Below are 144,179 nucleotides of genomic sequence, written 5' to 3'. Positions count from 1 at the left end.
AGAAGAGACGATCAAATCAAATCCCGATCATGTTATTGGCTAACTTTTGTAACCTTGGTTACATGAATATTCTCATTGATAAGCTGGCCAATAAATATATGCATGATGTACATGTACCTGAACAGCCCGGAGCACTAAAAGATGATAAACGATTGTCAACAACAACAACAACAAGTTTGGCACAAAGCGTTAGCAGGAGACGAATCTAAGCACTGAATCTAAAAATTCTTATAGGCACATCTTACATTTTTATATATATACATTTATTACCATAGAAGGCAGACAACGCCATTGGTCATATAATGCGAAAAAGCGATATAATATTTATCATGTACTGTACCATGTAACTTTATTAAGTCCTCTGAAGTCGAAACAGCCAAATTGGAAAGAATGTTAAACATCATACCTTGTACACCAAAATGAAAACTACGGATCAACGGCCCAGGAAGATCGAAACGTTACACCGACCTTATCACCAAGACGTCGCATATAGGCCGCCTTAGTACTTACGACCACAGACACTTTACAATAGCTTTGAGAAACATCTCCTCTTGGTTGGTATGGATGACTACATGAATGACTGGGGTCATCATTTGGGCTATATCGTGTATACACTGTTTGAGTGAGGCAGCAATATGCAAATAGCGGTTAGGCAATGAACACGAAGATATGCCTTTCCATGGGAATGGGACCGTGCTTCATCAGAGAGATAGACCTTCCATCGTAATGTGGCGAAAATGGGGCCATCCTTCAACAGGGAGATATGTCTTCAATCGTAATATGACGGAAAAGGAACCATGCTTCAACAGAGATATAGGCCTTCCATCGTAATGTAGCGGTAATGGGGCCATCCTTCAACAGGGAGATATGTCTTCAATCGTAATATGACGGAAAAGGGACCATGCTTCAACAGAGAGATAGACCTTCCATCGTAATACAACGGCAATTGGCCGTCCTTCAACAGGAAGGTAGGCGTTCTGCAGTAATGACAGCAATGAGACTGCCCTTCAATATAGAAAAATAGACCTTCCATCGTAATACGACGGTAACTGGTGGCCCTTCAACAGGAAACTAAGCTTTTCGCCTTAATATGAGGGTAACTGACCGTCTTTCAACGCTACAGACATAGGCCTTCTCCCGTAATGGGGCTACCTTTCAACGTTATAGACATAGCTAGCCTTCTGTCGCAATAGCGGTCATGAGAGGGTCCTCCCATACAGACAAATAGGCCTTCCATCATAATACGACGGCAACTGGTCGTCCTTTAACAGGAATATAGCGCTTCCATCGTAATACAACTGTAACTGGCCATTCTTCAACGCTAAATAGGCTATCTGCCACAATGCTGCCAATGGGGCTGTCATTCGATATAGACAAATAGGCCTTAATTTTGTAGTAATATGCCGACAGTATTTATGCCTTCGCAAAATACGGTTTCTTTAGTTTTTTCATTGTTCTCTGACAAACTCAAAATAATAAACTCGGCAGATGTACACAAACAAGTGCGCATTTTATCTTAATGAGTTAATGCCCTATACATGTAGGTATGTGATCAAGGCGATCAATGAACATATATATATGTAGGATATCAATATATTCAGATTGGTGTACAATAGCAACAATTACTGACTGCAGGAAACATTGATGTCGTCTTACACAAATACAAATGGATGATGATGATGTTATAACGTCCTACACAAGGATAATTCAGGTGTAATGTATTAATCCATCTGGGAAAATTGACGGTCTTATTCACAACTAAACGCCCAGCGCATAACAGCACATGTATGCACACGGCAAGATACATGCTATAGTTTTACCCTTATCGGGAAGATTTTCCAGCTGCCTATTGGAAATGAGTCTCACATCCCATGTGAGTATGCCGTATGCCAAACTAGAGGTATGGCTTCTGCAGTTCTTTTCCAAGGTGTCACGATGATCCCATTTCCGTGTCATGTCCCATTGATAACAGGAACAGTTGCAGATCCACAAATATTCAACTGGTATGTAGAATAACTTCGCTCTAAGCATCCAGGGGACAAAATTGTCGACATCATCCCGTATAGAGTTTACATATGATCCTTACTGACGCAGAATTAGGCATAACTGGACGCGGGGGGTGCCCTCCTCTGCAAACATAAAACGATAAGGTCGTGGATATTTTTAGGGTGGTATATTTGTTTAATTGCATTTTGTTTAACGTCATACCCTAGACTTTATAACTGACCACTGTTATATGCACGACGGCGGTCAGTTTTCATGGGTGGAGGACAACAAAGTGCCTGGAGTAAACCATCGACCTTCGGCAAGTTACTGACGAACTTCCCACATGTGACGTATGGATGTATATGCACACCGCACTGGTGAGCGACAAATGCATGCATGGTGTTCAGCAAACACTGGACGGCGCACACGGTCACACGAGTATCATCGACCGGTTAGACTCAACATGAGCTGGGGAATAAAAAAAAAATTCCCTGTCCAGGACTGGGTTTGAACCCGTACATTGTGTGTCCTAGCGATTAAAATACAAGCGCCTTTAGGGATGGTTTACTTATTTCACTGTTCTGTAACGTCACACTGAAGAATTGTTCACTGTTAGGATGGCCTCCGTTACCACTGTTCGTGACGACTTTTAGACAACAATCGATCAGCCATTCTTGTGTGGCCGTTTGCGCAGTCTACAGTGTAGCATTCGTTGAAAACCACCTGTCTATCAATAATATGGCGTACATAGCCAAGTCACACATGGGAAAGTGTGGTAGAAGTGTGGATACTGGTAGAAGATAAATGGTCTTTAGTGCACATCTGACTGCGCGAACGGTCACAAAAGTGTCGTCGAACACTTATTGTCATTAAGGTTAAGGTTAAGGCTTCGTCATCCGGGGCCAGGTGTCATATATACGACTAAAAGAAAAGCACCTCAATACTCGGCCCCTGCCCGATATATTTATCAATTTTTTACCATCGGCATTAAATAATTGGTCAAATACGTTTTAATTCATTTGTATAACAAATATTCCTAGTACATTAACCCGTAGGCTAGGTTGAGTCGTACATATATGCCGTACACAAATATTTCTACACCTACAGGTCAATGTGCTCGGACTATGAGTAGCCCTAGACTGGACGAAAGTCTGTTGCCTGAGTGATGCTAGAATGTATTCTTCTATTATAACATAATACTGAGCCTTATTCAACATAGTATCTTATTAGTCTAATAGAATCTTTATGTTGAATTAATAGAATATATGTGTTATATTTAAAAGAATAATCTGCTGCAAAAGTCTGTTGCAACACCAATAGATTCTGTTAAATTTAACAGATTAATTTTATGACTGTAGGTAGTTGTGAAAAAAAGGATACAAATATCGAGTTACGTGTACATGCAGTTCATGATCATGTTGGTGCCACGCATGACTTACCAGGAGAAACTGTCTGTGAGCCTTATGCTTCGCGTGTATTTCCCGTCGTTTTCTACCAGGCTGAAAAACGGGATAAATTTAAGCGATGTAAAATCTTAACTCGCATTTGTTTTTTCAAGTTTAGCAGGTAATTTTAGAGTCATCCTCAACATCACTGGAATCTATTTGTAAACAAAATCAGAGACAGAAGCTACTCTGGGATTTCGGTATTTATTCTTTAATTACACATATATAGACAAGTGATATAGAATTCTATACATGTCCAACTCTTATTACATATGTGTCCACTTACGATGAAATAGACGACAGCGATGAAAACGACCTGGAAGACGACGTAGAAGACGCTCACGATGATAACCATGATCTGTTCGGTCAACTCTGAGGTGGACAGGTGAGAGACAGTTGCATGCCATCCACACACGAAAGCCATCAGGACCAGCTGGATGAGCAGGTACGAGTCCTGGAGAGGAAACACGTGGTCGTATGTCATACATAGTATCATGATCTATTAATCTTATACCATCTTTGCTCATGCTGGCTTCCTACCCAGTCGTACGTGGGAAGGTCTCTCAGCAACCTGCGGGCGATCGTGGGTTTCCCAGTCCGTTTCCTTCCATCATAACGCTGGCTGCGTGAAATATTCTTGAGTACGACGTAAAACGCTAATGGAACAAAATAAATATATACCGGTATTTCATATCTGAATGTCGTCTTTCACTCGTGAACTCACTGTTCAATGAGTACGGTAGCCAACTGGGTGGTTACATATGGCATAAGTTGATTGTTGTAAAGGAAAGCGAACACACGATGAAACCGTTAAAACACGCCTTTACATCAAATTTATAAATATCAAAACTACTTAAATAAAATTTTATAAAGTTTGTGCATTCAAATTTTTGTATTCCATGCAAGATTGAACTTCTTCAGGGATTGGCTTCTCACAATATTAAATTATATGGTTCCAATATAGACCTGTAGCAATATCACAGTAACTAAATTTAATAAAGATTCACTTCAGATGTGTAAATGGGATAGCCAGGTTACTCGTAAGGGGATAAATTTTATCGTCATGAATATGTACGTAGGCTATCAAAATATCTCCTAAGTCACCTCAAGAGAAATAGGAATGTAATTATGTACCGGGTAATGCTTGTGGGTTCACGCACTGATTGAGGTACCTGATATTATAATTACAGTCAACTGAGATTAGGGTATTTATGTCATTATGACTTCACGCATTACTTAACATAACTGATGGTATACAACGTATGCCGGTGAGATAGGATATTCTTGATAAGTGTATTGTCTGAAAAATTATCTTAGACAACTAACTCTGCATATACACCATTTCGATGCTGGAGGATATCTTAGGCATTTGTAAAATGCCCGAGGTACTGTCTGAGACAATCGGCGGTACTTAACATATGAGTGAAATATAATATCCTCCCTACATAAAATGGCGTATTATCTGAGATAACCTGCAGTACATATACCACACGCGTGAGATAAGATATTCTCAGTACGTGAAATGATTAAGTGTTATCTGACATAACTGATGGTACACACCACACACGTGAGATCGGGTATCCCCAATACGTGACATGATGGACCATTATCTGATAAAGTATTATATGACATAACTAATGGTACACACCACACATGTGAGATCGGGTATCCCCAATACGTGACATGATGGACCATTATCTGATGAAGTATTATCTGACATAACTAATGGTACACACCACACATGTGAGATCGGGTATCCCCAATACGTGACATGATGGACCATTATCTGATAAAGTATTATCTGACATAACTGATGGTACACACCACACATGTGAGATCGGGTATCCCCAATACGTGACATGATGGACCATTATCTGATGAAGTATTATCTGACATAACTAATGGTACAGACCACACATGTGAGATCGGGTATCCCCAATACGTGACATGATGGACCATTATCTGATGATGTATTATCTGACATAACTGATGGTGCACACCACACATGTGAGATCGGGTATCCCCAATACGTGACATGATGGACCATTATGTGATGAAGTATTATCTGACATAACTAATGGTACACACCACACATGTGAGATCGGGTATCCCCAATACGTGACATGATGGACCATTATGTGATGAAGTATTATCGGACATAACTAATGGTACAGACCACACACATGAGATCGGCCATCCCCAATACGTGACCTGATGGACCATTATCTGATGAAGTATTATCTGACATAACTAATGGTACATACCTCACATGTGAGATCGGGTATCCCCAATACGTGACATGATGGACCATTATCTGATGAAGTATTATCTGACATAACTGATGGTACACACCACACATGTGAGATCGGGTATCCCCAATACGTGACCTGATGGACCATTATGTGATGAAGTATTATCTGACATAACTGATGGTACACACCACACATGTGAGATCGGGTATCCCCAATACGTGATCTGATGGACCATTATCTGATGAAGTATTATCGGACATAACTAATGGTACACACCACACATGTGAGATCGGGTATCCCCAATACGTGACCTGATGGACCATTATCTGATGAAGTATTATCTGACATAACTGATGGTACACACCACACATGTGAGATCGGGTATCCCCAATACGTGACATGATGGACTATTATGTGATGAAGTATTATCTGCCATAACTAATGGTACACACCACACATGTGAGATCGGGTATCCCCAATACGTGACATGATGGACCATTATGTGATGAAGTATTATCTGCCATAACTAATGGTACACACCACACATGTGAGATCGGGTATCCCCAATACGTGACATGATGGACTATTATGTGATGAAGTATTATCTGACATAACTAATGGTACACACCACACACATGAGATCGGCCATCCCCAATACGTGACCTGATGGACCATTATCTGATGAAGTATTATCTGACATAACTAATGGTACACACCACACATGTGAGATCGGGTATCCCCAATACGTGACATGATGGACCATTATCTGATGAAGTATTATCTGACATAATTAATGGTACACACCACACATGTGAGATCGGATATCCCCAATACGTGACATGATGGACCATTATGTGATGAAGTATTATCTGACATAACTGATGCTACACACCACACATGTGAGATCGGATATCCCCAATACGTGACCTGATGGACCATTATGTGATGAAGTATTATCTGACATAACTAATGGTACACACCACACATGTGAGATCAGATATCCCCAATACGTGACATGTTGGACCATTATCTGATGAAGTATTATCTGACATAACTGATGCTACACACCTCACATGTGAGATCGGGTATCCCCAATACGTGACATGATGGACCATTATCTGATGAAGTATTATCACCTATACATCATACAGGTGAGATAAGGTATCTTCATTAGGTATAATGTTCGAAGTACTTCTGAGATAACTCATGTACATACTATAATTGTGAAATAGAATGTCCACAGCATGTTCAATGATGAAGTATTTTTCTCTGAAAATAACTGATGGTACATACCATGTAAGCGAGATAGGACATCCTCATTTAAGTACAATGTATGAAATTTTATCGGAGATAACTGATGGTACATACCATATAAGTGAGATAGGATATCCTCGGTAGGTATTGGTTCAGTGCCACTTTGAAGGCAATGGCTGTTAGGAACATGGTGAAGGAGGAGCTCAGCCTGGCGTTATAGGCTGTCTTCGCCACCGAGAAGGAACACATGTGCATAAGGAATATTATCGCCTGAAAGATACAATACCAAAAAAGTCGTCTGTATGAAACTGGAAACAAAACTTCTGTAACAAACAATGAAACAAACTCGTCTGGGAAGAGTCATATGCAAACTTGTCTACATGTATGCATGAAAAGGACAGAATTTTCAAAAAGCTTACATAAATTTTTAGTTCTCAGTGTGGCTACCCAACATCTCTAATCCTTTTTTTTTCTTTCACTTCCTCGACGGGATGTCATTTGCATTAATAACTTTTTTCAAAGCCATTACCAAAAATACATCGGTGTTCTTGACATAATACATGAATCGGTAAAGTCTGTGTTTAGGATATCAGAGAGGAAAGACAAAGGCCATTTTTTTCTTATGGTACCGAAAACTCCATCATTCTTGGCCTGTTATCCCAAAGCACAAAAATCATATTCTGGATTTCATATTGGAAAGAGAAAGTCTAAATTCTGTGCATGATATTGGAAAAACAATGTCTGAAACGAAATCTAATCAGTCATTTTCTAAGTGTTCATTCGTAAAATTAGCAACACGTGAACCCTTGGATTCCAAGCCGTGGATTTCAAGCACTCCATTTATATTGCTGGGTGCCCTCGACTTTCTACCTTTGCATTTGTGTGCTAATACGAGCTAAAAGGGGTCATCACCATAAATACGTGGTTATGCACGTATTATGCAAAAAAAAAAAAAAGAAGCTTCTGACGTCATCAGCGCCTTACACTATCAGTATGATCGATCTTATAGAATCAAATCTTTGATCTAATATGATGATTAGTCCACTTTATGAGGGGTTTTTTTCATTTAAAAATACTTAAATCAATACTAATACTTAAATCAATACTAAATATTGATTAAAAATACTAAATCAATAGTTTGACCCTGCCAGTTTGGCCTATTATTTGCTCCAGTCTGGATCATCACTGGATCTTTCTTATCACCCTCTAACTGGATCACAAAAACTGTTTACATTTACCAAGAGAAGGAACACGTTCCATGTGAAGTAGCCGAGCTTACGGGCCGCCTGACAAGTGAAGGAGAGGGCGGGTCTACGAGTCAAGGTGGTGACAATGTCAGACTCGTACCCTTCCGGCTCGTGAGTGTCCACGTGTTCGAAGAGGTGCCACTCCTGGCAACAAAAAGGCAAGGCCGATATAAAACAGGATCTAAGTTACTGTATTTCAGCTTAATTTTGGTAAAAATTCGTTTTCAAAAGAACATAAAGACCTTAAATAATACTTTTATGAATAATATGTTTTTCTGACATGAAATTAATAAAACTTGAAAAAAAAACTCTAGTGGCTCTGTAATATGAATGGATCAGTCAGTATCAAGCAAAATGTCTCTAGAAAAATGATAAGGTTTAGGTGAAATATAGTAATTGGAAAAGAAAGGCTTTCAGTTGATTAGATGACGTAGAAATGGATAGACAGATTTAATTATTTAGAGATTCATCAAATGTCTAAATATTGGTGAAAAAACTTTTTCGTGAATTTGTGTTTTTTGCATCAGAAGAAATCTACCGATACGGGCCAACACATAACTATGTTACCACTAAAACGTATGAAAAACATAATCATCGTGGTTGCTAATACAGCGCGTAAACCTGTTCTCTAAATCCACAACCAGTAAACATACTGGACAATGTGCCAGTCAGAAATTCAAATGGCAAATCCGTCACCAAGAAGCGTAATCTATAAACACTAATTTATATTTACCATGCATCCAAATAAAAACTAATTGGCTAATCTGTTTTGGGGAGAATCTTGTGATAACGGAAAGCAGCGCAGAGATATTCGTTATCAAAATCCACCACCTGGAAACTCATTTGAAAAATCCATTTTATGAAATCCAAACAAGTGATTCCAGAAACATTCTGCAAGAACAAGGCTTGAAAACCTATCTGGAACTTTCAACATAAACCCATTTCGGCACGGTCAAGATCCGGAAACCCACGTGGCTCTTCAAATATGATGAACCCAATTTGGCAAAGTCAGCTTCCAGAAACCCACGTGTCATTTCAGTCATATAACGATTCTTATTCGGCATTTCCATCCCTTCTGGATCGTCCAATTGACCATCCACACTGGATCGCCCAACTGACCATCCACACTGGATCACCCAACTGACCATCCATGCTAGATCGCCCAACTGACCATCCATGCTGGATCGCCCAATTGACCATCCACACTGGATCGCCCAACTGACCATCCACGCTGGATCACCCAACTGACCATCCATGCTGGATCGCCCAATTGACCATCCATGCTGGATCGCCCAACTGACCATCCATGCTGGATCGCCCAATTGACCATCCACACTAGATCGCCCAAATGACCATCCACGCTGGGTCACCCAATTGCCCACCCACACTGGATCGCCCAATTGACCATCCACGCTGGATCGCCCAGTTGACCACCCACACTGGATCATCCAATTGACCATCCACACTGGATCGCTCAACTGACAATCCGCACTGGATCGCCCAACTAACCATCCATGCTGGATCGCCCAATTGACCCCCGTACGGGATCGCCCAATTGACCATCCACGCTAAATCAACCAACTGACCATCCATGCTTGATCACCCAATTGACCATCCATGCTGGATCGCCCAAATGACCATCCAACCTGGATCGCCCAAATGACCATCCACGCTGGATCGCCCAATTGACCATCCACGCTGGATCGCCCAATTGACCACCCACGCTGGATCACCCAGTTGACCATCCACGCTGGGTCGCCCAATTGGCCACCCACACTGGATCGCCCAGTTGACCACCCACACTGGATCGGCCAATTGACCATTCACGCTGGATCGCCCAACTGTCAACCAGGCTGGATCATCCAATTGACCATCCACTCTGGGTCGCTCAACTGTCAATCCGCACTGGATCGCCCAACTAACCATCCATGCTGGATCGCCCAATTGACCATCCACACTAAATCACACAAATGACCTATATAAATAGATTGACACAAACATTGCTTTCTAAATAATTATTTCATCGATCCGAAAAAGAAATCCCTGAGTCTATCTCACAATGATTTTTTTACTCCAAAATCCCAATATACAAAACGTTACATAAGAATTATTAAAGGAACTTTAATATGACACTGACACATGGGTGAGAATAATAGAAAAATAGTTGAAGCTCGAATTAGAAATGGCTGCAGACCTGTTTATCGACGAAATTTCCCTGGTGGAGATAACTGGGATCCAGAGGGTCAGGTGACAGAGTTATCTCCTCTGACGACCGCTCGGACGCCACTGTCACCGTCAAGTTCTGTGAAATGAGGGAATAATATTTATTTATTTGTTTGGTTAGTGTTTTACATCGTATATATGGTGAGAGGACAGAGCCTGGGGGAAATCCGCGACCATCCTCAGGTCGCTGGTTGACTTTCCCTCGTGTGGTCGGTGAGGAAGACAACTTGGACTTGAACTCACAGCGACCGCCTTTGGTGAAGACCCCTGGGTCATCATAATTCCGCCGCGCTGGCGCGCTATATATAACCACCTCGGCCACGGAGGCCACGGGATAATTTGAAATGTGGAAATCGTATGTGGAAGTGGAATTCGGACAACATAGCGGTTTCGTGTGCCAATGATTCCTCTGGGTCATGTTCTGAAACAACAGCTGATATTTAAACAATACAACAAACCAGTACTACGGCTTGAAATCCTCACCTGGCAGTCGAAGGGGAAATAGTCCAGCTCCATGGTTTCTGTGAATGTCCCCCTGGCCGTTAGCCTTTCGATGACGTAATCCTCCCCAGTGGTCGGGCTGGTCCATAGCTCCCTTCCCTGTACTTTCGTAATATTACTGTCCGTGTTTTCTATGTACAACATTGGACTCCATTCCACCCTCATCGTTCCCAAAGACTGTTGAAGAGGACATGTTTAGATTACTTTTCTGTGTCAGCGAGGGACCGCTTGGGTGGCCTAACGGTTAGAGCTTCCGCCTCCAAGTCGGGAGACCCGGGATCAAACTCATGTCGGGTCATCTCAAAGACTTTTTAAATGGTACTTGTTGGTCTCAGTATAATGAAACTGGCTGTTTTGTGTCTTCGGCATGTTACTTCAGTGGTGATGCACATTGGCGGCATGTTACGTACGACGTTAAACCCCAAGCTTACACACATTCTGGCAGATACAGCCCCCAACATATAAGCAGGCGGATTTATTGCAGACCGTCTTAGGCCTAATAACTGAGAATATTCCGTTTTGTCTCAGAACTTACTCTGGTCTACGGTGTATATTAAAATGGAGTTGTATGGCACAAATAACGACAAAGACGTTGTTGGTGGGAATCTCCAAGCTTTTGGAAAAATTCTTATTCCACCTCCAGAGCAAATGATAAGAAACGCAAGTCTGCCAGATTGTGAGCTACTGGAAAGATCTGCTCTATATGACAAAACTTTTTGAAATGTATGAATACTTCGTCTACCTCGATCTACCTCGTCAACCTTTGATATCAACTTTCCTTTAAATAAATTTGGACACTCTTGACGGTTTTAACTTTTTGAAGCACATACATTATTGGCCATATATAAAGAAAAACGTTCTCAATATTTCAAGACTCTACTTAAACCTCTTGCAAATATTATACGGAACAGGGCTAACGAGTTCTTCTAGATTGTTCTATGTAAAAATCAACTTCTAACGTCATGAAGCTCTTCAAAATTGGCTTGCCTAGTTCCAACTATACATACGTCCGTTTTGGTGTCGAACAACCTATCGTCGTTCAGCCACCGTGCCTGAATAATGACGTCAGCATTGAAGGTTTCCGAGACGGTGTCCACCTGACCCACTTTACGGAAAGTCATCCGTAAGAACACCTTCGTGTGAACCTATTAACGGAAACGGAAAAGTAGGTCAAGAAGGGGAGAGTACCGTGCTTATACTATACATTACAACCATGCAGTCTGTTTAACCCAAGATAAAAGGACGAATGATTCTGAACGATTTTTTTCTGATGGGTTTGATATAGTGTTCGCATAGTTTTTCGTTGTCATGGATACAGAAACTGACTAAACATGTTCACTGTAGTCGATCGTCGGATCATAAAAAGCTGATAGTTCACCTGGGGATTCCACACTTCTTGTACTCTGGCTCTCAATATAGTGCGATTGTTACAAGCATGAGCACCATGACCTGTAGGCCTACATATGTGAATGGATGATTTTTGTTTCATAGTTTTATTAGAAATATCCATCTGGTTATTATATCAATTATATTATTATTATTATTATTATTATTATTATTATTATTATTATTATTATAATATAGAAATAACTTAACAAAGGCTGTGCTGATTGTTCAAAGAATAAAAAAAAGCGTAGCAATGCACTGAGTGGGATTTCGCTGTAACAGTGAGTATGGCAGCAGGTTTGGATGGCGGGGTGGGGAATGTGGGTAGATGTGGCGATAGCAGTTGGGGAAGAGTGGTGAAGTGCAGGATGGGGCGGGGGGTGGTGGGGGGAGGGTACAGAAAGCCAGGTGAGCAATTAACTAGATTACATGTATATACTTATCCAAGGCACGATAAAAATAATGTAAAAACAGATGTATATCTTCATCGTGAGAACATCACATACGCCCTAGAGGAAAGCTCGGGACGTGCCCGAGAATTGTGGGTTATATGACGATTTCCAGACATATAGAAAGACGATAACAACAAGGGGTGGCATTCAAAAGATAGCAGAAAGTGTCTTGCCTCTTTTTCAAACGCCGTTTCAGGCCGCTTTGCATATAAAACTGAGATGCATATGTGGTACTCGCTAAAGAAATGGGAAAGAGTCCCAAGCATTATGAAGTGGATAAAGAGCACGGTGTGGGACGGGATTCTTTAAAACAACGCTTAGAGTAGCACCTTGACTGGTTATGTTGGCGTTACATAATTTCATAGCCAAACAGCGCAAACGTAATCAATACTTACAGTTTTCCCACCCTAGGATGGAACGAAACAATACAGAAACGTGCTTATACTTCGTTCAGAAAAAGTGTACTGTCACCACAAGTAAATAATATTCATGCCATGTTATGCAATACATAAAGAACAATGACAATAACCCATGCAATCTTGTAACGACATGCAATGAAGTGGTAATGAAATTCAGTGCTGTAGGCCTGTAGCTTTCTAAACACAAGGAATGGCAACAAGCTATACATACGCCGGACACAATACTGTGGTGTTTACACATCCGTAACGAATGGCCTAGCCAAATCTGACGTACAAAAATATATTTTACTAGCTATGTACACTATCTGAATAGAAAACAATGTCACAGTAGTCGGTTAGTGTTGTTATGTATACGAGTGACCGGCCTAAGTATAATACGCCATTGTCGTTGTAAATATGAGATCATGTTGGTGCGTGCATTTCAGGACAGCAATACCGAAATACATTAAAACGGGTATATAATGAACGGCTTCAGACTTATGTCATTCGAGACTCATTAAAACTAATACCTTAGGCTGTGAGTCGAAATGGAACGCCAGTTCAAATTAAACCTCCAGAGCATCGCATTATACCCGATTCACTCACATCGGTTTAGCCCAGTGCAATGCAGACATTGTGTTGAAAGAACACCATATGAAATGTTACGTGATAACTATATAATTAAATAATGATTACTATATATCACGGGGTTTTTACCGTAATTTACATTATCGTATCGTTTGAATGTGCTGCATGTATGCATGTGTCGAATTCCTAGCTCTAAATCTACACTGCAAAAACAAATGTTTATCATTTAATCATATCTCTGCAAGATATTATAAACGTGCTTAACAAATTAATGCCTTTCAGTAAATATCGGACTCGTGTCTTTACTATTTAGAACGTTAAAATCATTCCAAAGTTTCAAAAAGCTGTGATTTGATCGGTTTTATACATTTTAAGAAATTCATGAACTATTTTGAACGGTAACTATAACTGATGCTTACTTTTAACATGTTAAAGGTGTGTTTATTTTTCAGATACATACGTATGTTTCATAAATATATTGATTTATTTTATAAATACCCATATTTATAGTATAAATGCAATAATTTATGTAGTAAATTGAATGGGTTCATCGCTTAAATGGAGTGATTTAAAGTTTTCAATGGATATGATTAACATTATAAAGCAGTCTTATTATCAGTTGCTGTATAAACATATTTAAGTATTAAACGTTACAATTAAACATTATGCGCATTAATTATCTGTTGGAAAGAGATGTTTAAATGTTAAACATTTGTTTTTTCAGTGTAGGATCTGCATAATGGCGATATCCGCGGTTGCAATTATCCGCGTTCGGATTTTATCTGTATGTATATTAATGACTGTCTACGCAATTTAGATATTTCCTATATCCCAAATTTCTCCATGAACTGCATCGGCATGTTTGGATGAGCTGACCCAAGAATCTGAGTTTCCTGCTGAACTATAATAAAATTCATCTCAGATAACTGAGTCAAATAACCAGATCAAGTGAGTCATCGAAGACTTCACAAATGGCGGACATTTTCTTCGAAAAACTCCCGTTGGTCACCAAACGAATGAAATGTGCGTTTTATGACAGCCGATGTGGTCACAAAACTCTGAGCTAAATTAGCTACATATATACTGGAAAAGTTAATCCAACACTTTTGATGGTTTTCCTTTTACATGTCCATTTTGTGCGAGTATTTTTTTCATATTGCATTCCTCTTGCAAAAGACCTTATTTATTTATTTATTTATTAATTATCCTATAATAATTTTATTACGGTTATTATTATTATCCTTGTTATTGTGTTGTTATTATGTTGTTGTTGCTTAACGCCAATTTTTGTCACATACGATGGATGTCTGTTTTATGTGCGGTGGAGATAGAGATCGGAGTACCTATATAGTTCACCTCAAAGTAAACTAACAACCATAAGTAAGATATTCTGGCGACCTTCCCACTTGTGACAATATTAGTGAAAAGCGCGTGGTCTCCACCAAATGTCCCTAATACAATAGAAGTAATATCCATTTTAGATTTTTTCCAGTTAAAAGGTGTCAGGTTACTGCATGCAGGATTTCAAAAATTTTACCGGAAGCACCTAGTCTAAAATCGTGGAAATCCTTATCCGGGACTTTATGGGGAGGTAGCATCAATTACAGATGTGGTACTAGAATATGGAATATTGGTAAAAGGTCAATATTATTTGCGTAAATTCAGAATGTTGTCTAATAAAAACAAGCAATGTTGTAAATGACATGTATGTATGAACGAAACCCCACGAGTCTTATCAATTATTCATGCATGCAAAACAAGTCGACATAAGGCTGTCGATAATTCAGCGTCAGAAATTAAGGCCTCATAAAAGGCAAAGGTAAACTGGAAGCTTTTCATGAGTTTTATTGCTCCCAGACTCCATTTAAACTGATACAAAAGGTTAATTAAAGGGTAGATCAATAACCGATCAATCAGGTCTGTTCTGAATCCCAGTTACGTAAACCTTAGAAAAAGTAAACTGGAACCGTTGACGAGTGTGTCAGCACATTAACTCTGCTCCGGTATCGACCTCTAATGACGCCGCTCAGTGTAGGCGGATATTTGGCTATATTCCCAGACTTGGGTGCGGTTAGTCAATGTATGGGTTTTGATTCATTATTTTATTTTATTTTATTGCCGTCTAAAGATCATTTCACTTAAAGTGATCTATATGATAGGAGGAAACTACCCGAGGGAAACATACGACCATCGGCATATTGCCGGAAGACATTCCCACGTACGGTGAGAGAGAAAGCCAGCATGAGCTGGACTTGAACTCACAGCTGGGCTCCACAGCCCTTGTGCTTTGCTAGAATGCTGATCACTAGGCCTATATGTGGTTTGATCTTATGAGTAAATTATTTCATCTCTGTACGAAAACGCATAGATGATTTATGTTTGAATGCAAAGAATGAATTGACTCGCATTTGAATTAATGAGTTCACGTTTGTCTAAATGAATAAATGACGTGAATAAACAAATACAAGAACATGTGAATAAATCTTAACTGAATAAATACAACCATACTATTATCGTTGTAATTTGAGGATGTAAAAGAAATCATAGAGGCTTGGTGAATCACCCCTCCCGCCCTCGCCCAAGTCTATGTGGTGTATTAACCAGTCAAGTGTTACCTTTCCTTGCTTCCACGGCGCAATGGTGGTTGACGGAAACACTTCCGGGGTCGTGTGACTGACCCCACTACGAGAATAGACCCCATTGACAACTGCAGGCCGTACACTCTTTGGATCCACCGTGGGGCTTTCGTTGACTCTCCCTGGCATAGGGGCCAAGTTATGGTGACCATGCCTTATCCAGAAGAGAGATGTGTTAAAGGGACCGGGATATGGCCCCGGTTCCTCCACGGGTTCCAATTTTCCGCACCATGGTTCTGTTAAGGATCCACTCATACCTAGGGATTCGTTCAGCTTATCCGTACTGGGTTCCGGGGCTAACTTTATCTTCTTTTTCCGACGTGTAAGCGGCTTAACTTCGGTGGTCTCCCCTTCTTTCTCCGAGTGGTGTGTTGGAGAGTCTTTTTCGTCCATAACACCGCTGTCCGGAGATTCCTCGTGTGCTTGCATATTGTTTTTATTTTCAAAACGTACTTTGCTGAAGCCGTCAGATTATAGAAAGGGGTAGGGATTCAATGCCAGATGGCAGAATCAAAAATGACCTCTTCAACTGTGTTGCGTAATTCCCTCCATGAACTGTAAAAACGTGAACATTTTCACACCTATGTCCCCTTCACGTCAATGAGCCAGGCTGAAACCACCAAATATGTAATTCAATATTATGTACGAATGAACTGTTTCCTGTGGTAACGAAGTAAGCATTAGTAAAGGCACACCAACTGAGTTAACTCCCATCGATGAGACAACACATTCTAAAATCTTCTGCAATATTGTTCTCAAATTATCGAATTTGGTTGTACTTGATTGCTCCACGCTCAAGTTCATCTGTCGCAGGAAGTTCGCCGTAACACTATCTCTGTAACAGCATGCATGTAACAATAAAACCGTAAAGGTTCAACAGTGTGGCCTAAACGACAAATTAGTAAAAATAATGAGGCAGAAACAACAGAGTTGTAACAATGTTGCAGAAACAACAAAGCTGTAATGATATGGCAGTTACAATAAAGCTTTAAATGTATCACGTTTTTAAACTGTTTTTTTTATTTAAGTATTTTATACTATCAACTTATAGAGACAGGTACAAAGCTAAGCATTGACGAAAGACATTGGTTATGGCTTCCAAAACATACATAATTATTCCTTCCAATTTATTTATATTTTTATTTGATTGTTTTTTTTTGTTTTTTTTTGCGCCGTTCTCAAGAATATTTCACTCATGCGACGGCGGCCAGAATTATGGTGGGAGGAAACAGGGCAGAGCTCGCGTGAACCGCTCGATCGTCCATTTTAAGTTACCGATTTACAATGACCTATACTGTATCTGTGTTTTTTGGCCGAAAATGCGGTAAGTGCTTCTGGAGTTTTTCACGAGAAATCATTTATGTTTTCATTCTAAAATCAAATCAATGATTAAATCTTTGTGGAGTCAGTCGCCTTAACGGTAGAACCATATATATATATATATATATATATATATATATATATATATATATATATATATATATATATATATATATATATATATATATATATATATATATATCGTATCAGTCCAACAATTCTTGACAACATAAAAGTACTTGAAAATTCCTACCAGGAAAAATGTATGGAAAAAATTCCATCAAGTGAATTGCTTAATTATTACGAGTAACGCAGGCTTATGGTGTTTTCTCGTCCTATATCAAAATTTAATCAATTTTGTTCAAGTAGAAGTCGACATGAATATACATGTACTAAAAAGACATCCTGAAAAGCTTCGGTACTGACTCGTAATTTGTGTTGTCTTTAATTATTCATTTTATACACTTTGCTTCCCTTGGTAACTTGTACATTTTGTCATCAGGAATTCACTGGACCAAGATACTCGATAGCTGGAAGTTAAAATTATGGATTCGACCGCGGCTTTAAGTCAGCAGATTTGTAATGTACCGAATTATGGGCGGTCCCTTTCACAAGGTTCCACCTGGTTTCCTCGATCTACAAAACTGACCCTGATGAAATATTCTTGACTAAATTTATTTATTTATTTATTTATTTGACTGGTAACTACTGGTAACTACTGGTAACTACGCCGTGCTCCAGAATATTTCAACTTTCTTCACTATAATAAACGATGAAGTAAACAAGCTAATTATTTCCGGTGCCATTAAAGGGATATACATTATGAAACCAGTAAAAAGGACAAAATCGGACCAAATGTCTGTAGAAATCTTTGGTCCAGCATTTTTATTTTATACAATCTTTCGTTCTTTAATTAATGCCTTGATTTTAATAATCCAACAGGAGGTTTCCATGAACGACTGACGCATTTGCCTATAAAGGTTTTCAGATCAATTCGCCTACAAACTGTACAGACACTACAAACAGTTTTGTATGTATAAATACAGGTACATATCATTGCGACTGGAATCGTAATTTCATATTTCTTTTTCTATAACTTGCCGCATATAACATTTTCATATTTCATGACAAGTGCTTTTTCAAATAATTCAAATTAAAACATATTTATTAATCGGTTAATCTTGACTGGTAACACGAATATATCTTCTCATTTTCACACCCTCCTTAGCAATTAAGTCAGCTTACCTGTGAGATAGAAGTCATTAATCTTCACCAGTCCATGCAAGGGTAGTTATGGACTCATCCCTTAAGGTGTGTCACTCAGGTGTGCCAGAGACACGGGGTCTTAGCGACTGTCCGACGGATTGCCGTATTTATCTCACCGGTAATAGACCGGTAGGTCTACATCTCCTATACGTATATCACTTTAACAGCGGAACGTCTTCGCGGTCAAACATGCCCGTGGAATTTTTGCCCCCGTTAAGCCCTTAGCAACACGACAGCGTGCAAATATATCTATATAGACGCGTACCGAGCGATTCTAATGCATGCATACAAGCCGAGCGGCCGAACTGTCATATCAGGTTGTATTATGCGCTCGCTATGACAACGACCTCACCCTACAGCCGCGTAAAAAAATAGAGAGACAAGTAAAATCAATGTCCTCGAGTGCCATTTGCATTACACAGGGGATCTTCTTTATGGACAAGATACACGACAAGGAGGGTCACTCAAGGACAAGACAGGTGGTAAATCGACCATTTATATATCACCAAAACAAAACAGCATCGGGTTTACATCTAAATGGAACGTTTTAGTTGACATCAAGACCAAAAGCGACTCCAAGAGCCACCGAGATCAAAAGCGACTCATCTCATTTCTTTGATTGGCTGTATAGGTGTTCAGAGAAAATGCATGTCTATCAATAAAATCGTGATGCTTGCCAAAGTGGACTACTCAGGCGGTGTATATTACATGACAGACGCCTTCTACAAGACATTCTGACGACGTTCGGAACATCCGTCTTTATTTATTTACAGCTTATTTATTTATTCATCTATTCGATTGCTGTTTTCATATGATGTCTTACACAAGAATTTTCATTTACCCGATGTCGATGAAATTTTCATGGGGATAAAATCTGTTCTGGACGTAAATCACAGCCACTGGCTTCATTTACCTGTAAAAACCACCTGATCAAAAATGCGACACCTGGATTCGAGCGCGACTTGATTGTTGCAATGCCCCAATCGCACCTTTCTAGAAACAGTCTACAGCACAATAAGACCAAAATATATAGTGAATAAAGCATTAGAAGAAACAATCAAGAGAACGAGAGACATTATGGAATCGAATAATTAAATAAATGATTTGAGTGCCAGACTGGAGCATCGAATTAGTGCAATCCACTACACCGGATGTTACGTCATGCCCGACTATTTTGTAAGACATAACAAAAAAGTAGTGAAAATGTGATATGCTAATATCTGATACAGAAAATATATTGAGAAACCTTAATTGCCGCCTGAAGTAATTCTGATCAAAGTTGTGCAGTCTATTGCTTAATCGTGTCCTTGCAATGACGTTGGTAAATTCATATAACGCGATACCCATTCAGTGCAAGGGAAGAATGGTCAAGTCATCCTGGATCCGCGAGTGGCAGTTGCGAGGGAAAAGATACCCCAGCACTTCACCAAGAAGTAAATCTAATATACTCCTATACACCACTAACAGGAAATAATTTTGAATCCATTAAATCTATATATAAACCATTATATCAACTGACCAATCAGAAACCCATATAATGGCAGCATACATGGTATATGCAGCGTTAAAGTCCTTCCATTCTGGAAATGGATAGAAGCTGTGTTAATTGCATCCATCATGAGAGAGTACGTTGTATTTGTTTTTATTTCCTATAGAGACTGACGGATACATAAGCACTACCGTGGGTATATATGAAGATTTTTACAAATAAATTGCGTAACTGACATCTGTTTCTTTCTTTCCTCGACCTTGGAAAGATAACTTTCGTCAATCTCTGGTCTCCATTTAGTCTCTCTGAAATTTGGCTTCCTTTTTAGACTTTTTTCAACCGAGTTATTAATGAATAATACTCATTTACTGTGTCACACAACATTTCTTTCTGAAAATAGTTCGTTTCCACTCCCAGTCGAGGGATATGTCCATATAGTTCTGTGTGTATGCATTTTGAATGCTTATACGTTTATCAGTCTTGGTGGACATTTAATTTAAGGAACACATGTGACATCTCTCATCACAATGATCCGAAAAAACTACCACAGAATCCAATTATATTTCAGATGCATTTTACTGGGCTGAAAAAAATACTATGAAAAAAAATTCGATCTATTTTGAATTCGTGGACAGTGTTTAATTTTTTTATCTGATACAAGGATTTGTTCTAGTGCCTGTAAATAGACGGATTTAACAAACACAGACCTCTGCGATTAACTCGACCTGAACTTGACATCGTCGGAAAGAAAACATGTGCTAGTAGGTGCACTTTGTTTTTACTGAGCAAGTTCGAGTTTCATTCGCGCACGCGAGCTGTAACGTTGGTCAAGGGCTTAAATTACATCCTGCATGGAGAACACATTCAACGTTACTGGACCCTGTCCAGGAATAGCGATGCCATTGTGCGTTTATGTCTCCGTATATCGTATACACCGTAATTAGTCTCGTACATAAAAAAAGAAAAAAGAACATACTATCAAAAATACCAAACACATTGATATCTAATGACCATATCTAACTTGCTTGAGCTTATAATATACATGCAGCCGCTATTAAATGTTTAGGTATTGTCCCGGTGCGTCGTGTCTGTATTCCATTGAGGAATCAAGCCATCCGTTGACCTAGTAGACTGAATGTGTGTTTATACTTTCTATAGAAATCTCCCGAGGACAGATCGGTTTTGTATAGTGGTCGGAATTAGGTCGATCGAACATATAACGGTCGTCCGAATAGGCTTTATTGTCAACACTTTCACGTATGTAAGTGCTAAACGGTGTGTATGTGTCGGATTACGTTGACCAGGACAACCTTTCTGGTGTTTATAAAGCTGTATATATCATTATTACGAGCTATGCAGCTGATATAAGGGAATAAAAAGGCAGTAAAGAATTAAGTAAATCTTTCAGCGTCGAATTGGTGACTCGTTATATACTGGTGTCTATATACTGAAAGCAAACACACGTGCTAACGCAAGAATACTCTACAGATTTTGTTCATAAAAAGTATTATTCCCGAACCTAAAAAAACAAATAAACAAACAAGCATTCTGGAGGTACTGCGAAAAAATACATGTCCCGTAACTGTTTGAGCCATTATATCAAAGTCGACACAGAACAAACAAGGTCACGCTTTTGGTGAAAATAGACAATATGCAACATTCGAACCAGGCCAAGAATAACGAAGCGCTTTTGATAAAAAAAAAACAGTCTGAAAAATGGACAGTGTCAAAATAGTACAAGAATGACAATGCTTTTCTTGAAGATAGGACAAGACAATCCTTAACTCAGACGTGACCAGTAACTTTTCACGTTGTAGCTATGCAACAAGTTTCAATTCATCATGATGAAACGTTTTGAAAAAATAAAACATTCCGGACAAAGCTCAAAAGCTGGACAAAACCGGTCATATTCTTATTGTCGAAAATGTATTAGTAAAAACACTGGTAAACTTGGTAAAACAAAGTTGAAAGAAACCCACCTCCAGATAAGACGGAAACCCCTTTCTCACTTGATTTATTTGATTGGTGTTTTACGCCGTACTCAAGAATCTTTCTCAGCTGAAACAAGTATTGGGAAATATTTCTGTGCAATATGTTTTTGCAGATCGAACTCGGTGAGACAAAGCACCAAATAATAGGATTGTAATCTACAAAATCGATTTTTTTTTTACAAAGTACTTGTGGAAGAGTTTAACATAAGCGCCCCTCTAGCCCCAAAGCATACATACCCTGCGCCACGGCATATCTTCGATAAAACTCACCAAAAAGATCACCAAATGTTTCCCAAGGAAATTTGTATTGTGCTTCCCCGTTAATAAAGATTTGCCACAAAAAATACTGGATACCCGATATGCTCAAAACACCACAAAGGGTGAGATTTATAGCTCAATCCAGAAAATGCTCAATGAAGCTCCTATAGGTGTCCAGGTTGTTAAGAATAGCTCTCTTCAGGAAGCTAAACCAGTTTGGAAAGATACTGCCCATGGAGTTGTCGGGAAAAACGCGGTGCATATACTATGTGGATACTAAACGATTCATAGACACACCCGAAGAAGTAGATTTGAAAGGCGCAGTGCAGTATGAACAGATATGCATCCACATGGGAGTTCTCTACTCTTTACATTGTAATCCCTCATCAAAACTTAAATGTCCGGCTCCTTAGTGAGCTGATTTAGTGCTTCAAAAGACAGGCCCTCGTGTCATAAATGTCAGAGCATGTCACCAGACATTCTGTTTAGTTCGAAACCCTATTCATTTTCCCATTATGATGTCAGAACTAGAATTTATGATAAATAAAATCTACGTGAAATTTGACAGCGCGATATATCAACACCACACTATATTCCAATGCCTGGGTACTTACCGCGCTCCCCTATTAGCTTTCACATAGGAATACGACTGTAAGCAGAAGGTGTTGAAACTCACTTCATAAATACAATAGACTACAGCATGGAGAATAAAAGTAGTTCAGCGACGTATCCGGTGAAATACGGCCTATTGTCAAGTTACCTCAGCTAGGGTTTCATTCTAACTGCTCATGTTACAAAAAAAAAAAACAAAAAAAAACAAAACAAAAAAAACTAGTGTTTTTAATTGTAATTAATCTGACTACTCATGTTACAACAAAAACTAGTGATTGTAATTGTAATTAATCTGACTACTCATGTTACAACAAAAACTAGTGATTTTAATTGTAATCGTAATTAATCTGACGTCACTGGTCTGGAATTACTCAAAATCCTGTGTTGTCATCAGCGTTGTGTTGATATACCGGTACCTGAAAACAGTCACAGGGACAAAGCCTCAGGAGCTCTTACAGTCCACCATTCCTAGTCTATGCAGGAACCCTAGTCTGCGAAGGAATCCTAGGCTAGGCAGGAATCCTAGTCTGCGCAGGAACCCTAGTCTAGGCAGGAATCCTAGGCTAGGCAGGAATCCTAGTCTGCGCAGGAATCCTAGGCTAGGCAGGAATCCTAGTCTGCGCAGGAACCCTAGTCTAGGCAGGAACCTTAGTCTAGGCAGGAACCCTAGTCTAGACAGGAACCCTAGTCTAGGCAGGAATCAAAGTCTAGTCAGGAACCCTAGTCTAGACAGGAACCCTAGTCTAGGCAGGAATCAAAGTCTAGGCAGGAACTCTAGTCTATGCAGGAACCCTAGTCTAGGCAGGAATGCAATACAAGAGACAGCTCCACATGCAAAGCAGGCTAAAACTAATGCTGGGACGACAGTGGCTCAATTTTTTGAAATTCGGCATCTTGTCAATTTACCCCAGTTAGATTTTATTCCAACTGTTTGTGTAAATGCTTAAAACCTACTTGTACATATAAATGTTACTTGAAGGATGATTATTAGACGTACATCTTCAAATATAATTAAGGGCGTAAAACACCAATCAAAACAATAAATAAAAAAATCAAATGTTATTTTGATATATTTGATAGCTGCCATCTGTAATTAAATGTTATTTTAACGGGAGCTGTTACATCTGCCAATGTTATTTGGATCTGCTTTTGAATAAGAGCAATTCCCAATATTTTGTGGGTGACACAAAGATGATATCTATATCTAGTGGAATTGTCCAGTCACTAAATGAACAATGTATTCGTAAGAGAGCCTTTGACTGAATCGCCCGTCTGGGTTTGGGCTCTTAACTATTGAAGAATGTTTGACCTACCGTGTTGCCTCCCCTTAACCAAGTAGTGAGGGGGCGCGCCGGTGATCACATCCGGAAACCTGTCAACTGTTGGGTTCTCGAATCGTTGACTTGATTGCTCAAAGTTAAACATTCTCCAAATTCTACAATGACAGGCGTCAGGTGAAACATCTAAAAATGGATTTGAAGAAAAAGCTCATATCTTTCATCAGTCGGCAGGTAAGTCAGCTTGTGGTAAATAGGAAAATGAACTCGTTGATACAACAACAACGCCCATGTCCACATTGCATGTCAACCGTATGTGACAGGAGCTGATCGCTGACTTTGCAAAGGACCGTCTTTGTGGATTCCAAAGGATTACAAGATAGCAACAATTTTTTTCTAAAAAGCCAAGATGTTTTAAGCCAAAATCCTACTTTGTCAACCATCATGCCGCCCAGCCCTGTCCATCTAGATAGGCCTGAGATTTTGCTGACAGCCGCGACAAATTTTGCCAATTGCAGGTTTTTAAATGGAGTGCACGTTGGTTTGGGCCCATCCATGAGCGAGCAACGTTTTACCAAACCTAACTTAAGAGCAATCTCGGGCTATGCTACTCAACCTTTAGTCAGAAATCCCCCCATTTGCTGTTGAGGTTAAGATCAGATGGTATGCGAATAAGCACTCCATTTACACAAGTTTGTCAAATCCACGTTGTAACATTTCTTATCGCCACACACAATTTTGTAATTGTAATCTACTAAAGTATGCAGCATCACTTGGGCGCTTGCCTTTGGGCTCAGCAGACCCATTTCCAGCTCATTTGGGCATGTTGTCTTGCTCCGCAGTTTGTTTACTTTTCCAAAGGGTGACTGTAGACTCATGTATTGATGAAAGGAAAATGATCTGCGAAGAACTACATACTCGTAATACTCCCAAAACCTAGTGATCCATGCTGAGAGTCTTCTTTTGTTTAAATACCTGTTGGCTTTGTTTTTTTTGTTTTTTTTTTTGCTATCCAGGACTCAGCCAAGTCTCCTGTTGATGATGATGTGAGCAGCCTCCAACTGTCAGCTGATCCAGCTCTGACCAAGTTCAAGGTGGGTAAAATGCACGCTGACAGGTCTTATGGGTCATGATTTAACACTAGTTCTGTCTCATCATCATACACATGTGAATACTCCTTTGGTTGTTTTGTAGAAGGTTTTTTTTTTTTTGTGTCTTTGGAATTGTGGATAATTAATGTAAAATAAACTGCTACTGTAGTACTTACTGATTATCACGTCTGCATCAAACTGAAATTGAGAAGAAAAAGAAAGGAAAAGGTGATTTGCATTATTCATTATCCCTTGGCCAGTGAAAGTTCAGCTGTGGATTTTGTTGAGATCTCTGAGGTGCATGTACCTGGCAAGGTGTGATAGTTTCCTTGCTCTCTCCATTTATAGTAAGTTATGTACCTGTCTTAAATGTACATTTGTGTGAATTAACAATCTCAAATATGGTGCAAATCCCTCAAAAATTTTGTCATACTGTCCACTCGAAAAAATAAATTTCTGATTGGTAAGCCCTCTGTGGATACAATCAATGCACAGTGAGGAAGCTTTCCAATCTAAGGTTATTCGGACCCTAGCTGTGTTGGCTGTTGTTCATTCCTGCTATTTAGCTCACCTGTATGAAGCACAAATGTACAAGCATAGCTTATAAATGTCATACCCTGAGCGTCGGCACCAAATTCACGATTTCACTTTTTTATGAATTAAACTGAAGTGTCTCATACAGGCGAGCTTTCTGGTGGCCTTGCTACCAATTTTAAGTTACAACGATGATTTACGGGCAAACCTGTAACCTAATACTTAGGAGAACAGAGAAGATAGGATGATATACTACTGGAAAAATGTAAGCTTAAGCACCAAAAATAATGTTATATGATGTTTAATTCTTCATTTTTTTGTAACAAAATTTTTAATTCATGTATTAAATGTACATTAAAAATATGCTCGCAAGAACTGCATATATTAGAGGTACATGTAGGAGGTCTCAAAGGTCATTGGAGGTCACAGGAGATCAACAGAGGCAAAACATAGGCATTTGTACTCAATTAACACCTGACTGAAGTAGCTATCAGGCCATCTTTAAAAAAATCTTGTTACATGCAACCAGGTGTTATTTTTTTTTTTTCATAGGGTCATAATTTTTTGGGTTTTCTGGCTATTGAAAAACATGGGGATTTTAAAGAAATTAACAATGTGAGAAAATATGCAAAAGAAAAAAAAGCTGTCAAATTTCAAATATAAAGTTCAAAACTAGGGCCCTTTATTTTTTAGGGTGGGTCAAGTTAAGCCCAGCAGACATATTTTTAAAGATGGCATCAAGTACAATAGACAAATAGTGGACATAACAAGACTACATCTGATCCTCAAGGGGATAAATCAGATTCATATATTCTGGTTCTCTTTCTGGTAAATGCTCTCTGAGGACTCCTTCTTCGTCATATGACTGAAAAATCGTTAAGTATGACATTAAGCCCCAATCACTCACTCACTCACTCATTCACTCTTTCTGGTAAAAAGTTATGTTGGAAGGAGTGTTTCACAGTTGTTTGTGCCTGTTTTGTGTAGGAACATATCAACGAGTACCCGAATGACCCACAGGCAGATAGAGAGGTCATTGAGAGTATCGAGACTGTGTACTACAATGACGAGACGTTTGACGCCAGCGAGTATGAGCTCAACAAACTGCCAGAGACACTGGAGATGGTGGAAATTAACAAAGATCGAGAGAGATTACGACGACAACATCAAGCGGTGAGTCAGCATTGTTCCAGTTTTGTTTCTTAACTTGTTTTTGTTTTATTTGTTCTTGGAAAATTATGTTATTTTGCGACCTTTTTTTTCAATTAATTACCTGTGAAATGTACTTGTATATTTTAGGCTGCATAATTTCCTGATGTGTATTAATGTTTTAAAATTTGCTTATTTGATTCGTGCTTAATATCATGCTCAAGAAATTTCCACTTACATTCCAGAGCACACACATTTCTGGCGAAAATTGCTAGTATGCTACATGGGTACATAGTTTGTACAAACCGTTATCACAAAGATATATATTAAGTTTCTTGGGCAATTCAAAGGCCATGTAGTACAATTTAGTGCAAAAAAAACAAAATGTTTGGTCATTTGAGTACAAATTCCTGGCACCCCATTCGACACTACCTGCCCCGATAGCGCAGTTGGTAGAGCGTGCGCTTTGGGAGGTGTTAGATCCAGGGTCAATCCTGGGTTGGGTCACGCCTAAAACCTTAAAAAGAGGAAGTTGTAACTTTCTAGCTTGGTATTCAGCATGAAGGAGATAGTGCAACGACTATTTGACCTGTATCAATATATTGGCTCGGGTGGGGCGGTTACTTGCCTTTGGTAAGTTGCCTCAGTGAAGCAGCACTTGATGAAAGAGCGATGGAAATCCGTCCTGCAACAAGGAGGCACATTACATAGACTCTAATGACTCCTGCGTCGTCATATGACTGAAAACCTGTTAAGTTTAACCCCAAGCACTCACTCACTCACTCACCATTTGACACTACTATGACTTCACAAAACTCCAGTTGACATCTACTGCTCAGAAGACCACGTCATTTGTGAATGAGCTTTAGGATTATTTGAAGATCTGAGAAAATTCATGCATGGTATATGAATTAACACATGTTGTGCTGGACAGGGTACCTTTCTTCTTCCATTCATCAATAGAACAGTCTTACCTTTTAAATGATAGCGGTCAGCTTTATGAGTGGAGAAACTGGACTACCCGGAGCAAATGTAAATTTTGATATAGAAATAGCTGTGTTGTATTACATGACATATGATACATGAAGCTGTATTGTATGAATAAATTCATACTAATTTACTGTTCCTGAACACTCTTTATCCAGGTCTCTAAAAAGGTGTCAGAGTTAGTGCTACAGAACCATCCTGCCTATAACACAGAGCTTCAGAGGGTGATGGAGTTACAAAAGGCTCTACAAAGTGCCAGTGTCATTTGTGCTAACGGGCGCAGGTAAGACGTGAAGGGGTGTGGGGGACAAAGAGGAATGTGGGACAGTGTCTTCTGTTAGACATGGTGTCTCAGAAGTTGCATATTTTAGACAGGAGATTTTTGTAACTTCTCCTCTCCGTCCATATGTTGCAGATATGAGGTTTGTTTTTGTGTAATTTAAATGTGTATTCCACTCATAGTTACAAACAGAGTGATAAAACTGACGGGTGTTGCAGTAAACAGTTTTAACACCTGCACACTAGCTTTGTTTTGCAGCTATGTTTTAGCTGTTACTGTAATATAAAGCCAGGTTTCGTGAAACGTCTCAGGTTTTTTTTACTGAAGCAAATTTGTTTTGCTGAAACATAATAGTATTCTTTGGTAGTGTTTGACTTTTTTGGAGAAACAGACCAAGGGAGACTTGGACAAAAAATACCAACATGGACTTCAGCAATTTGCTGAACTCAGGAAGTTTCGTGAAAACGGTTCCTGGCGTTAGTATCTGTGATATTATCCTTGTTTGCAGACATTTAGACAGGGCTAAGACCGGTTTTACCACAGCCAGTTTGGGATTGTTGGCTAACTACAGAAAAAGGCAGCAACTACAAGGTCTACTCAAGTCCCTCAGGACCATCAAAACACTGGTAAATAGTGCACAGTGCTTGTAATTGTTGTTATGTACTATTCTGGAAGGCACTGTGAGATTTTCGTGAAATATGTAGAAATATTGTTAAAAATTTATTAGTGTTAAAAATTTTGTGGACAAAATGTAATTCCTCAGTTGCTTTCATCCGACCAATAACCAGGTCTTCGTTGATTTCATCCAACCAATAACTGGCCTTCATTGGTTTCATCCAACCAATTATCTGGCCTTCGTAGATTTCATCCAGCCACAGGGCCTAATCCAGCCCTTCTCAGCGTCAGATTAGTGGACGCTGCCGTTCCCTCAAAGTGCCCTTTGCGTCAAAAAAAACAAGAAACAGCCCGAATTCATTATAAGCGAATATAATTTCTGTGTGGCCTTCGTTGGTTTTCTCCAGCCATAAACCTGGCCTTCTTTGGTTACATCTAGCCAATAACCTGGCCTGCATTGGTTTCATTCAGCCATCAGTCTGGCCTTTGCTGTTTTTCTCCAGCAATTAACCTGACCTTCGTTGTTTTTCTCCAGCCATTTACCTGGCTTCGTTGGTTTCATCCATGCAGTAACACGGGCCTTCATTAGTTTTCTCTAGCCATTAACGTGGCCTTCCCTGGTTTCATTCTGGTGATAACCTGGCCATTGTTGGTTTTCTCCAACCATTGACCTGGCTTTGTTGGTTTCATCCAGCCATTAACTCGGGCCTTCGTTAGTTTTCTCTAACCATTAACATGGCCTTTGTTGATTTCATTCAGCTGATAACCTGGCCTTCGTTGGTTTTTTCCAGCCATTTACCTGGCCTTCATTTGTTTCATTCAGCCATTCTCCTGGTCTTTGTTCATTTCATCCAGCAATTAACGTGGTTGGTTTCATTCAGCCATTAACCTGGTTGGTTTCATTCAGCCATTAACCTGGTGTTTGTTGTTTTTCTTCAGGAATTAACCTGGCCTTTGTTGTTTTTCTCCAACCATTAACCTGGTCTTCCTTGATTTCATCAAGCTCGTAACCTGGTTTTGTTGGTTTTATCCAGCCACTAACCTGGCTTTCATTGGCTTGGTTCAGTTTTAACTTGGCCTTCATTAGTTTTCTCCAGCCATTTACCTGACCTTTGTTGCTTTTGTTCAGCCATAAACCAGGCTGCTTTGGTTTTTCCAGCCATTTACCCGGCCTTTGTTAGATTCATCCAACCAATAACCTGGCTTTCATTTGTTTCATTCAGCCTTCTACCTGGCCTCCATTTGTTTCATTCAGCTTTTAACCTGGGTTCCTTGGTTTTCTCCAGCCATTAACCTGGTCTTCTTTGGATTCACCCAGCCAAGAACCATGCCTTCATTGGTTTCATTCAGCCATTAATCTGGCTTGCGTTGGTCTTCTCCATCCATTGACCTGGCTTTGTTGGTTTCATCCAGCCATTAACTCGGGCCTTCGTTAGTTTTCTCTTGCCATTAATGTGGTCTTCGCTGATTTCATGCATCTGATGACCTGGTATTTGTTGGTTTTGTTCAGCCATTAACTTGGCCTTCGTTGGTTTCTGCCAACCAATACTTTGGCCTTCATTGATTTCATCCTGCCAATAAACTGGCCTTCATTGATTTCATCTAGCCATTGACCTGACCTTCGTTGCTTTCATCCAGATAGCAGCCTGACCTTCGGTGGTTTCATCCAGTTATTAACCTGACTTTGTTGGTTTCGTTCACCCATTACCCTGGCCTTCGTTTTTTTCATTCAGCTGTTAACCTTGTCTTCGTTGGTTTCATCCAACCAATAACCTGGCCTTTGTTGATTTCAACCAGCCAATAACCTGGCCTTTGTTGCTTTCATCCAACCAGTAATCTCGCCGCATTGGTTTCATTCAGCCATTGACCTGGCCTTTGTTGATTTCATCCAGCCATAAACCTGGCTTTGTTGATTTCATCCAGCCATAAACCTGGCTTTGTTGGTTTCATCCAGTTGTTAACCTGGCTTTTGTTGGTTTCTACAGCCATTAACCTGGCCTGCTTTGGTTTCATTAAGCCAATAACCTGACCTTCATTGGTTTCATTCAGCTTTTAACCTGGCCTTTGTTGGTTTTCTCCAGCCATACACCTGGCCTTCTTTGGTTTCAGCCGATCAAAACACTGGCCTTCATTGGCTTCATTCAGCCATTAACTTGGCCTTTGTTGGTTTTCTCCAGCCTTTCACTTTACCTTATATGCTTTTCTCCAGCCATTAATCTGATCGGCTGTGGTTTTCTCCAGCCATTATTCTGACCTTTATTGTATATTACCTAAAGGTAATGTTCACTGGGGCCAGTTTGCTCCTTACATCCTAGCAGTGAATTGTAGTGTATTATCTGTATAAAGTTAACATGTGCATGTGTACCTTGAGATTTTCAATAGCATTCATTTTGTTTTATTTTCAGCAAAGCACAGAAATTAGGCTACGGGAGATGTTAGAGGTATGTTGGAAATAAGTACACTGTAAAGAAGGGAGGAATGAACTTTTGTACCTACCTGTATGTCAGAGGTTTTTACCTATCTGGTGCATGCACCCCTAAACCTGACAGCCAGTTTAAGCATAAAGAATTTTTGATTACAATGTTGCCAACACAAATCAAATAGGTTAGTTTTAAAATAGTTCTTTTGGTATAATCTGTAGTGATACAGCCTTGATGGCCATTTATTTATTTATGAACTTTATTTATTTCTGTATGTGATTGGTGCTTTACGCCGTACTCAAGAATATTTCACTTATACAACGGCGGACTACATTGTGGTGGGAAGAAACTGAGCAGAGGCCGGGGAAAACCCACGACTAGCTGCAGATTGCTTACAGGCCTTCCCATGTGCGTCCGGAGAGGAAGCCAGCATGAGCAGGACTTATAGTGACTGCTTTGTTGAGAGGCTCCTGGGTCATTACGCTGCGCTAGCACGCTAACCAACTGAGCCAAAGAGACCCTAAAAAGAAAAAATAAGCTTGAACAAGGTTTCAGTCAAATTTGTGCACTTGTTTTGCTTTTGCAAAAGATATCAGCCTCTTCATGAACTGTTGCAACATAAACCGCTATTTGAATGTATAGTGAGTTTACTTTGTTAACCTATTGTAACATACCAAATGTAGTATCTTGGAATACCATGGTTGCTTCTGAATCTGTTCCATCAGGAGGAAGATTATGCTGGGGCCATTCAGTTATGCCTGGAGTGTCAGAAAGCAGCCAGCACATTCCGTCACTTTAAATGTATCAGGTAAGACATGCAATCTTTCAAATTTTCTCTCATATTAAAGGACAAGAATTCTTATTTTATATCGTGTTAGTATAAAGCACCTGTTTGTTGAATATTAAAAGCCCTTAACCAGTGAGGTGTGTGTTTAAATCCAACTCACGCTGCCTTGGCTTTCTCAACAGTAGAAGGGGAATGCATATATGTATGATTTGTTTATTTATTTGATCGGTGTTTTAGGCTGCACTCAAAAATATTTCACTTATACGATGGTGGCCAGCATTATGGTGGGAGGAAACCGGGCAGAGCCCGGCGGAAACCCACAACCATTTGCAGGTTGCTGGCAGACCTTCCTACTTGCAGCCAGAGTGGAAGCCAGCATGACATATATGTATTTGAAAAGTTGCTATGAAAAAGATCAGGCACTGTAAAAGTACTGCTTTTCACCAAAATTTTTTGCCTGTAAATAAGCACTTTCTGGAGCAAGCCGAGGCTTTAAATAACACTTTTGATGCCAACCTTAAATTTTTTGCAGGTAAGAAATAATAAAAACTCCTAAGTGGCCCTATATTGTGGGTGTGCCAAGATTGTGGGTGTGGCGATCATAGTCAAGCGACTTGTGTCACTTGACAAAAATCCTGTTAAACAAAGTGAAGTATAGTAACTTCAGTTCAGACATCTCTACAAAGATAAGATTTAAGCTCATTTACAATCTCATATTACATGCTCATGTACATGTAACCTAAAATGTTTGTAATCTGCCCAGATGGCTCAGTTCGTAGAGCATCTGCTTCGAGGTCGGGTCGCACCGAAGACCTTAAATGAGGAACTTATAGCTTCCTTACCTGGCGTTCAACATGAAGGGGATAGTGCAACAACTGGTTGACCCGTATCAGTATAATGTCTCGGGCGGGGCGGCTTACTTGCCTTCAGTCATTTGTCTCAGTGAAGCAGCACTAGATAGAAGAGCAGTGGAAATCCGTCCTGCAACAAGGAGGCACATTACACATACAGTAAATGACCAAAAGTTTTGCCCTCTGACTGATAAAGTGTATCCCAGGATTGATTGCGTTGGTTGTGGTTATTACTTACTGCAGGAGACCATCAGGGATGACCAGGGGATTATACTGACAGTCCAGGAATTTTAACAAACAAGCTCACACTTCACTGAGCAGTTAGTCTATGATCCTACCACCAACAGTTCATGGTTTCCTCAGTTTTAATCATAATACTTTTAGTACATGCACTTTGCAACAGGTTGATTGTTTAATTATCATTATTTCGTGATAAATTGGAATTTGGGAAAAAAAACTCTGTGGAGATTAGGGGTGACTACCCAGTACCTTTGCGCGTGTGGGGAGTGTCATGTCAAAGATCCGTTCTTAAACTAGACAGCTGTCCGCATAAAAAGCTGTAGCAGAATTTGGCACACCGTGAATCCATTCTTGCAAACTAGGCCTAGCAGCAGACGAGATGAAGATGTTAATTTGCGATAAAAGTGACGCCTACGGCGTGCATGTGCACTGCTGCAGGTTAACAGTTCTTGTTCAATCTGGAGTAATTTTGAAAGACTGTCAACTTATGTCACATTATGGTGTGTGTTGTTATCCAGCTTTTTCCACATTATGACGTCTGTTAATCAGCTTTTTCCACATTATGACGTCTGTTGTTATCCAGCTTTTTCCACATTATGATGTCTGTTGTTATCCAGCTTTTTCCACATTATGACGTCTTTTTGTTATCCAACTTTTCCCACATTATGACGTCTTTTTGTTATCCAGGTTTTTCCACATTATGATGTGTATCATCCAGCTTTTTCCACATTATGACCTCTGTCAGTCAGCTTTTTCCATGTTATGACCTCTGTTGTTATCCAGCTTTTTTCACATTATGATGTCTGTTGTCAGTCAGCTTTTTCCACATTATGACTTCTGTTGTCATCCAGCTTTTTCTACGTTATGACCTCTGTTGTCATCCAGCTTTTCCACATTATGACCTCTGTTGTCATCCAGCTTTTTCCACATTATGACCTCTGTTGTCAGTCAGCTTTTTCCACATTATGATGTCTGTTGTCAGTCAGCTTTTTCCAGCTTATGACCTCTGTTGTCATCCAGCTTTTTCCACATTATGACCTCTGTTGTCAGTCAGCTTTTTCCACATTATGATGTCTGTTGTCAGTCAGCTTTTTCCAGCTTATGACCTCTGTTGTCATCCAGCTTTTTCCACATTATGACCCCTGCTGTCGTCCAGTATTATGATGTCTGTTGTCAGTCAGCCTTTTCCACATTATGACCTCTGTTGTCATCCAGCCTTTTTTCACATTATGACCTCTATTGTCAGTCAGCTTTGCCCACGTAATGACCTCTGTTGTCAGTCAGCTTTGCCCACTTTATGACCTCTGTTCTAGGTGAGATCAAAGCACATTATGACCGGTCGGTTCTTTTATATGACTTTTTCTTTTCAGTGAGCTCAATGCTAAGCTGCAGGACACCCTGGAGATGATAGAGGAGCAGTTGGATGTGGCCTTATCACGGACCTGTACAAACTTTGACCACGTGCATTACAGCAAAGTGCAAACAGCATACAGGATGCTGGGAAAAACACAGGTGGGTCCCTACAGTATCAATGTCCACTTTTATTTATTTAAATTATTCACATACAGGGTCTTTAGTATCCAATTACATAGATGGTAATATACAGATGGTAGATGGTACATGAAACAGTGACTTTATAAATGGTACTTGCTTGGAAACAAGACTGGTTGGCCTGGTGTCAGATTAAGGTGACTGGGTGGGGTGTCATGTCTGGTGTCTTCAACATGATATTACAGTGGCGGCAGCACTTTGGCAGCATGGATTCGCTCTGCCACAAGAAGACACAGTTTATGCACAAACACCCAATAACTTCTCATCATGTGGGCCTCAAATGAAAAGTTGTTAAAGGATTAGTGTCCAGATTTAGCTAGTGGCCTGTTGAAACAATATATTACGGGAAGGGCTTCTGAAAAACATAATAATGACTTTACATCTACCAAAACAATAGACTTACTGCCCTATAATGTAGCTGACCTGCTGGCTGCCTGGTACTGCTGAGCCTAAATTACCTGAGAATTCCTATCAAAACGGTGTTATTTTTGACATGTATTTGAACCACACAAAAGAAAATATACTGCTGTATCAATTTGAAACCATATTGGACGATGTTGAAGTTCTGATTTATGACACTGACTTTAAAAGAGGGAGTTGTGACTTCCCCGCTTGGCGTTCAGCATGAAGGGGACAGTGCAATGACTGGTTGACCCGTATCAGTATAATGGCTCAGGTTGGGGCGGCTTACTTGCCTTCGGTAAGTCGTCTCAGTGAAGCACCACTAGATAAAAGAGCAGTGGAAATCCGTCCTGGAGCAAGGAGGCACATTACATAAATAAAAAAGGATTCCTTTGTGGTCATATGACTGAAAAATTGTTGAGCATGACGTTAAACCCCAAGCACTCACTCACTCACTCACTCGAAATAGCCTATGGCCATATAGTCATGTACGATAAAAATGTGGATGTCAGTCTAAGTGTACAGAGATTTGCAAATCTATTAGTTCATTTAAGCTTGAGGTTTTAGTCGACTGCGACCCCCATAGTAGCCAAATCCTTCAACTTCAGCTAGCTGTATTCGTCTCTTAACTTTCAGATGAAAAATGAAGAGAACAGATACAGTACAAAATGCTCCCGTCTTGTTCTGTAAATCCAAGTCTTCCTGAGAGTCAAATTGTCTGACAACTTCAAAAGAATAACTCCAGGGGTCTTCCACGAACTGTTTTTATAACCGTATGCTGAGCAGCAAACCATTTTGGAAGAAATTTGATATGCTTGTTTTGACTCTTGTAGCTTTTTTTAACACTGAACTAAATAATGAAGCTCTGACAGCTGATAAAGGTCGGACTTGTGTGGCGTAATTCTGTGGAGACTGCCGAGTGTTGGCGGAAAAAACGAAAAAAACACACTTCATTATGTAGTGATTTTAAGTGTACTCCGATTAATGTACACTTTTTAAATATTTTTTAAACTCAGTTTAACAATATATACACGGGAAGCTAATTATGAGTAAATGATAAATCTGGATGCTAAACCTCAAACCACGTAAAACCTTTAGTATACATACACACATACATGCAACAAGTTAAATTCAACAGTGTGAAAGGTACAAAACATAACCTTACTCACTATATGCACACAATAAAATTTTTGAAATGAAATAGGGTAAAACAAATCAAGTAACCTTAAAATTAGCTAAAACATATTGCCTGAAAGTTCTATCATAACTAAGGTGCACTTTTGTCTTATTATGATTCATGCTAGAGAAATGTTTTTAGGTGTGTTGAAAGGTCGGATTATATTCTACTGAGAGAAGTTTCAGTTTCAAAATGAATATTTTATTTGCCTCTAAAAATGCACTTTATTGTATGTATATCTGTATGTCACATTTGTCAGCGCCAAATGTCATTGGTTTTACCCAATTTAATAAGTGAAAATTCTTGAGTATGACGTTAAACAACAAATAAAAAATTAAATTATGAATTTTTGTGTCAGAATAATAACACAGTTTGAATTAAACATCTGTAGCTGCGGCGTGCTTGTTTTTTTCGTTGCCAGACTGCCATGGACCAGCTGCACATGCATTATGCCAGCGCTATCCACAACACTGCGTTCACCATCGTCCTGGGCTATGTAGAGTTGTGCGCTGGCCACATGCAAGCCAACTTCCAGAAGAGACAGTATCCAGACTTGTGCAAGGTGAGATAACTGGGACTTGACATCTCATTTTGGGGCAGGGGGGCAGGGGGCAGGAGACAGATCATGGCAGCGTGGTTAAGATGGGTGTTTCCCGAACACTCTGACACAGAAGATGTGGGTTTAATCCCAGCTTTAGAAAAAGAATCCAAGTCTTCGCTCTTCTGTGAGGCTTGTTGTCAGTCGAAATCAACAGAACTTCAGTTCAGGTGGTCATACACGAAGTTTAGTGGAATCCGCTAGCCTTCCACCAGTATGGCATGCCTGTTGATATCACTCTGCTGCTGAAAGTCTTTGCGTTTGTCATTCAATAACTTGCCCAATTCTAAAGTTTTACGCCCAGCTCTGAAGTTTTACTCCACCCTTTCTAATTAACTTTTAACTCACTTACAAATAAGGTTATATCTGTTTTATTTGTTTTTATTTCTTTATTACTGGGGAGCCAACCAAGAACCCCCCCCCCCCCCCAAAAATATGGAATAAAAATAAAACTGAAAATTCAGGTTTTTATTTTGTCCGATCTAGATGTTTTAAAGATTTCCCTGCTGTTCAAGGCCCTCCGATCGTGTATGATATGGCTTTGAGAGAAAAAATTGATGGAGTATTCCCAGTTTTCCACAAAGTAGATGATTTTCATGTTTTATTTTTAGTTTTATGCTCCTCCCCAACATGGAAAAAATTAAGTTAGTCAATGAATTAGTTAACTAGTTAGTTAATTAGTTAGTCAAGAGTTTTTTTAAGTTATTCAGTGAGGGTCTGGGAATTCCTGTGGGAATTGTATAAATATGTAAATTAATGGACATTAATAGTTACATGTATTCTGTCTTTTTTTTATTTAGTTTATCACAGGTGAAGTGTTCATTCCTTGCTTGATCGGGTTGTGCAAAGCATTATGGGAAGTGATGAAGAGCTATCACATGACCATAGAGTGGCATGAAGGGCTGCTCAGCGAGGCAGGTAAGTAAACAACCGCAAAATGGTTAGATAAAGATTCACAGGTAGATTTATTCCTTTCTCTACTCCTGAAACCTGTTTTGAAGTCAAAAACTTTATTGAGAAATCTTATTTACAAAAAGAAGATATTTGAAGCTAGATGCTTAAAATTGACTGAAATTGTGCCATTACATCACAAAATTTTATCGATGTGAGGCACATAGTTAAGTGTTCAATTTGGATTACACTTCTAGGCAAAAGCCTAATAGCAAGAAAACCATACATGGGAAGGTCTACCAGCAATCTGCGGATCATCATGAATTTCCCCAGGACTCTGCCCAGTTTCCTCCCACCATAATGCTGGCGTCCATCGTATGGCGTTAAATAAATAAATAAATAAATAAATAAAAGCAAGAAAAAGGCCAACTACTGGCCTTGAAAAGTTCTTGAATTTCTTACAAATCTTCAAGAACATTTCTTGAAGAGCCCTTCAATTTTACGATTTACTTTCAGAGACGTTGGGCAGTAATGTTGAAGCGACATTTAACCGTCATTACATCAAGCAGAAGCTTGAGCATGGGTTAGGCCGAATCTGGCAAGATGTCCAGCAGAAAGTCAAGACCTACATCCTGGCCACTGACCTCTCCAGCTTCAAGTTTGACGAGTTTATTCAGGTGTTAGATCTCGTCAACAGGTAAACAAATTTAAGCGGATTTATTTGTCTTGGTCCTTATTTTGCGTTGAGAACATCCTGCATTGAATGTGCTGCTAATGTCAAAGCACAAGGTCTTACATTTGCCATCAGTATTGTTTTTTGGCTCCTTACCAAATTTTGCTTAGAGTATAGTTGTAGTCCTGTACCTTTTGTCCATCCTTCTGGGAAAAATCATTAATGCACTGATTGTTTGTTTTTTTTTTAAATTATTCAATTTGGTGAACCAGTTTGTCTCCACTTGACATTGAAGCTTATTGATAACAAACATTGACAATATTTCACTCACCTTTTATTCACTTTCTGATCATAATTCATGTTTGCTTGGCTAATATTATATCTCCAAAACTTCTCTAAATGTTCAATGAAGCTTTGCTGGCAAAAAACATTGACAAAATTAGGTTTTGGCCCACACAACTGACCTGTGTACTTTCTCAAGGCAAGAATTCGTTTTGGGATCATCTCTAAAACTGCCCAGCCAGCCTGAGTTAGCTTTCATCTGATTGGTGGTGAACTGTGTTATTTTGTACTGTCACTTGTGATTGGTGCTAGGTTACCAAGGTAACAAGCCTCTTTTTCAACTTTTTCTCTGATTAATGCTGACCTGTACTTGTTTTGACCAGGTTGATTCTGATTGGTGAGGAATTTTGCGGGAGTAAATCTGAAGGCCTACAGGACTCACTGAAGCGACAGAGCCTGAATTATTTCCGTAATTACCACCGGGCGAGGATGGAGGAGCTGAGGATGTTCCTGGAGAATGAAGGCTGGGAGATTTGCCCAGTCAAATCCAACTTCACTATACTACAACTTCTTGTGAGTATCTCCTGCAGTAGCCTTCACCTATAAGGTCAAGAGTTCAAATACAGCGATTTTTACCTTTTTTAACACAAGGAAAAACTTGAACACCGCATTTGACATAAATACCATTATAAGTTGATAGTGCCATTGTTAAAATAAATGTACAAATAACTTCGAAAACAAAAGAGAATTTTTTGTTACAAATATATGTATTCCATTATGTAGAATTGAGGTGGAGGTTGAGTATAGGCCTTCTCCTTGTTTGGAGAAGGCCTCTATTCTGTCAAGAGTCAGGTTATTCTCGAGACTTTGAAATTGGCTATTTTAGTACTTCCTTGGCATGGTGCTGAGGATTAAGAGACACCCAAAGTACTGGTTTGCCTTGTGTTAGCACACAATGATCAGTGTTGTTTGATCAGTGTGGTTTGATCAGTGTATTTCTAGCCTGAGAAAAGGTTTCTGACACTAACTTAAGACACAAAACTTGTCTAGGGGAATTCCTCTTTTTTTTTTCTTTTCTTTTTACACGAAACTGTTTTATGAAAAATATCCTTTGTAGTCTTATTTCTTTGGCTGATATTTTTCACCATCAAGAATATTTCACTTATACCACGGCAGCCAGTATAATAGTATGTGGAAACCGACCAGCGCACTGTGAAACCTATGACCCTCCGCAGGTTTGCTAGCAGATCTTCCCACATACGGCCGTAGCTTTATATAAGTGGCAAAAGTCACAGAATTATTTAAATTATTAAGTGTTAAAGGTAGTTTCCTCGTTGCACATTTTCGCTTGTGTTTTCTTAGGAATTCCGTTTTATGAGGAATTGGTCTGATCCCTCCAAACCCTCTACTGTCAACGGTCTCGGGGCTAGCACGCCATCCAAGTCCTCAAACACAATGGCTACAACGACGACCGTGACAGTACCTGATAGCGCCATGTCCATGCCTACGTCCACGTCCAAACCTGAAAACGGCTACTTCCAAAAATTCAAAGGTGACGGGAATCCTTTTGATATCCAAAAAGATGAGGAAGAGCATGAGGACGTCTTGGCTACCAATGGGGTAAGAATGCGTACTGTATTTGCCCTAATTAGTGCATTTTAGGGCCAAATGAAGGTTGTAAAATATATCTTTTGTTGCTCAGAACTTTTCAATAGAATATTATTTGTTAATACATGCTTACTCAGTCATATGTGATGTCATTAACCGTCTTGTTGGGCTGGGTGTTGGCCTGTCAAAGACGCATAAGTTCAGCGCAGAAGACTGATGTACAGGCAAATTGCTTCAGCATCGTGGTCCGTGTTTCACATGCAAACAAGAGGAGATATCCTAGTCATCAGACACACATGGCGTCAGCTGCAGGATACAAGATTATACATGTCCGCCTCATGCAGACACACATGACATCAGCTGCGGAATACAAGATTCCACTCATGCCCCTCATGCAGACATACATGACACCAGCTGCAGGATACAAGATTGTACACGTCCCCGTCATGCAGACACACAACATCAACTGCAGGATACAAGATTATACGCATGCCCCTCATGCAGACATACATGACATCAGCTGCAGGATACAGGATTATACGCAACTCCCTCATGCAGACACACATGACATCACCTGCAGGATACAAGATTATATGCATGCCCCTCATACAGACATACATGACATCAGCTGCAGGACACAAGATTATACGCATCCCCCTCATGCAGACATACATGACATCAGCTGCAGGATACAGGATTATACGCAACTCCCTCATGCGGACACACATGACATCACCTGCAGGATACAAGATTATATGCATCCCCCTCGCGCAGACACACATGACATCAGCTGCAGGACACAAGATTATACGCATCCCCTCATGCAGACACACATGACATCACCTGCAGGATACAAGATTATATGTGTCCCCCTCGTGCAGACACACATGACATCAGCTGCAGGACACAAGATTATACGTATCCCCCTCATGCAGACATACATGACATCAGCTGCAGGATACAAGATTATACGCATCCCCCTAATGCGGAAACACATGACATCAGCTACAGGATACAATATTATACTCATCCCACTCATGCAGACATACATGACATCAGCTGCAGGATACAAGATTATGCGCATCCCCCTCATGACAGCTTTGAATGGAACACACAAGCATTTTGTCTGAATCAGAATAACATTTTTTACCTCGCAAGCAAAACACGTTACACCTTTCTAAGATCTATAGAACTCTCAGACTTCCTGACAGTTCTGTAATGAAATAATGACAGATATATTTGAACATGATAGGATATTGTATTATTGTAATACAGTTTTTGTGTTTTAATTAAAGGGATAGAGAATTGACACTGACAGGCTGACTGTAATGATAGCGTTTCCTGGGTTAAATCTTGCAGCCTTGAATAAATCTATCATAGCTAAAATATAGCCTAGACGAGCCATAGCCCAGACTTGCCAATCTCTCACACCAGCCAATCAGAATCAATTCTGTATCCCTTTAACTTCAAAGTTGTCGTTTCCTTTTGTTCTACGTAGGATAATTTCATTCTCTTGTTGAAAGCCACAGCTGTTTCCAGGTGTAACGTTGTCTTGCCTCTGGCCTGTTTAACAGATGGATGATTCTGGTTTTGGGTACAAAGACGACAGCGATTCAGATTCTGACGTTCCCGATGAACTCAAGCAGGAATTTATTGATGAACTGGCAGGGGAGACCACTCCTGCTAAAAGGTTAGTATAAAACAAGTCAGCTAATGACGTTTCAGCAAAACTGAACTCAAAAGATAGTAACCTGTGGCAAAAGATTTTACAAAACTGGGGGCTCTGTGGATGTTTTTGGTTTTTTCTAAAACCTTCTGCAGAAAAAAATCAAAAGTGGACTATGGAGATGCCTCCTGGAAAATGACTTTTTTGAAGAGATCAAGTTGTTCTAACTAGATACCAGGGCTCACATTAGAAAGCCTATCTTTTAGGACCCGTGAAAATTTGGCAGGCCAGTTACAGTTTAACCTGGGAGCTGATAGTGGTTACAGGCTCTGGGACACAGAGACCAGGGAGACCCCTGCTCGTGGGGCCTTTATGACAATATATGGTTGGCGATGCGCATGTGTTCTGTTTGAGCAGTCTAACGTTGGTTGAAGACCACTGATATGATGTTTATATCTGTTATCACTTGTTGGAAATTGGGGGTTGTTTTTTTTTTTTTTTTTTACATGTAAATTATTTTAAAATGTATATTATCATTTTTTAATATAAAAACTATATTGTTTCATGGTTCTAATATGCGTTTTCCTTGATGTGGCCGAAGTAAATTGCTGATGTGATGTTTAGCCATAATCATTCATTCATACCATAAATATTTTAAATAATGGTCAAAATCTCATAGGGACTTACCCTATGCATAATGCTTAATTACAAGTTACAATATGCCTACAGCAAACAGACGTTTTAACATCTGTTGCACTTCTCATCCCAGGAGCCTGAAGAAGTTATCAAGAAGTCGAAGCAATTTCCGGCCTGCCCCAATCATAACCAACACAACCCTGAATGTAGTACGAGTGTTTGGTAAGGAATCATTTGTATGCTGCTGTTATTTACTATAACACCGGCCTGCTCTGTAAAAATAGTATACGGGATTCTCACTTGATCAGTCATCCAATCAGCGTTGGACCGAGGGACTGTTTTAATCCAGTTTTTTTTCGTCAGTTTTGAAATAATAAAATTTGATATAAAATTTTGAAATTGATATAATTTGATAAAAAATATGATGTATAAATAAATCTGATAGGCAGTTTTGATGGTGTTTGCATTTTTGTTATTATACATTTTGATATGAGAGTATAAGCAAACTCGTATCTTACCTGGTGACTTTGTTTGATGTCTATTAATGGAAAGTCTGGTGTCATTCTGTCTCCCAGGTAAATACATGCAGATGATGACCTACCTGAAGCCAATTGCCTTTGATGTTATCTTGTGTATGTCCCAGCTGTTTGACTACTATCTCTACACAGTGAGTATTCTGTCAGTTTGCCTTGTCCTCTAGACAGTGAGTATTCTGTCATTTTGCCTTGTCCTCTACACAGTGAGTATTCTGTCAGTTTGCCTTGTCCTCTACACAGTGAGTATTCTGTCAGTTTGCCTTGTCCTCTACACCATGAGTATTCTGTCAGTTTGCCTTGTCCTCTACACAGTGAGTATTCTGTCAGTTTGCCTTGTCCTCTACACAGTGAGTATTCTGTCAGTTTGCCTTGTCCTCTACACTGTGAGTATTCTGTCAGTTTGCCTTTCCTCTAGACAGTGAGTATTCTGTCATTTTGCCTTGTCCTCTACACACTGAGTATTCTGTCAGTTTGCCTTGTCCTCTACACCGTGAGTATTCTGTCAGTTTGCCTTGTCCTCTACACAGTGAGTATTCTGTCAGTTTGCCTTGTCCTCTACACAGTGAGTATTCTGTCAGTTTGCCTTGTCCTCTACACTGTGAGTATTCTGTCAGTTTGCCTTGTCCTATACACCGTGAGTATTCTGTCATTTTGCCTTGTCCTCTACACTGTGAGTATTCTGTCAGTTTGCCTTGTCCTCTACACCGTGAGTATTCTGTCAGTTTGCCTTGTCCTCTACACTGTGAGTATTCTGTCAGTTTGCCTTGTCCTCTACACAGTGAGTATTCTGTCAGTTTGCCTTGTCCTCTACACCGTGAGTATTCTGTCAGTTTGCCTTGTCCTCTACACCATGAGTATTCTGTCAGTTTGCCTTGTCCTCTACACAGTGAGTATTCTGTCAGTTTGCCTTGTCCTCTACACAGTGAGTATTCTGTCAGTTTGCCTTGTCCTCTACACTGTGAGTATTCTGTCAGTTTGCCTTTCCCTCTAGACAGTGAGTATTCTGTCATTTTGCCTTGTCCTCTACACACTGAGTATTCTGTCAGTTTGCGTTGTCCTCTACACAGTGAGTATTCTGTCAGTTTGCCTTGTCCTATACACAGTGAGTATTCTGTCAGTTTGCCTTGTCCTCTACACAGTGAGTATTCTGTCAGTTTGCCTTGTCCTCTACACTGTGAGTATTCTGTCAGTTTGCCTTGTCCTCTACACCGTGAGTATTCTGTCATTTTGCCTTGTCCTCTACACTGTGAGTATTCTGTCAGTTTGCCTTGTCCTCTACACCGTGAGTATTCTGTCAGTTTGCCTTGTCCTCTACACTGTGAGTATTCTGTCAGTTTGCCTTGTCCTCTACACCGCGAGTATTCTGTCATTTTGCCTTGTCCTCTACACAGTGAGTATTCTGTCATTTTACCTTGTCCTCTACACCGTGAGTATTCTGTCAGTTTGCCTTGTCCTCTACACAGTGAGTATTCTGTCAGTTTGCCTTGTCCTTTACACAGTGAGTATTCTGTCAGTTTGCCTTGTCCTCTACACCGTGAGTATTCTGTCAGTTTGCCTTGTCCTCTACACTGTGAGTATTCTGTCAGTTTGCCTTGTCCTCTACACTGTGAGTATTCTGTCATTTTGCCTTGTCCTCTACACACTGAGCATTCTGTCATTTTACCTTGTCCTCTACACTGTGAGTATTCTGTCAGTTTGCCTTGTCCTCTACACAGTGAGTATGCTGTCAGTTTGCCTTGTCCTCTACACAGTGAGTATTCTGTCATTTTGCCTTGTCCTCTACACTGTGAGTATTCTGTCAGTTTGCCTTGTCCTCTACACCGTGAGTATTCTGTCAGTTTGCCTTGTCCTCTACACAGTGAGTATTCTGTCAGTTTGCCTTGTCCTCTACACTGTGAGTATTCTGTCAGTTTGCCTTGTCCTCTACACAGTGAGTATTCTGTCAGTTTGCCTTGTCCTCTACACCGTGAGTATACTGTCAGTTTGCCTTGTCCTCTACACAGTGAGTATTCTGTCAGTTTGCCTTGTCCTATACACCGTGAGTATTCTGTCAGTTTGCCTTGTCCTCTACACAGTGAGTATTCTGTCAGTTTGCCTTGTCCTCTACACCATGAGTATTCTGTCAGTTTGCCTTGTCCTCTACACAGTGAGTATTCTGTCAGTTTGCCTTGTCCTCTACACAGTGAGTATTCTGTCAGTTTGCCTTGTCCTCTACACCATGAGTATACTGTCAGTTTGCCTTGTCCTCTACACAGTGAGTATTCTGTCAGTTTGCCTTGTCCTATACACCGTGAGTATTCTGTCAGTTTGCCTTGTCCTATACACAGTGAGTATTCTGTCAGTTTGCCTTGTCCTCTACACCGTGAGTATTCTGTCATTTTGCCTTGTCCTCTACACTGTGAGTATTCTGTCAGTTTGCCTTGTCCTCTACACCGTGAGTATTCTGTCAGTTTGCCTTGTCCTCTACACTGTGAGTATTCTGTCAGTTTGCCTTGTCCTCTACACCGTGAGTATTCTGTCATTTTGCCTTGTCCTCTACACAGTGAGTATTCTGTCATTTTACCTTGTCCTCTACACCGTGAGTATTCTGTCAGTTTGCCTTGTCCTCTACACAGTGAGTATTCTGTCAGTTTGCCTTGTCCTTTACACAGTGAGTATTCTGTCAGTTTGCCTTGTCCTCTACACCGTGAGTATTCTGTCAGTTTGCCTTGTCCTCTACACTGTGAGTATTCTGTCAGTTTGCCTTGTCCTCTACACTGTGAGTATTCTGTCATTTTGCCTTGTCCTCTACACACTGAGTATTCTGTCATTTTACCTTGTCCTCTACACTGTGAGTATTCTGTCAGTTTGCCTTGTCCTCTACACAGTGAGTATTCTGTCAGTTTGCCTTGTCCTCTACACAGTGAGTATTCTGTCATTTTGCCTTGTCCTCTACACTGTGAGTATTCTGTCAGTTTGCCTTGTCCTCTACACCGTGAGTATTCTGTCAGTTTGCCTTGTCCTCTACACAGTGAGTATTCTGTCAGTTTGCCTTGTCCTCTACACAGTGAGTATTCTGTCAGTTTGCCTTGTCCTCTACACAGTGAGTATTCTGTCAGTTTGCCTTGTCCTCTACACCGTGAGTATACTGTCAGTTTGCCTTGTCCTCTACACAGTGAGTATTCTGTCAGTTTGCCTTGTCCTCTACACCGTGAGTATACTGTCAGTTTGCCTTGTCCTCTACACAGTGAGTATTCTGTCAGTTTGCCTTGTCCTCTACACCGTGAGTATACTGTCAGTTTGCCTTGTCCTCTACACAGTGAGTATTCTGTCAGTTTGCCTTGTCCTATACACCGTGAGTATTCTGTCAGTTTGCCTTGTCCTCTACACAGTGAGTATTCTGTCAGTTTGCCTTGTCCTCTACACTGTCAGTATTCTGTCAGTTTGCCTTGTCCTCTACACAGTGAGTATTCTGTCAGGTTGCCTTGTCCTCTACACAGTGAGTATTCTGTCAGTTTGCCTTGTCCTCTACACCATGAGTATACTGTCAGTTTGCCTTGTCCTCTACACAGTGAGTATTCTGTCAGTTTGCCTTGTCCTATACACCGTGAGTATTCTGTCAGTTTGCCTTGTCCTCTACACAGTGAGTATTCTGTCAGTTTGCCTTGTCCTCTACACTGTGAGTATTCTGTCAGTTTGCCTTGTCCTCTACACAGTGAGTATTCTGTCAGTTTGCCTTGTCCTCTTCACAGTGAGTATTCTGTCAGTTTGCCTTGTCCTATGCACTGTGAGTATTCTGCCAGTTTGCCTTGTCCTCTACACCGTGAGTATTCTGTCATTTTGCCTTGTCCTCTACACTGTGGGTATTCTGTCAGTTTACCTTGTCCTCTACACTGTGAGTATTCTGTCAGTTTGCCTTGTCGTGTGTGTATTGAAGGTAATTAGAACCAGGTGTCAGTGTCATAAAGCGCAGGTAGCATAATGTGTACGAAACTTTCATGGTGACCAGATAGCTAGGTATTATGTTATACCATGGTACTTATGTATCACATTAAACACTTACCAGATAAATAATAAATTTCAGTAACATTTTCCTCACTTTCCTGATCAGATCTGACACAAAACTCACATCATATTAGGGATCCTTCATGGCCTATGGGGTTAGCATGCCAGTGCAGCGCGTTGACCCAGGAATCTCCAATGCGATCACCGTGAGCGGAAGTCCATGTCCTCTCTGGCTGTACGTGGCAAGGTCTGCCAGCAACCTGCTGATGATCGTGGGTTTCCCCAGGGCTCAGCCCACTTTTCCCCCCACCATAATTCTGGCCGCCATTGTATAAGTGAAATATTCTTCAGTATGGCCTAAAACACAAATCAAATAAATAAATCATTAAACACTTATGAAATAAATAATAAAATGAAAAAGTGATCAGATCTGACACAAAACTTAATTTATTGTAAACAAATAATCAGCATTAATATTGTAGCAATAGTCTGTACAGACTTACATGTGTGAGATGCCAGCTTCTCACACAGAGAGATTACTTCTGATGACACATGAGTGTTATTTTTTTATTTTCAGGTTTACACATACTTTGGTACAGATTTGGTGAGTAGATGTTTGCAGTGTTACCTTATTTGAAGTTGTTTTGCTGCGGAGATAATTCTGTTTATTCATTCAAGACACACACATACAAATTTTGTTAACTGGTTCAGCAACAGCTTTTAATGAATTGGTTTCTCATGTGTCTGACTTAAGGGGATGCTTCAGGCTCTGTAGATTTAAAGCACCAATCAGTGTTAAAGCGCCAATCAAATAAATGTTCGATTTTGATGATTTGTTTTTATTGCTGTTGAAGGCAAGCCTTAGCCAATGGGTTAAAGGATGAGACGGCACCTGGCTAATATATATTTCATTGGAAAGCAGGATTTTGCAGTTTTCCAAAAAAGTATCATACTTTATCATTATTTTTACCAAATAACATGTAGAACAAAATGACAATACTGCACAAATGGCTGGTGCGACTTGGTGCAGACATCTTGAGAATTTTATCCAATCAAAATGTTGCTATCAGATTGCACAGCCTAAGCTTTGACGTAGCCTTTACCCATTCATTCCATGAGGTGACATGATAACACAGAACTGCTGCATAAGACATCATTTTGAGATCGTTTACTATGATTTAGTTACGTACTGCCGAGGAGCCATTTCACAGGTCCTTGTAGAACAGGTCTGTAACATTTATGGACCACCACAGACTTGAAATTAGCTGATGTACAAGCCATGTAATATTCAATGACGGTATCACAAATTATGTCTGACAGCAGCATACCATCTCTGCCCAAACCGCGTTCATCTCCTAAGTAGACCTTAGCCGCACTTAGACGCACTGTTCAAATTATAAAGATAGCTTTTTGTTGTTCATTTTACTGTTTAGTCAGCACTTTCTAAATAACAAATATCAGAGTCGGTGAAAAATCCATTAGGGATGCCAAAGGTTGATGGGAATGAGAGGCTGGCATCTCACTGGACAATGCTTATGACATCGTTTGTTATCTTGGTTTTTTTTTAAGTTATGACAATTAAAGAATTTTAATTTTGCTCCTTTATCTTTCTTGCATACGAGGGATTATTTTTGGTTTTCTTTTATAAAATACGATAAACTTATTAAAACACCGTGTTCAAGCCGAGGTACTCTGTCTGATGTCTGCGATAACTATGTCAGAACTGGTTTCATCTTAGAAACCATCACCACAAAGCTGAAGCATAAAATTCAATTGACAGTGGGATGCCTAGATCAGGACTCAGTGGTGCTTAGATGTATTTCCATCTGTTTCAGAATTGAGCAGGAATCTAGTTTTTACAATAGTCCTGTTGTAATTTTGTAAATTATAGTTAATAAGGGTCAAATCACCAGCACAACCCCTACAGAGGCTATCACCTGAACCACGAATACTCTGGCAGTGCGTTCGCAGGCTACTTATGCTGTAAATGACAAAGCAGCTTACTGTATCAACGTTTCAAGCAGTGGAAGAAATATCCTTCCATTATGTCCAATTTCCAAAAAAGCTAGCTATCACTTGGACCTTCATCACCGAAGTCCACAACTTTCATCTGCCATAGGCTACTGCTTTGACTATAGTACGGAAAATGACTTCAACGTTAGACAGCTAGAGTAAACGTGACATCACTTTGCTGTCGATAATGGAGACACGCTGAAGCTGTGTCAAGACGAAGTTTCACTAAACTTTAACTGGGTTGACAAAAATCTAAACAAATATTTAATGCCCGTTTAAGGTACTTTGAATAAGATACATTAGTCAGGTGCTGTCTTTCACTTTCAGGTTGTTGTCTTTGAGGCTGACCCGCCTTACTTTATTTCAGATGTGTGTTGACAAACTGTTACGGTCATCTTACATGAAGTTCATGGGAGATAACTCCTATAAAATATGGTCCTTTTCTTTATGTTTCGTCGCTGAGAGGTTAACGTGCTCTCGCAGAACAATGGTTCAGGAACCTCTCACTCATGTGGTCGCTGTGAGTTCAAGCCCAGCCCATGCTCTCTTCCTTTCCGGTCGTAAATGGGAAGACAACTTGCGGATGGGCATAGGTTTTTCCAGAGCTCTGCCTGTCTTCCTCTCATGTCGTAGATTGAAAGATCTGGCAGCCCCTGGACTCTGCCTGGCTTCCCTCCTCTGGTCATCAGAAAGTCTGCCAACAACTTGCAGCTGGGTATGGGCTCCCCCAGGGCTCTGCCTGGCTCCCTCTTCAATTATACATGGGCCAGTCTTCCAGCAGCCTGGGAATGGTCACCCGGTTGTCTCCCACGATAATTCTATCAGTCGTATGAGTGAAATATTTTTGACAGTGACATTATACAGCTATGATGTAAATACGTGTACATGAATAGATGATGTTCAACATTTGTTTACCACAAGCTGGTGGTTTACACTGGCCGATGAAATTAAAACCCCAATCGCATAAATGATTAATTACATTTTTGTTGTTGTTGTTGCAGCCGGAGCTGAATTCTCTCATCCTTAGCAACCGAACCAAAATTACGCTGCAGAGGATAGAAGACAGTCTGATTATGTCCGATAATGTGGCAGAGCAGGCCGCCCGGGAAACAGTGACGATAATCAGGTCAGTTTAATTGAGGCAATTTCTTATGGATTCAATGTCTTATGAACGCAGTGTCTAATGTATGGAATGTCTCACTCTGAGAAAATCTCACTGAGTGAATGTCTTGCTGAGTGAACCTCTTACTGTCAGATTATCTCACTGAGTGAATGTCTTACTGCAAGAATATCTCACTGAATGAATATCTCACTGAGTGAATGTCTTACTGCAAGAATATCTCACTGAATGAATATCTCACTGAGGGATTGTCTCACTGAGGGAATGTCTCACTGATTGAATGTCTTATTGAGGAATATTTCTGAGAGACTGTCCCACTGAGGAATGTCCTCACTGATTGATCCCTTAATGAGGAATATCTCTGAGAGACTGTCTCACTGTGGGAATGTCTCACATAGGGAATGTCTGATGTAAGGAATGTTTCATTGAGGGAATGTCTACATACATTGAGCGAATATCTCACTACGGGAATGTCCTCATATAAGGAATGTCTGCCAGATGATTTGCTGTAAAATAGCTTTTTAGGTGTAGATGGTGTTCTGAAAATGTTTACAGCCACCTACAATATCACCATTAGAGGTTGACATGCAATTTTCAAAGCGTTTTTTTAGAATGATCTGTTCAGTGGCATTTGATAAATTAAATCTCCTCCCTGCTCGCCAATTTGGGGGCTTTGTAGCACAGGCTGTTAGCGTGCTAGCGCAGCATAATTACCCAGGAGCCTCTCACCATTGTGGTTGCTGTGAGTTCAAGCCCAGCTCATGGATTCCGCCTGGGCTCTGCCCGGTTTCCTCACACCATAATGCTGGCCGTCGTCATATAAGTGAAATATTCTTGAGTACGGCATGAAAAACACCAGTTAAATAAATAAACCAATTTGTTCAATGCTGAATATATGTAGTCGGGATAAAGTCAAGATGCTAGGAATGGATTGGACTGTATATTGATGTAAATTCTATGTAAGTAAAGATAAAAGATTATGTATTTTGGTTCTTGTCTTAGGGTGACAAGATGCCACCCCCTCAGCTGTCCTCAATTACTGGCCTGATGACCCCCGACAGACTGTATGGCCTTGCTGAGCGGGTTGTCGCTGCAGAATCTCTGTGAGTAGGAATAAACAGGGTTCCAGTAACGACTTTTATGTGCGCTGAAATCAGTCAAAGCTATGTTTGTTATATCTCACTGAGAGAGTCCCATACATGTGTAATAAGTCTGGTCACATTTGTTAATAAGTCTACTACATTGTTGAAATGTCTACCACGTGTTGACATATCTACCACATTTATGTTGAAATGTCTACCACGTGTTGACATATCTACCACATTTTGTGTTGAAATGTCTACCACATGTTGACATATCTACCACATTTTGTGTTGAATGTGCAAAATTTTATGTTGAAATGTCTACCACGTTTTGTGTTGAAATGGTCTGCAAAATTTTATGTTGAAATGTCTACCATGTGTTGACATATCTACCACATCTTATGTTGAAATGTTTACACATTTTATGTTGAAATGTCTGCCATGTTGTTGAAATATCTACCCACATTTGTTGAATGTGTTGTAGAATGTTCCTGGCTGCACAGTTTGAGTTTCTCCACCCACATCTGGACGCCATGATCCCACCCAATAAAAAAGCTTTCCTGCATCAGTTCTACTCACAGGTATGTCACGATTTTTTTTTAATATTTAAAAAAAAAGAAAAGCAGAAAACAATTGTAGTAACTTTATTGAATTAAAACTTTTCGTGCTTATGGTTCCAACTGTATATAAATTCAAGTCAAAAGGAAAACTAAACAAAAAACTAAAACAATGATATCATTGGATTTAAACTGTCTAATAAAGGAGGGTATAATCAAAACTACCCACCGGAAACTTTTCTGCTGGCACTTTCAGTGAGGTAAACTGTTGAATTAAACAGGCAGTCTAAAGATTCAGATTACTACCATATTTACATAGGTTTCAATTCAAGATGAGCTTGAAATGGCTTTCTAAATTGGATTGTACATTTTCAGAAAGGTGTATTTGAAAATCGGGGGAAAATGCAAAAAGGAAAATCATCAGTTAATTGCTAAAGGCTGGTGGTTTTGTCCGGCAGCCATAAAATGCCTGCCAACAGGTAGAAAATGCCTGAGTACCTCATTAATCCTCAATCAGATGAATGTATAAATAATTGTATAAACTACTTGAACATAGAAGATGTTGTTCCCATTGGATTTGGTCGATGTAGGGATTTATTCAAGGCGACAGAGATTTTATGCAATATATAACATTTTCTTGTATGGAAAACAGTACAAGAAAAGTTATATGGAAATACTTATGTTGTCACTTTGTGGTATTTGTATAGTGTAAGGTTGGTAATTGGGCAAATTAATATTTCTGTATTGATATTAGTTTAACTCAGTAAATTGCCAAAGGTTTTGGTGGTGTAACCTGGATTTGCTCCATCCATAAAAACTACTTGCAGGTTTTGTCATATGGTATTAAACACAAAAACAAAAATTTCCTAGTTTCTTTACTGATTTGATTTTCTGCAAACTAAGAGTGACTCGCTCTTTCACCTTAGTATTAAACCCTGAACCTTATACCTGTCTGTGGGAGTGACTATGAGATTAGCTTTGTGCAGTATTCACACATAGACTGAAAAATTCCTAAGTGTTTTTGTTGATCCTGTTTTCTTTAACCCTCTGCAACGTGTACAGACAGTGGAAATGTGTCATGAACTCAGGCGGCCCATCTACGGCTCAGTGGCCGCGCAGGCCATAGACTACGACAAGCTTCAGCAACTCATGTCGGCAGTCAAGTGGGATGTCAAGGAGATCATGTCGCAGCACAATGTTTATGTCGATGTCATTCTCAAGGTCAGTTGATTGATGCTGCAATTCACAGATTTGTTGTTGTCATACACCGACTTGCTGTGGCCAGAACACAAATTTTTTGTATCTGCCTTGAACAGATTTGTTAATGCCATGTTCTAAACAACAAGTGTTCACACTATTGTAAAACTAAGCAATAACATGTATTGAAATCTTTAAGAAAAGTGCATTCTGTAATTAACCTAGCCTCTTTCAAGTGACACATTTTGCTTCATTCTGATTGATTGTATTGTGAAGGTTGAAGAGTTATCATCGAAAGTATCATTTTAAGGCTTTTAAAAGCCTCTGAAAGTGCGTTGTAACATACTAAATTTTAGGTGAAATACAGTAATTGATTTAAGGGTGCTTAATGGTTACATTGCACATCCCACAACCAAACGTACACCTGGACTGCCTGGACTTTAGGGATAGTTTAGGATCCCAAACTTCTGACATCCAAACCCATTTGACATGTTGAAAAATGCCCTGGATCAGGCCGTGTTGTATGCGTGTATAGCGTGGCCTACTCACCATTCATCAGAACCACTTTGTGATGACCAACTGATTACGGTTTGTTTCAGGAGTTTTCGAGCTTTGAGAAGCGAATGGTAGAGATCCTGAAACAGGTGCCCCTCCCTAAGGCCGTCCACGACACCCTGTGGGAACAGTGTGTGAGGATTGCTAACAGGACCTTTGTGGAAGGGTGAGTTATATTAGGTGTTAAGTATCTAAACAACGTGGTTTGTAGTAGCACTTTAATTGGTGTAAATGACTAGTCAGGCTGAAACGAGATGTTGTTAACTACATGGGATTCAATTGTGATTTTTTCGTTACCTTAGCTGTTCACACGGTGTTATGGAGTTGTGTTAACAGATGGTTTAAAGAATAATGTAAATCACCTCATGTGAGGAGCGGAACAATTACCTGAGGAATTGTATACTTTCCTGAGGAAATGGATACTTACTGGAGGAGTTGAATATTTGCTGGAGCAGTTGAATACTTACCTGAGTAGTTGAATAATTAGAGGAGTTTGCCAAGTACCTTAGGAATTGGACAATTACTTGAGGAATTGGATATTTACATGAGGAATTGCATTCTTACCAGCAGAGTTGCATACTTAGCTGAGGAATTGCATATTTACCAGAGGAGTTGCATACTTATCTGAGGAATTGCATTCTTACCAGCAGAGTTGCATACTTATCTGGGGAATCGCATACTTACCAGAGGAGTTGCATACTAAGCTGAGGAATTGCATACTTACCAGCAGAGTTGCATAGTTAGCTGAGGAATCGCATACTTACCAGAATATTTGCATACTTAGCTTAGGAATTGCATAGTTACCGGAGAAGTTGCATACTTGCTTGAGAAATGGAATACTTGCCTGAGGAACTGGACACTCATCTGACAAACTACCCTAATTCCTCTTAAATTTGGGACAGATATTAGTAGTGTTGAAAGTGGAATATTACATTTCTCTAGCAGCCTTTTGAAAAAGTAAAGATAGGAGTATGTTGTTAATTAAATGGTCTAACCATGTGAGAAAAAAGAAACTCAATATTCCTGCTAGAATTGCATATATATTGGCTAAAATGAGCAGACTTGGTGTCTCAAATTTTAGAAGAAATAGGGTAGATAGATGTACTTACCTAAACAGTTGGATACTTACTTGAGAAAATAGTGCAATGTGTCAATCATTCTTTAACTGCTTAGTTTCATCATCTTGTCTGAACGGCCTATTCTGAACACCATACCAAAGTCTGTTTGGAACACCATACCAATTTTGTTTTGAACATCTTACCATGCCTATTTTTTGGACACAGTACCAGTCCTATTTTCAACACCATACCAAGCCTATTTTCAACACAACCCAGAACCTATTTTCAACACCATGCAAGCCTGTTTTCAACACCATGTCAAGCCAATTTTCAACACCATACCTTTTTAACACCATGCCTATTTTGACTTGCTAATCCAGGTACGCCAGCGCTAAGAAGTGTACTAACGAAGGGAGAGCACTGATGCAGCTGGATTTCCAGCAGTACATTACCAAGCTGGAAAAGCTCACAGATGTCAGGTAAAGGCGAAGCTCACACTACCTAGAGATAAAAACTCACCAGGACATGCAGAATTTTGTACTGGGCTACTCGCACAAAGGGCCGTACATGGGAAAGTCTTTCTGCAACCTGCGGATGGTATCGTGGATTTCCTCTGAGCTCTGCTTGGTTTCCTCCCTCCATAATGCTGGCCACTGTGGTACAAGTGAAATATTCTTAAGTACGGCGTAAAACACCAATCATATAAATTAATAAATACACTTGTACTTGGACAAAGCTTTCTGAATTCAAATTGTGAGTATTTATTATTTATTTGATTGGTGTTTTATGCCATACTCAAGCATATTTCACTTGTACGACAGTGGCCAGCATTATGGTGGGAGGAAACCGGCCATAGCCCGGGGCAAACCCACGACCATCCCCAAACTGCTGGCAGACCTTCACATGTGTGGCCGGAGAGGAGTATTTTTTAAGGTTATAATGCCTTGAGGCAACTTTGAATGGAAGATAATAGTTTGTTAGGCTTTGTATGTGGGCATGTTTCCAGGGAATAAATGATCGAAAAGGATATTAAATAATAAACTTGTATCATAGGGAGTCAAGGCTACTGGGTAAAATCTGAAAGCTCTCAAGTGTATGTAATCTGTTGCTAGCCTGTGGTGAGCCAGTGATGTGGAAGTTAGTTTGGGTGGAAAAAGTTAAAGCCTACATTTGGAAGTTAGTTTGGGTGGAAAAAGTTGAAGCCTCAATGTGGAAGTTAGTTTGGGTGTAAAAAGTTAAAGCCTACATGTGGAAGTTAGGTTGGGTGGAAAAAGTTAAAGCCTCCATGTGGAAGGTAGTTTGGGTAGAAAAAGTTAAAGCCTCCATGTGGAAGTTAGTTTGGATGTAAAAAGTTAATCCTCCATGTGGAAGTTAGTTTGGGTGTAAAAAGTTAAAGCCTCCATGTGGAAGGTTTTAGTTTGGGTGTAAAAAGTTAAAGCCTCCATGTGGAAGTTAGTTTGGGTGTAAAAAATTAAGTCTCCATGTGGAAGTTAGTTTGGGTGTAAAAAGTTAAGCCATCATGCGGAAGTTAGTTTGGGTGTAAAAAGTTAAGCCTCCATGTGGAAGTTTTTAGTTTGGGTGTGAAAAGTTATATGCCGTACTTCTAATCATTGTATACTGTACTGTACATTCAACAGAAAAAAATTTGGAATGGTACAAGCCTGTTAGAGGTGTGCTATTGGTGAGCTAATGGCAAGTCACCCTAGTTGTAATACCATTGTGCATCAGAGGGTTATATTTGGATGAAAGGAGAAAAGATGAAAGCTCAAAGCTATGGTGAACCTTGATTTTTTTTGTTTTGTCCATTTCTTTGAGCAGGCCTTTACCTGACCGAGATTTCGTGGAGTCGTACATCAAGGCCTATTACCTGCCCGAGGCACAGTTAGAACAGTGGGTGAGGGAACATAAGGTAAGTCTAATTATCCCACATATACATGTTCAAAACGAGGGAGGCCTAAGGAACAGCCGTTTTGTTTAACGACTGACAGAATGATGAGAAAACTTAATTCTCATATTTCTGAGATAAAGTTATTGTTGCATTTCTGAGAAAACTATATTTTGTAGTTTTAAGAGAACGTAAATATGAATTCTCCCATTGCTGGAGTAACTTCAGCCCTGAGTAAAACACATTTCTCCAGTTCTAATGTGGCTGAACGTCCATGTCAGGGTTTAAACCCATGACCTTTGGGTATTCAGTCCATGGTTTTCACCACTTGACTAAGGGAATATTCCTTTCAGTGTCGAGGAAGACAGAGCTTATGTTTCACCCTATTACATTTCAAATTTATTTCTGATTTACTATGTAACTTAATTTTCCTCAGCTAATGTGATACATGTGCCCACAAATATCTTAAAGAATCATTGTTTCGTGTATTTTGGAAATTGTTATTCCACCTTATCCATATTCTGTAAGACACGGTCTTGGAACCTCATCAAGGATGTGGATTTGTGTCATTATTGCCTTTTTGAAATTCCATGTACCAGTACCAGGAACCACAGATAAAGACGGATAAGTTTGAGTGAATGGAATAACATTTTAAACTTACTTCTCCAGCTGTGGGAAGGTCCCTCAGCAACCTGCGGATGGTCCTGGGTTCCCCCCGGGTTTTGCCCAGTTTCCTCCCATCATAATGCTGGCTGCCGTGGTATAACTGAAATATTCTTGAGTACGGCGTAAAACACCAATCAAGTAAATAAATAAATACTTCTCCAGCTGTCTGTTCAACCGTCATTCATCATTGTTATAGGTATATTCACCGAAGCAGTTGATAGCTCTTGTGAACTGTATAGACCACATCAGTAAAAAGGCACGCCAGCGACTGACCAACATTGTAGAAGAATTGGACAAGCCTCGCAGATGATAGACCCAGCAGATTACGTCTTCTAATTACATGTAAGCTGTGGTGTTAATGACAGGATTAGAACCTTATAATCCAGGTCTTAATCCAGGTCTTAATCCATGTAATCAGCCTAAAGATCACTTGGACAAACTCTGATGTTAAGAAAGGAATCCTAGATACATTTTACAATGATACGGAAGGTTAGGTGTAAAGAGTTCATCTTGGTGAGGTCTGTTGTTGTTGACCTATCCACACATGGGTTAGCATGCGACATCCCAGAATTCACAGGTAAATGACCAGGTGTGAAGAGTTGACTTATATATGAAGGTGTTCATGTGTTGATCACCACCTGGCATTTTAGACCTTGAAATATACACCTGTACTAATCAGGCAAAACACCAACTGTACCACTTTTGTGTTTATACATTGATTGGTACACAGCATTTTAGACCTTGAAATACACACCTGTACTATTTCCAGGTCCACCTAATCAAGCAAGAAAACGAGGTACAAAGCGTTAACTTTGGTGTTCATATGTTGTTTAGCAAGGGTACATTCTGTAAAATCCTGATGTATAAGACCGTCCTATTCCGCTGAAAGTTTCTCATAGCGCAGAAAGTCTTGAGTGCAAGCTGGTGATCATACATATAGGTTCACCCTGTTGGTTGTAGTACAAGCAACTGATCACTGTTTGTGAATCTAATACATTTAGTTTGTGTAATTATTTACTTAGTTGTATGAGAATTACACATTTGAAATTTGTTATTTATTTAAATATTTATTTGATTGGTGCTTTACACCCAACTCAAGATTATTTCACTTATATAACAGTGGCTAGCATTAATGTTTGTGGGAGGAAACTGCCCAGGGGGAAACCACGACCATCCGCAGGTTGCTGGCAGACCACACGTATTCCCACGTATGGCCGGAGAGGAAGCCAGCATGATCTGGACTTGAACTCAAAGCGACCCACATTGGGCCCCCTGAAATTTGTGAATACTGGTACATATGCACTGGTATATGTACAGTAGATGTGAATACTGGTACATATGCACTGGTATATGTACAGTAGATGTGAATACTGGTACATATGCACTGGTATATGTACAGTAGATGTGAATACTGGTACGTATGCACTGGTATATGTACAGTAGATGTGAATACTGGTACATAGGCACTGGTATGTGTGTGTACTGTACCAAAATTTATGCAGCCTTGTATATTTAACTGTTAGATAAGATTTCAACAATAATGGTTGGTCAACATAGGAGAGAAGAATCAGGTGTAAATCTTTCTATGATCAGAGTGTAGATTATCCAAGAGCGAGTTCTTGTTAAATACTGGCACCACAAATTGGCTGTGTACCATTTTTTTTTAAACACTTCAACACTGTATTTGACCAACAACATATGCATGTATCATTATCTGAGTCTGGTGAAACTCGAAGTATTTCACCTCAAAATGGTGATGAATATTAAACGATTGGTGTATGATAATATGTTAGAACTGTGCAGATAATATTGACATGAAAACATTTGGCAGCTTTGTCCAGTAACAAAGGATGTTTTTGTGACCAGTGATTCATGTAAAAAGATAAAGCATGTTGTAGGAATCATTTTTGAAAATAAAATGTGGAGGAAATAAAAATTTACCATTTTTGAAATATGTTTCACTTTTGAAATGAAAATTGACCGGTTTTGAAAAAAAAAACGCTGTGGATTAGTTTTCAAATAATAATTCACCTATTTGAAAATAAGTTCCAGTATTGGAAAAATATTGACCGAAAAAGTGCATTTGTTATTTCATATTACAGTGGTCAATTTTTATGTCAAAAAGGTCAGACTCATTTCAGAAATGATAAATTCTTATTTCAAAAGTGTTTTTTGTTTTAAAGGTGGCATTTATTTTTAAAAATGGCTTCTACCAAGCGTGCTATTTTATTCAGGCTTCTCTACCCACCCACATATGAATATGCATCTGCTAATGAATGCCACATTTTGTCAGCCATTTACACTATATCTATATTACCCTGTTCCTATACTGACCATCAGTCATGTCAGGAGTTGTACAAATGTACTCTCTCTCACATATTTCTCGCCGGGAATCTTCGTTTTATGGTGTAAATATTTGAACACCTGTATTTCCCACCCTAGTGTATATGTGGGACCAATTGTGTATGGAAAATGTTAAATTGCCATGTTTTGTGGTGTCCTGATATCATTTAATGATACAGTCCGAAGGTAAAACTGTATTCTGAGACTCCATATCAGTCCTAGACTTATAGCGTAAATTTTCGCTAAAAATAGTAAAAACACACACATATATAAATATGCGAGTCATACTTTCAGAAAACCATATACAATATAGTACATTGTAGATCTGATGGGATGACTACATTTGTATCCGTAGCAAATTTGTATCTATCCGTGGAAATATTTAAAAGCAAAAAGCTAGTCATAATGTACAGGGCTTCAGAGCTACATTAGATGAGGTAAAATTATTATTGTTATTATTATTATTATTATACTATTTGTTGGGCCAATTTACGGCTAACTTGTTACCTTCATGTATTTTCAAACTCGTAGTTATCATTAAAGGTGGAGAAAACCTTACATAAATCTCAGATGCAAGAGCGCGAAAAGTTAGTTGTAAGTGTGGTCCTCAATAGTTTTTTCAAGATTAAGACACTTAAAAATAATGTTTGTATGATGGGTATTTGGGACCTCCTCTTGGTATATATTGTCTTTGAGGAACAATGTTATAAATGAGGATGTAACTCATGATGAATATATTTGCATTGAAATTTGGTCTTTCCATCTAACAAATTCAGCCTGGATTTTTATTGTATTTATAGATTTAATATTCACATAAATATTGTCATAATTTGAATTAAATGCATGTGTTTGGATATAAACAACAAATTCACATTTGAATAATTTTTTATGCATCACATCCTTATTTTAATTAGGATTTTAATTATCATTAAACATAAGTGACATGTACTAAGATGTGGCTGCAAATACCCACCATACAAAAATATGGCTGAATAACCTTTTCTCTTGAAAGACAAAATCCCAAAAATATTACTGACTGTAACTGCAAATGAGTTTCGACGCTCTTTCATCTCATTTTTATGTCATTTTTATGTTTTCTTCTCCTTTAAGAGGAACTGCAGATAACAGGTGAAGGGTAGAGTGTGGAGATTTTCTAGACAATGTCATCATAAGTAACTGTGGATTAAGATTTGTATGAAATTTGAAATTTAAGTCTGTTCTGTAGCTTTTGCTTTGATTCTAATGATTCTAATCCCTGTGCCTGCATGAATTTACCGAATTTCCATGAACTTTAGCTGAAAATATAAAATTATTGCAGTGGAGCAGATTTTTCATGGAACTATATAAATATGAATTATGAATAAAATTATGCAGTTGATTTTCAGTATGTTAAATTATGCAGATTGTTAACAGTCGCCAAAAAGTTGTGCTGTGCTGTTAATGAGTAAGTTTTCATTCATATACAATTTCATATTCATGTGTATATATATATGTAGTAAGATATATGACATGAAGGTTATTCACCTGTAAAAAGGCACCTTTTTGCGGCCAGGTGTTAGGTCAAATGTAGTATGCTTGCTGCCTCGTGTGTTCATGAGAATTTCATCAAATGCCCTAAATGACCTAAAATTTCACCCCCAAAAGTGCATTTTTAGCAGCAAATAAATGTCACAAAATATTATTTTTGGCACCAAAACTGTCAGTTTTTGAGCAGAATATCATCCCATTTTCCAAACAGACCTCAAAACACCTTTCTAAAATCAACAGAACTGTCTGAATCAGGAAATGTGGGCAAGTTAGTCATGGACGAAATTTCTTGTCATTTAAGGTATAAAAAATTGCTGGATTCATGGATAATTCTGGATCTTGCAGTATTAATTACGGTAGGTGTTGACATCCAGCAGGTGTTGACATACAGTAAGTGTTGACATATGGTGTGTGTTGACATACGCTAGGTGTTGACATAAAGCAGGTGTTGACATACAAAAGATTTTACTCCAGTATTAGCACATATGGAATATCATGGTTGTGGCTGTCTGTCTAATTAAGGTTATGGCCTGGGCTTATTTTTATTTTATAATGTAATACAAATTATAAAGCTCAAATTATGTCATATCAGATGATAAAAACTCCTTCTCAGAGATCTTTATTACATTGATCCTCTTAAGTCCATGAAATGTGATTGGCAGTGAGCCCCATCTTGTCTCAGAAAACATCACCTGCTCAAAGTGTATTAAGATCATGGCACATAACGTGCGCATACTAAGTTTCGGTTAAACAGTTTCTTTCGAGGATTACGTGATTACTGTAAGTCTTCAACATTTTGCATGTGTGCAAGATGTTTATTCAAGCATGTTCTGAAGGAATTATTTTGTGCAGACTGGTAAAATTATGGTTTTTATTGTCAACCCAACCAATATAATTTTTTCCTCCAAAATCACATTGAAAAGATGCATAAATGCCATCGAAAGTTGAGGGATTTGGTCAGGCATCACCCCTGAAGGATCCTGACAAATTCCCAGTTAGCGCTGATCTTTGAAATGTGGCCTAGCTGTGGTAGGCTTCCCTGCAGGTCTAGATCAGGCTCTGCCCAGTGTTATCCACTCCTAAACTTGACCTCTTTCATAGAAGTGAAAGATTCTTGAATTTCAGCCAAGCAAAAGAAATTAAAAAGAAGGAATTGTGGACATTGATAAAGTCAGTAGTCTGTCAAACTCAACAGAAAAGCTGAATAACTGTATTTATGGATGGATTTTTCAACTGTGCTTGATTCTGATTGATTGATTCACTGTATATAGTATAGGGCACTTAAGAGTTTTTGTCATGTTTAAGTGTTAAGCATCAAAAGTATCATTTTAAGGCCGTCCTGTACTTCTGATAGTACCATTTTACTTTTGAAACTTTAGATGCGAGACTTCCCAGTATCAAGAACAAAAATTGGAAAACAAAAGTTAATGGATAAGTATTCATTGTCTTTTATTTGAAAACAAAGAAGGTCCACAGTTAATGTTTGTGTGTGTATGTAAATAGATGGACATGAACATAGTACTTTTCTGTATACATGTAAATGGTTCTGTATACATGTAAATGGTTCTGTATACATGTAAACGGGTCTGTTTACATGTGAACGGGTCTGTATACATGTAAATGGTTCTGTATACATGTAAATGGTTCTGTATACATGTGAACGGGTCTGTATACATGTAAATGGGTATGTAGAGGAGTTTGAAAGACAGAGTACTGCATTATACATTTAGAATTCGTGTACATTTGTATGAATGTGTACCTGTACATGTAACTTGGGAAATATTAGAAGCTGTCTGAAGAACCTGAATGTATGGTAAAATGAGCCCAGCAGGAATGTTTTATTTCCAGTAAATTCCATATAAACATCTACATGTAGGGCGAAACAAATTTTATTTTTGTGTTTTACTGGCAAGGCGAAACTAAAAATCCCAAAATGGAATAAAAATAACATTGAAAATCAACCATTTTATTTTGCCCAACCTTTTTTTTTTTAATGATTTTCCTGTTTTTCAAGGCTTTGTGAACAGGTGAATATATTTTTAACTGGAACAGTTGCTGGGATAGTTTGCACGTAAAACAAAAGTGATATTTGGTGTGACCGAAACAGCACATACAGACAATGGTTGTATTTTAATTAAGCCGTCGTTTTAGAGTGGGTTTTTTTTTTGTTAAAAAAAAAAAAAGCTAGGGAAACATTAGATTTCCTTCTTTTTGTTTCATATTTCAAAGCTAATGTACAGGTCATGATAATTGTGGGTTGAAGACATGAGCTTGAGGATGAGCGTATTTTTCATGTGTGAAATCTGTTACTTTGCATTTGTGTACTGGAGCTGTTGGAAAGTTCAACCCTGTACGTACTTGTATATCAGCCTACATGTACAACCACCATCATTAAATCTTGTCATGCAATTCTACTTGGGTAGATTTGTATGACAACAGTGTCATTTTTCCTTTTTGTTAATAATATGGAGCGAAAAGATGAAACAGCAGTTCTCCAGTGCAGGAAGATAACAGTTTTGTGTGGATGGTCATGGGTTCTTCTCTGCATCCTGTAGTTGTCTCAGAATGTCCTCAAAATAGCGGTCACAAAGGTGGTTGGGGATCGTGTCCATGTACAAAAACTTTGATTTTTGTGAACCCAACATACCTTGTTCAGTGTCCCAAAGACAGGTGTTGTTTTGTTTGTAAATTTATTCTTTCGCAAACCTAAAATTGCATTTTGGGGTTGATCAGACAAGGAAAACAAAAACAATCCTAACAGGTTCTGTACCAGGACCTAATCTAGGTTGATTTAGAGTTCAGTATCCAGATGCCACCCTTCCTAATGATGACCAGAAAGTGCCAATTTTAGTAGAGAAAATGGATAAAAATTTGCCCTGTAAGTCTTCTGAAGTGTCCTTTGGGATAAAACAAAATAAGTTGCCTGCCCTGCAAAACGTAGATTATATCCAGTGATGCTGAATCTGTGATTTACAGCATTGTGCAGATGTTGTAGGGAGGCCTGTCACTTTACAGACAAACTTTTACATTTCAGACTTTGTTTTCCTGAGAAAATAAAAATTTTCAAAAAATGCTTTTCTGCCAAGAATGTTTGGAGAACAAATAGGGTATTAAAATCAGTTATATGTAGAGAATTTGAATTTTGTATATTTATGGAAATTTTGGCCTTGTTACGTTTGCACCCATACGTCTATGTATGTGAATTCATCATTTAATAGGTGGAAACATCTGAGTTCTTACTACTCATCTTAAGATCATGATATCGTAATTACAGTAGATGTGACTCTTCCTGAATTTGATTTTTGTACATATTAATATACTAATAAACAGAACATCTCTTTCACATACACAGTATATCTATATACAATAGGCTGAAGTTTCTTAGTGACATGCCAAAGGCTGACCATAAATGCCAGTCTGTAGTAAACTTCTTGTAATCTAGTGCCATTCAGTAGGTGCACCACAGACAAACCACTGACACACTTTTACCAGGTACAACCAGTCAAATGACAGTCAACCGGCATACCATAGACAAGCTACTGACACACTTTTGCCAGTCCAGTGTCATCCAGTTGACACACCATGTACAAACCTCTGGCTAGTTACAACCAGTGAACTGGCATGTCATAGACAAGCTACTGACACACTTTTGCCAGTCCAGTGTCATCCAGTTGACACACCATGTACAAACCTCTGGCTAGTTACAACCAGTGAACTGGCATGTCATAGACAAGCTACTGACACACTTTTGCCAGTCCAGTGTCATCCAGTTGACACACCATGTACAAACCTCTGGTTAGTTACAACCAGTCAAATGACAGTCAACTGACATGCCATAGACAAACTACTGACACACTTTTGCCAGTCCAGTGTCATCCAGTTGAATCATCATGTACAAACCACCGGCTAGTTACAACTAGTCAACTGGCATGTCACAGACAAGCTACTGACACACTTTTGCCAGTCCAGTGTCATCCAGTTGACACTCCATGTACAAACCTCTGGCTAGTTACAACCAGTCAACTGACACGCCATAGACAAACCACTGACACACTTTTGCTAGTCCAGTGTCATCCAGTTGAAGCATCATGTACAAACCACCGGCTAGTTACAACCAGTCAAATGACAGTCAACTGACACGCCATAGACAAACCTGACACGCCATAGACAAACCACTGACACACTTTTGCTAGTCCGGTGTCATCCAGTTGAAGCATCATGTACAAACCACCGGCTAGTTACAACTAGTCAACTGGCATGTCATAGACAAGCTACTGACACACTTTTGCCAGTCCAGTGTCATCCAGTAAAGCACCATGTACAAACCACTGGCTAGTTACAACTACTCAACTGGCATGTCATAGACAAGCTACTGACACACTTTTGCCAGTCCAGTGTCATCCAATTGGCATGCCATAGACAGGTTACTAACTGCTGGGATTCTTTTGGCAGATTTTAGCTTACACTAGAATGCCACTTGCACATGTTCTAATAAGGTTGAAGTCCCACATGTAGATATATACATCTATGTAAGTGTGGGTCTTCAAATTTCTGGGCATTATTTGTACATATCTTATAAGCCTGTGGTAAATGTGTGTTATTGTCAACATTTTGTGTCCGTCACACATTTATATTTGTCCTGAATGAACAGATATGTTACATGTGAATATGAATATATGTATATCCATGGTTTGTATCCTGAATAACAATGAATAAACCTGAATATTATGTTAAATACTGTTTTGGTGTATGTGATTAAAAAAATTGTCACCCTACCCAAGGGCTTCCCTAAAGTACCCATTTCCACAGATGGGCCCTCCATGGCCTGGTGGCTGGCGTGCTAATGAGCCTCTCACCAATGCGATGGCTGTGAGTTCAAGTCCAGCTCATGGTGGCTTCCTCTGCGGTCATACATCAGTAACCTGCGGATGGTCACAGATTTTCTCCCACCATAATGCTGGCTGCGGTCATATAAGTGAAATACTTTTGAATTGGGTTAAAAACACCAATCAAGTAAATAAATATGCCTTATCCCTTGGGGGTGAGAAATCATTTCTCTGGCAGATAAAATCTATTGGATTGTCCCAAAAAATTGTCAACAGCAGTACTTGACTAGCGAGCTAAAGGAATCGTGACTAATTCCTGTCAATCGGTTGTAGCTGTAAATCGGAACAAAACTCTGCAATCTCCCTCTGTTTATAAAACAACTTTACTCGTGTAAAGTCTAAAAATCTCAATCAATTCCAAAGAAGTGGGATGTGTGCTTGATGCCTGGCTACAAGGTATTCCAGAGGTGGACTCAGTCCCAGTCTTGGTGGCATTATAGCGTGAGTGTCTGCCTCGAAGTCAGACTGCAGGATTAAACCCTGGTCAGGTGGTACCAAAGAACAGTATTTGTTGCCGCCTCACTTGGCGCTCAGCACTGAGAGGTTAGAGCAAGGAAGCAGGATTGGTTCACCCGTCCTGATATGACTGAAAAACTGTTATTTATTTATTTGACTGTGTTTTATGCCGTTCTCAAGAAAATGTCACTTATACAACGGCGGCCAGCATTATGGTGGCCAACCATGTGCAGGATGCTGTTGAAAAACTGCTAAATACAACGTTAAGTCCCAAGCATATAGACGTTCCTGTACTAAATCTGTTTACTTTGATGAAAGGTCATGCACTCTTCCATGTGGAGGAAATCGAAGTGGCAAACCACCAGCATTTGGCAAGTCACTGACACACTTTCCCACATGTAACACAAAAATTTTCATACACAAAATCAGTTCAATATGTATGAGCGATCTCCAGTAAACTTCAGGATCAAAGTTAACCCCACTCTGGTTTCCTTCACCCACTGAAACCGACTGCCATTGTATACATGTAAAACCCTTCAGTTTGACATTAAACAACAATGAAATTAACAAATCAAAATCATTCATATAAGTTCATTTGGGCACATCCACACATGTAGGATTTGCTCATGTGGAGACATGCATTGGGTACTTCTGGTGGGCACATCCACAAATGTAGGAACTGCTTGTGTTGAGACATTTATTGGGTACTTCTGGTGGACACATCCATGCATAAAGGAACTGTTGGTGTTGAGACATTTATTGGGTACTTCTGGTGGGCACATCCAGGCATGTAGGAACTGCTTGTGTTGAGACATTTGTTGGGTACTTCTGGTGGGCACATCCACGCATGTAAGAACTGCTTGTGGTGAGACATTTATTGGGTACTTCTGGTGGGTACATCCACGCATGTAGGAACTGCTTGTGGTGAGACATTTATTGGGTACTACTGGTGGGCACATCCACGCATGTAAGAACTGCTTGTGTTGAGACATTTATTGGGTACTTCTGGTAGACACATCCACGCATGTAGGAACTGCTTGTGGTGAGACATGTATTGGGTACTTCTGGTGGACACATCCAGGCATGTAGGAACTGCTTGTGGTGAGACATTTATTGGGTACTTCTGGTGGACACATCCACGCATGTAGGAACTGCTTGTGGTGAGACATTTATTGGGTACTACTGGTGGGCACATCCACGCATGTAAGAACTGCTTGTGTTGAGACATTTATTGGGTACTTCTGGTAGACACATCCACACATGTAGGAACTGCTTGTGGTGAGACATGTATTGGGTACTTCTGGTGGACACATCCAGGCATGTAGGAACTGCTTGTGTTGAGACGTTTATTGGGTACTTCTGGTGGACACATCCACGCATGTAGGAACTGCTTGTGTTGAGACATTTATTGGGTACTTCTGGTGGGCACATCCACGCATGTAGGAACTGCTTGTGGTGAGACATTTATTGGGTACTTCTGGTGGACACATCCAGGCATGTAGGAACTGCTGGTGTTGAGACATTTATTGGGTACTTCTGGTGGACACATCCACGCATGTAGGAACTGCTTGTGGTGAGACATTTATTGGGTACTTCTGGTGGGCACATCCACACATGTAGGAACTGCTTGTTATGAGACATTCATTGGGTACTTCTGGTGGACACATCCACACATGCTTGTGGTGAGACATTTATTGGGTACTTCTGGTGGACACATCCACACATGTAGGAACTGCTTGTGGTGAGACATTTATTGGGTACTTCTGGTGGGCACATCCACGCATGTAAGAACTGCTTGTGTTGAGACATTTATTGGGTACTTCTGATGGACACAATTTCTGTTCATTTGTATCCTCCAAGAAATGAACAATATGTTACTTAAATTAAGTGTGGTAATTTTGAAAATGACAAAAACACCAATCAGAGGAAAAAACAGTGCTAGTAGGAATAATTATTCTGATTTTCACTGCACAAGCACTTGGGGAACCTCTCACCAATCAGGTGAGGTGTGAGTTCACACTGGCTTTTGATCGTACATGTGAAAATCTGCCACCTGCTCTGATTCTTTACTGCAGAAGTGTACAATGTACCAATCACAAACAGAGCTCATTCCTGTTTTGAGATTGGCTTTTTAAGCATTCGTCTTTGAAGATTTAACAAATATGATTATTTTACGAAAGAGGCTGTATGTGGTTGTATCAACCATAAACCAGACTCTGCTATCCTCTTTAATAGTGAAATATCCATCTTTACAAGTTACAGGAAAAGAAAATAAATGCTACTGTGACTGTATCAAAAACTGTGTACAAAAAAAAAAAAAACATCATGCTTAAAAACCCAAACAAACCCTTATCAATAGCCAGATTTAATTGTAGGCTACACCTTATTAGATTTTAGATCATCCAAGGTCATGGGAACAGCTATGTTAAAGCAGGTCATGTGTCATTTGCTCCAGGTGTATGATATGCATTAAAGGCCCCAGGTTCAAAACAAAGGTCATGGGAACAGTTATGTTAAAGCAGGTCATGTGTCATTTGCTCCAGGTATATGATATGCATTAAGACCCCAGGTTCAAAACAAAGGTCATGGCAACAGCTATGTTAAAGCAGGTCATGTGTCATTTGCTCCAGGTGTATGATATGCATTAAGGCCCCAGGTTCAAAACAAAGGTCATGGGAACAGCTATGTTAAAGCAGGTCATGTGTCATGTGCTTCAGGTGTATGATATGCATTAAGACCCCAGGTTCAAAACAAAGGTCATGGGAACAACTATGTTAAAGCAGGTCATGTGTCATTTGCTCCAGGTGTATGATATGCATTAAAGGCCCCAGGTTCAAAACAAAGGTCATGGGAACAACTATGTTAAAACAGGTCATGTGTCATTTGCTTCAGGTGTATGATATGCATTAAAGGCCCCAGGTTCAAAACAAAGGTCATGGGAACAGCTATGTTAAAGCAGGTCATGTGTCATTTGCTCATGGGAAGAGCTATGTTAAAGCAGGTCATGTGTCATTTGCTCCAGGTGTATGATATGCATTAAAGGCCCCAGGTTCAAAACACAGGTCATGGGAACAGCTATGTTAAAGCAGGCCATGTGTCATTTGCTCCAGATATATGATATGCTTTAAAGGCCCCAGGTTCAAAACATCAAATTGTCAACATTTACTCACGACATTAAACACTGGGCCATTGCTATGTACAGTGTAAGCTGTTGGACACACTATACCATACACTTACCATATTTCATGTAAAGTTTGACCTCTAAAAATGCACTTTCGGAAACACATAAAAGCCTTAAAATGATACTTTTGATGCCAACTTGTGTTTTTCTGATAAGTAAATCAAACTTCACAAAATATGTTTTTGTGACCCTGCAAGGTAGATGAATCTATTAATCAGAAGTTACAAATAATTCAGACTGTCATAACGTAAGAATAGTTATCTCCAAAGCTGCAGCAAATTGTAACATACATGCTCGGCATTCTTATTCTGACAGACATCATGTCTGCATCAACTGTTGTAGCTTTTTTTAAGAACAAAAAACACAAAACCATGACTACCAGTACTAGTAAATTTAATGAAAATGGCTTCATGGTTTAAAAAAAAAATATCACACGTCTAAATATGCCATATCTGTAACTATTTACACATAAATTTACGTATGTGTGAAAATCTTAAGAACTGAATAAATAAAATACAGCTTCAAACAATGTTTAATACAATTCTGTATTAAGTCTCGATAATCATTCAACCTCGGCACCGGATACACATCTGAAAACACATCTGAAACACCACATTTGAAACAAAAGCAGCATCACCAGTGGAAACGACCAAAAACAGGATTCTGTTGCTAACATTATAACCATAAATGATACCACTTAAATTCTGAACTTAAAACATGAATAGGAAAATAAAGAAATAAAACACACTTGTGAAACCGACACAAACTTAGTTTGGACAAATTTCAGGGCCCAAATTTCACAAAAGTTTGCATCAATTTTTTTCGAACATTTTTCGTAAACCTCCTTGCCTTATGTAACCATAGCAAGGTCATTTACAAAAAAGTGGCTCCAGGCCACAGACAATGATTGCAACTGCTTCTCAGTTACATGTACTTATGATAAATCAATATCTGATATACAATTTTCAATCGTCCTGAGAATATACATCGCACTGATGGGACTTCCGTGCATTGAAAATCATGTCAAATTAATGAAAATTGCAAAGGTGATACCTGCTGTCTAAAAATGACAATTCTCTTATTACTGCTGACCTGAATTATACAGATACAAACTAACATGATCACCGGTTTTATTCCCTTAAAAATAAAGGGAAGGCGTCTTAGTCATCTTTGTTCTTCCAGCAGCCGGCATCAACCTGCTTCTTGTAGGCGAGGGCATCCCTGAAGAGATTTCGGTGCAGTACTGCTGATGCCGCCCCCACGCCCCCAAACATGGCCCCCACCACTCCACAGGTGAACACGTCCTGACCTGAAACAGACCAAGCCAAGTACAGGTGGCAGTGTGCTCTGTCTTCTGTCAAGACTTGTTTTCATGAGAAACCCACTGTATAAATGAGAAACCCACTGTTTAAACGAGGAGGTAACCAAGAAAAGTATCATCATTCACTGAGAGACCATCATGGAAAACTGTGAATTTATAACTCAGGTTAAATATGCAAATTTTATGCTGCTTTGCAAAACTAATCAAAAATTTTATCAAAATATCTATAAAGCAATGTTTGGAGCAATCATTGCACAGAATCCAATAACCAATGGGAATCCAGGAATTCCTAAAATATGCAAAATCTATTCATGGCTTGGGTTGGTTTTCAAGTTAATCCGAAAATTGGACAATATTTGGAGCAGTTTATAATATTCCACAGAAACTATCGGACAATCAGAATCAAGGAAATCATTAAATGGGCAAAACTTAATCACAGATCCAGCTTGTTTTCAAACTTTATCTGAGGTACCACTGAGTGAACCTGCACACACAATTTGATCAAAATCAAATAATATTTGCAGGAGTTGATGCACGGAAACCAAAGTGTGACACGCACACAGACAGGTGGGCGGATCAAAACTAATATCTAAACAGAGACAGAAGAGCTCCCCTCTCTCCTATTATTATTAACTCACCTGCGAGAATCAGACCTGGGATGTCGGTCTTAGGCCGCAGGCTGATGACAGACTCAGGGGAGAAACGTGTCTTGCTGTGCTCTAGCCCATAAATCTCACCCCTTAGGGAGCCGATGTAGTAGTTGTTAGACAGCGGAGTGCCCACTTCCATGTATTCAATCTGCAACAGCAACAACAACGTCCCATACATCCAATACCATATCATATGTATATCATATGTAAAAGGTCATCCATTTTTCAAGCTGGAGAAAACTGAAGTGGCCAACCATCAGCATTGACAAGACACCAATAATTTTTTTATTTATTTATTTGATTGGTGTTTTACGGCAAACTCAAGAATATTTCACGCATACTATGGAGGCCAGCATTATGGTGGGAGGAAACCGGGCAGACCCTGGATGGAAATCTGCAGGTTGCTGGTAGACCTTCCCATGTACGGCTGGAGAGGAAGCCAGCATGAGCTGGACTTAAAATCACAGTGACTGCATTGGTGAGAGGCTCCTGGGTCATGTGAGATCTCCCATGACCTTCATGTAAGGCGACCTAAACGACAATGCGATAGCATAGTTACTGTAGTTGCATCTGAAAAGTCAGGAGCTTGATAAACTGTTCTACTAGAGACAATAAGGCATTGTACATACCTGTAAGTATACTGTTTGTGAATAATGAAGAATCCAGATAGTTACATGAAGCTGATTTTTGTATCTTAGTTCACTTTCTATATTTTATATATGAAGTGAAACAAAACTGCTTGACTATGATCTCATTTAACTGGGTTTCTTAAAATGACACTGTCTTAATAAAACAGGAGCATGTGCATCTGACTTTGTACTTGGATGTACACATTAAATATTTGGATTACAGCATCCATGTGAAAAGCTGGACGTAATTTTGTACATTTTCTCACACAGTGGCGACTCGAGTATAAGCCAAAGAGATTATCGTTATCTCTTGTAATACAGGAGTATTACTTTCCGAGTTCGCCCACAAATCATCACCAGGACATCAGGAATGAACAGTTTACACCTAATTACTCTACCAAAGAGGGAATGGTTCTCCATGAATAACATCAGTGGTCCTGGTTTCAAAATTGTCCAGACACCTATTTTAATTTTATTTTTCGTTACCCGTCCTTCCAGCTGTGGATAGAGTGCCATGGTCTGTTTCAGCATCTGCTCCCCAATCCCGTTCTTGATTTCCTCGTAGGCAGCCCCACGGTGCTTCACACGCTCGCTCTGCCATTCCTCAAACCAGTTCCAGTTTGCAAAGGTCACCAGAGTACAGGTACTTTTACCTGAGGTCACAAAAACACAGGTGAAAAACACGTGTGGATGCTACGGGCAAGTCGCTGATGGATCTGTTGATTCACATGATTTGTGTCTATGCCTGAACATTTAATCATCTTTTTTTTATTTTGGAGGCTTTTTTTTTATCATAATGTGCAAACTTTTTCTTACACAATATCAGTGAAATGGGTACAATTAAAAACACAATGAAATCTCTAGATTTGTCAAGTTCTGCACAAACCTCTTTAAACTGAACCATAAGTTATGGGCTGTATTCAAGCCACAGCTTCAATTTTGTTCTGACTTGTGTAAAGCACTATTTATGCCTCTGTGTAAAGCACTATTTCTGACTTGTGTAAAGCACTATTTATGCCTCTGTGTCGAGACGAATTAGGCGGAGTGAGTGACTGAGTGAGTGAGTGAGTGAGTGAGTGAGTGAGTGCATGAGGTTTAACGTCGTACTTAACAATTTTTCAGTTATATGACAACAAGGAATCCTTAGAGTGCATCTAATGCACCTCCTTGTTGCAGGACGGATTCCACCCCTCTTTTATCTAGTGTTGCTTCACTGAGACGCCTTACGGAAGGCAAGTAGGATGGCCACCTGAGCCATTATACTGATACATGTCAACCAGTCGTTGAATTCAGGCAGAGAGATCTGAATGCCTGAATGCCACGCTGAAGTTTACCTGGGTATCTCTCATTGTGACTGGAATCTTTGCTCGAGGGGAAGGATATGAACAGCAAAGGTACTTCGGCCTTGGCAGCTTCTTCGCCGCTGAGAGCCAGGTATTCCTCCACAGAGTTATCGAAATCATTTCTGCAAACAATAAAGTTGGAACTGGTGAACAACAAAAATTCCCTTGCTGGTATGTATCACTAAATGAAGTGCCTGTGTAGCGAGACATTTTACATCGTAGCTGGCCTTACCTTTCACTGGGTGCGATCAATCTCACTCCCTACAACCTACCTTTAATGAGAATGATCGAGCTAATGTGTATCGTTTTACTTAGAACTATATGCATATAACCTGCTTAATTTGTGATATTTTTTTTTACTTGCTAGATAAAGCTTTTGCCCAACTTTGAGAATATCTGGCCCTGTAGATCAGAGTAAAAGAACTAAATGAAGATTGAATTTACATGATAAAGAAACAGATATGGGTAAAATCTCACGACTTTCCAACATTCGCTCCCTGGATATTTGGTGATGTTTGTACAAAGAGTGAGACTAAACCCACAAGTACATCTAAAACTAAATAAAATGCCCTCAACATCATTTTAATCAAACTCTGAGGTAAAAGAAATTTACATTTATATGCATCAAATCTGTTGAATTTACAATATTCTCCTTTCCTGATCAAAACAGGAGCCTCCCACCAATGTGGTCTCTGTGACTTTAAGTACAGCTCACGCTGGCTTCTTCCACGCCCGTACATGGGAAAGTCTGACAGCAACCTGCGGATGGTCGTGGGTTTCCCCTAGGCTCTGCTCGGTTTCCTCCCACCATAATGCTGGACATCATCGTATAAGTGAAATATTCTTGAGTATGGCATAAAAAATGCGAATCAAATAAATAAATAAATCCTGGATGTTACTTGACAGTGAGTTTGTCAATGATTTGGCCAGCAGATTAAAGCAAATATTGACAAAGGGTCAACCTGGACACCAACACAAATTTCTGATTAAAGTACAAGCAATTCATATACATCAAATCTGCAGAATTTACAATATTCCTCTCCTTGAATTTTAAGTGTTTTCTACACAATGATTGGTCATGTAAGTAACTTGTAGTAAAACTGGTCCTCTTAATCAGTAGGCCTGACCAGACACATGGACAGAGAGCAAGGGTTCCATGCCCCTTTCATCAACTATTGTATATTGACACGGCAATACCACAGCAAGTCACTCAAAAGTGAAACAGACACTGCAACACCACAGCCAGTCACTCAAGAGTGAAACAGACACTGCAATACCGAAGCAAGTCACTCAAAAGTCAAACAGGCACTGCAATACCGCAGCAAGTCACTCAAAAGTGAAACAGAAACTGCAACACCACAGCAAGTCACTCAAGAGTGAAACAGACACTGCAACACCACAGCAAGTCACTCAAGAGTGAAACAGACACTGCAATACCACAGCAAGTCACTCAAAAGTGAAACAGACACTGCAACACCACAGCCAGTCACTCAAGAGTGAAACAGACACTGCAATACCGCAGCCAGTCACTCAAGAGTGAAACAGACACTGCAATACCGCAGCAAGTCACTCAAAAGTGAAACAGGCACTGCAATACCGCAGCAAGTCACTCAAAAGTGAAACAGGCACTGCAATACCACAGCCAGTCACACAAAAGTGAAACAGACACTGCAACACCACAGCCAGTCACTCAAGGGTGAAACAGACACTGCAACACCACAGCCAGTCACTCAAAAGTGAAACAGGCACTGCAATACCACAGCAAGTCACTCAAGAGTGAAACAGACACTGCAATACCACAGCCAGTCACTCAAAAGTGAAACAGTGACAACTCTGCCATTTACTCACTGTGTGAATGCCCAGGTGTTGAACTTGGGTAATTTGAGCTCTTCGGGGCTGCCCCTAAGCCCAATAAACATAGACATACAGGCAGCTCCAGGCTCCACTTTGGTGAGGAGGGTGGACAACACTGAAACAACAACAATGTAATACAGGTACTAATGAATTCTCAAATCAGCAAAAGCATGCACCTAAGAAAATACAGTTGTGTATACAGTTATTTCATGTAGGAATTTTAAGAGGTGAGGCACATTTGATGTTACATCCAGAAATAGAAAGAGATTTAGAGTATGGAGGAGACCTCTTTGGGCAGGAGTTTAGTCACGGTAGAGTAGATCCCAAACTGTGACAGTGAGACTTACCTGGTTTGGAGGAGACCTCTTTGGGCAGGAGTTTAGTCACGGTAGAGTAGATCTCAAATTGTGACCGTGAGACTTACCTGACTTGGAGGAGACCTCTTTAGGCAGGAGTTTAGTCATGGTAGAGTAGACCCCAGACTGTGACAGTGAGACTTACCTGACTTGGAGGAGACCTCTTTAGGCAGGAGTTTAGTCACGGTAGAGTAGACCCCAAACTGTGACAGTGAGACTTACCTGACTTGGTGGAGACCTCTTTAGACAGGAGTTTAATCATGGTAGATTAGACCCAAACTGTGACATTGAGGCTTACCTGACATGGAGGAGACCTCTTTAGGCAGGAGTTTAGTCATGGCAGAGTAGACCCAAACTGTGACAGTGAGACTTACCTGACTTGGAGGAGGCCTCTTTAGGCAGGAGTCCAGTCACTGGAGAGAAGACCCAAACTGTGACAGTGAGACTTACCTGACTTGGAGGAGACCTCTTTAGGCAGGAGTCTAGTCACTGGAGAGTAGACCCAAATTGTGACAGTGAGACCCACCTGACTTGGAGGCGACCTCTTTGGGCAGGAGTTTAGTCACGGTAGAGCAGACCCCTGTGGCTGATATAATGTACGGAGCATAGAAGTCATACTCATTCTGTCCTTTACGAACACGCACACCTTGACAAGGAGAAAAGACAAAATTTGCAGGTCTCAGGCAAAAAAATGAAAACAACAATTCCGTTTTCATTGTGTTTCCTTGATATTGAAACAATGATACGATAATACTACGAATGCTTAAGACAAAAGAGACAGACATTAGAGTTTATTGTATGTACACTATAATGATATGGAATATTTAACTGACATTTATATACATGTACATGTTTTTGAGCAGTACAATTTAGCGCAAGGCACAAGACTTTTTCATTTTCTTGAGTTCACAAACCACAATGAGTTTTATTTTTATTCCATACTGGGATTTTGTACAGTCAGCTTGTCTGTAAAAACACAAAATGAAACTGTTGTTGCCTAAACTATTATCATGTGAAACAGTGTGACTGTTATCACTGTTATATATGATGACCTACATGTACCATAAATGACCTAAAATTTTGTCCATGACCAAGTTGCTCATTTTGCCTGATTTATTGAGATTTATTGATCTCACAGGTGGTTTCATGCTTGTTTGGGAAGCAGAATGATGTCCTACTGAGAAAATGTGAGTTTTGGTTTCAAAGGTAATATTTTATCTGCCCCAAAAAATGCACTGTTTGGGAGAAATTTTACGTCATTTACCCTGTATATGGTTTTAATATAAAGGGAACTACCACACACCTCCTGCCCTGCCTTTCCCTGTACACAGGATTTTGGTCACCGGCGCCCGCACCAAAACTCGTCCTCCGCTTCGTTCGATGATGGGGATCATGTGATATGCGATTTCGCTGGCACCTCCTCGTGGATAGTAGCTGCCTCGCACATAGTGATTGACCAGTGACGCCTGCATGGCAAAGCCTGCTTTCTTTGGGACAACACCTGTAATATAATATAATATAAATATAATATAAATAAATAAATAACTAAATAAGTAAAGAAATATAATAGTAGTAAATGTTGTTTTAAAAGACTATTATGACAATTAGAATTTTTGCAAATCGTATACAATACCTATAATATTAAATAAAACTGAAAATTTTTTTGTAATTCCCTTTCCCGTTTATATTTTTCTTAAACACACATAATTGCAAAGGTCACTCTAATGTCACTTGCCTATCTTTTGAGAGTTACTGACGGCATCAACTTTTTCAGGCACAGCAATCCCAACCAACATTGAAGCCATGATAAAAAATGTGAAGGTATTAGGCCATGGAAATAAGCGTCAACCTTTCAGCCCATGGAAAAGAACTGTCAACCTTTCAGGCCATGGAAATAACTGTCGAAGGTTCAGGCCATGGAAATAACCGTCGACTGTTCAGGCCATGGAAATAACCGTCGGCTGTTCAGGCCATGGAAATAACCGTCGACTGATCAGGCCATGGAAATAACCGTTGGCTAGTTACCCATCATGGGAGAAATAAACAATATGCTATAAAAAAGAAATCAACATGCCATAATCCCCAAAACTGTAAGACAGCACGGCCTTTAGGTCAGGGTTGGTTGTCAGTTCATCCAGCGTGGACTGAAGACACATGGTGCTGTATTTGAAGTAGTTGGACACAAGATGGACTAGGCCAGTCTTGACCAACAGTCTGGACAGAAATACAGGTAGGCTCTTCAGTAAGACGAACATCAGTGTGCTGCCATGGCATTTCTGTAAGATAAAATCGGTAAGATGAACATGAGAGTGCTACCATGGCATTTCTGTAAGATAAAACCAGCAGGATGAATATGAGAGTGCTGCCATGGCATTTCTGTAAGATAAAATCAGTGAGACGAACATGAGAGTGCTCCCATGGCATTTCTGTAAGATAAAATCAGTAAGATGAACATGAGAGTGCTGCCATGGCATTTCTGTATGATAAAATCAGTGAGACGAACATGAGAGTTCTGCCATGGCATTTCTGTAAGATAAAATCAGTAAGATGAACATGAGAGTGCTACCATGGCATTTCTGTAAGATAAAATCAGTAAGATGAACATGAGAATTCTGCCATGGCATTTCTGTAAAATAAAATCAGTAAGACGAATATGAGAGTGTCGCCATAACATTTCTGTATGATAAAATCAGTAAGATGAACATGAGAGTGCTACCATGGCATTTCTGTAAGATAAAATCAGTAAGATGAACATGAGAGTGCTACCATGGCATTTCTGTAAGATAAAATCGGTAAGATGAACATGAGAGTTCTGCCATGGCATTTCTGTAAAATAAAATCAGTAAGACGAATATGAGAGTGTCGCCATGACATTTCTGTATGATAAAATCAGTAAGATGAACATGAGAGTGCTGCCATGGCATTTCTGTAAGATAAAATCAGTAAGACGAACATGAGAGTGCTGCCATGGCATTTCTGTAAGATAAAATCAGTAAGACGAATATGAGAGTGTCGCCATGACATTTCTGTATGATAAAATCAGTAAGATGAACATGAGAGTGCTACCATTGCATTTCTGTAAGATAAAATCAGTAAGACGAACATGAGAGTGCTCCCATGGCATTTCTGTAAGATAAAATCAGTAAGATGAACATGAGAGTGCTACCATGGCATTTCTGTAAGATAAAATCAGTAAGATGAACATGAGAGTTCTGCCATGGCATTTCTGTAAAATAAAATAAGTAAGACGAACATGAGAGTGCTGCCATGGCATTTCTGTAAGATAAAATCAGTAAGACGAATATGAGAGTGTCGCCATGACATTTCTGTATGATAAAATCAGTAAGATGAACATGAGAGCGCTACCATTGCATTTCTGTAAGATAAAATCAGTAAGATGAACATGAGAGTGCTGCCATGACATTTCTGTATGATAAAATCAGTGAGACGAACATGAGAGTGCTCCCATGGCATTTCTGAAAGATAAAATCAGTAAGATGAACATGAGAGTGCTGCCATGGCATTTCTGTAAGATAAAATCAGTAAGACAAACATGAGAGTGCTGCCATGGCATTTCTGTAAGATAAAATCAGTAAGATGAACATGAGTGCTGCCATGGCATTTCTGTATGATAAAATCAAAAAGATGAATATGAGAGTGCTGCCATGGCATTTCTGTAAGATAAAATCAGTAAGATGAACATGAGAGTGCTGCCATGGCATTTCTGTATGATAAAATCAATAAGACGAACATGAGAGCGCTGCCATGGCATTTCTGTATGATAAAATCAATAAGATGAATATGAGAGTGCTGCCATGGCATTTCTGTAAGATAAAATCAGTAAGACGAACATGAGAGTGCTGCCATGGCATTTCTGTAACATAAAATCAGTAAGATGAACATGAGAGTGCTGCCATGGCAAGTCTGTAAGATAAAATCAGTAAGATGAATATGAGAGTGCTGCCATGGCAAGTCTGTATGATAAAACCAGAAAGATGAATATGAGAGTGCTGCCATGGCATTTCTGTATGATAAAATCAGTAAGACGAACATGAGAGTGCTGCCATGGCATTTCTGTAACATAAAATCAGTAAGATGAACATGAGAGTGCTGCCATGGCATTTCTGTATGATAAAATCAGTAAGATGAATATGAGAGTGCTGCCATGGCATTTCTGTAAGATAAAATCAGTAAGACGAACATGAGAGTGCTGCCATGGCATTTCTGTAAGATAAAACCAGTAAGACGAACATGAGAGTGCTGCCATGGCAAGTCTGTAAGATAAAACCAGTAAGATGAACATGAGAGTGCTGCCATGGCATTTCTGTATGCTAAACCAGTGAGACGAACATGAGAGTGCTGCCATGGCATTTCTGTAAGATAAAATCAGTAAGATGAATATGAGAGTGCTGCCATGGCATTTCTGTAAGATAAAACCAGCAGGATGAACATGAGAGTGCTGCCATGGCATTTCTGTATGATAAAACCAGTAAGACGAACATGAGAGTGCTGCCATGGCATTTCTGTAAGATAAAATCAGTAAGATGAATATGAGAGTGCTGCCATGGCATTTCTGTAAGATAAAACCAGTGAGACGAACATGAGAGTGCTGCCATGGCATTTCTGTAAGATAAAACCAGTAAGACGAACATGAGAGTGTCGCCATGGCATTTCTGTATGATAAAATAAGTAAGATGAACATGAGAGTGCTACCATTGCATTTCTGTAAAAAAAAATTAGTAAGATGAACACGACAGTGCTGCCATGGCATTTCTGTAAGATAAAACCAGTAAGATGAACATGAGAGTGCTACCATTGCATTTCTGTAAAATAAACTCAGTAAGATGAACATGAGAGTTCTGCCATGGCATTTCTGTATGATAAAATCAGCAAGACGAACATGAGAGTGCTACCATTGCATTTCTGTAAGATAAAATCAGTAAGATGAACACGAGAGTGCTGCCATGGCAAGTCTGTAAGATAAAACCAGTAAGACGAACATGAGAGTGCTGCCATGGCAAGTCTGAAAGATAAAACCAGTAAGGACGAACATGAGAGTGCTGCCATGGCAAGTCTGTAAGATAAAACCAGTAAGACGAACATGAGAGTGCTGCCATGGCATTTCTGTAAGATAAAATCAGTAAGACGAACATGAGAGTGCTGCCATGGCATTTCTGTAAGATAAAACCAGTAAGACGAACATGAGAGTGCTGCCATGGCATTTCTGTAAGATAAAACCAGTAAGATGAACATGAGAGTGCTGCCATGGCAAGTCTGTAAGATAAAACCAGTAAGACGAACATGAGAGCGCTGCCATAGCAAGTCTGTAAGATAAAACCAGTAAGACGAACACGAGAGTGCAGCCATGGCATTTCTGTAAGTTAAAATCAGTAAGACGAACTTTAGTGTGCTGCCTTTAACCATGGTACTTCTGTAACATATAACACAAACATCTGCATGCTGCCATGGCATTTCTGTAAGATAAAACCAGTAAGACGAACTTTAGTGTGCTGCCTTAACCATGGTACTTCTGTAACATATAACACAAACATCTGCATGCTGCCATGGCATTTCTGTAAGATAAAACCAGCAGGATGAATATGAGAGTGCTGCCATGGCATTTCTGTAAGATAAAACCAGTAAGATGAACATGAGAGTGCTGCCATGGTATTTCTGTAAGATAAAACCAGTAAGACGAACATGAGAGTGCTGCCATGGCATTTCTGTAAGATAAAACCAGTAAGACGAACATGAGAGTGCTGCCATGGCATTTCTGTAAGATAAAACCAGCAGGATGAACATGAGAGTGCTGCCATGGCATTTCTGTAAGATAAAACCAGTAAGATGAACATGAGAGTGCTGCCATGGCATTTCTGTAACATAAAATCAGTAAGATGAATATGAGAGTGCTGCCATGGCATTTCTGTAAGATAAAATCAGTAAGATGAATATGAGAGTGCTGCCATGGCATTTCTGTAAGATAAAATCAGTAAGATGAACACGAGAGTGCTGCCATGGCATATCTGTAAGATAAAATCAGTAAGACGAACATGAGAGTGCTGCCATGGCATTTCTGTAAGATAAAACCAGCAGGATGAACATGAGAGTGCTGCCATGGCATTTCTGTAAGATAAAACCAGTAAGATGAACATGAGAGTGCTGCCATGGCATTTCTGTAACATAAAATCAGTAAGATGAATATGAGAGTGTCGCCATGACATTTCTGTATGATAAAATCAGTAAGATGAACATGAGAGTGCTACCATGGCATTTCTGTAAGATAAAACCAGCAAGATGAACATGAGAGTTCTGCCATGGCATTTCTGTAAAATAAAATCAGTAAGACGAACATGAGAGTGCTGCCATGGCATTTCTGTAAGATAAAATCAGTAAGATGAATATGAGAGTGCTGCCATGGCATTTCTGTAAGATAAAATCAGTAAGATGAACACGAGAGTGCTGCCATGGCATATCTGTAAGATAAAATCAGTAAGACGAACATGAGAGTGCTGCCATGGCATTTCTGTAAGATAAAATCAGCAAGACGAACTTTAGTGTGCTGCCATGGCATTTCTGTAAAAATCAACTAAAAGTGAAAAAACATAAAAAAAAAAACAAAAAAACAGCAGATAGGTAACTCAATGTTTTGCTTTAGTCCGGTGTAAAGAGGGCTGTTTCTACTTACATTCACCATTTCCAGGAACTTATCAATGGCAGGTACTTCATCAGGGAATTTCTCTACTAGACACTGACGAAACTCATCCTTTCCACTCCGCAATGGATAACGTTTTGCTTTAGCCGGGTCACCAAGCGCCACCTGGTGGAGATATGTGAAGAACAGAAGACTGATTGTAAAAGCAAGTCTTATCCAAATTATTCTAGCTACAGTGGATTATAACCTAATTTGTTTGTTTATTTATGAACTGTTATTTAATGAAACACTCAAGAATTTTTCGCCTTAGTGATGGCTGCCAAATTGCCAGCACATGGATTTGAACCCTGGGTACTCACTTCATCAAATACACTGCCCATAGAATCCCAGACAAGCTGGCCATCAGTCACAAAATCTGTCACACATTTGATGAGTGTTGTACCTCTCATCTCACCAATGTAATGGACACCTGAAATAAAAATTTGGCTGATTTATACAACTAAACTTGACAGAAATACATTCATAAAATGAAAAAGGTTTTCATTTGTTTGAAAAAAAATCATGGTGCACCCTAGTCTACTGACCCCAGTTATTTGCATATTCTCAGGCATATGCAAAACCCTACCACTTTCACTGTACACACTAATTCTAGCCTTTTAATCTATAACATTATATCCATGTACTGTATATGTAACGGGAGCAGCTTTCCCGTGCTTATACTGGCAGTAGCTAGTGGGAATTTCCCTTTGGCTCAGTTGGTACAGCGTTGCACTTCGGCTGCTGAGACCGGAGTTTGAATTCTGGTGTGACCCACTTACTGATATCTTTTAACCATTTACACTAGACATGGCATGTTCCAAGAAGTGTGGGGCTCTGGGCCTGTGAACCTGGGTGTGTCTTGGGAGAGGGGAAGGAGTTAAGTTCTGAGGAGTGTCATGGGAGCAGCTTTCCAGTGCTTAGACTGGTAGCAGCTAGTTGGAATTTCCCTTTGGCTCAGTTGATAGAGCACTAGAATTCGGCTGCTGAGACCGGAGTTCAAATTCTGGTGTGACACTGGTAAAATCCTTCAACCATTACATATAATACTGTGATTGTAACCTGAGCAATCTGAATATAAACAGTCTATGTCTCAAAATAAAAGTCAACTGGTCAGGTTTCTAACTATTATTTCTGTTCATGTATATATGATGAGTTCATGCTTAAAACAGACAAATCCATTTAATTGAATTAAATTTTGTATTTACTTCCTGTTTTTAGGAATGCAGGCATATGAAGATAGGTGTCAAAAAGTTAACTATCACAAAATTGGGAAAGCAAATGCAAACTTCTCGAAAAAGTTAAAAATTCCATGAATTCAATTTTTTACATATCTTGGCACGAATGGATTTTTATCTACTTTTATGTCTGAAGTCTTCATTCGTACATCTGGACTAAAATGAATAATGGTACAATAATGTGCACCTTGTGGCTTCTGCATGTAGCTGTATTTCTGAAATTTGACCCGTGTCAGGTCATATCTGCTGGTTTCTTACCGACATCAAACTCGAAGCCCTTCTCTATGAAGGTGTGACAGCACCCTCCAGCCTGATCATGCTGCTCTAACACCAGTACCTTCTTGCCCGCCTTAGCCAGCATGACAGCTGTACTCAAGCCTCCCATACCACTGCCCACAATGATGGCATCCAGGTCATCAGGAACTTTTTGAGGGCTGAAGCCTGAGGTATACAAACAACAAATATATGTAAACAATCAGTAACCATGGCAATAGACAGACATAACATTACAACTTTATAGGTAATATTTTTTACCTGTTTGAGTCATGTTTACATTCACATAATATGGGTTGAGGCGAATGCATAAAGAGCCTGGAGTACCAGTATTTATTTATTTGTTTGATTGGTGTTTTATGCCGTATTTAAGAATATTTCACTTCTACGACGGGCACAGACAGAGGGAAACCCATGACAATCTGCAGCTTGCTGGTAGTCCTGGAGAGGAAGTGTCATGCAGCATGAGCTGGATTTGAACTCACAGCGACAGAAATGGTGACAGATTACCGATTTATTGTTGTGCGCTAGCATGCTAAGCAGTCTGACATGGAGGCCATCCTTGAAAAAGAAAAAATAAAAGACTATATAAAACAAGGATTTTTCCATTTTTGGTATAGATAGGTAGGGGTATACAAAACAAACAACATAGTTTTATAGACGGTCTAAGCCTGTGTCTGGTGAATGAAATTATATATATGCCGATACTGGGTCAGAGCCCTGAGAACATCCCCACACGTTGACAGGTGCCTCACAAATTTCCTGACTTAAAGCTGCAGCACATACAGGCAATAGGTTGCATACAGTGAAAGCAGCCATAAAGGTCCTTGCTGTGAATTACAGAGAGAACGCCTCTAGCCCTCTGCCTAAAAGAACTCTATATAAAATGCATGTTCAAGCTCGCTGCATGGGCTTCAATGTATGTCTGTCTCATATTGTATTCTATATATATATATATAGCCGATAAAAGTTGTTAAATGTTTCTATTGTAAAATACACATTTTAAAATTATTTCTGGTCTCTTTACCAGTTTATTAACTGATTGCATGTAAATATGATGGTTGCTGTATAGAGAAATGAAGACAGGGATTTGTTGTGGACATATTTCTGACCAAGATTACACAGTTAAGCCTCCTGACATTTGTCACGTAGGCCTACTTTTAAAAATACCGGTACCTAGCCTTACAGGGACGCGTACACGGCGCTTGCTGACTGACTAGTGTTGTTGAAGACCGTCAACTGCACACACGTTGGACCCCTGACGTTTATGTAGAGGGCGTTTTTGCTTGAAGTCGTTTTGCCTTGATCCCCTTTTTGCATACCGGTACCATTCATTTAGTTATGATGTCTACGTCATATTCAAGAATACTTCCATCTCTTGTACGATGGCGATTAGTTTCATAGGTGGAAGAAACTGGAGTGCCTGACACCTACCACTGACAGCAACCTGAACTTTTAAAATTCCCACCAAAGTCATTTAAGAATATGTTTACCTTGTTTGAGGACTTGGTCTCTCTTCTTGCTGTCAGTCACCAGTGGTTTCGCTGGCTGTACAGGAGCTTCGCGAAAATGGGTTTGGTCCTGGTTTTTTTGCCATTCATCAGCAACGACAAGAAAAAATATGAAAACATACAGAAGGAAACCACCGACGAAGAGATAAGGGTGTGCTAATAGGTATTCTATCACGGGAGACAGTATGCGCCACATGATTAAAACTTGAATAGTTTTCCCCAGCGACAAGCAATGTTACCTCTGAGGGCTTTTTTTCCACATCTATGCAACTGTGGTTTCGGTGAACGACTCTCCGCAATCCGACTATTGCTAGAAATCGTATACTAATACACTGTGTTTATTGATATAGGCCGAAAAGAACCGATGGTAGGAGACACTCTTCGGAACAACGCTAATCCACGCGCTGAAGAGAGCTCCAATGGCGAACTGGTAGTGTCAGAAAGTGGAACGTTTTTGCAAAAGGAGGGCACTATTTACGATATTACTGCTGATCAGACGTTGCCGTGATGGCATTTTTTCTCGAATCTGGTTTTCTGACGTAACTACGCGACTGTCAAACCTGTGAAGGTGTGCAAAGCGTTATGTAATTAGTCATTTCTAGTGGGGACCTTCGTACTGTATGATCCAGATTTATTATTGTAGCAGCACATCAGCATGAGTGTCATACCGAAGTGAACTCGATCTTTCATGTGGATAGTGTAGGTTGCAAATGAACCGGACAGGAGTAAAGAACACACTTGATCATTACTGACCTACATCAGCAAATGTGGAGGGGCAGTGATTGTCCAGGCGTGAGGGTCTCCTGATGTCAGATATCTCAGGGCAAACTTGTTCTTGACATTATTTTGGTTTAAACTCACCATAGCACAACAATAAAAGGCACAAAATAATTCTTATCAAACAGCTCCAACATACAGCTTATATAAAACCATGATCGTTAAGAGCAGTCTAACTGTGTTCAAAGACAATGACATTTACTAAAACCCTAATTTCTTCGACCTTTTGAACCAACAGTGTGATCAATTAATGTTTTGAAACATCCTGAGAGAACTGTGGGATGTAGAGAAATAGTTTGTGCTTACATTTTTAGCGACAAAGAAATCATTTTTGGCATTTTCATAATAATTGTATAAATAAATCTCTCGATCTGAAAGAAAGTTCTTTAGTGATTGAAAAGGATGAAGATTTTGCTATTTATATATACACATGTATAAAATCATGTAAAACAATCCCCATATATATGTGCATGTGTATGTAGGTCACTTTATCCACTTGTTTTATTTTTAAAATATCAACTTGTGCCAAGCTAAAGGACGTAAACCACATACATGACATGTAAACTGTAAACTTTGCATGATGAATTTGACACTGCTGTAGTCAGAAAAATTTTCCAGAATATGAGTAGGTGCCCTGGAGAGGCACAGAATGATTGTAGGCTAGCCCTGCAAAAAATGTTCTAAAGAATTTCTGTGGAAGTCTAAATACTTTCTTCTGTACAGTATGTTCTGTCTTTTCTAAATTCTGTAGGATTTCTATAGACTTTCTACAATGTAACAGAAATTCTTTAGAGCAGTTTGTTCTATAGAATACTTTTTTACAGAATGTGTATAGACATTCCATTACACAACATAAGTTCTTCAGAAATTCTACCGAACAGCTAGGTGCCATATCGTCTGGGTCATTGAGCTGAAAATATGAAACGTTCTACGTGTTCTAGTCATGTCAAGATTGTAGAAATACAGTCATAAGGTTATGGGTGGGGGATGCCCTGTGGACGAATGGTTAGTGTGTGACTGGAGAACTTCTCCCCAATATGGTTGCTGAGTTCAAGTCCAGCTTTCCGCTGGCTTCTTCTCTAGCCGTACATGGGATGGTCGTGCAGCAACCTACAGATGGTTGTGGGTTTACCCTGGACTCTCAGTGGTTTCCTCCAACTATAGTGCTGGCTGTCATCATCTAAGGGAAATATTTTTGAGTCTCCAGGTCTCCAGTGTTCAGTTCCATTTGCGGATGTAGATTTTCAAGATTTCATGCTTCCACACTTTGTCCTGGTTGCCTTGGTAGCAAGAAGGGGTAGATAAGGTTCTTTCATGTGGGCTTACATGAAGTTCATGGAAGAACACTTGTTTTCAACCAATAAGACATTTGTCAGTCTTTGGAAAGTTTGACAGTATTACTTGTCACGGGTCAATGGTTTAATTGCTTCAGGTGTTCTGCTTGGTTTCCTCAACCTATTGCTTCTTACAGCCATCGTAGAAATAAGTAAAATATTCAGGAGTCTGATAAACTCTGCCTGGTTTTCTCCCACCATGATGCTGTCCGCTGTTCATGGGAAAATTCTTGAGTGCGGTATGAAAACCCAATCAAATTAATTAACATAGCTCTAGTAATTAGCTCATACATTGTATGTGTCACAGTCAGTTTGTTAATAATTACATGTTTCGAATCCATGTCATCTGAGTTGTCAGATAACTTGTTAATTTATTATTAATTAAAGCAAGAAGTATATTATAGGAATTCCGTGATATACTGTAAAAAAAGGTGTAAATTAAGTTTACTTGTTTTTATTTTTGTCATATTTTCAGATAAGGTCGTCAGGTACATGTAACACAAGGATCATGTGGGTCAGATTTAGATGCAGCTTCCAGCGATTTGGTTGGTCAGTTCTGACCAATCAGAGATGTTTGTGTTCGTCAGGCAGTGAGATTCAAAGTCCTCTGAATTATGTTGATGGGGAGAGGATAAATCCCACCAATCGCAATGAGCCTGAGAGATTTGACCTTTTTGCCCCAGCAACAGGTGCCGTATGGTATTGTGCACTGAATGCAAGAAGTTGGTGTGATGAATGAAGTGGTTTTGTTGAATTCAGTTTCATTTAATTTTCTTCAATTTACATTTAGTCTCCCAGATTTTCTCACGCCTATAATGGGACGCTGAGTAAGCAAGGGAAATACAAGAGTACTGTGTCAACTTTAAATATATGGTGGTGCCTCCGTGGCTTAGTTGGTTAGCCTGCTAGTGTGGTGTAATGATGGTGTTTTGATACTTTCCCCACCTAAAGTGACCCCTTGACTGCTGTTAGATGACCAGACAGTGTCATCATAATTGACCCACTTCAGCGTGCAGTTCACAGGACACATGATCTAACTTGGGCTCAGATATGCCTATATTGTTACACAGTGTCAAGGCAAGAATGCACAATCATTCTCCTTGAAGTAACAACACATGATCTAACTTGGGCTCAGATATGCCTATATTGTTACACAGTGTCAAGGCAAGAATGCACAATCATTCTCCTTGAAGTAACAACACATGATCTAACTTGGGCTCAGATATGCCTATATTGTTACACAGTGTCAAGGCAAGAATGCAAAATCATTCTCCTTGAAGTAACAACGTATTGTGCCAGGTGTGATATAAAATTAATAATTTGGGTGGACAGTGTGGGGCAGAATGCATGTAATTAATAAGTAGACCTACCTGTTTGTCAAGCAGAAACTGTGTGAAAATTCTAGCTCTGTCTCCTGTATTTCCTACTTTTTCATTTTAAAAATTACTATAAAACTCCTATAATTTATGAAAAAAATTCCTATTTTACCTATATTTTTTTCGTTCAATCTTGGCTGGGACCCCTGAAGACCTTAAAAGAGGAAGTTGCATCTTCCTTGCTATGCGTTCAGCATGAAGGGGACAGTGCAACGACTGGTTGGCCCGTATCAGTATAATGGCTCTGGCCCTGCGGCTAGCTTGCCTTTGGTAAGGCATCTCGGTGAAGCAGCACTAGAAATCCATCGTGCAACAAGGAGGCACATCACATGCACTCTAAGGATTCCTTCATCGTCATATGACTGAAAAATTGTTAAGTACGACGTTAAACCCCAAGCTCTCACTCACTCACTGTAAATTTGTTAGAATTGAAGAATTTAAATTTTGATCCTTTGTCTTTCTTGCATACAAGGGATGATGTTTTTTTTCCTGCTTTCTTTTATAAAATACAGTAAAATTATTGAAGTGCCATGTTGAAGCCGAGGTGCTTTCTCTGACATTTGTGATAATGAGATCAGCACTGCTCTCATCTTAGAAGCCACCGCTACAAAACTGAAGCATAAAATCCAACAACATTCAAATGCCTAAATCAGCCTCAGTGGTGCTTAGATTTATTTCCATTTGTTCCAGAATTGAGCATGAATCTAGTTGTCCAACAATCCTATTGTAATTTTGTAAATAGTTAACAGGTGTCAAAATCACCTGCACAACTGCGCCAGAGGGTATGACCTGAACCAGGAATACCCCGGCCATGCATCTGCAGGCTACTTAAACTATAAATGATATAGCAGGCTTACTGTGTCAACAGTTCAAGAAGTTGAAGAAATATCTTCCCAGTATGTCCAATTTCCAAGAAAGCTATTTATCACTTGAACCTTCTTCGCCGAAGTCTACAACTTTTATCTGCACTCTTCTGGTGGTTAGACTATTAGACGGAAAATACCTTTGACGTTAGAGAGCTAGAGTAAACGTGACGTCACCGTGCTGTTGATAAAGGAGATGTGCTGAAGCTGTGATAAGACGAAGTTTCACTAAACTTTTACTGAGCTGAAAAAAAATCTAATATATTTTAGGGGCTATTTAAGATACTTTGAATGGTAGTCTTTCAGTGGACATAAACATTACTCAGGTGCTGTCTAAGGGCATTACGTCTGTGCTCTATGATCTGAAGATTGACTGTTCAGAATCTTTGGCCACATAGACCCCTTGAGCAACTCCTGTTTTATTTTATGTTTTATGGGCAAGACGACACTGACATGTAAAAAAAGTAAAAGAAATTAAAAAAAAACCCTGAAAATCTACCATTTTGTTTTGTCTGATTCTGATGTTTTATGAGTTATATGTTTTTCAAGGTTTTCCGATCATGTAAACATGTCAACTGGAAAAATTCCCAAGTATAATCCATATTTCCCCACAAATGAGATGATTTTAAAGTTTTGTTTTATATATTCTTCTCTGATGTTGATTATGGATTTATTCTGTTCGTCAAACAACAATTAAACCTGGTGTGGCCTAAGTAAGATTAAACCGAGATCTGAGGCAAATTGTTCATTTATTGCTGCCTGGTTGTAAATGTACATTTTCCACTTGTTGTAATGGGAAACATGAGGGCTACATTCCCAAAGGTTGTTGATTTTAAACTGAACTGTTTCATCACTCCACTTCTAGCAATTTATCACCATGGTGATTCTTGAAAAATATATGTATGTAGTTTTGAATATTCATAAATTCCTCAATGTATTCACATATGAAAGGGCGACTTTATGTGCAATTTAAACATGTTTTTAATTTGATTTTGGAGACAGGACTGCATTGGTTGCTTTGGCCAATTTTGGGGCATCATGTAAAGTATAATTTTTTCAGCCTACACAGAATAATGCCCTCAGAATTTGCTTGAATGAACATCTTGCAAACATGCGAAAAGGTTGATGAATTACAGTAGTTTTTAAACATTTAATGTTCAGTATCAAGTTTATGTGTAATGTCAAACCATTTTGTCTGATACAGGTGAATTGTTGGGACACATAGTGAGTTCAAGCCCAGAAGATGTTGATACTGCCGTGAAAAACTCTGAAAATGCTTTTAAGAAGTGGTCATCACTATCAGGTTCTGAGAGGGGCAAAGTTTTACTTCAAACGGCGCATATTATTCGGGTGAGCTGTTTCTGAGTGTCTGAGTTGTCTCCCTTTGTGAAATTCAAATCTGATGCTCATGACATTTTACATGAAGTTTCAGAAAAACATGCATACAAACAATCTCCATCAAAAGCATATCCTGCTTAAGCAAAGATAACATGTATGTTGTGTTCACCTTGGTTATTGGGAACAGGATCAAGCGGAAGAGCTGTCTCATGTAGAGGTTTTAAACACCGGGAAGCCGATATGGGAGGCGCGAGTGGACATCCTAGGGTGCGCAGATGCCGTGGAGTATTACGGAGGAATTGCAGCCACAATAGCCGGTGTGTTTTCCTAGTCTTTTGGAATTACCATTATGTAGCAATATGTTAAGGGACTCTTAAATAAATTAAAGTTTTGAACATGCTTTATTACTTTAAAACTTTGCTGCTTGACCATTCAACTTCATACAGTTTTTTTTGGAAAACAGGAAAAACACCTTGTTGCTGGTCGATTTGCATGGACTCACCGTGAAACTAAGTACATGTGCAGCTTTTGAATACATTTCAAAGCATTGACCTCAGTGTTAATGTCATGCAACTCTGTATGGTTTGTGAAGTATTGCGAACTATTTTTATATGTAGGTTGCGAGGGTAACTGTTCTTGTATAACATCAGAGTACGATGTCAGCAGTTTCAGAGCTACACGTACCATTTATTTGGTAAGGCCACATATCCATCAGGCTGTGTGTTGATGTCGGGAGTTGCTCGGTTTGGAAGTTGCCATGGCAAATTAGTTGCCCTAGCTTATCATTGACCTCTTGACTTGGCGTGGGTAGACATTCATGATTAGGTTACAACTTGTACACCTGTCAAATATTTCATGGATTTTGTGTCTAGTAATTAGCATTTTTTGATGTGATTGTTTGACAACTATCTGCATGGAGTCATACTGTATAAACTTCAGTCACTCAGTCACTCAATCTTCATGGAATCGCTTATCTCTTCAGGTCAGCATATTCAGTTGCCCAATGGAAGTTTTGCTTACACCCGGCGAGAGCCCTTGGGTGTGGTGGGAGCCATTGGGGCGTGGAACTACCCATTCCAGATGGCTGCATGGAAGTCTGCCCCTGCCTTAGCCTGTGGGAATACCATGGTGTTTAAGCCTTCACCTCTCACCCCACTCACGGCCATTATGCTGGGGGAGATCTACACACAGGCGGGACTCCCCGATGGGTGTTTTAACGTCATACAGGTACGCTTAGTCAGTCATCAACATAACTCAAAGATATTGTAAATCCTATTAAAGCACCTTTTATCAGATATTTATGCACACAATTATTATGAAAATGATGCTAGAAATGATTTGTTTGTGTCATTTAAGATGCAAGCTTCATTTGCAAGCTGTGCAGATTAGTTCTCTACACCCCATAGTTCTCTCGGAAAGTTACAAAATATTGGTCACTGTGGTGTTTGAAAAGGTTGATGTGTTAGAGTTAAATGAAATGTTTTTGTTTTTCTTACTTAACATTCAGTCTAGGATGTATCTTAACATATAAAAATGCCAAAAAAAGTTTCTCAGCTCTCTTCATGGTGTGTAAAAATGGTTAGCTGGTCCCATATTACAAATAAGTTCATCAGTGACATAATTTCCAATCATTGTTATAAAATATCCATAAAATGGATAATTTATAAACAGATGAAAAAATTTGCCACAAAAATGGAAATTTTTTTCTCCTTTTTGGGGCATAACTTTCTTTATATCTCATAAAACCATAAACCTGGCATTGGTAATTCACATGGTAATGGTTTTGGATGTGCCCCCTCAGGGTCAAGCCAATACGGGAACATGCCTCAGTCAGTACCCAGGGATCAACAAGATGACCTTCACAGGAAGTGTACCCACAGGGTCAAAGGTCATGGAAGCTTGTGCCCAGGTGAGAAACATTTCACTCCACAAAATTGTTGCCTCAGATGAGGCCAACATGTGGTCAACATGTGGTTAATCCTGGTATTGTGTCTGGTACAAAAGAGAAATAGCCAGAGTTAAGATTAACCTTCACTGACAGGGATTTTCTTGTAATTTTTCTCACTGAATGAGTGAACAGTTTTAATCTTGGTATTAAATAGCATAAAAAATTATGAGGAACATGGTTCAAATATTGTATATCATCGTCTTGTTTAGCAACATAAATTATGTAAAGTTGTTCTCTGCTTTCTCAAGGGTATAAAGCCGGTGACCCTGGAGCTGGGGGGAAAGTCGCCCCTGATCGTGTTTGCCGACTGTGACGTGGAGAACGCTGTTAACGGGGCCATGTTAGCCAACTTCCTTACACAGGGGCAGGTAATTATAGGAACTGGAGACCGGGCATAGTTTCACAAACCGGGCACAGTTCTGTAAGCTGGGCACAGTTCTACAAACAGGGCTCATTTCTACAAACCAGGCACAAATATACAAACTGAGCACCATTTTGTTTCTTTTGACAGTAAGATTTAAAAGCATGTTTTAGTTTTCATGAGTTAATTTTGTGAACACCTTCATTTTTATGAGTGAAATATTCAGACAAATTTGTCAGAATTTTTAACCCCAGGGAACTTTAAAAAAATGATGTTTGGGGAATGGACTGAGGACAAGTGTCTTTCAGATGCTAGGACAAATGATGTGTGGGTTCTATTCTGGTCTGGGACACGGAATTTGTCAAACAGATGTTGGTGGCTTATCCAGGCTTCCTCTTCTGGCAGTCAGTCATTATTTAACAACAATTAAATAAATAAATAAATCACATGATTCACTTTTATGACAGGTATGCTCTAACGGGACACGAGTATTTGTCGAGGAGCCCATCTTGGATCAGTTTCTGACGTTACTAGTGGAGAAGACGAAGAAGCTGAAGATCGGAGACCCATGGTCAGATGACACAGCTGTTGGTGCGATGATCAGCCGTGAGCACGCGGAGAAGGTTCTGGGATATGTACAGCTGGCTAAGTCAGAGGTCAGTCATACGGCATGAACTAGATTCTGTTGAATAATCTAATAACATTGACTTTCAATTAAATAAAAGAGATAACAATTCATATGCCTTAACATTATTTTATTCAACAGCACCCAAACTCATATCATTTAGAATCTGCATTTCTCCTGAAGTTTCGGATTTAAAGGTGCATATTAAGGCCTGAAAATGGTACTTTTCATGAAAAAGTCGTAAACGGCACTATAATTTGGATGCATCATTGAGAATCAGGCAAAATGAGTCACTTGAAAAATGCTAAACTGCTAGGATTTAAAATAAATTACTTATTGTGTGTCCACAGAAAAGGATTCTTGCCAGTGCAAAATCAGGAAATACAACATTAGTCAGAGTTTGGATCAGCTGCTTGCAGTGCGACCAAACTCAAACCAGTGGGGATGCAGATATCCTGCTGATAAACCCGTGCCGTGAGCACAGGGACAAAAGCATAATGACAAGTTAAACAATCATATATCCGGCTTGTAAACTCGTGCTGTGATCACAGGGACCAAAGCATAGTGACAAGTTAAATGATTATATATCCAGCTTGTAAACCTTTGCCATGAGCACTGAGACAAAAGGATAGTGACAAGTTAAACGATCATATATCCGACTTGTAAACCGACTCCGTTGGCACAGGGACAAAAGCATAGTGACAAGTTAAATGATTATATATCCGGCTGGTAAACCCGTGCTGCGAGCACAGGGACAAAAGCATAGTGACAAGTTAAGTGATCATATATCTGGCTTGTAAACCCGTGCTGTGAGCACAGGGACAAAAGCATAGTGACAAGTTAAACAATCATATATCCGCCTTGTAAACCCGTGCTGCGAGCACAAGGAGAAAGCATAGTGACAAGTTAAGCGATTATATATCCGGCTTGTAAACCCCTGCCGAGAGCACAGGGACAAAAGCATAGTGACAAGTTAAACGATTATATATCCAGCTTGTAAACTTGTGCGGCGAACACAGGGACAAAAGCTTAGTGACAAGTTAAAGGATTATATATCTGGCTTGTAAATCTGTGCTGTGAGCACAGGGACAAAAGCATAGTGACAATTTAAATGATTATATATCTGGCTTGTAAACCCGTGCTGTGAGAACAGGGACAAGAGCATAGTGACAAGTTAAGCGATTATATACCCAGCTTGTAAAGCTTTGCCATGAGCACAGAAACAAAAGCATAGTGACAAGTGAAACGATCATATATCTGGCTTGTAAACCCGTGCTGTGAGCACAGGGACAAAAGCATAGTGACAAGTTTAACGATTATATATCTGGCTTGTAAACCTTTGCCATGAGCACAGAGACAAAAGCATAGTGACAAGTTAAACAATTATATATCCGGCTTGTAAACCCGTGCCGTGAGCACAGGGACAAAAGCATAGTGACAAGTTAAACGACTATATATCCAGCCTGTACACCTTTACTCTGAGCACAGAGACAAAAGGATAGTGACAAGTTAAACGATTATTAATTTGTAAGTCTGGAGTAAATTGTTTATCTGCCATCCTGAGCCTGTGTTTTTTGGTCTTACCATACTGTCATATTTGAAGTACACCGTAGGTTAGATTTTTAGGCGGAATATATTTTGTTATAGCGATTTTGTCCATCTCTCCGCCAGTTCTTATTCGTGTACGGGCTATATCTCCAATTGTTTTCTGCATGGAGTTTTAATTTTTGGTGGCTACATACATACACAGATGATGATGTGTAGCGACTCACATTTGCTCATTTCCGCAGTTGTCATGGTAACCAGATAGTTATTTTCCTTATATATACTCTCTAAATAGATATGTGTTTGTGTCTGGGCTATAACTGCAACCGTTTTCTTCGCAGAGTTTTAATTTTTGGTTGATACATACAAACACACATGACGATGTGTCGCAACTCACATTTGTTCATTACCGTGGTTGTCATGGTTATCAGATTGCCAGTTTCCCTATTACTATATAGGTAAATATGATTTTGTATCTAGGCTACAAATCCAACTGTTTTCTGCATAAAGTTTTCATTTTTGGTAGACACTTTTGTCCTCTTGCACGATTGTCATGGTAACCACATACCTGTCAACACCTCAGGGTTTATACTCACCACAATGCTGCTGGTATTCTTTTATACATTTCAAACAAATGCATTTGTTGGGGCGTATGTTGTATTCTACCTGGTGTGAAATCAAGCAGGCCTGTAGCCGTTGATGTGTTTTCATTAACATTTTAAGATCTGTATGCTCCACAAACAACTTCAGAGGCCAATTGTTGTCAAAGTGTTAGCAACCTGTGGCCAAGATGTACTCAGTATTTTGGCACAAAAATATATGCAAACTGATGTTACCAAAATGTGACTAAAATGATACCAAAATGCTCATTATTTCTGTACAAAATTGTCTGGATGTTATGCGTTGACACTGGGTTTTTTTTTTTTTTTCAGGGTGCCACAGTTCTTTATGGCGGGGATCGCGTGACATTAAAAGATCCAAAATTTTCCGAGGGTTATTTCCTGCGTCCCTGCATCCTGTCTGGTTGCCATGACAACATGAGAGTGGTCCAGGAGGAGATATTTGGTAGTGTTGTCTCTGTGTTGAGTTTTGATTGCGAAGATGAGGTGGTCAAGCGGGCGAATGATACAGAGTTTGGATTAGCAGGTGGTGTTTTTACAAGGTAAGGCGAAATAACCACTGACTCTTTGCATAAACATGTATGTTCATCTAACGTGTGAAGATACATGTGCCCCCTTCTCCTGGTCACATATAACATGATCTTACAAGAGTGATTTAAGCAAAGACCGCATTCCTAAATGTGCTATGAGATCATTATTTATAGCATTATTTAAATTCAGTTTTATTGATTAATTTTATAAATTAAATTTTTGTCAGCGTATGAAGTGGAGAAGTTTTCAAAGAAAAAAAAACAGTCAGTTTTTCTTGATTCAGTTTTAGAAAGCAAGTACTAGCTTTTTTTTTGCTGCTCACGTGTTCATCTGTTTTGTATGTTACATGGTTATAGGGATATTCAGCGAGCTCACAGAGTTGCGGCCCAGTTACAGGCCGGTACCATCTACATTAACAACTATAATGTGTTCCCAGTAGAAGTGCCATTTGGAGGTTACAAAAAGTCCGGGCTGGGACGAGAAAATGGGACAGTAACACTGGACTACTACACACAGGTCAAGAGCGTTTATGTGGAAATGAATAAGGTTGTGTCGCCATGGTAATGAGATGTTGGCAGGAAATGGGGAACGAAAATTAAGTCTGTGCTATGTGAAAATGAGTGAGGTTGTGTCGCCATGGTAATGACCTGTTGGCAGTAAATAGGGAACAAAAATTAAGTCTGTGCTATGTGAAAATGAATAAGGTTATGTTGCCATGGTAACGAGATGTTGCCAGTAAAGAGGGAACCAAAAAAGTCTGTGCTACAGAATTAGTAATAATCAGATCATCCCAAGTTTGGCTTAGTATTCGGAAGCTGAATGTGTGTTTTGGAAGTTATGGTTGCCGTGGGCCAGATGACACATTCTTATTTCTCCAAATAATTGCTGAGAATTCAAGATGGTGCTTTTGCTCAACTTGTTTTATGAAGGGCTGGTATGAGGTGTGAATGAGCGTGTTACATGTGAATGGAAATGAAGTGAGAAAAACGTCAGCAACAATGAGGGCTAAAATTTAATGTGAAATATTTACTTTTTGTGAAGTATTGAACCAAAAGAACCTACAGTGAGGTAAAAGTTAATGAAAAAAGGCCTGTCTTTGATATGATAACACGTAACAAAAACTTGGACAACTGATTCAGCATATGTCTTTCATTACTGAAATAGGATTCATTGCAGTTAGTTACATGTAAGTGTAAACTGTTGCTATGCAAAGTATTTAGAGAGTATTTCTGGATTATTGTTTCGTTGTTCAGTTGGCTAACACGGAATACGTCACTTTTCAGTCATATCAGAAAACCAGGTGTCTTTCAGCAGAACATAGAATGAATAGATTTGAATGATTTGTAATGGAGAGAGCATAAAAGAAATGATATTTGTTTTGTTACTGTAAAATTTTCTGAATTATTTTCTTCTAATTTGTGACAAAATATGAAAATCTTGAAAGAAAACCTACTCGTACTGCTTTCACAATCATCTGAAATGGAAAAGTGGTTTTATGTATTTGAACATATACTTATGTTCCTTACAATCAAATCACCTCTTAAAATTATAAATATGTTCTTTAGAATGGGTGAAGATATGTGTGATATATTAAGGGAAAAAATACATGGATAAATGTAACAGGAGATTGTAAAAAGTTGTTTTTTTGAGTTTACGTGCATGTATAGGTAGGTGTAGCTGAGTTTTAGTCTTCAGCACGTGTTGCGTCTTCTGCGGCCGGGAGAGTATGTACATGCATATTTGAGCTGCAGATGTTATCCTGTGGCATGAAGTAAATGTACAATCTCGTATTTAATTGTCTTTTGTGATTTGTTTTGAATATGTTTTTGTACTACGATGTCTGTGACATATACTAGATGTAAAGTTTTATGAGAATAGTAAAATTACCACCTGTAATGGTGCATCTTTGCCAATCAGGATTGCTCTCGCTGTTTCTGATAGGTTTGTCACATACATGTACCCGCTGAAGGCCAATCATTTACTGCGTACACCCCGGCTTCTTAATCATTGACACACCTGTGTGATATTAAGACTTTAAAATCGAAGACAAAAATGAATATCAGCCTAAATATCAGTTGATAACTATCTTAATTTCCCAAACTTTTGGCATATATAAGAGCAACTTTCAGTGCAATTTTGTGCACGTTTTTAATTTGATTTTTCCAAACAAAACTACATTTGTTGGATTGTCCAGTTTCAGGGCTTCACGAAAGGCAAACTTTTATTGGTGAACTGAGAATAATGCCTTCAGAATATGCTTGAATTAAACAAGCGTACAAATGTGCGAAAATATTGAAGAATTTGAAACTGCCTTTCACATGTACTTGTTGAAAGCCCTCCTAAGAATTCAACTGTTCGACTTTATTTAACCACTCAATCTACATGTTTACTGACTTGTTGCTGGCGAGATCTAAAGAAATGTTTTCTCAGCTTGTGCAGCAACCAATGTCAGGTTGGATTTGGCCAAAACTGTAAATAGTTTTTAAACAGGGTTGTCACTTCAGTACACTAATGATTGAAAAGTCAACTTCACTCCATCAAAATGTTAATGTAAGAATTCAGTATGTGAGTGTCAAGATATCATGGTACAACAACACAGTGATGCCCCTTTGTGATGTGAAGTCTACACTTTATGGCACGGTAGGATCAGCCTGCCAATTTTAAGATGGGGTGGTGGGTAGAATATAGAAAAATACCCTAAATGACCCACAAATGCTGTTTTTTTTTGAGGTAAATAAATGTTACAGTATTGTTTCTGGTGCTGAAGCTTACAATTTTCCAGTAAAATATCATCCCATGTTCCAGTAAAATATCCTCCCATGTTCCAGCCGAATATCATCCTGTTCCAGTAGAATATCATCCCATGTTCCAGTACAATATCATCCCATGTTCCAGTAGAATGTCATCTCATGTTCCAGTAGCATGTTCCAGTAGAATGTCATCTCATGTTCCAGTAGAATATCATCCCATGTTCCAGTAGAATATCATCCCATGTTCCAGTAGAATATCATCCCATGTTCCAGCGAGTATTATCCCATGTTCCAGCCGAATATCATCCCATGTTCCAGTAGAACATTCCATGTTCCAGTAGAATATCATCCCATGTTCCAGTAGAATATCATCCAATGTTCCAGCCGAATATTATCCCATGTTCCAGCCGAATATCATCCCATGCTCCAGTAGAACATCCCATGTTCCAGTAGAATATCATCCCATGTTCCAGTAGAATATCATCCCATGTTCCAGTAGAATATCATCCCATGTTCCAAACAAACAGATACAAGTGCCAAATCTAAAAATATGTACATGCTATGTCCAACAGAAATCTTTGATTTATAAACTTACAAATACTTCTGATATGAGATGGGTTCAGTAGTGATATTGTAAAAAAGATAATGCATAAAAAAATTCTTTTAGGTGAAAATGACGTTTTACCTCCTGAATATTAGATCCACGCTTCGCTAAAACACAGCCTTATCTGTCTACTCTGCCCTGATGGATATGTTACATTATCTTTAGATTTCGTAACAAAGAGCGAAAATCAATAAATTCTGAAAATTTGTATTCATATTACATATCTGGAAAATAGTGTGCAGAAATGCATGTAGGCTAGGTCTGTCACGAAAGTGACAATATCTGACCTCACATGAGGAAACACTGGTTACTCCTGGTGCAGGTAATATAAAACAATCACAAATAACACTGCAGAAAAGGTCACACCTGGGGTAAATTGCACAAAGCCAATTGTTAATGGGGAGGAGGCAAATTATTTAATCCAGTGAGGTGGCGCTTCAAAATGGATTGTAGCGCTTCAAAAATGGATTGTAGCGACTATATATAACTTTCTGTTGTAAAGTCTTACAATAATATCTTCAATAAGATGTTGTCATGATGAGCTGGGAAAGGAACATTTGATGTTGATAAAATGACGTCAAGGTCCAACTGCCGCATGTTTACAATCCCGTTGTCAAAATTTGATTTTGATTCTTAGCTTTGAACCCTATGTGGTAAAATTTGGGAACAAGTAATAAGTGGTCGGTTAAGACAAAATCTGTTGTCATTTGAACGTTTTAGGCCTGAAACTATGCACTACTCATATTGAAAAGATACATTTTGAGTGAGTGAGTGCTTGGGGTTTAACGTCATGATGCATTGCGAACATTCAGTGTCGTGAATAGAGTTGGAAAAGCTTCCCGTGACGTCAGACGTCCTAAACTCTGATAGTATGGTCCATAAAGCCCACATTAGAATTCAACAGTTTGAACGCCTTTAACTATCTCCACAAAATTAAATGAAAGTATATTTATACAGTTTTAAATGATCTATAAAGTAATACCTACTTTGATTTTTAGAGGTTGTTTCTTTTAAGATCAAGATCATGAAGGTAAATTTTGACATCAGTCAAAAATCGCTTTGTGAAATTGGCCCCTCATTTACGTACATGTATGTTTCAGGCTGTTGACCTTTTTTTTCGGATTCTAAAGGATGGACGTGTCTTTTTATATTTTTAAAACACAGAGATTGAAGTGAAAAATGAAAGTGTCTGGGCTTTGTGTTTGTGTGCATTCCTGAAATACGTACAAGAATCCGTATCTTCTCTTTATGGTTGTATTTTGTCAGTGAATAAACTGGTGTTAGTTATGGTAATGTGTACATAGTCCGTGTTGCTTAAATTGTGGACTTGTGAATTAGGCCGTGTCCTAATCAGTGTCCTAATCAGTGTCTGGGAGTGAAAACTTTGATTAATTCACAGTTTACTGCACTTACTGTAAGTCTTCTGCCTTTTCAACCACTAAAGCGCATTTTTCAGTGGAATGTACCACATTGAACACGTTAATAAGTCTCAAGTCTTTAGGGACTGACACTTGGTCATCGAGCACAGTGGCAGATTCTCCTTTCTCGGGGACAAGCCAAGTCAACTATGAACACATACTTAGGCCTTGGAGATCCTGGATTGAGCTCTGAATTTGACATATGACTTGTTCCTGGTGGATGCTGTGTATAACTGACTAGAATTACTGAACTGACTTTCGATCAAGACTAAAGAGTATTTGAGTATATTCACAATTTATTAAAAAATAAATGTTACTGTATCTGATTAGGCATCTGTACACTGATGTTATATATGGAACGCCTTCAGGTCACATTTTTAAAACTCACACAATCTTTGAACAAATAAATTAGTATGCAAATATGTACATATAGCACTGTTATACATAGCATCAATATTTGGCACAATAAAAGTCCTGACAAACTGATGAAAAATGAAGCCATTCCAGCAAGAGATCCCCAAAACAGTGTCAGCTGTATTCACACGGGTGGCCAAGACATGCAGAACAGGAGGAGTCATGCCTGCAGGCGGTGAATATATTCTCTATGAGAACTGCCAGGTGTATTTACACAGGTGGCCAAGATATGCAGGACAGGAGGAGTCACGCCTGCAGGTGGTGAATATATTCTCTTTGAGAACTGCCAGGTGTATTCACACAGGTGGCCAAAACATGCAGAACAGGAGGAGTCACGCCTGCAGGTGGTGAATATATCCTCTATGAGAACTGTCAGGTGTATTCACACAGGTGGCCAAGACATGCAGAACAGGAGGAGTCACGCCTGCAGGTGGTGAATATATTCTCTATGAGAACTGCCAGGTGTATTCACACAGGTGGCCAAGATATGTAGGACAGGAGGAGCCACACCTGCAGGTGGTGAATATATCCTCTATGAGAACTGCCAGGTGTATTTACACAGGTGGCCAAGATATGAAGGACAGGAGGAGTCACGTCTGCAGGTGATGAATATATCCTCTATGAGAACTGTCAGGTGTATTCACACAGGTGGCCAAGATGTAGAACAGGAGGAGCCATGCCTGTAGGTGGTGAATATATCCTTTATGAGAACTGTCAGGTGTATTCACACAGGTGACCAAGATGTAGAACAGGAGGAGCCACGCCTGCAGGTGGTGAATATATCCTTTATAAGAAATGTCAGGTGCATTCACACAGGTGGCCAAGACAAGTAGGACAGGAAGAAATCTTAAGGAGCCATTCCTGCAGGTGATGAATATATCCTCTATGAGAACTGTCAGGTGTATTCACACAGGTGGCCACAACCTGTAGGACACGAGGAGTTCTTAAGGAGCCACTCCTGCAGGTGGTGAATGTGACCTCCATGTGAGCATCCTTGACACCAGGCATACAAACCTTTCACAGGTAAATGGCTAAAAAACCAAATGAGAAATGATTGATCAGTACTAACAATATACTAACAAGTGTACCAATATTTACAAACCTGAACGAGGGAAAGAAAAACATTTTGCTTTTATAACACAAAGTACACTTCAAATTTATTCTTAGCTGCTTATTAAACATTGCACAACAAAAAATAATGTCAATTACTTAAAACCAGCCACAGCTAAAAATACAAATTTTGCCATTTTTATCTGACTTCCTATTTTTAGATCAATCCTTTTGCGTGATTTTCATTGTAAGTAGGGTTTATTTCATTTCATGAAACTGACCCTTGGTGGTTTACTCAGGGTACTCAGGTTTACTCAGAGTACTCTGGTTTACTCAGGGTACTAGTTTATTCAGGGTATTCTGGTTTACTCAGGGTACTCTGGTTTACTCAGGGTGGTCTGGTTTACTCAGGGTATTCTGGTTTACTCAGGGTACTAGTTTATTCAGGGTAGTCTGGTTTACTCAGGGTATTCTGGTTTACTCAGGGTAGTCTGGTTTACTCAGGGTACTCTGGTTTACTCAGGGTACTCTGGTTTACTCAGGGTACTCTGGTTTACTCAGGGTACTCTGGTTTACTCAGGGTACTAGTTTATTCAGGGTATTCTGGTTTACTCAGGGTACTAGTTTATTCAGGGTAGTCTGGTTTACTCAGGGTACTCTGGTTTACTCAGGGTGGTCTGGTTTACTCAGGGTACTAGTTTATTCAGGGTATTCTGGTTTACTCAGAGTACTCTGGTTTCCTCCAGCCAAAAACCTGACATACATTACATACATGGAAGTGAAAAATGCTTGATTACGGCATTAAATACCGATAATACCGATAAAACAAATGAGGAAATATAGTTATATTTCCTCCACGAAGCAGTGTCGTAAATGTGCCACCCATGAATTCCACTCTCCTGCTTTCTAGTGAGGACTTAAATGGCTCACCATATACTACAGGTGTTGGTGAGGGACTTGCATCTCTGACAGAGCCAGCCAGACTGGAGCAGCTTGTTAGAGCAGTTGTTACAGTTGGTGTGGACTGTCGTGGACTGCTGGTTGAGCATCCCTATCTGAGGCAACCCGCTCAGCTTGATCACCTTATTAGCTACTGACCACAGTTCATACCTCCCCAGCAGCTCTGAAACAAACAGGAAAACTTCTTCATCATTATGAATGTTTTATCACAACTTTCTCTTACAAACTATGAGCCACATCACTTGCAGAACAGTTAAATACAATCTATCCACTCTTTTTTGTAGGAGGCAAGAAAGTTGCATGAAGTCATTAACATATATAGGAGACTATTACTGAAGGAAACAACTCACAAGGTTTCGGTTATCACCAATGTTCCTGTAGTCTACTAGCCTTAAACATACATGTAGGTGAGACTTACTCACCAATGTAAGAGACTTACTCACCAATGTAAGAGACTTACTCACCAATGTATGAGACTATTACTCACCAATGTATGAGACTATTACTCACCAATGCAGGAGACTTACTCAGCAATGCAGGAGACTGTTAATTACCAATGTAGGAGACTTATTCACCACTGTCGGAGACTGTTACTCAACAATGTAGGTACTCACCAATGTAGGACACTGTTACTCACCAATGTAGGAGGCAAACCAGTTCTCTTGAGTCTGCTCATCAATTTTCCCTCGCAGCCTCTCCCCCAGGACAATCAGCATAGACACAGAGGTCTGGATGTCACCCTACGGGCATTAAACAAGGGGTCACTGTGATAAGGGTGAAGTGTTTGATATCGTATCACGCAAAGCAATAAACAGAACATTTACAGACCACAGAGCAATGCACTCAGCCACTACCCAAACAAACGTCAACATCTCTTTTTAAGAAGAACAGGACTCATTGAATCAGATGCTGAAATTGTAGGTCAAATATACTATGTTCTCGAACCATCTACACTGTACCTGTTTAGTATATCCTGGAACTCGTTAATGCCCCACCCACCTGTTCAGCGTAGTACTTGAGCATATCCAGCACAATGTCCGAGAACTTCCACTCAGGTAAGCGGGTAATGGGCTGGAGGGGATTTGATCAGAGCCTGAATCTCTGTTTCCTGGTCTGGGTGCTGGTTGTTCAGGTCACTCTCATTCGCGCTCGGCGGAGAGTCAATGGCCCCGTTCAGAAGCTGTGTCTCCGGGGGCGTGGACTGATCAAGGATTTCATGACGGGGCTGGAAGGCTTCGCTAGGGAGGGTCAAGTCTTGAAGCTGAAACAAACAGAGAATGTGTTCAGCTTAGCTTAGGTATCATGATGCCCTCAATATTATATCTGTAATAGTGTGAGTGTGTTTGTATTCCAGCCACTATGCCAACATTTACAGTGCTGCCTCACTGGAAGGCCATTCCAAGATGCCCCATCCCACACAGCATACAAACACGCGATATGGCACCCCACCTACACACAGTACACGGACACCAGACACGACATCCTGAGCCATGGTATCCTAACACCAGACATGACACCCCATAGTATCCTGACACCAGACATGACACCCCACATAATCACCATATACTCAACCAGAGCCCATTGTCCTAAACTGAAAACCATGCAAGGAAGTAGCATGATTACTAATGGGATTACTACTGTAACAGATACACAATCCTGAGTGTGTTCAGTGTCCAGAACCTACACAGGGATACAAATGCAATGCTACTTCAGTTCCAACGGATACTATAAGGTAACACTAAAATTATAGGAACGAAATCCTAAATGAGCTAATATTGTTCGAAAGGATATGCAATTATTTAACCCCTATAACTGAAAAGTCCATGAGAACAAAATCTTCACCAGTTTGCGGAAATTTGTCTGATGATGTTCCTAGTGTCACTATGAATCAGGTGTCAGCCTGTAAGGTGATTAAACTGATATGACGCCTACAGCCTCATAAAGTACAGTGTCATGTGTGGCTATGTGTTAGCGATGGGTGACACCAAATGTTCTTGTGTGACCTCACACCTGCAAAGCATCACAAAACTTGTCTTCCTGTATTATTTTCAGAAATAGAGAACAAACAATGCTCATCAACAACAAAGTGACCTTTTTGCTATATGACTCCCAAGATGGCAACCTGTACCTACCTTTCCAGGGTTGTCAATATCAAAGAGCTTCAGCGAACTGAATTCCAAGTTAGCTGTTCTACGTCTACGTCCCCGAAGAAAAAGTCGCTGCACTGATTGCCCAATCCCGTGGCTATCTCAGCCAGGTTTTCCTGTTCAGAGTTCTCCGCATCAGAGTCATCCTCTGTGCCACCTGCGCAGAGAGTCACAATCAATACACAAACATTTGAGAATGTAATCTACTCCACCCTGCTGTCAGTTGCAGGCCATGTGCAAACATACATATCAAACAGAGAACCCCATACTCTACTGGGTTATCTGGAATCTACCAGAAAGTCTGGTAGCAGGACCATGAAAATTTTAAATTACAAGAAAAATATGCAGCACATTACCACTGCCACCAGGAACTTCAAGGAGCATTATTTTTGTTTATATCACTTCTATCATGTAGTTTTAAAGCATACCAGAGGAAAACCACTGACCTTTGGCAAGTTACTGAAGAACTCTCCCACCTGTGATGTACAGGTTTGTACTCCCGAGAATAAAAATACAGAGGACAATCCATTGCAGGCCAAAAGCAGCTAAATATAGGCCTAGTGATTACAACGTTTGGATTTTCTTACTTATCTGACTGTTGCTACAAGTTCACGCCATACTCAAGAATTTTTAACTTATAGCATAGCGGTCAGTGGAAGAAACCACAGAGAACGAGGTCAACCAAACTTTCCCCTATGTGGTTTCAGTCCACAATTAATGCTTCCGGGTTGGGAAGGACGAAGCTGAGCTATTCTTTAATATATTTTCTTTTGCTCCTTTGGGCAGCCCTTTTTCGTTATTTCTGCTTGCAACGTGGTATCATTTTGTAGCAAAGGTTTCAAAGTTTTTCAAGTATGGTGGCGGCTGCACACTAGGCAAAAGTAGTGAAAAGTCCTGGTCCACTGGCCTCCGCCCAGGTGGGTTTGACCTCCATCAGCTGTTTGTCAATTTTGTGAAAAATTTCATCTGTCAACCTCTATCAGGAATTTGAGTGCAGTTGTGTCAGGAAATGAGGATTAACAGCTTTCAGGGCTTGTAGATTTAGGGGCAGGGCTGTGAGGCTAAACGTTAACATGAAAGTAAATGGAAAGTGAATTGTGAAATGTGGCCATGTGACGCGATAAATATGCATCCCATATTGGTGGGACACAAGAGGTCTTAAATGAATGATAGACAGGGCATCTTCAGCCACTCTTTATCCCTAAGGCCCCATGAACAGTGACAGGGAGTACAAGCTAACGAGACATATGTAAATTTGCAATATACAGGTATATCAAATACGACTACCCCTTGTTTCTAAGTGAACAGGATGATGTACTCGTGTGCGGACAAAAATTCCATCCATCTGTCCCCATTTTAGGAGTGGTCTTCAATTTACCAGACACAGCGGAGAGTTTCCCCAGTGTTCCTGTCAAATGTTGTAACTCACCTGAGGTGGTTCCTTCCCTCTTCCCCTCCCCATCCCACAGCCTGGATATCAGGGAATGTGTTGTCCAGGTTCTGTTTTACTGAGCACAAAGAAAATGATGTACAATAATAAATAAAAAAGTCTTATTCGATGATTTACAAAATAATAAATTATACCCTACACAGAATGCCAAAACATTATTTATTTATTCGTAAGATTTTTTGCTTAATGCCATGTTCAAGAATTTTTCACTTCTGTCATGACAGACAGTTTTAATGGATGGAGGAAACCCGAGCGATAATAAAAACGTGAACTTTCCCATGTGTGACGTACAAATCTGCACACTGTACTGACCACTGGTCTTCAGCATCAGACTGTGCGGACGGCCACACAGACACAAACAGACTGCCTATTGTTACCAAGGTCCCGCGAAGATACCTTGTCAGCCAGAGGGGCACAATGGAGAAATTCTCCATACAAGGCCAGGATTGAACCCTTGTGTGTCGTAACGATACAACCTGACTGCCCGACCATGCCACATTACCACTTTAACATTAGGTGACCATACGAACATTAGGTGACCATACTAACATTAGGCAACCGTACTAACATTAGGCGACCATACTAACATTAGGTGACCGTACTAACATTAGGCGACCATACTAACATTAGGCAACCATACTAACATTAGGTGACCGTACTAACATTAGGTGACTGTACCAACATTAGGCGACCATACTAACATTAGGCAACCTTACTAACATGTAATCATATATAAATATGAACTAAAATTTTGTATCAAAAAGTGCTTTTTTAGCTGCAAATAAATGTCATAAAATACTATTTTTGGCACTGAAGCTTACAATTTTCCAGTAGGATATTATCCTATCTTCTCTAAAACCAAACACCTTTTTTAGATCAATAAAACTCTCAGAACTGGATGGTGCCTGCTAGAAAGAGACACCGTTGTGACACCTAAATCAAAGAAATAAATCACTGAGTATTTATCTGCAAGGTACAGTGTACTGAAATATCTGGGAAGATATCTTAAAATGTCACATGATCTCTCTTCCCCACCCCACCATCTCTCAAAATCCTTCCCAGCCCTCCCATCACACTTACATCTCTCTATATCCTGCTTCTCTATGGTTTGAGGCGTCAGGGACATGGAGCGGCTCTGCTGAGTGCCAAAGGTCGGCGTGAAGGTCAAACTGTTGGAGTAAAGCAGCTTGAGGATCTGCCACGTCTGTGCTACCTGATGGAGAACAACAGAAACGTTCAGGGTCATTTCTTTTTTTTTCGGCTTAGTTGTTTATGATTAACCTTGCTGTGCTATGAATGAATTATAAATTACAAATACATAATGAATTTCTCATGTAAGGCCATAAATCAAAATACAAAGAGCAGGAAATATTGGTAGGAAGGTTTCTTCTGGAACTTACAAAGTGTCTAGAAAACCCTATTAAATAAATCAAATACATAACCAGCTTGTGCTAAGTGTGTATATCTACCCTCCCTCACGGTAAGTAAGATGTCCTAACCACCTGGCTATGGCAGCGCAATTGACTTTTAGCACATGTTTATCTTGATCCACTAAAAATCACATTTAGAGACCAACAAAAACAAATACAGAACTAAATGCCGTACTCAATTAGCATTTTTAGCATTTTTCAAGTGACTCATTTTGCTTGATTGTGACTGATTCATCAACCTAACACGGCCATTTTATAATTATAAGAAAAGTTTAAAAGTTGAGAAAAACTCAAGCATTGGCATCAAAAGTATCATTTTAAGGACTTTACGCCTTTCTAAAGAGCATAAATAAATATCAAACTTGAGGAGAAATACATTAAGTAAAATAGTGTGAATGCTCCACCTACCTGAAATTTTTCAAGACTGAGAGCAACATTTGCATTGAGGTCGAACAGTTCCTCGATGGGTCGCCCTGACAACTGGTATCCTCTCGCAGACTCCACAAACCCATCCAGTGACAGATTTACATTAATGGACTGTGACAACAAAGCAAAAACGGCTTTAAAAATTCAGAATCATAGCCATACTACACACAAAATGGGAACGATGGAATGTGAATCAACAATGTTTTGAATCATACGAGACTAAATATTGGATGAAAATCATGGAAAAATGACCGTGTGGGACACATTAGCTATACATTAATACTACAACAGAGTGATGTCCCCTTTGTGATGTGACACTGTCGCTTTGACAAATGGCAGGGGTCAATCTGTCAATTTCAACACTGGCTTGTCAATGAAATATAGATGTTGCTGCCTTGCTTGGTGCTCAGATCTTGAGAGGTTAGAGCAAGGAAACAGAACTGGTTGGCAGCATAAGGTGAGAGGATAAGGTGACACCAGTGTCATGTCTGGTGTCTTCAGTGTGATAGTCGTAAAAACCCAAGCATACAAATACACTTTTTCAGTCACTTCAAATTGCCTAATTCCCTGCAACCCAAAGCAAATATTCTTCATGTATTTCACAAGTGAGTTACGTTTTAATACCTTTTCAATGTCGTCTGCCATAAAGAGACTGCTGGTGACCTGTTGGGAGAACTGTTCACTTCTGTCAGGGGTTTTCCTGAAGATTGATGTCAAGCCACTTGGTCGCGAACCTTTCATTGTCGAAAGAGTTCATTCAAGAATGACGGATGAAATGAGAAAAAAACAATTTCTGCTGATCAAAAATGTCATCAAATTTATTCTTCATGTTATCTGTATTCCACTTTGTTTTGTGTATACATGTATCCGTATTTTTCAGCAAAGACATTTTATTTCACACAACAACACAAAATATCCTGAATTCCATTTTAATTTCTGCAGAAAGGCTGATAAATTAGAGTAAATACGTCTACATGTCTTTTTTTTTGATTTTTCTGATTTTTACCATACTCAAAAATGGCGGTCATGTTTAGTGGTGGGTGGAGAAAACAAAGTCAGAGTCTTGAACAAAACTAACTGCATCTTGGGAAGTGTTTATGAGCACATATTCCATTATAGTAATATCTTCATTTGTCAGAGGTATCTCAGTCAATTTATAATGAAACCGTTCTTCCCCAAGGCCTTTACAGAGAACACAATATACAGTAAACATGTACTTCAGAGTCCAATAAAAAAGATGCACCAATACATATAAAACAAGGTAAAGTATAGTGTAGTTTAAAAAGTGAAGCTATATACATTCATACATACAAAAGACAACAACACGACCAACAGTGCTGTCCCCGAAGATCCCACTGATCTGAATGCACCCCGCACTTGCGGCTGTTGTACAATCAATTCAATGGTGAGCAATGCCAAAGTTACAAATTTTTCTCTTATGAAATGGTGGAGCTTTACTGGCGGAAAACCATAAACCTTGGGCAAGTCACTGATGAACTTTCCTAGGTGTGACGTATAAATTTACACACCATATTATAGGGGGAGGAAAAGAGGTCTTCAACAATGTGAGAGTGGCAAACGGCCCTACATATGCTGTTCACCACTTATCACCAAGGCTCTACAATCAGCTATAATGGTACATACCCACAGTTCCTTTATCACAGTTAGCAAACGAGACAGCTCCGTGAAGACTGAAGTCGAGTCCGGCAGGTACGATATGATCAGCAGGGCGGATAGCATCCCGGAATACATGCTGGTAAAGCGTGTTGTCACGACCACAGCTGAGGAACACGTGTGGGTCCTGATGCTTCCATGCCAGACCTGCATGGAATGGTGATCAAAGGTTTCAAAAAGTCAGTTAGTTATGTATTTGTTTGGTATTTAACACTGTAATTAAGAATTTTCAAAGGTAAAATCTGTCATATGTGGTATCTAAATGTAGGGACAACCTAAAAACTCAAAATTTTACAAATTTATTTATTTAAATGATTGGTTTTCACAGCCATACTTAAGAATTTATCACTTACATCTACATGACTGTTTAAGGGCTTTTAGGTTAACGAAACAAGAATACCTCAGTGCTTGAAACCAGTTTTCTGCCTTTAGGCATTATGAAATTGATAATGCTCACAAATTTCCAAAGTTATAGTTGTCATATCCAAAACGAAACAATATATTCTATGCAGAAGAATTTTTTCAGTTACCGGTTTTCAGTTACCGGTTTTCAGTTACCGGTTTTCAGTTACCGGTACCGGTACCAGGACTGCTGTTACCGGTGAATGAAACAAGAGTGTTTAAATTCAGCTTATTTTGTTTCGCTTTATGTCAAGGGCATCTTTAGGTACATGTACCTACTGAAGGTCACTGGTTTATGGTCCACTGCTTTCTTCCACCCATAAACCTGACAACTACCCAAACAGCTGACATATATTTGTTTGGTGTTTTAAACCCCATAGTCAAGAATCTTTCACTTGTACAAAGATAGCCAGCATTATGGTGTTAGGAAACTGGGAACCATCGAATGAGTGAGAAACTCTTAGGCACAGACGTTATTTTTTAAGTTATTAAACGTTAACCAAACAATCAAGTTAATAATCTACTGATTGCCCACCCTTGGCTGCATCCTTGTGCTCTGTGAACGCAGCAAATGGGATGTAAGGTCTGCGGATGTCCCAGATGTTGATGTTGAAGTCCAGTTGAAGGGAGCAGCTGGCAATATGGTACTTCCTCTGAGGCCGCCACTTTATCCTGGACACTGGGTCAATAGTCTGGACTATATGAACTGACTTCATCTTACTTAAATCCCACACCTGAGGAATAAGTGTAATTCTTTGGATAAATATAAATATTTGTTAATTTCTCCGGTATTTTCTGAAAGACACAGTTGAAATGGGGACCTTGTAACATTTCTTACTGCCTGTATGTGTGGTTTAGGCAGTCCACAACACAGCAGTATTACCCTAGAATATGATGTGTTTTTTCTGCCATTTGGACCACTGTGTATAACTGTCAGAGTCTGTAAAATATCTCACATTCAGCCAGAAACTAAACTTTGTTGATGTCATGCATCAAAGAAAAAATGACAAATTGTGAAATGTGATTGATGCTTAACAGTGTGTTCAAGAATTTCACGCTTATAGGCCAGTGGTGTAGTTTATGGTGGAGGAAAGTGATGTGATCAAGTAAACCGCCACCATTTCCCAGCCACTTGAGAAACCTCCCAACTTAAAACTGCAGTAGCCAAGCCAGTGAGTGCTGGATTTGAACTTACGACCACAGATCTACCAGGACAAAAACTACATGCATTGCAAGATTCTACAGGGGTGAAAGCAGATAACTTTTATAAATATGGAAATTGCCAAGTTATATGCAAAATTTAGTAAACTTTCTAGAAATTAGGCTAGGGGAATTTAACTTTTTATTTATTAAAATATATCCTGAAATCTGGGTAAATCCCTGAAAACTTTCATCAATCAAATCAATTGGAATTGTTGACTTACCTTAATGGTACAGTCCCTACCAGCTGTGCCTATCCAATTAGAATCCTCTGGGTGCCAATCAATGGTGAAGATGGGCTCCCCATGAGCCGTAAACTGACGCTCACACCGATCAGGCTTCCGCATGTCCCAGATCTAAGGGCAAAAAATGAAAAACGTGAAATAAATTTGTAGGAAATAAATTATGACCACATGAAATCTGGATCTTCCAGCTTTTAATCCCCCTGAGCTTTATAAAAATTACCTATACCTGCTGCAGTCAGAAAGGATGCACCGTAAGTAAAAAAAAAACAGCATTCTTACTTAACAAAAACACATGTCCCCTACAAGTTTCTGCCTTCAGAATAATACAGATAGCAAAATTTGCATGTCAAAGTCCATAACAGAAGAATAAACAGTCATCATTTTGTCAAAAAGTGGATGAAACAGGCCAAAATGTGATCTTAAACTTGCATTGGTGAAGCTGTTACCCAAGTTCAATAAAATCAACCAATCAAGTCTGGAAAGCTGTTTATTTTTTTTTTGGATGAACTGACTGACAGGCAAGGTGTCAATCCACCTGCATACAAAAGTACAATCTGTTTTTATTTGATAAAAATAGGAATAACATATGTCAATACTGTTGAATATAGGGCTTGGAAAAGTCTATAAACTAGACGACGATGAGTACAAAATCAAGCGAATGTTTTTAAAAAATAATTCACACGTTTTTTCCAAAAAATAAAATGAAAAGCTTGAAAACTGATTTCCTGAAACACTGACTTCCCTTCTTCAAAAAAGAAGATCTCTAGCCCTGTTTACTCACCTTAACATTACCATTTTCGTAGGCTGCAGCAAACAGGAAGTAATGGTGAGGGTTAAACTGAACATCACGCACGCTCTCAGAGTTACTGTTGAACGACATACTCACTTCTTTACGCTTGACATCCTGAGTAACACACAAAAAATACCAGTCGCCTTTTATTTATTTTACTTGATTCGTGTTTTACGCTATACTCAAGAATATTTCATTCATACAACAGCGGCCACCAATATGTTGGAAGGAAACCATAGGAATCTCATGACAATCCATAGGTTACTGCCAGACCTTCCAATGTACGACTTGAGAGGACGCCAGCATGAGCTGGACTTGAACTATCAGTGACTGCATTGGTGAGAGGCTCCTGTGTCACTGCACTGGGCTGGCATGCTGGCCACCTCGGCCCCATGACCCGATCTAGGATGATTATTCATATACATGCATATAAGGTTGGTCTTCACTAAACTGAGAAAACAATTAAGTGTGGGGGAGGGGTGGGGGAAGGGTAATCATGATCATATATCTTTAATACATCCAAAATAATTGGTTTCTTAAGTGTGGAACTTTTCTACAACACCAAATAAGGCTATTTACGTGAAAATATTGTATTATATGAAAAACTCCTTATTCAAATTAACCAAATGAATGTTAGAGTGTATGGGTGCCCAGACTGTTATCCTACATGTAGATCATGCCCTGTAGACATTCCATCTAAGAGGGCACCATTCTCGGTCTATCACTGTTGTACTGAGATACCACTAAGCATAGATTTAGCTAGAATTTGAAATCAGGCCATCTCATTCCCAGTCTACCCATCTCTCCCATTTTAATTTTTTACAAAAGGATGTGTCAAAGACATTGAGACACCCCACCTGGATAAACCTATGCCACCAAGTATATGTACATGTACTTACAAACAGCTTGATGCAGCCCCCATTGTCTCCACTCAGAAGCATGTGAGGTTCCATGGCGTGGAAACAAACCCTGTTCACAGCCCGCGCATGTTCGTTGAACACATGTTCTACAAAGCAAGAATATGAACATTTACATCCCAGTTTAATTGTTTGTTTATTTATTGTCAATGACTTTCAAATTTTGTCCCTAGAAGTGCATTTTTAAGGAGGTCAAAATATATGTCATAAAAAATTACTTTTAGTTTCGAAACTTATATTTTTTCAGCAGAATATCATCCTACCTTCAAAACAAAACTCAGTTAAATGCACCTTTCCTATAAGATAAACAGAACTCTCAGAATCAGGACAAATGAGCCACTTTTAACACTCAAGGAGAGATTTTTAGGTTATTTACAGTCTTTTATATGGTGATATCTTTATTTATTGAAGGCAATTCAGTCAATTTGTACGAAACTGTCTTTCCCCAAGGCCTTCACAAACACATATAAAATAATATATTTTCGACAGTTTGGTAAGTTTCTCGATGTTTGCTGATACCCTAGAGTACAGCAGTAGTCAAGGTTTGGTAGTGTGTACTCAAAGGGTTCTTCGAGCCTCTAAGATTGCCTAAAGCTGGCTGACTTTCACACTTGAATTTTTAAAATGACTGTTACAGGACAAGTTTTAATCAATACAAACATCAAGAAGCTTTGTATGAGCAACTCATCCCACTCAATTTTATCGTTACTGAAGGACATGCAGAAGTTAACCATTTATATTTTACAAGGGACTAACAGACTTTTCCACGTGTCAGACAGATTTTCACCTGCAGAGCGACGTAAGCGGGCATGTCATATTCATGGTGGGACAACCTTCCCGTAAGATAACCTGTGCAAATCGCCCACAAATTGCTGCTAATCGCTTTTTGTCACCAAAGCCCTAACACAAACCATGGAGTTTCACTGACCAAGAAAGGGACTGAGTCCACACCCCCGTTCATGTTGATCATTGCACACATGTAGATCATTGCCGGACTGAACCACTTGACACAGCTGACTGGAGTATTTTAGATCAAAATTCATGAACACAAGAGCATGGCTACATACCTTGTTTTGACTTGGACGGTTTGTTCAAATTCCATATCACAACAGAGCCGTTTGTTGCAGCAGATGCTAAAATGTGATCTGCAAAAAGAAAAATATGAAAAAGTCAGAGAACTTTAAAGCCTGAATGATTTGTGCGTTATTTTTGAATGAAATACACTATGTTTATGAATATCTAATGGACAGAGGTTTTTTCTGTCAGATGATCTCTGCAGATAAATGGCGCTAAACTGTAAACAGAGACTGGCTCTCGACTCACCTTCCTTTTGATTCCATTCTACATCTGCAGCACTGAAGTTCAAATTGATGTTTTTCCCCACCCTAAGGTTGGTCTTCTCCACAAAATGATCTTCCTCGATGGACACTATTTTGAAAACTGTGAATGCAAATGTTAAAAAATTTGTAAGTTAAATATTCAAATATTTTATGGAAAAGACACAAACATACAAATATTTCAGGTTTATTAGTCCAGGACTCCAATGAGAGACGTCATATTTAAACAAATGAGTAACAAAAACACAAGATAAAATTTGAAACTAAAGGATATAAAACGACTACACCACAGAAGAACCAAACATGCTTCTTGGTGCGGCAAACCTTCACAAAATTTTCCAGCAGAATATCATCCCAAGTTCCAAGCAATCCTCAAAACACCTTTCTAAAATCAACAGAACCCTCACAATCAGCAAAAAGTTAGTCTTGGACGAAATTTATGGTCATTTAGGGTGTACGGAAAAATACTTACTGTTTCTGCCTGCTATGACAACTTGTGTAGCGTCCTTGTTCAGACTTATGGCATTGATGATCACCCTAGCAGGATTGTCAAACGACATGTGCATCGTCTTAGCAGAGCTAGGGGTGACTGGAGACCGACAGAAAAAAACACAAGCATTTGATTATTTTGTGTATTACACCTAATCCGATGGATCATTCATGCATACAAGCCTCCTGTTAGAGGTGTAAATGTACACAGGAGGTGTACTTGTACACAAGAGGTGTATGTGTACATTAGAGGTGTACATGTACATCAGAGGTGTATGTGTACATGTACATAAATAGGAGCACGAGCACAAGAGGTGTGCGTGTGCACAAGAAAGGTGTGTGTGCACAAGGCGAACGTACACAATAGTAGCTCATAGAAAGGGTGTTACATTTTTCTATCACTTCACATTTAGCTCAAACTGTGTGTCTTAATAAATTGTTTCATCTTTTGACACATACACATGCAGATGATGATTTTGACAGAAAGATCTTCATATCTTAGTGAGAGCTAGATTAGTCCATAATGAGAAAACATTTATCATAACTATTATCACATTCTTTCTTGATAACTGAATACATGATATGACATAAATATTAATGAATAATGATTTTTTTTTACTTCATAAAACATCCCTCTGTCCTTACACTACAGCTGACTGTTCATAAATAAGTATATTATCCTGCCATCGTACACTGTATTTTAACCTTTGGTGTCATAAATAAATACCAAATTAAAAGGAAAAAGCTTCATACTTTCCCAGCGAGACACGATGCAAATTTAATGTTAAGGAATTAACGTGAATTGTTTTGTGCACTGCATGTCATTAAATCTCATTAAATCAACATCTACAAAACACTGTCAACAACATTTTTCATTTCTACCTGTCTGGAATCAAGTAATCAAGGTAATATACGGTTCACAAATCATGCCATTAACACCTGTTAATCCCTCTGTGATGCAACACTCAGGTTTAAGACATGCCGAGCAGACCACATGTTGACAATGTAGACAGCTTGCTTTGAACATGACCTGAAGTCTATAATGATTACCAGTTCAGATATGATGGCTAACAGCTGGCAATTGAATAGTTATCACTTAATACATTTTAAGATTTGAAAAACTATTAAATTTCCAAAGCATATTACAGATCTATGCTTGATTAAGAATCAAATAAGTCAATGCATCAATATCCCCTATACGTGTAGGCTTACATTTGCCATACACGTAAAAATAAATATTCATGGCCAGCTCGTGTACTGATCCCTGGCTGGTAAAAGACACAGTGATTGAATTAATAAGCAAGCCTAATCTAGCTGTGATTATCTCTTGTTTTTATCCTGTGTTGCCAATGTAGTTAAAATAAAACTACAATTAGGTGTGATTAAATTTTAACATTTTTAAAGTAACACATTTTGTTTGAGTCTAATTGACTCATTCAACTTAAAGAGTTTGCTTGTGAAGTTTAAACAGATTTCTTATCACAGAAAAAAGATCAGTGCATTAAGTTTTCCTTAAATACCAAACTTACATGTAGGTGAAATATAGTAATAAAGTGGGGCCTATTATTTTCTTAATCTTTTATCTAATAAATAAATAGATTTAAGATTTTATTATTTTCTGTGAATTTCAATACTAAACATTGGCCAGTTAAAGACATAATTATTTTTTAGAGAACGTGAAAAACAAAATATTTGGCGTGACAAGATAGAATGTGCAGTACTTGAACAGTCATGTTGAACTTCGAACAGAAGGTACAACGCCACGCCACCCCCTTACCTCGGTCTTGTACCGCCTTTGTGACATTATGCATCTTGACTTTGACACCACAAGACAGCACAAAAACAAAGGACGGTTTTCTGCCAAAGGTCTTCACCAGGAAAACGTCACAGCCGGTGGAATTAATCCCTTTTTTGTCAACTTATTAGATTGGGAAGCCAAAGACATCTGTACGGTGGTGATTCCCCGTGACGCTAACCCCATGACGTCACCAAAACCAGTGTACATCATGGGATTCCCCAAGCTAAAGTAGGACAGTTCACAAGAAGACGTGTTCCCGCTTACACGTTTCGCGTTAAAACATGTTTTTTTAGGCTTCCGTCAGGTATTTTATCTTCGTTTGCAACTTTTTTCGATATTGTAGCTTTCACCGTGAACCGTTAACCATGTACAGTAGAGGGTATCCGCCACAAAGTCCGCGATTTTCGCCAAACAGACGAGGTAGTGGGGGGAACCATCACTACAACCCGTACAACAACAACGGCACTTCAAATCTAACAAACTGCGGTTTTCAACAGAGACAGCATTATCGAACACCGAGTCCTCGTGGCTCACAGCAATACACCTCGCCGTCACCCCAGTTTCAAATCCCTAGGTCTCCCATGGAAGCTATGTTTCTTGGGCCGGCAGTACCTAGTCCTTACGGGGGAGGCGGCCACGTTCCGAGGGGTGGCTATTCTCAGGGTGCCCCCGGCATAAGCCCATACTCCGCACAACGTTCTCCTCGGCATTTCTCACCACGCCAGAATACCTTCCCATACTGCTCCTCTCCTCGAGGAAGAGGGAACTTTTCACAGGGAAAAACCTCCACGCCGAAGTTCAGAGGTGGCAGACCAGGAAGGGGCAAAAATAAGGTACATTTTAGGCCAACATACTTAACTTGAACAGTAAGTTGGTCATGTTGAGCGGCACATTAAAGGTGCAAAGCGAAAAATTGCAGAATTTTTAAATCATCAGGCATCAGCTTCAACACTCTGATAACTAACAACAGATGATGCAAAGTATTAACATACAGACCTTGATTTCTTGTGCAGTATTTTCATGCACTGGGTTTTGTTGATTTTTTTCTTTGAGGTTTATATATTACAGTAAAATGTTACCTAAAGGTTGATCAGCTCATCACAAGTTACAAATGAAAATCAGGGATTGGGCTGATTATGTCATCGTGTACATCAAATTATTCAGTTACCTTTTCCCAGATGTTGATATGATAGAAATTTAGTTCTTCAATTCGTCCTGGTTAAATTTAGTAAAATCATAATGCGATCTTTATTTTGCTTTTCAGAATATTGACTGTAATCCTGGTGGGAGTTCTGATATTAGGATGTATTATAATAACTCAATGATGGAGGACCCCTGGAAAAGATTGTCACCCAAACCGTTCATAAACGCCCCACCCTCAACCACGTGATAAATGGATACACATGTTTTCGATTTCCATAAAGTACGAGATCCCAGCTCTTCATATGGCATCCACATCACACTCATATACATGACGTTGTTTTGCTCTTTTTAATAACATCATGTGAAAACATGATAGACAACACGTTTGAGCACCATGGAAAATTCACATGTAAGTGGGAATGTATGGTTACATGGCATTAACTTTTGAGCGTAAATGTTGCTTGTTTGCAATGACAAGTCATTATTCCTTGAATACTGAGGCTTACTTGAGAAGCTGAAATTGCTGCACTGTGACTTGTGAAAATGCCTGCTGATTGGAAGTTCAGGGGAAAAGGCTGGGATGCGTATACTCTGTTTATTCTACGACTTCAAATGTACATTCGATGTGCATAATCTGTAAGAGAGTGAAGGGCATCATTGCAGAGCTATGAAGAGCAGCTCCAAACTGGCCAGTCACAAATTAGCTTTGAAAGCTGTACTTGAATGCATATCAGGTGTTGATGATGGCTTTTCTTTTCTCAGACGTCCTGTCATAAAAATTGTGTGATGCTAGAACTGGAAGAGTTGAAACTTGTACCCATCAAAATGTTCTTGCATTTATATGTGTAAGTGAAAACATGGTGATGTCATGCCAGCAGGTTTGACCTCAGCATTGAAAAAGGATGAACTTGAAGACAGCTTGTATGTATCTGTCAGTGATAGAAACTCTCGAAAATTCCAGTAGTTGCCCCTTTAAGACACCAGGAAAACGTTATTGTGCAGAAAGAGTGAGGAAGGAATAGTGTATCTGCGTGGCATGGAAGTGAATCCATGGGCGGTTTTGAGAAAAACACGTTGACCAGACAAATTACAGCTTGGCCATCAGCTGGAAATATGTACAGCAAAATACATATATGACAGTGCGCATAATATGTGAGACTTTTTATATGGATGCTCTGTGACGTTGAAAGGGCAGTGTATTGACTGAGCTAATGTATCATTAGCCCTAGTGACTAGGTTTTAGAAAACCTTTGATAGCACCGAACTGTTTCTCCGCAGGAATTGTTGGCCAGTTTTCCATGGCTTAGGTAAGAAAGTCGCACTGTCAGAACGAAGGGGATAGAGACGTTCATTGTTTTGTTGATGCTGTGCTTATCCCAGCATAGCGGAAGATGTATATGTGACAATGATTGACGGATTGATAAACTTTGCCATTGAAAAGCTTATGAATGGCTTCCCCAAGTGAGAGGACACGAAATGTATACCAAGATTTGTTAATGATTAGAATCTGTTCCAAGATTCTGTTTTTAGAAGATCTATTGACTTTTTTAAAACTGAATTCAATCCAGTTATATTCACTCTCCGCAACGTTTGATGTCAGTCTGCCATGCCAGTCTGAAGTGAAATGTTTTAGCTTGTTAACTAGGTGTTTTTTAATGTTGATTTTTTTGTTGTCTTCTTTATGGTGTTTACGTCATTGAACGTGAACACGTACATTTTGATCACCACTTTTTTTTGCGACAACAGGCTGCTTTATCTAATGAATACAGCACTCTTGAAGTTTTTTTTATATGGACTTATTATTAGAATGTAAAACAAAAGTATCAAAGAATATACCAAGAAATGAATCATTTGAAAATAGTCAGTTTCATATTATCATCAGCATTTCACCTTTTACGATGTATAAACAGATATCAAACACCTACTTGTTTGAACCGCATACATAATTATTTGTGATTTGCTGACAACTCAATGTAACTGGGTTCGGTGATAGATTATTTTCATGACTTGTACTTTCAATCCTGATGTCTTGGATATTTATTAAATTTTGTCAGTTGTGTTTTAGTAGCAGAGTGCTTAGTGTTTTGGGGGGCTAATTCATTGAACATTGACTGTACATCATGGTTTGTTGTTGTCTTAATCAATTCTCTTGTCATTGGGATTTACATGTATGTTTGGGTCATCAGTGACAAGGTAACGTTTTCAGTAGAGTCACTGACACAGTATGTTTGGGTCATCAGAACATGGTTTATGGTACAGTCACTGACACAGTATGTTTGGGTCATTAGTAACAAAATGGTTTACAGTACAGTCACTGAACAGTATGGTTGGGTCATCAGTAAAAAGATGGTTTACAGTACAGTCACTGACACAGTATGTTTGGGTCATCAGAACATGGTTTATGGTACAGTCACTGACAATATGTTTGGGTCATCAGTAACGAGATGGTTCACAGTACAGTCACTGACACCGCATGGTTGGGTCATCAATAACAAGATGGTTTACAGTACAGTGTATATCACAGTATGTTTGGGTTATCAGTAACTAGATGGTTTACAGTAGTCACTGACAGATGGTTGGGTCATCAGTAACAAAATGGTTTACAGTACAGTCACTGACGCAGTATGTTTGGGTCATCAATAACTAGATGATTTACAGTACAGTCATTGACACAGTATGTTTGGGTCATCAGTAACAAGATGGGTTACAATATAGTCACTGACACAGTACGTTTGGGTCATCTGTAATAAGATGGTTTACAGTAAAGTCACTGACACAGTACGTTTGGGTCATCTGTAATAAGATGGTTTACAGTAAAGTCGTTGACACATTATGTTTGGGTCATCAGTAACAAGATGATTTACAGTACAGTCACTGACACAGTATGTTTGGGTCATCAGTAACAAGATGATTTACAGTACAGTCACTGACACAGTATGTTTGGGTCATCAGTAACAAGATGATTTACAGTACAGTCACTGACACAATATGTTTGGGTCATCAGTAACTAGATGATTTACAGTGCAGTCACTGACACAGTATGTTTGGATCATCAGTAACAAGATGATTTACAGTACAGTCACTGACACAGTATGTTTGGGTCATCAGTAACAAGATGATTTACAGTACAGTCACTGACACAATATGTTTGGGTCATCAGTAACTAGATGATTTACAGTGCAGTCACTGACACAGTATGTTTAGGTCATCAGTAACTAGATGATTTACAGTATAGTCACTGACACAGTACGTTTGGGTCATCTGTAATAAGATGGTTTAAAGTAGTCATTGACAGTACGTTTGGGTCATCCGTAATAAGATGGTTTACAGTACAGTCGTTGACGCAGTATGTTTGGGTCATCAGTAACTAGATGATTTACAGTACAGTCACTGACACAGTAGGTTTGGATCATCAGTAACAAGATGGTTCACAGTACAGTTACTGACACAGTATGTTTGGATATTCAGTACAGTCACTGAGTCTATAAGTTTTGTTTATTAATAACAATACGGTTTACAGAATAGTCACTGACATAGCGTGCTTGAATTGACAGCAACTTGGTGTCTTACAATATAGCCAGTGACATGGTTGGTTGATCAGTAACAAAGATGGCTTACAGTATAGCCAGTGACATGGTTGGTTGATCAGTAACAAGATGGTTTACAGTATAGCCAGTGACATGGTTGGTTGATCAGTAACAAGATGGTTTACAATATAGCCAGTGACATGGTTGGTTGATCAGTAACAAGATGGCTTACAATATAGCCAGTGACATGGTTGGTTGATCAGTAACAAGATGGCTTACAATATAGCCAGTGACATGGTTGGTTGATCAGTAACAAGATGGTTTACAATATAGCCAGTGACATGGTTGGTTGATCAGTAACAAGATGGTTTACAATATAGCCAGTGACATGGTTGGTTGATCAGTAACAAAATGGCTTACAATATAGCCAGTGACATGGTTGGTTGATCAGTAACAAAATGGCTTACAATATAGCCAGTGACATGGTTGGTTGATCAGTAACCAGATGGCTTACAATATAGCCAGTGACATGGTTGGTTGATCAGTAACGAGATGGTTTACAATATAGCCAGTGACATGGTTGGTTGATCAGTAATGAGATGGTTTACAATTTAGCCAGTGACATGGTTGGTTGATCAGTAACAAGATGGCTTACAATATAGCCTGTGACATGGTTGGTTGATCAGTAACAAGATGGCTTACAATATAGCCAGTGACATGGTTGGTTGATCAGTAACAAGATGGCTTACAGTATAGCCAGTGACATGGTTGGTTGATCAGTAACAAGATGGTTTACAGAACAGTGAGTGACAAAATGTAGATGGTAAAGACATTCTTCCAAATCCACAGTATTTTGGTCAACATGAAAGATATAGCGGTTTTTCGTGTACAAATTATTGAGGGTATATGTGTAGATGCCGTATCTCCATTTGCTTTATGTCGTTCATTTTTTTTATATAAAAAGGATTAACTTTGCATATACGATATGGCTAAGGGGTGTTGGCTAGATAGAAAGTAATATATCTTTAGTTTGATCAAAGAAGATCCCCACCTTCAGGCACCCCCATCCTATTTTCTCTGCCATTTTAAAGTTAATCAGAATCAAAGTTGGTGCATGGATAATTGTACATTGCTTTTGAACCTGAACACAAATGTAGACTTAACAGCATGGTGGAAATTTCAATGTTTTAAAAATTTTATCAGTATGGACTTAAAAATATGAAGTATGAAGTTAAATGTTACAACGTAATGTGTCGAGGACATTGCAGCATTGTGTGACTGAATACATGATACTGTTGAATAAACTAGAAAATATTTTCTATTAATATTACTTTCAAAGTGATTGTAAAGCTGAAGCTAATATTTGCCATTCATTTGAATATTTTTGTTCTTTTCATTTGAGGGTGTTTTTGCTTAGCATGTCATTTAATAATTTTTATTTGAGAGCACAGCAAATAATTATTGTTCGTTACATGTCATTTTCTCATTTATCAAATTGACAAGGTGAACTATTATTAATATTCCTTACACATCGAGCGTAATCTATGAATTAAAAATCACAAATTTTTTTCTTGTCAAGGTTAAGTACAGGTATCGTATGTGTTATGAACTAAAAGGATTTTGTCTTTAATAAATAAACAGTGAAGAGGGTCTATAAGAGACGGCCTCCTTTATGGACTTTCAAGAGCTTGATTTTCAATCGTCTTTTGTGTTTTTCTTTAATTTTTAACTTGATATTTGATGATCTGTAGAGATCTTAGGGGCTTTTATAGGTCACTCTACTGTAGACCCTCTTATATAAAAGGGTTCAATCTGGAATGCCAATGTTAACTTTGAAAGGTGTTTGGTTTATTGCTGACTTTTTATTTTTCAATTTTGTTAAAGGTGATTGAAGTTTTATGTTAACTGTTGAGTGTTAAGGTTATTTTAAATAGGACAACCAAGATTTTTTTTATTCATACAACATTTCATATTTTATTGGAACTCGTAGTTACTGTTTTAAAAATTTTTGTCGGTTTACCAGCTTTTTTTTTGTAAACAGTTAATTTACCAGTACTTAGGTCTTGCCAAAGGAATTTCACGAGGACATTGGGTAATCTAAAACCTAAAAATGTTTTCTCCGTCAGTTTTTATCATTCGTTACTAATCGTAAGGGAGCATCCAAATATTTTTCTTCGAACCCATTCTTGATACTTTCAATCAGCATCAGAGGCAGCCAATCATCAGTGACGTTCGTCCAGTCAACCAATCACAATTGATCCCTTATCTCTTCAAAATTCCCCTTTATTGTACAGAATGCAGAAACACTCAATGTTTCCAGGTTAACACTGCTGGGAATGTCGTCCCAGTAAGACAGTTTTATTGTCATTTAAATCAACTTTTATGGCAACATTAAATTGCTATCATGTTTTACTTGTTTGCCCTTGTCTTTCACTGGCTATGACACATGATGTGCTGGTTTATTCCAACTCCTTGACATTCCACCTCCCCAGCCATTGGTATTGGGGTACTGTTGCCAGTAAGCGATAAACAGTGCTGTTCAGGTGGTGTTACATGAAGGCCATCAGAGATCACCTGCTTTCCATCAACACAGCATACAAGATGGGCTCTGTAGGTTAAATTGTGTGTATCACATGCAGGAGAGTTAGTCAGTGGTGTCTACATCATGATACTTTGTTAAGACAGTACTGTGTTGTAAAATATTGGTATAACATGACTGTGTGCAACCCATGTCTGGTGTCTTCACCTGAGAAGTGGTGTCTGCATGATGCTTCATTAAGGCAGCACTATATCGTAAAATTTCATTATAAAGTGACCTGACAGGGTGGTGCTTCATGCCTGTTGTTGTCAGTTGATTAAACTGTGGTGTCCACACTGTGATACTTCAATAAGGCAGCGCTTATTTGGGATACAAATAATGTTGGCGTGGTTGAAAGTGACACTGAAATCCAGCAATTCATAGAATTGCTGGTTAAACAGTTTTGTCAGCATGTAGCAAAACAGTTTTGGCACAGACTCGGATACTCAGATTTCCAATCAATGCATAACTCAGCCTGGACTGACCTATTAACTTCTCACAAAAACCACAAATACTTGTTGTAAAACAGATACCAGTGGAAATCAATGCCATTAAGGATACCACAATACCAATGGAAACTAATGCCATTAAATGATACCACAGTACCAATGGAAAGCAGTGTCAACGGAGACCAATGGCACTAAAGGATACCACAATACCAAAGGAAATCAATGCCCCTAAAGGATACCACAATACCATAGGAAACCAATGCCACTAAGGGATACCACAATATCAAAGGAAATCAATGCCACTAAAGGATACCACAATACTACTGGAAATCAATGCCACTGAATGATACCAATGGAAACAAATGCCACCAAAGGATACAACAATACCAGTGGAAACCAATGCCACCAAAGGATACCACAATACCAATGGAAACCAATGCCACCAAAGGATACCACAATATTAGTGGAAAACAATGCCATCAAAGGATACCACAATACCAATGGAAATCAATGCCACTACAGGATTCCACAATACCAATGGAAACCAATGCCACCAAAGGATACCACAATATTAGTAGAAAACAATGCCATCAAAGGATACCACAATACCAATGGAAATCAATGCCCCTAAAGGATACCACAATACCATAGGAAACCAATGCCACTAAGGGATACCACAATATCAAAGGAAATCTATGCCACTAAACGATACCACAACACCAATGGAAATCAATGTGACCAAATGATACCACAATACCAAAGGAAACCAATGCCACTAAAGGATACTACAATATCAAAGGAAATCAATGCCACTAAAGGATACCACAATACTACTGGAAATCAATGCCACTGAATGATACCAATGGAAACAAATGCCACCAAAGGATACAACAATACCAGTGGAAACCAATGCCACCAAAGGATACCACAATACCAATGGAAACCAATGCCACCAAAGGATACCACAATATTAGTGGAAAACAATGCCATCAAAGGATACCACAATACCAATGGAAATCAATGCCACTACAGGATTCCACAATACCAATGGAAACCAATGCCACCAAAGGATACCACAATATTAGTAGAAAACAATGCCATCAAAGGATACCACAATACCAATGGAAATCAATGCCACTACAGGATTCCACAATACCAATGGAAACCAATGCCACCAAAGGATACCACAATATTAGTAGAAAACAATGCCATCAAAGGATACCACAATACCAATGGAAACCAATGCCACTACAGGATTCCACAACATCAAAGGAAACCAATTCCACTAAAGTATACCACAATATCAATGGAAATCAATGCCATTAAGGATACCACAATACCAATGGAAACCAATGCCACCAGAGGATACCACAATACCGATGGAAACCAAAGACACTGAAGAATACCACAATACCAATGGAAACCAATGTCACTAAAGGATACCACAATACCAATGGAAACCAATGTCACTAAAGGATACCACAATACCAATGGAAACCAATGCCACTAAAGGATTCCATAATACCAATGGAAACCAATGCCACTAAAGGATACCACAATACCAATGGAAACCCGTGCCACTAAAGGATACCACAATACCAATGGAAACCAAAGCCACTGAAGGATACCACAATACCAATGGAAACCAATGTCACTACAGGATTCCACAATACCAATGGAAACCAATGCCACTAAAGGATACCACGATACCAATGGAAAGCAATGCCACTAACGAATACCACAAATCAAAAATTAATCCTGTTCAAGTGGTGGTTTTCACACAATTGCCAAAAAAACTTCAAAATTTAACATGCAAGCTTTGTGTAATACTGTATAAAAGTTGTCATAGCAGTTTACCATGGGAAGGGGCTTGTTACAGTGTATTTTTTCTGTCCCTTGTTCTTGGGTATTAGCGAAAGATCAAAGCCACATAATCTCTATGTTGGCCTATAGTACTTATCCAGGACAATCATTTTCATATTTTTCTCGTATTTTTTCCGTAGTTATCATTACTATTACCAGTATAATTTATCCAGAGCACACAGAGCCGACTCCTGGAATGGCTGCCCTTCATAGTTATATTGTTTAGTAACCGAGTACCATCACTGCATCTTTTTACTAGATTTTGCTTACGTCATGGTGCTAGAAGGGAAACTAATGGTTAGAGCATCCGCCTCGAAGTCCGGAGATACGGGATCACATCCCGGGTTTGGTCATGCCAAAGGCAATGATATAAAAATGGTACTTGTTGCTGCCTCGATGTCGCTCAGCTCTGAGAGGTTAGTGGAAGGAAAAATGACTGGGTGGCCCGGAGTTAGTATAATGTGACTGAGTGGGGTGTCATGTCTGGTGTCTTCAGCATGATACTTCAGTGGCTGCATTACTTTAGCGGCATGAACTTGCTCTGTCACAAGAAGACACATTATATGTTCGCACACCTAATGGCTCTCTCTCGCCACGATATGGGTGAAATATTACCGATGTGGTGTTAAGCCATAACTATTCATTCATTCCTAATGGCTCTTCATCGTCGTATGACTTAAAAATTATAAAGTACAACACAAACCCCAAGCATTCACTCATTTATTGCATCGGTTTTCTGTGACCATTTGCTAAGTATCCCACTGTCGTCACTGCACTTGTTTTTCCTGTCACGAAGCTGTAGTCTGTTACATCGTTCATTTATTTAATTGATGTTAATTTCGTTCTCCAGAATTTTTCACGGATATAATATGGTGGTCTCATTTATTAGTGGATGAAACTTCAATGCCCTGGGAAAACCACCGACCTTTGTCTTGTCACTACCAGAGTAAATGCTCCCATGAATTCTGTAATGTCACCAGACAAGGATGTAGTAAATAATACCGAAGGTCTCAATGACCTATTGGTTAACGTCTTAGCTCAGCACAGTGACACTGGAGCCTTTACGAGAACTCACTGTGAGTTCGAGTCCTGCCGTCAGCAAGTTGTGGATGGTCATGGCTTTTTTCTGGGTTCTGCCCAGTTTCCTCCCATCTTAATGCAGGCTGCCTTCATATACGTGAAATATACTTGAGTATGGCATAAAACTAATGAAACACATAAATTCAATAATGCTCCTGCAGACAGCTAGCATCAATGGACGTTCTACACATAGAAGCAGTGCCATCAATCAATGCAATGATATCAATGGAAGCCAATACAACAAACAGTTTTTATAATATTTATTTTTTTGTTGGGTATTTTACGCTGTACTCAAGAATATTTCACTTATATGATTGTGGCCAGCATTATGGTGAGTTATTAGCTTAGGTATTTTATCCTAAAGTGAACATAAGGTCAGCCACTAAAGCTGAATTAATTAATGAAGTAATGCTCCAGAAATGTTCTAGATAAATTTTAAAAATTCTACACCGCTTATCAACAAGGTAAATAGCAAACAATCGTCAGTACCGAGCCACTCATTTGGTGATGCCATTTTGTCATATTAAAGCTATCTAGAATGATCTCACAAAACCTTGAAGCTTCACTGTACCATCGGTATTATTGAGGTATCCACACATTTCCCATGCTTTTGTACGCTGTACCGGTTGGTATGCTCAACAATATTTTCCAACATATCAACGGTAAAGAAGCGACGAAAATACACCAGTGGAGTGTCGTCCTGATTCCCGGATACAGCAGGCTCATCTTGAAAGTTAACGTCAGGCACCTCAAAATCCTTCTTCAACCATCTATAAGTCTTCGCAGCTCGATTTTGCTCCTTCTGTGGCCCAGTGAGCTCAGCTAACGGCACATCTTCATCACTGGATGACTCATTGTCTTGGGTTGAGGAGTCATTGCCATCACTCTCGTCCGGATGAAATAGTTCGTCATCAGAATCGCTGTCTATCTCCGGACCAAAGTCACTATCATCAGCATCAAGCTGGTCTATTACTTGCCTGACACTGAATCTTTGACGCGGTGTAACAGGTGTTGCGCTGCTACTAGTCATATTCTGTGAACAGATAAAACGTATTTACTAAATTAGTGTTTGTTACCGGACGTAGCCTATTTTATTTATATAACGATGTGCAAGTGGTAATGGAAAGCGAATTATCTATTTCACATGTAATAACTGGCGTGAAAGAAATATCAGGTACACTTATACAGATATATGGTGCAGTAAATAATCTAATTATCAGGGCACTATATAAATGTATTTATTTATACTTTATAGCATCTTATTTTACGTGTTAGAAAAATGTCTGTAGACTGCATTTTTGTCACTCTTTTGAACGTAAGTATATTTTTAGTTTATTGTTACTATACATTATTTCAGTTCAATCTGCTTACTCCATATGGTTTTATTTCAATATATTGGCGATAAGGCCTTCCATAGATAAGTTTGTTTCATTTTATTTGCTACAGACCTATTTTATATGATATTGTTTGAATGTGTTGAAAACAGAACTTTTGTACATGCTATCGGTCTAATTGTACCTGTTTCTAGTATATTCGATATATGCCTTTTTGGATTATTTTATTTTTTTCCCTTTGAAAATCGGCTTAGTACATGTTATCGTATATGTAATAATAGCAAAAATGCAGACCTATGTGCAAGGCTTCATTTCACTCTGATCCGTGCTTGTTTGTATCTTTTATTTCATGTTATTGTCTTTAGGTCTATCTTAGTGGTACATGTACCTACTATAATATTGCAATATCGTCCATACTATTGTATTTCTATATCCGCGCCGAGGACAAGAAGAATGAAATAAAATAAAAAAAATATTTTTACAATATTTATCGATTCCGTTGGAAAATGGTGTTTTTATCTTCCATTATTTTCTTTGACTAAATTTATCTAGGCCTATGTCGAGTAATTTGGAAGCTTTAGCTATATACTTGACTGTGACCTATATTTGGAACATAATTCACCGTAAGACCCAAAGGGTCATTTTTGCAAATCACTACCCTGATCAAACACAGTACTAAAACTACACTAATGCCTTCTATGGGGCTTCTACGGGCGATTAGTAAATATGTTAACAACAAACCCACACAGTAACTTACCACTGCATTGCCCAATTGAGGAAATATTTGGCACCTTCCTTACAACAACAAAGCGGGTATGAGGGCAGCCATCTTGTCACTGCCTCTCCAGCTCGAGTTAGTTCCTCATCCTTGACCCAGATGTCTCTGCAGGGGGGTCAGAATTGGGACTTTGGGCATTTGAGGTTAAATTTCAGAACAGCTGACATATGTTCACTTTGGAGTAGAGCTTTTAGTGGGGGTCAAATTTGACCCCGTGGGTTTTCCAGGGTTAATTAAACAATGCGACAACACAAACAAAAACACCTGATACCCAACCAAAGAGTTTAAGCTCTGTTCCGTGCTCAAAGGGCTGATGTTTCTTTTAGTTTGGCACTCGGTCAGGGCGATGTTTGTGAACACAAGCGTTGTGTTTTAGCAGTTCTGCTTGTCCTTGTCCTGCATGGGTGTAAGCATTTGGCCTTACTGGCTGTACCGACTTCAGGCAATTCCACGAACATTGCAGGACCTGATAGATAACAGACCCTTTCATTCAGATTTTGGGAAGGTATTTTCGTAATAAATCTGACTTTGCTGAGAAAAAATAATGCAAAGTCACAATATTTTTCTTCAAGCAATGCCTCTTGCGAGGCGTTTTTCTTGCCAGCTCACCCTGACAAGTTACTGGAATATCCTGCCCAACATGTACGCATTGTGACAAGGGCAGCTGTTGTCAGTTCCCTGCTCATAAATGTGTGGTACGAAATCTATCGTTTAAAACTTTCCCTGACCGCAAAATCCGATTTATTGCATTGATATCTGTCTATCCACTATAAAAAAAACCACACTGACAATCGAGAGCTAATAGATTATTTGAGGTGACAGCTAATTATCACCTGACGCTTTGAACGCAAATGCTTGGCCAAGTTCACAAGGTCTTCTGCAACATGACAGTGAACTTTCCGTCAGTGCCATATCCCCAGTGTTGAACTTACATCTTCTTTGCTTTCAAAACTTGACAGAATTTTTTTTACGTATTTTTCTGTGCTGTGTCCTATATCCTTTTTTCTATGAATACATAGTGGCAGATTTTTCACTTTAAACTGTTAAAACTGCTAGACAGAGCCTGGCTGTCGTAATAGATGCACCAACTTCCAATACCACTAGTGAAGGCAGAAGTCAGAAATGCATGATAAAACGTATGGAGGGTACCATACAAGTGGCATGTAATGTCAGAAATGCATGATAAAAGGTAGGGAGGCCACCTCTCTAGTCAAATCCAATGTCAGAAATACATGCCAAGATATACAAGGGGCCCCATGCCACTCATGGAGGCCACCAAACCAATGTCAGAAATACATCTTAAAATACAAAGGGAGCAAAATATCACTAATGGAGGCCACCATATCAGTGGAATACAATGTCAGAAATACATGCCAAAATACGAAGGGAGGCCAATACCTCTAACGGGGGCCACCATACCAGTGGAATCCAATGTCAGAAATACATGCCAAAATACGAAGGGAGGCCAGTGCCACTAATGGAAGCCACCATACCTATAGAATCCAATGTCAGAAATACATGCCAAAATACAAAGAGAGGCCAATACCACTAATGTAGGTCACCATACAAGTGGAATACAATGTCAGAAATACATGCCAAAATACGAAGAGAGGCCAATACCACTAATGGAGGCCACCATACAAGTGGAATACAATGTCAGAAATACATGCCAAAATACGAAGAGAGGCCAATACCAATCATGGAGGCCACCATACCAGTGGAATCCAATGTCAGAAACACATGCCAAAACACAAAGAGAGGCCAACACCACTAATGGAAGCCACCATACCAGTAGAATCCAATGTCAGAAATACATGCCAAAATACGAAGAGAAGCCAATACCACTAATGGAGGCCACCATACCAGTGGAATCCAATGTCAGAAATACATGCCAAAATACGAAGAGAGGCCAATACCTCTAACGGGGGCCACCATACCAGTGGAATCCTACATCAGAAATGCATGATAAAACCTAAGGAGGCCACCTCTCTAGTCAAATCTAATGTCAGAAATACATGCCAAGATATACAAGGAGCCCCATGCCATGGAGGTCACCAATCCAGTGTCAGAAATACATCCTAAAATACAAAGGGAGTCCAAATACCACTTTATCAATGGAGGCCACCATAAAAGTGGAATACAAGGTCACAAATGCATGCCAAAACAAAAAACAGAAGCCAATACCACTAATGGAGACCTCCATATCAGTGGATTCTAATGTAAGAAATTGGAATAAGCAGGGAAACCAATACCACTAATGAAGGCCACCATACCAGTGGATTACAATATCAGAAATTGGAATAAGCAGGGAATCCAATACCACTAATGAAGGCCACCATACCAGTGGATTACAATATCAGAAATTAGAATAAACAGGGAAACCAATACCACTAACGGAGACCTCCATACCAGTGGATTACAATATTAGAAATTAGAATAAGCAGGGAATCCAATACCACTAACAGAGGCCACCATACCAGTGGATTACAATATCAGAAATTAGAATAAGCAGGGAATCCAATACCACTAACGGAGGCCACCACACCAGTGGAATCCAATGTCAGAAATTGGAATAAGCAGAGAGGCCAATACCACTAATGAAGGCCACCATACCAGTGGAATCGAATGTCAGAAATTGGAATAAGCAGAGAGGCCAATACCACTAATGAAGGCCACCATACCAGTGGATTCCAATGTCAGAAATTGGAATAAGCAGGGAATCCAATACCACTAACGGAGGCCACCATACCAGTGGATTCCAATATCAGAAATTATAATAAGCAGGGAGGCCAGTACCACTAATGAAGGCCACCATACCAGTGGATTACAATATCAGAAATTAGAATAAGCAGGGAATCCAATACCACTAATGAAGGCTACCATACCAGTGAATTACAATATCAGAAATTGGAATAAGCAGGGAATCCAATACCACTAACGGACCCCACCATACCAGTGGATTCCAATATCAGAAATTGGAATAAGCAGGGAATCCAATACCACTAATGGAGGCCACCATACCAGTGGATTCCAATACCAGAAATTGGAATAAGCAGGGAATCCAATACCACTAATAGAGGCCACCATACCAGTGGATTCCAATATCAGAAATTGGAATAAGCAGGGAATCCAATACCACTAATGGAGGCCACCATACCAGTGGAATCCAATATCAGAAACTGGAATAAGCAGGGAATCCAATACCACTAACGAAGGCCTCCATACCAGTGGATTCCAATATCAGAAATTGGAATAAGCAGGGAATCCAGTACCACTAACGGAGACCTCCATACCAGTGGATTACAATATCAGAAATTGGAATAAACAGGGAATCCAATACCACTAACGAAGGCCTCCATACCAGTGGATTCCAATATCAGAAATTGGAATAAGCAAGGAATCCAGTACCACTAACGGAGACCTCCATGCCAGTGGATTACAATATCAGAAATTGGAATAAGCAGGGAATCCAATACCACTAACGGAGGCCACCATACCAGTGGATTCCAATATCAGAAATTGGAATAAGCAGGGAATCCAATACCACTAACGGAGGCCACCTTACCAGTGGATTACAATATCAGAAATTGGAATAAGCAGGGAATCCAATACCACTAATGGAGGCCACCATACCAGTGGATTACAATATCAGAAATTGGAATAAGCAGGGAATCCTATACCACTAACGGAGGCCACCATACCAGTGGATTCCAATATCAGAAATTGGAATAAGCAGGGAATCCAATACCACTAATGGAGGCCACCATACCAGTGGAATCCAATATCAGAAACTGGAATAAACAGGGAATCCAATACCACTAACGAAGGCCTCCATACCAGTGGATTCCAATATCAGAAATTGGAATAAGCAGGGAATCCAGTACCACTAACGGAGACCTCCATACCAGTGGATTACAATATCAGAAATTAGAATAAGCAGGGAATCCAATACCACTAACGGAGACCTCCATACCAGTGGATTACAATGTCAGAAATTAGAATAAGCAGGGAATCCAATACCACTAACGGAGACCTCCATACCAGTGGATTATATTATCAGAAATTAGAATAAGCAGGGAATCCAATACCACTAACGAAGGCCACCATACCAGTGGAACCCAATATCAGAAATTGGAATAAGCAGGGAATCCAATACCAATAACGGAGGCCACCATACCAGTGGATTCCAATATCAGAAATTGGAATAAGCAGGGAGGCCAGTACCACTAACAGAGACCACCGTACCAGTGGATTATAATGTCACAAATACATGCCAAAAGAAAAACAGAAGCCAATACCACTAACGGAGGCCACCATACACGAGGAATCCAATGTCAGAAATACATGCCAAAACAAAAAGGGAATCCAATACAACTAACGGAGGCCACCATACCAGTGGAATACAATGTCAGAAATACATGCCAAAATACAAAGAAAGGCCAATACCAATCATGGAGGCCACCATACCAGTGCAATCCAATGTCAGAAATACATGCCAAAATAGGAAGAGAAGCCAATACCACTAATGGAGGCCACAATACCAGTGGAATCCAATATCAGAAATTTGAATAAGCAGGGAAGTCAGTACCACTAAAGGAGACCACCATACCACGGGAACCTAATGTCAGAAATACATGCCATAATGTTGGCCTAAGCCATTACTACAAATGGATACCTGATTACTATTAGGGACATTTATGTGTCAGCAATATACACATTTATAATATCACCGGAAACGAATGTTGTTATTGGATATCAATGCCATGATGGAAATCCAGCTTCTGCTCCTTCGGAGAAGGTTAATGCCACATTCATTAGTATGTCATTAGTGAATAGAATACCATCAAAGTTAAAGCCATCATCACAGGTCACTGCAATCAATGTAAACTTACAGTATATGCTCCAATATTACAAATCTCCCATGAGAATATGTGAATAACCAATCCTTCACCTAGCTTGACCATTTGCAGGTTATTGGCAGACTTTTCCACAGAAAAGAAGCCAGTATAAGCTTTACTTGAACTCCCAGCAATAGCATTATGCTGTCACATAAACAAAATATTCTTGAGTATTGCTCCCAACAGTACATGGACGTCCTCACACGGTCTCTAATCCACTTACAAAGTTTCATGAAAATCCAATCATAGCAGCATATACGCAGACAAGGACTCACTATGTTTAAGTCCTCACTCTATACCTAAAAGATAACTTGATATAAACTGATGTAGCGCTAACTGAATACCACATGGACATCCGCACACTGTTTTCGTCATGCCTACAAAAAATTCATGAAACTTACTGTCTCTGTGAATAAATATTTATTTATTTATTTCACTGGTGTTTTATGCCATACTCAAGAATATTTCACTTATACAACTGCCACCAGCATTATGGTGGGTGGAAACCGGGCAGAGGCCGGTGGAAACCCACAACCCATCCGCAGGTTGCTGCAGACCTTTCCAACAAATATGGCCGCTGTGAATAAATAAAGATTCAGGATTGACTTTCCAGGTAGCTTGATATTTATTTAACTGCTGTTAAATATCTACTAAGTATATCTAAAGTATTTTTGAACTTTTACACTAATGGTTAGGTCAAATCAGCATCCTTTGTCAGGTACCTGGCAAACTACCACAGCTAAACGAGAGAAGACTGGACTTGAACCTTCAACCTTTATTGTCTTCCATCAATATAGTTTGCGCAAGTTTGTCAGTAACTTGCCAATAGATGGTAGTTTACCCCTAGCAATATGGTTTCCTCTACCCATACAATAGACTGCCAGGATACAAGTGAATAAAATCTTGGGTATGGCATTAAACACTAATCAGATAAACTAGAATGCAGGTGTCTAATACATCCTTCGCCTTTTGGCCACGTGTATGTGATGTATGGGGAAAAGCATCATCTTAGTCACCTCCGTATGTGATCAAGGATGTTGGGGTATCCCTTAACAATTTAATATAAAATACTTCACGAAATTGCGAAATATCAACAGCCCAGACAAATATTCTAGCCAAGTGAGCTGGATAAAATTATCCTTAATAGAGCCTTTGTGAAACCTGCTTCAGTGGAGCGGTAGTGGATAGCTAGAAGCCAACTAATTACAGGTATATACCGGTAACAAGATGACAATCTCAACATAACCAATGTAAAGGTGTAACGTGCAACAACTTGAACTGTGCAAAAAAAATTAGCACCTGATGGAATTGAACCATCAAACACACACTAAGCGTTAGCCTGTGTCTCACCAGAAGTGCTGTCAATTACACACAGATCACAGTCATCAGTACCCACCCCCAAGTATATATGCCGGTAATAACCAGGTCTTTGTTCACACACAGTTTATTATGGTAGTGGTGCGGGTCACTGAATAGCGTTGTACCACTGTGTAGGAGTGGAATTTCTTAGTAATGCGGTTTGTATGAGTTGGGTTTCTGACAGCCAGGTGTATTGGAGGGGTTTATGGCTGTCATGGGTGTATTGGTGTTTCCAAATGCTGTTCTTCTGGTAGTGTTTAGAACTGCAGTGTCATATGTGTATTGGTGGTGTTTCCAAATGCTGTGTCTTTTGGTAGTGTTTAGAACTGTCTCGTATGTGTATTGGTAGTGTTTAGAACTGCGGTGTCATGTGTATTGGTGGCGTTTCCAAATGCTGTGTCTTTTGGTAGTGTTTAGAACTGTCTCGGGTGTATTGGTAGTGTTTAGAACTACTGTCTCATGTGTATTGGTAGTGTCATACTAGTATCGCTTGTTTCCAAATGTGTGTATTTGTGTTTTTATGTGTGCATATATTGATAATATCTGAACAGATCTAATAGTATAAGAGGATGTTTTTGCATGATGCCACATGCGTGCAAGTGTTCCTTCTGAATGACTAACTACTGTATGTGCATTGCTAGGCTTAGTGATGTTTTGGCTGGTATTTGCAAACAGATCTAATTTGTATTTTTGTGTTTTGTGTTTGTGGCAGATATATGTGTATTGGTGGTATGTCTTACTGATGTCAAGTGTTTAGGAGGTATTCATGACAGACGATTTTTCATGTTTAATGTGCTTTCTCATTTCTATCAGGTGTACATGTGTCAGCAGTATTTCTGACAGTTATGTGTACAACTGGTGTTTCTGGCTGATGTCATATGTATTGTTGGTGTTTTGGACATGTATATGCAAAGGTGGTGTTTCTGACAGTTTTGTGTATATTGGTTCTTCTGAGTGCTGCACATTTCTGTTCTGGCTGATGTCATATGTATCGTTGGTGTTTTGGACATGTATATGCAAAGGTGGTGTTTCTGACAGTTTTGTGTATATTGGTTCTTCTGAGTGCTGCACATTTCTGTTCTGGCTGATGTCGTATGTATTGTTGGTGTTTTGGACATGTATATGCAAAGGTGGTGTTTCTGACAGTTATGTGTATATTGGTTCTTCTGAGTGCTGCACATTTCTGTTCTGGCTACTGAAGTCAGTTGTGTATTCGTAGTGTATCTGACAGACGTTTGTACTGGTGGTGTCTCTGATGATTGTATTGGTGTTGTTTCAGGTCGATGCCATGTGTGCTGGTGGTGCTTCCGACTGATCTGTGTATTGATGCGGTTTCAGATTGATGCTATGTGTACTTTTGGTGTTTGACTGATGTGTGTATTGGTACTGTTTCAGATTGATGCCATGTGTACTGGTGGTGTTTTTGACTGGTCTGTGTATTGGTGCTGTTTTAGTTTGATGCCATGTGTATTGGCACTGTTTCAGATTCACAGAGTCCATGTGTATATTGGTGGTGATTTTAAGATTGATGCCATGTAGGTATTTGTGGTGTTTCAGCTTGATGCCATGTGTGTATTGGTCGTGTTTCAGCTTGATGCCATGTGTGTATTGGTGGTGTTTCAAATCGAGGCCGTGTGTACTGGTGGTGTTTTTTTTTTACTGATGTGTGTATTGGTGCTGTTTTAGTTTGATGCCATGTGTACTGGTGCTGTTTCAGTTTGATGCCGTGTGTACCGGTGGTGTTTTTGACCGGTGCTGTTTCAGTTTGATGTTGTGTGTACCGGTGGTGTTTCTGACAGATGGTTGTATTGGCGCTGTTTCAGATTGAGGCCATGTGTATATTGGTGGTGGTTTTAAGATTGATTCCATGTGTGTATTGGTGGTGTTTCAGCTTGATGCCATGTGTGTATTGGTGGTGTTTCAAATTGATGCCATGTGTACTGGTGGCATTTCTAACTGATGGTTGTATTGGTGGTGTTTCAGATTGATGTCATGTGTACTGGTGGTGTTTTTTTTACTGATGTGTGTACTGGTGCTGTTTCTGTTTGATGCCTTGTGTACTTTTGGTGTTTCTGACTGATGTGTGTATTGGCACTGTTTCAGATTGAGGCCATGTGTATACTGGTGATGGTTTTAAAGATTGATGCCATGTGTGTTTTGGTGGTGTTTCAAATTGATGCCGTGTGTACTGGTGGTGTTTCTGACTAATGGCTGTATTGGTGCTGGTTCAGATCGATGCCATGTGTACCGGTGGTGTTTTTTTACTGATGTGTGTACTGGTGCTGTTTCTGTTTGATGCCTTGTGTACTTTTGGTGTTTCTGACTGATGTGTGTATTGGTGCTGTTTCAGAGTGATAGAATATCGCTCTGAAATTGGTAGAATTACCTGTATTGGTAGAATGTCTTAACATTTAGAATAGCCCTTTGTACAGACTTAGTTAAATTGACAAGAGGTCCTATTTTACCCGTTATATGTGACCATTTGCCCACTCTCACCCTGTCATCACAGCTCAGGCCGTACTCAAGCATATTTCACTCATACAAAGGCGGCCAGGTTACGGTGGGAGGAAACTGGGCAGAGCCCGGGGAAACCCACGACCATGGCTGGAGAGGACGCCAGCATGAGCTGGACTTGACTCTGTGCGTCTTTAATTGCATCACTAATGTCAAGTTTCTTTGAGGTGTTTAAGACTTGTTGCTGTGTCACGTTTATTGGGGTTTTCTCATTGTAGCCAAATGTATAAGTGGTGCTTCTGGATAATGTTGCATGCAATAGTGCGGCTTCTGATGTGCGCATTGGTGCGGCTTCTGACTGATGTACACTTTGCTGCGGCTTCTGACTGATGTGCACGTTGGTGCGGCTTCTGACTGATGTGTGCATTGGTTGCATTGGTAGTGTTTCTGACTGATGTGCGCATTGGTGGGGTTTCGGACAGATGTGCGCATTGATGGCGTTTCCGACTGGTGTGTGCATTGGTTGTATTGGTGGTGTTTCTGACTAATGTGCGCATTGGTGGCTTTTCTGACTGATGTGCGCATTTGTGGTGTTTCCGACTAATTTGCGCATTGTTGGTGTTTCCGACTGATGTGCACGTTGGTGCGGCTTCTGACTGATGTGCATGTTGGTGCGGTTTCTGACTGATGTGCGCATTGGTGGGGTTTCCGACTGATGTGCGCATTGGTGATGTTTCCGACTGGTGTGCGCATTGGTTGTATTGGTGGTGTTTCTGACTAATGTGCGCATTGGTGGCTTTTCCGACTGATGTGCGCATTTGTGGTGTTTCCGACTAATTTGCGCATTGTTGGTGTTTCCGACTGATGTGCGCATTGGCTGTATTGGTGGTGTTTCTGACTGATGTGTGCATTGGTGGTGTTTCTGACTGATGTGCCCATTGGTTGTATTGGTGGTGTTTCCGAGTGGTGTGCATTGGTGTGATTTCTGATTGATGTGCGCATTGGTTGCATTGGTGGAGTTTCTGACTGATTTGTGCATTGGTAGTGTTTCTGACTGATGTGCGCATTGGTTGTATTGATAGTGTTTCTGACTGATGTGCGCATTGGTTGTATTGATAGAGTTTCTGACTGATGTGCGCATTGGTTGTATTGATAGTGTGTGACTGATGTGCGCATTGGTTGTATTGGTAGTGTTTCTGACTGATGTGCGCATTGGTTGTATTGGTGGTGTTTCTGACTGATGTGCGCATTGGTTGTATTGGTGGTGTTTCCGAGTGGTGTGCGCATTGGTGCAGTTCCTGACTGATGTGCGCATTGTTGCAGTTTCTGACTGATGTGTGCATTGGTTGTATTGGTGGAGTTTCTGACTGATGTGTGCATTGGTTGTATTGGTAGTGTTTCTGACTGATGTGCGCATTGGTTGTATTGGTGGTGTTTCTGAGTGGTGTGCACATTGGTGGTGTTTCTGACTGATGTGCGCTTTGGTTGTATTCATGGAGTTTCTGACTGATGTGTGCATTGGTGGTGTTTCTGACTGATGTGCGCATTGGTTGTATTGGTGGTGTTTCTGACTGATGTGCGCATTGGTTGTATTGGTGGTGTTTCCGAGTGGTGTGCGCATTGGTGCAGTTCCTGACTGATGTGCGCATTGTTGCAGTTTCTGACTGATGTGTGCATTGGTTGTATTGGTGGAGTTTCTGACTGATGTGTGCATTGGTTGTATTGGTGGTGTTTCCGAGTGGTGTGCGCATTGGTGCAGTTTCTGACTGATGTGCGCATTGGTTGTATTGGTAGTGTTTCTGACTGATGTGTGCATTCGTTGTATTGGTGGTGTTTGACTGATGTGCGCATTGGTTGTATTGGTGGTGTTTCCGAGTGGTGTGCGCATTGGTGCAGTTCCTGACTGATGTGCGCATTGTTGCAGTTTCTGACTGATGTGCGCATTGGTTGTATTGGTAGTGTTTCTGACTGATGTGTGCATTGGTTGTATTGGTAGTGTTTCTGACTGATGTGCGCATTGGTTGTATTGGTAGTGTTTCTGACTGATGTGCGCATTGGTTGTATTGGTAGTGTTTCTGACTGATGTGCGCATTGGTTGTATTGGTAGTGTTTCTGACTGATGTGTGCATTGGTTGTACTGGTAGTGTTTCTGACTGATGTGCGCATTGGTTGTATTGGTGGTGTTTCTGAGTGGTGTGCACATTGGTGCGGTTTCTGACTCGTGCACATTGGTGGCGTTTCTGACTGATGTGCGCATTGGTTGCATTGGTGGGGTTTCTGACTGATGTGCGCATTGGTGGTGTTTCCGACTGGTGTGCACATTGGTTGTATTGGTGGTGTTTCGGACTGATGTGAGCATTGGTTGTATTGGTGGTGTTTCGGACTGATGTGCGCATTGGTGGAGTTCCTGACTGATGTGTGCGTTGGTGGTGTTTCCGACTGATGTACACATTGGTGCGGTTTCTGACTGTTGTCTGCATTGGTTGTATTGGTCGTGTTTCTGACTGATGTGCGCATTGGTGGTGTTTCTGACTGATGTGCGCATTGATTGTATTGGTGGTGTTTCTGAGTGGTGTGCGCATTGGTGGTGTTTCTGACTGATGTGCGCATTGGTTGTATTTATAGTGTTTCTGACTGATGTGCACATTGGTTGTACTGATAGTGTTTCTGACTGATGTGCGCTTTGGTTGTATTCATGGAGTTTCTGACTGATGTGTGCATTGGTGGTGTTTCTTACTGATGTGCGCATTGGTTGTATTGGTGGTGTTTCCGAGTGGTGTGCGCATTGGTGCAGTTCCTGACTGATGTGCGCATTGTTGCAGTTTCTGACTGATGTGCGCATTGGTTGTATAGGTAGTGTTTCTGACTGATGTGTGCATTGGTTGTATTGGTAGTGTTTCTGACTGATGTGCGCATTGGTTGTATTGGTGGTGTTTCTGAGTGGTGTGCACATTGGTGCGTTTTCTGACTGATGTGTACATTGGTGGTGTTTCTGACTGATGTGCGCATTGGTGGTGTTTCGGACTGATGTGCGCATTGGTGGGGTTTCGGACTGATGTGTGCATTGGTTGCATTGGTGGGGTTTCTGACTGAGGTGCTCATTGGTGGTGTTTCCGACTGGTGTGCACATTGGTTGTATTGGTGGTGTTTCTGACTGATGTGAGCATTGGTTGTATTGGTGGTGTTTCGGACTGATGTGCGCATTGGTGGTGTTTCTGACTGATGTACGCATTGGTGCGGTTTCTGACTGATGTGCGGTTTCTGACTGATGTGCGCATTGATTATATTGGTGGCGTTTCTGAGTGGTGTGCGCATTGGTGCTGTTTCTGACTGATGTGCGCATTGGTTGCATTGGTGGGGTTTCTGACTGATGTGCGCATTGGTGGTGTTTCCGACTGGTGTGCACATTGGTTGTATTGGTGGTGTTTCGGACTGATGTGAGCATTGGTTGTATTGGTGGTGTTTCGGACTGATGTGCGCATTGGTGGAGTTCCTGACTGATGTGTGCGTTGGTGGTGTTTCCGACTGATGTACACATTGGTGCGGTTTCTGACTGTTGTCTGCATTGGTTGTATTGGTCGTGTTTCTGACTGATGTGCGCATTGGTGGTGTTTCTGACTGATGTGCGCATTGATTGTATTGGTGGTGTTTCTGAGTGGTGTGCGCATTGGTGGTGTTTCTGACTGATGTGCGCATTGGTTGTATTTATAGTGTTTCTGACTGATGTGCACATTGGTTGTACTGATAGTGTTTCTGACTGATGTGCGCTTTGGTTGTATTCATGGAGTTTCTGACTGATGTGTGCATTGGTGGTGTTTCTTACTGATGTGCGCATTGGTTGTATTGGTGGTGTTTCCGAGTGGTGTGCGCATTGGTGCAGTTCCTGACTGATGTGCGCATTGTTGCAGTTTCTGACTGATGTGCGCATTGGTTGTATAGGTAGTGTTTCTGACTGATGTGTGCATTGGT

The 144,179-nt window shown here is 39.6% G+C and overlaps 6 protein-coding genes across 6 annotated transcripts; 3 read left to right on the top strand and 3 right to left on the bottom strand.

Annotated features, from left to right (window-relative positions):
* Positions 1–129: 129 nt before the first annotated feature.
* LOC135478300 (uncharacterized) lies at positions 130–19,018 on the bottom strand. The gene is made up of 11 exons (XM_064758574.1): positions 18,934–19,018; positions 16,348–16,978; positions 13,142–13,153; positions 11,916–12,053; positions 10,891–11,085; positions 10,379–10,486; positions 8,176–8,328; positions 7,052–7,207; positions 3,718–3,885; positions 3,426–3,485; positions 130–2,129 (listed from the first exon to the last, which is right to left on the bottom strand). The coding sequence occupies exons 2-11, from the start codon at positions 16,795–16,797 to the stop codon at positions 2,097–2,099; spliced, it is 1,473 nt and encodes a 490-aa protein (XP_064614644.1). The 5' UTR covers positions 16,798–16,978; positions 18,934–19,018; the 3' UTR covers positions 130–2,096.
* Positions 19,019–24,669: 5,651 nt separating this feature from the next.
* LOC135477462 (syndetin-like) lies at positions 24,670–58,934 on the top strand. Its single transcript, XM_064757578.1, is given in 26 exon segments — positions 24,670–24,815; positions 25,598–25,675; positions 27,194–27,379; positions 28,501–28,625; positions 29,131–29,248; positions 31,643–31,678; positions 32,383–32,465; positions 34,906–35,047; positions 37,087–37,227; positions 38,064–38,181; positions 38,671–38,851; positions 39,493–39,682; positions 40,472–40,729; positions 42,292–42,407; positions 43,153–43,241; positions 43,595–43,686; positions 48,117–48,143; positions 50,554–50,673; positions 50,676–50,678; positions 51,675–51,775; positions 52,239–52,335; positions 53,374–53,532; positions 54,108–54,229; positions 55,502–55,600; positions 56,940–57,030; positions 57,869–58,934. Coding segments are annotated over 26 exon segments (2,928 nt in total). The 5' UTR covers positions 24,670–24,773; the 3' UTR covers positions 57,983–58,934.
* An 11,514-nt stretch (positions 58,935–70,448) lies between these two features.
* LOC135477482 (all-trans-retinol 13,14-reductase-like) lies at positions 70,449–86,260 on the bottom strand. Its single transcript, XM_064757600.1, has 12 exons — positions 85,911–86,260; positions 84,403–84,585; positions 83,230–83,339; positions 82,904–83,035; positions 78,293–78,494; positions 77,522–77,719; positions 76,745–76,864; positions 75,857–75,977; positions 74,000–74,130; positions 73,152–73,318; positions 72,025–72,184; positions 70,449–71,374 (listed from the first exon to the last, which is right to left on the bottom strand). Exons 1-12 carry the CDS (start codon positions 86,122–86,124, stop codon positions 71,226–71,228), a joined length of 1,887 nt encoding a protein of 628 aa, XP_064613670.1. The 5' UTR covers positions 86,125–86,260; the 3' UTR covers positions 70,449–71,225.
* Positions 86,261–86,338: 78 nt separating this feature from the next.
* On the top strand, positions 86,339–98,245 carry LOC135477483 (4-trimethylaminobutyraldehyde dehydrogenase-like). Its single transcript, XM_064757601.1, has 10 exons — positions 86,339–86,496; positions 88,515–88,728; positions 91,483–91,628; positions 91,804–91,933; positions 92,599–92,843; positions 93,418–93,525; positions 93,813–93,932; positions 94,393–94,581; positions 97,028–97,257; positions 97,603–98,245. Exons 2-10 carry the CDS (start codon positions 88,548–88,550, stop codon positions 97,808–97,810), a joined length of 1,557 nt encoding a protein of 518 aa, XP_064613671.1. The 5' UTR covers positions 86,339–86,496; positions 88,515–88,547; the 3' UTR covers positions 97,811–98,245.
* A 4,998-nt stretch (positions 98,246–103,243) lies between these two features.
* On the bottom strand, positions 103,244–118,991 carry LOC135478298 (GATOR2 complex protein WDR24-like). Its single transcript, XM_064758573.1, is given in 20 exon segments — positions 103,244–103,463; positions 104,413–104,605; positions 105,080–105,182; positions 105,442–105,519; positions 105,521–105,703; positions 106,613–106,746; positions 106,883–106,890; positions 108,019–108,097; positions 109,120–109,252; positions 109,878–110,006; positions 110,520–110,629; positions 111,540–111,716; positions 112,507–112,705; positions 113,396–113,527; positions 114,198–114,320; positions 115,106–115,212; positions 116,191–116,268; positions 116,447–116,563; positions 116,933–117,049; positions 118,727–118,991. Coding segments are annotated over 20 exon segments (2,370 nt in total). The 5' UTR covers positions 118,761–118,991; the 3' UTR covers positions 103,244–103,327.
* A 121-nt stretch (positions 118,992–119,112) lies between these two features.
* Positions 119,113–120,137, top strand: LOC135478297 (uncharacterized). Its single transcript, XM_064758572.1, has 2 exons — positions 119,113–119,580; positions 120,012–120,137. Exons 1-2 carry the CDS (start codon positions 119,113–119,115, stop codon positions 120,135–120,137), a joined length of 594 nt encoding a protein of 197 aa, XP_064614642.1.
* Positions 120,138–144,179: the final 24,042 nt, after the last annotated feature.

This window comes from Liolophura sinensis, chromosome 11, assembly GCF_032854445.1.
Source record: "Liolophura sinensis isolate JHLJ2023 chromosome 11, CUHK_Ljap_v2, whole genome shotgun sequence".
Lineage (NCBI taxonomy): Eukaryota > Metazoa > Mollusca > Polyplacophora > Chitonida > Chitonidae > Liolophura > Liolophura sinensis.
This window is presented reverse-complemented; position numbering and strand designations above follow the sequence as displayed.

Excerpts from the sequence above, each read along its gene's own strand:
- LOC135478300 (XM_064758574.1), bottom strand. The coding sequence starts at position 16,797 with ATGCAAGCACACGAGGAATCTCCGGACAGCGGTGTTATGGACGAAAAA. Across the intron at positions 3,486-3,717 it reads TCGCTGTCGTCTATTTCATC|CCTGGTAGAAAACGACGGGA; the intron begins GTAAGTGGACAC and ends CCCGTTTTTCAG. Across the intron at positions 2,130-3,425 it reads CTCACAGACAGTTTCTCCTG|AGGAGGGCACCCCCCGCGTC; the intron begins GTAAGTCATGCG and ends TTATGTTTGCAG.
- LOC135477483 (XM_064757601.1), top strand. The coding sequence starts at position 88,548 with ATGTGGGTCAGATTTAGATGCAGCTTCCAGCGATTTGGTTGGTCAGTT. Across the intron at positions 88,729-91,482 it reads CCTTTTTGCCCCAGCAACAG|GTGAATTGTTGGGACACATA; the intron begins GTGCCGTATGGT and ends TGTCTGATACAG. Across the intron at positions 97,258-97,602 it reads GCAGGTGGTGTTTTTACAAG|GGATATTCAGCGAGCTCACA; the intron begins GTAAGGCGAAAT and ends ACATGGTTATAG.
- LOC135478297 (XM_064758572.1), top strand. The coding sequence starts at position 119,113 with ATGTACAGTAGAGGGTATCCGCCACAAAGTCCGCGATTTTCGCCAAAC. Across the intron at positions 119,581-120,011 it reads CAGGAAGGGGCAAAAATAAG|AATATTGACTGTAATCCTGG; the intron begins GTACATTTTAGG and ends TTTGCTTTTCAG.
- LOC135477482 (XM_064757600.1), bottom strand. The coding sequence starts at position 86,124 with ATGTGGCGCATACTGTCTCCCGTGATAGAATACCTATTAGCACACCCT. Across the intron at positions 73,319-73,999 it reads TCACAATGAGAGATACCCAG|GTAAAAGTACCTGTACTCTG; the intron begins GTAAACTTCAGC and ends TTGTGACCTCAG. Across the intron at positions 71,375-72,024 it reads CCCAGGTCTGATTCTCGCAG|GTCAGGACGTGTTCACCTGT; the intron begins GTGAGTTAATAA and ends GGTCTGTTTCAG.